This window comes from Sciurus carolinensis, chromosome 10, assembly GCF_902686445.1.
Source record: "Sciurus carolinensis chromosome 10, mSciCar1.2, whole genome shotgun sequence".
NCBI lineage: Eukaryota > Metazoa > Chordata > Mammalia > Rodentia > Sciuridae > Sciurus > Sciurus carolinensis.
Genome location: NC_062222.1, coordinates 117,537,430 through 117,681,608, shown reverse-complemented (window position 1 = coordinate 117,681,608; position 144,179 = coordinate 117,537,430). Strand labels below are relative to the sequence as shown.

At 32.5% G+C, this 144,179-nt stretch overlaps 2 long non-coding RNA genes and 1 other non-coding gene across 3 annotated transcripts; 1 reads left to right on the top strand and 2 right to left on the bottom strand.

The window, feature by feature from the left end:
• Positions 1–5,191: 5,191 nt before the first annotated feature.
• LOC124994362 (uncharacterized) lies at positions 5,192–8,650 on the bottom strand. Its single transcript, XR_007110480.1, has 4 exons — positions 8,513–8,650; positions 8,048–8,094; positions 7,765–7,916; positions 5,192–5,309 (listed from the first exon to the last, which is right to left on the bottom strand). It is a non-coding gene; the product is annotated as an uncharacterized LOC124994362 (long non-coding RNA).
• A 26,426-nt stretch (positions 8,651–35,076) lies between these two features.
• On the bottom strand, positions 35,077–113,999 carry LOC124994961 (uncharacterized). Its single transcript, XR_007110589.1, has 3 exons — positions 113,903–113,999; positions 106,240–106,338; positions 35,077–35,246 (listed from the first exon to the last, which is right to left on the bottom strand). It is a non-coding gene; the product is annotated as an uncharacterized LOC124994961 (long non-coding RNA).
• LOC124995139 (U6 spliceosomal RNA) lies at positions 41,501–41,602 on the top strand. The gene has a single exon (XR_007110623.1). It is a non-coding gene; the product is annotated as a U6 spliceosomal RNA (small nuclear RNA).
• Positions 114,000–144,179: the final 30,180 nt, after the last annotated feature.

The window sequence follows — 144,179 nt, the reverse complement described above, 5'->3', positions numbered from 1 at the left end:
AACATTAATTCAAAATTTAAAATACCTGAATATCTAGATATAAACATTTACTTCTAATCATATGGGAGTGAAAGAAAATAGGAATAAAGGACGCTAAATAATGTACTTGGAGATGTTATTTGTCACTCTACGAGAGCCTCACTTGACGGAAGCAATGTATGCTTTTGTATAGAAACAATCTTCTTGAAATATTTTTCTCTAGTATTTTCAGTGAATTTATATGTATAAATGAATGTATATATATACATCTTCTACTTCAGAGGATGTTTCTTTTTAGTCTGTAAGTGATACCAAAAATTTCACTTCTATTGGTCGTACTCTTGTTGCTCAATGGCCTAACATGAGAAATACTTTCTTAAGGGTCTGGTGGTTGAGAAAGACTTACCTATTGCTCTTTAGGATGAAGTGAGAATGTCCAAAATTATAAGACAAAAGTACTGGTGGGTATTAAAAGCAATACAAGAAATAAAAATCTAAACTTGACAAGTCTAAAGGTATGACTGATGTTGGAGTATAATGGAATGATGACTAATAGTCTCTCAGTAAAAATATAATAACAGAAAAATAAGCAGAAGCCATACTAGATATACTTAGAAAAGGTGGTGGGTGAAGAAAAAAAGTCCTTTTTGTTAGATGGCTTTGTATTACCAACATAAAGTGAATTTCTTTTACCAGAGAGTAAGCCTTCTAATGTTAGACTAGTAACGCCCACTTTCTTTCTTACCTCATTGAACACTGGATTTATTCATCACAATTGAAATTTTTATATTTGAGTACTGTTGACTGGCTATACATTCAGAGTTTTGGTTTTTAGTCTCAAGTAATGTCAAGAGGTTTATGCTTTTGGAATTTACTGTCATCAGCATCAGAGAAGTAATTGGAATTTCCATAATAATACAATCTAGTATTAAAAGTATCAGCACAATTTCTGGCTTCTTATTCATTTGTAGATAAAGAATAGTATAAATATAATGCATGTGTGTGCAAACCACATTGCAGTATGAGACTGTCAGTCTAACTTCCAAAAAACCACATAAAGGATTCCTAAACACCATAATGGTGGTGCATTTTTCTTTAATTAGTACTCTGAAAACATTAGGTTTCTGTACTAGTTGGCTAGGACTGTCATGCCAAATACCACAGATTGGATGGCTTAAATAACAGAAATTTATTTTCACAAAACTTTGGAACCTAAAATTTCAACATTAAAGTATCAGCAGAGTTGATTTCTTCCATGACCTCTCTGCTTGGCTTGCAGATGGATGGATCACCTGACCTTTTCCCTCCTCCTCCTCCTCCTCCTCTTCATCCTGCCTCTCCTCTCCTCATGTTCTCCTCCTCTTCTCCTTCTTCTCTTTCTCCTCATCCTTCCCCTTCTGCTTCTGACACCAGGCACACTAGAGTAGGGGCCCAACCTTTCATCTTCCTTTAACCTTAATTTCCTTTTTTAAAGGCTTTGTCTCCAAATATAGTCACATAAGAGTTAAAGCTTCTAAGTACCCATTTTAGGAAAAAAAAATTAGTCTGTAAGAATTTTTCATACTTTTCATTTTCAGTATCTATGACAAAAAGCTGAAATGAGATATTTTCTAAGATTTAAAGTGTGGAATAAATCTTTCCAATTTCTCTTGCCCAGGAAATATGCATCAGATTTAGCTCAGCTGAAGATGACTTACTATTCCTGTTCTAATATCCTGGGACTCTGCTCCAAGTGTTAGATGGTGTTGCATAACCAAGAAGCAGTTTCTGCTTTGCTACATGTACACAACTCAAGTTATCTTGATAGCAACATGTTTCTGCAAGGTAGCATTAGTGTACATGGACAGGATACTCCTTTCCTGGACAGAAGTATCTTTCTAACTGTTTGAGGAGTCAGAGATAGATGGAAGAAATCAAACCAACAGAAGCCTGTAAAGCATTTCTCTTGACATAGTTGAATTCTGTTTTCAAGTAAAGTCAGGGACTATATGAGGGCAAAGATGATGTCATAAAAGCTGTAGGCTTTTCAACCTCACATCAGGAGTCCACAGGGAGAAGCTAGAGAGAGCAACCAAATCATCTCTGACTTGGTCTCTGTATTAGGAAACTGCACAGAGTCAACTGAAGACAAAGTGGAGCAAGATTGAAGGATACCATCCACAACTGCTTTCTTAAGGGTACAGGGATGTGTAACTGTCAAAGTGAAAATGTATTTTTGTTATTATTGTGTTTAACTTGGAAATTTCCTCAGTAGTATGTGGGTAACTGGGTCTATTCAATTCTCTCATTTTAATCTGAAGGATAGCTCTTAAATAAGTGCAGTGACCTCATCAGTGGGTCATATGCTTGTGCCCACATCTTCTCTATTCCCATCAAGGCTCCATCATATGCATAGCTTTGAAATGTGAAAATGAGAAACTGTATTCCTCAAATCTTTGAAATCCGTCAGTTTCCACTGTCTAGGGCTCTGAATGACACTGGGCCAGCCCTGTTTCCCAGGCCCCCAGACACTTGCTAGAACACCTGCACACATCACCAAACACACAGGCATCTCACCTCCATTTTTAAAGATCTTCCACTTGTATTCTCTATATAGGAGACAATCTGAAACATTAAAGAGTGGAAAGTTTGGAAGAAACATGAATGCAAATAAGGTCATAGGAAATTACCCAAAGAGAAGAAGTAACCTGAAAAATCAGGCAAAACAGGCTTTGCAACCAAAGGTATTTCCAAAACAACCATACTTATTTCATACCAACAATAAGTATAATTCAACAAGAACTATAAAAATCTACACTTGTATGACCTTATCATAGCCTCAACGTATATGATGTAAAAATGTAACTCCAAAGAAAAACTGACCAACAGTTATTTTTTTTGGAGACTTCAACACATTTTTCATGATAATTAAGTGAACAAACAGATAAAATTCAAAAGGACTACACATAATTTGAACAAAAAAATAATAATAACAAAAAAATCACATAGAATTTGTACCCAGTAGTTGGAGAAAATACATGAAATATGTATGATCAAAGTGAGCATTTACTAAAAAAAGTCAACTTTAGAAATTGTAAGATTCAGTTTAAACTTGTGTTGACTGCAATGAAATTTGTTTAAAAATAAGATGAAAACACATAAAAAAATGAAAAACATAATATGATTAGAAATTTCCAAAAAAATTAAAGTTTATACAAAGAGTGAAACATGTTTACATTTTGAGAAAGGTGATTTCCCTTCACTAAATTAGTTAATGGGAAAAAAATCCTTTAACTTCTCAGATGGTTTCTCAAAATTTTAAACTTTATATTCAACTCAGGATTAAAAAACAAAATAAGCTAGGCACAGTGGAATACTTCTATAATCCTAGCAGCTTGGGAAACTGAGGCAAGAGGATCAGTTTAAAGCCAGCCTCAGCAACTTAGTGAGAGTTTCAAAATAAAATATAAAGAGGGCAAATCAAAACTACTCTAAGATTTCATCTCACTCCAGTCAGAATGGCACTTATCAAGAATACTAACAATAATAAGTGTCAGTGAGGATGTGGGGAAAAAGGTACACTCATACATTCCTAGTGGGAATGCAAATCAGTACAACCATTATGGAAGGTAGTAGGGGATTCCTCAGAAAACGTGGAATGGAGCCACCATTTGACTCGGCTATCCCACTCCGTGGTTTATACTCAAAGGACCTAAAATCACCATACTGTAGTGATCCAGACACATCAATGTTTATAGCAGGTAAATTCACAATTGCCAAACTATGGAACCAACCTAGATGCCCTTCAACAGATGAATGGGTAAAGAAAATGTGATATATATATATATGTATATACATTGCATACACACACACACACATACATATGTATATATAATGGAATATTACTCAGCTTTAAGGAAGAATGAAATTATGGCTTTTGCTGGTAAATAGATGGAGTTGGAGAATACCATGATGCTAAGAGAAATAAACCAAACCCAAAGAACTAAAGGTTGAATGTTTTCTCTGATATGTAGATGCTAATTTAAATTCACAATGGGGTCGGGGGCACTAGGCAAGAATAGAGTTAGTTTAGATTAGGTAGAGGAGAGTGAAGGGAGGGGAAGGGGCATGGAGGTAGGAAGGATAGTAGAGTAAAACAGACATTATTACCTCATGTACATATATGACTACATAACTGATGTGATCCTATAATATGTAAAATCATATTGTATATGATTTTATATATATAATTTATGTAAGATTATCAAAATGCATAAATTCATTCTACTGTCATGTATAACTAATTAGAACACAAAAAAAATTAAATTTAAACAAAAGGGCCAGGGATGTGGCTCAATGGTTAAATGCCCCAGGGTTCAATTCCAGGATTCAAAAATATAAAAAAATCAAATCAAATCAAATAAACAAAAACAACCTATATAATTCCAGACAAAAATTGCATCTCCTCATCTCCTTTCTCTTTCTTGTTTTTCATTTTCCCCTTCTTCTTCTTCTTCTCCTTCTCCTTCTCCTTCTCCTTCTCCTTCTTCGTGTGTGTGTGTGTGTGTGTGTGTGTGTGTGTGTGTGGTTTTGGGCTTATGCCACCCCAGGTCTGGGCCTAGTAGGCAAGTATTTACCATTGAGCTACACCTCTGGCCCAAAATAGGTATTTGAAAATCCCAAAGAGAAGATCATAATGAATAAATTCTGGAAACAATTTTTTTTTCATATGTAGAGCTAAATATGTAAAGGTTCATTGCCTTCACCTCTGTGGAAGTCATTATATATTGTATTAGTGCAAAAAAAGTAATGGAAAGTACAGAAGAGCAGTAGAAAGAAAAGTTCTATCATTTATAAATAATTGAACTGTAGAATGTCAGATTAATTATAATTGAAAATAAAATTCAGAATTATTTATGGATAAAAATTATGTGTGTGTGTTTGTGTATATTGTGTATCATCAATCATCACTTAGGAAATACAGAATACATTTATAAGACAAAAATAAAATGGCCACAGAATATAAGACAAAAATAATGTATTTGGAACCAATCTAATTCAATATGTGTAATCATTTTATGAAAATAAAAATAATATGCCCACATAGATAATTTTCACCTTGAATATTTCATCTTGAAAACTCTTACATGTGAATGATATATATATATATATATGTATATATACATGTGTATATATAATTTCAGAAAGGAAAATCAAAAATAGAAACAGTTACAACAATACACAGGAGGAAAAAGAAGAAATATTAACATCCTATGTCAGTGAACTAAATACTACTTCCCATTACAGTACTTGTTCAGATGTTTCCAGAGGTTACTGGTCCCAAAAAGTATCTGTGGGAAGAAGAAAATACATTCTTAATAAAAATTTGCAAGCAGCTATGTTAAGTATTTCCTCAAGAAAGAACAAAATATAGAAAAGGAATAACTGCATTACTCATGGAATTAGATATTGTGAATTCTTTCTTTGCTTATGTCACACATTTGCTGCCAAACTGAAAATTGCTTTCTCTGTAATAATCTTTAGTTCTTAGAAGTCTATTTATACATCAGATTCAGACTTCGAATAAGAGTGAACTACTTGTAATGTCTCTTACATAAATCTTATAATTAGCTGTAAATCTATCGCAGTAATTCAGTTTCTGATTCATGCTCACATGGGCTTTACTAAGAAAGGTACACAAATGATTAAAATATTTAGTAGACAGGATCTATGCCCATAGAAGAAATATCTGAGGGAATTCAGGGAAGGGAATAGTTCTAGGGGAGGTTGCACAGGGTAACTGCAGGTTGACAGTATGAATGTTCCTCTAGAGTATTCAACACATTCTTTCAGGAAAGTCAATTGCCTAACTTCCCAAGTTGTCTCCTGTGGGCAAAGAGGTAACTTCAGTTTCTACTTGAAATGAGTTCTTTCCCTATGCCAGTGTGTCATTTTTCAGTTAGATTCCATCAGTCCAAAAATACTCAGTTATGGAAGAATACAATTCATTGACTTAAAAACACTGCTACTTCATCTCCCAATTAATCATGTCCTTACCTTTCCTCTGTGTAGATCACATCCATGACTCTCTGCCTAGCACCCAACTCAAGTGCATCTAACCAACCATCTGCTTCATCCAGAATGCTAAGCAGCACTACTGAAGTTTAGAGCCATTATAATTAAAACTGAATTCTATGAAAGCTCACCCCTCAACTCTTAGAACTTGACTTAATATTTCCATGATTAAAAAATATAAGGTCATTAATGATATACCACATGGGTGTCTTATCCTAATATTTAGAAATAAAATGCAGTTTGACATGGTCAGCATCTACCTGTCCTCTTTTTCAAACACAACTTTTCCAGCTCTGTTCTTACCCCTTGCACTCAGATTCCAAACAAGCCCTTTAGGATCCCATACAAGCCCTTTATTATTTCTCATTCCCCTCTGTTTTTAGCTTTGCCCTATCTTTTTTGAAGCTTAACATTATGTTAAATATCATCTTTTTAAAGGAACAAAAGGAATTCACATTGTGAAACAAGTTTGCCTTTCTGGCTATTGTTGAAGATCTCTTTTCATGGTTTGCTTATCATAATGTTCCCAGATCATAGCATAGTAACTGGTACTAGAAAATTATTTTCTGAATGTGCATTATTGATTCTTTCTTCAGAAACAAGCTTCCTTATATACTCCTCTGCTTTTGCTGACCTCACTTCTTGTTTTCCCACTAACTCCCATTTAATAATCTCATTATCTTCTCTAACCAGAATATTTTCCTTCTCCTTTGTCATCATACTGAATAGCAACACATGTGCCCTCCCCAATTTTCTTTTCCTTTGTGACCCTCATTATAGTTATCTTACATCAAGGCTAAACTACTTCTTTGTATTTTTTATACATATCTTTCCATTTCCAAATAATACATTCTATGTCTCTATGCTTTTTCACCAGTGTTACTGCAAATTGTCTTGACTCTTCTTGTATCTTGTTAGCCTTATTCTGTTAATCTTAATGCTGCTATCAGAATAAAACTGCAAGAAAATCATTCTGAATCAATAGTTACATGGTTCAATAGGTCTAACAATGACACCAAAGCTTATTAGCATGTTGTATAAAATTGTTTAAATATATATCCACATTCCTTTTTCATTTTAATTGATTTGAATTATTATGATCTTCATTTGTGATGATTACCTGAATGAACAATCCTCTCTGCTCTGCCCTTTTACTTAGTTTGGAATAAATGTTTATCATTTTTAACCAAGAAAACAACTAATCTATTACTCTGGTAAAGTACAAAGGGAACTTTTCCTTGTATTATCATTTTTTCTTCTTCACTCTGACTAGTAAGAATTTTAATCTATAATTTGTGCTCTCCCTTTATATAAAAGTAGGTGGGAAAAAATTCATTTTGGTTTATGATTAAATGAAAAAGTAACTATATTTTTGGTTACAAATAGTATCTGCAAGGACTTGGAGATTGCATAAGTAGTTCATGCATCAAGATTATATAGAAGAGAAGAATGGAAAAGTCAGATAAAACTGCATTGTGCATTAAGAAAAAACTTGCTAAGATTTTGTTAATATAAGACTATAATGAGGAACAATGAATCTGATTCATTGAGATTCTAACTGGAAGTGTAAGGGAAGAAACATGGAGAAAGATCATGAGGAAGATTGAAGCACAAGTTTCTAAGCAAGAAGGGTAGGTGAATTCGGAGGCTGAGTACGAAGGATGCAGTTTGACATAGTCAGCATCTACCTGTCCTCTTTTTCAAGCACAACTTTTCCAGCTCTGTTCTTACCCCTTGCACTCAGATCCCATGCAAGCCCTTTAGAAGTTCCAGAGGACATATGTAAGGACATCTGTAATCAGGAGTGGGATTGGATAGGATGTCATACAAACAGGAGGTAAAGCTCTGTGTGCTTGTCCTTCTCCTGATGGTGACTGCGACACCTGGAGATAAAGAACATACTGTTATTACTTCTACTTGTCCAAAGGCAATAGGGAAGGTGAGCCTGGGACCAATGTGCCAAAGGAATGCTGACCTGACAAGAACAACTCATTGGAAAAGTTTGGGGGCTTACCGTTTCAGAGGTCTCAGCACATAGACAGCCGACTCCATTCTTCTGGGCTTAAGGTGAGGCAGAACATCATGAAAGAAGATTGTGGTGGAGGAAAGAAGCTCAAGACATGATGATCAAAAAGCAAAGTGACAGATGCTCTCAACAAGGACAAAATACATACCCCAAAGTTACACCCCCAAGTACCCACCTCCTCCAGCCACATCCATCCCTACCAGGGGATTAATTGTTAAACTTCTTATAACCCAATCATTTCATCTCTAAATCTTCTTGAATTTTTTCACATATGAGCTTTTGGGGGACACCTCACATCTCAGCCATACCAGAATCCTTCCTAGGAGCACTCACAGTTAAGACATCTCATTGCAAGTATTGACATTATAAACCTAAATCTGGACAATGAAAATCATGGATTTCTTTCCACCTGTCATGACCCCAAACATTCCATGTAACCAGTGTAAGCCTTACCTAATGAACACATAATGCCTATGCTAGACAATTACTAAAATACTTTCTAAAAATTATATTGTGAAGAATATTTTGAGGAGCTGAGGATGTTAGTCAGTTGTTGAGCACTTGCATAGCATGTATGAGGCTATTGGTTTGATCTCCAGCACTGTGAAAACAAAAGAGAAAAAAATTTTGAAAATTTGTGATACACAGTGTTTGCCAAAATAACACCAAATGTCTTTAAACTGTTTATTATAATAAAAAATGACTTACACGTACTGAACACTTAAAAGTACATGAGCACAGATATGGAAAGAAATATTTCATTCAGCAATTGAATAAATGTATAAATAAGTTTGGGTGTAGAATTTAAATTCAGAAATTTTAGTACTATATCATGATTTCTTAACACTGTGATTCACTACCTATATGAGAGAAAAATACTACATCCCCCCAAAATGAAATTAAATTAAAGGGGAAGAAATGTACAGATTTTAGCTTTGCCTGTTTGCAAGTTACAAATTTCAGTTAAATATTTATCATATTAAGCAAAATTCATCACTCAACATACCAAATAAAGGTCTAATATTATGATTACATTAACCTAAAAAAGAAAAAAAATTAACAACTTTTCTTGTTTTTATAAATTATGTAAATTGCCATAAAAGCATGGTGATATGTGGTTGAATGTATTGAAAGCAATTATTTGAGACAATGGAATCCTTGGTACATATTGAATTTTATCTTGCTTACACTCACCAATTTGTGGTCTCTTTAAGGACTGTTATTCTAATTCACATTTTTCTCAACACTTTAAAAAGAAATATTAATGCCTGCAGAAGCCTGCCAAGAATGATATCCAGGAAGGTGATCCCTACAGCGGTTTATTACATCTCAGTCTTCTTTTCTTCTATTAATATTCTTCAGTCTTTTTAGTCTTCAAATACTTTTTTAGGGTTATTATGCTTCACCTTAAGGAATAAATGCATCTAAGAAAAACTGACTGCAAAGCAAATGTCTTCCAAAAATTTTTCCTTCTTTTAATCAGTTCTTAAGTTGAGATGAAGGTGACTTCCAAGGGAAATGGGATATATTTTGAAGACAGGTTTTTAAGTGAATAGCTCTCAGACTTTGAGATTTTATAAAAGATTAAACTTTCCAAAAGAATTTACAGTTACCAACATAGAATTGCATTAAAGTTGTTCTTAAGAAAATGCATATCGGATAACCTGTATAATGTTTAAATAATAAATACAAGAAACATTAAAATTAACAAAAGGAAAAATACCTTTCCACTAATACATGAGATTAGATCATCTCCAGTTAATATCTTACTCAGGAACAATTAAGAAACTCAAGTTTTCATCTGAGTTCTTGATCTTTTGTCATGGGTTAACAGTGCTCTATGTTACTTAGGAAATACTACTTTGTAATATGTATGACCACTAAATAAAACAGTTTTCCAACGTATAGCTCTTTCTATCATTGTTCCTGTCCTTATTTCCCCTTACATTACTGATCTATAAAATTAAAAATTTGTGCAGAATACAAAAGTATCTTTATTCTACATTTATATACCCTACGCTTTATTCTGCTTTTAAACTTTTGTCTAGTTGTTGTACTAATAGAGTTGACAAACATTTTTTCACTTAAGCCACACCTTTTAAATCTAATTTATGAATTATAATTTAAATAAAATTTAGATTAATGCATCTGACTTCTATAACAAAGTAATTTTTATTAAAATTAAATCATTTAAAAATTATATAAAATACTTAACTTTCAAGACATGGACATTATTATTGTCCTTACAAAAAAACAATGGTTCTCAAATATGTAGTCCAGAAAACTGTATGAATTGGAGATATGTCTCCATATAATTTTTGTTCACCTGCTACCTTCATTTGAGAATTTCCTTAAAAGAAAATGATTGTGAAAACTTCTGTTTGATTTTCATAATTTAAATTTTAATCCTCTGTGCGTCACAATATTAAAGAATTCTAACTTTCTGTTGTTCATTGACTCTCTTTTCTGGTGATATTTTGTGATATTATGATTTTAAGAAATAAGATTTAATGACCAGTTTGTCATTTTTGTTTAATATACATTTATCTATAGAACAAAAATTAAGGATGCAGAATATTTTGTAGTATGCTGTACCCTTGTGGTGTATAAAGTAGAGCTCTCTACATGAAAGCACATGCTATTTCTATAAAGCCTTGGAAAATGCCATTACTATTCACTTGCTAAAAATTATAAATAAGGTAATTGATTTCTAGTAACTTGAAGAAAGAATATAAGCTCTTAGTGTTTTTCAGGAAGCACAAAACTAGAGACAAATTTTTGAGCTGCTGAAATTGAAAGGCATAATTTCATGAGAAATAAGAAGGTCTCAGGAATCAATACCAGGATTCAAGCACTTAGACAAATATTGGACAACATGAAGCACAGATGGAAGTATTGAATAATTATTAAATTTGAGTTACAGGAATTTGAAATGCACCTGGAAATATGAAATCCTCCTTGAATTAAGCCATGAGTGACATCAAGAATAAAAGTTCACTGATATATTCCCCCTTCTTGAACAATACACTTTTAAAATTCTGCCTAGTGTGTTTGTGAAGAATTCTAAGCCAGTGGTTCTCAAACAGGGTGTTGGTTTCTCTTAGGTGGCATATGACAATGTGTGAAAATGCTTTTAGTGGGGAGGGGATGCTACTAGCACATGTATGGCATCTACATTTACAGCTTACAGTGACAGGGCACCATAACAAAGTACTATTAAAGTCAGTAGCCCCAAGAATGAGAAATCATGCCCTAAACATTATACCCACCATTACCAAATACATAAACAGTCATCCTTGGAACAACTCATTTAATCTATAAATAGAAAGAAATTTGCTATGCTAATTTTTACTTTTTTTCTTGAGTTTCTTTTTAGAGGTTTATTACATTATACCTATTTTACAACAAATATATATGTATACATTTATATATATATATATAAATATATTTATATTAGAAATATATTTGTATTTATAAAAAGGTTAATTTCCATTTTAAAGTAGACTTGAAATAAATTTTACTAGAATAAAACTCCAAGTCCATTCATTTTTAAGGCAAATAATAATCTTCAGTTAAGTGGGATGGACCAGTAGTATTCAGATTTCATTTAAGGGAGTCTTGCAAACTGTGCTCTTTCCTGTTTTGCTTTCATAATTAGCACATTATTGAAATACATTTACGTTTTGGAGGGTACCTGTTGCACCTTCCATTTTATTGTCAATATTTGTTTATTGTATGAACCTATCACAATTAGTCTACCTCATCTCTTAATGATTGTTGTTTTCCACTTGGGTCTATAGAACAGAACTTATATGAACATTCTTGCAACTATCTTTACAAGGGCACATCCTTTTGATTCTCTTCAGGAAATGCCAAGGAGGAGAATTGGTAGCTATACTGTAAACATATTTTTAATCTGATAATAAGTTATCTAATTGTTTTAAAGTGTGACTGTGCTATTTTTCATTTCACCCTCAATGCATAAGAGTTTTGGTTGCTTTATATCCTTCCAATGAGTCATATTAATGTATGTACAGTGTTATCTAATTGTATTAATTTGCTTTCCCTAATGATCAATAATTTGAGTATATCTTGTCAAGTGCTTATAAGCCATTTTTAGGATTATCTACCTAACAGATACTCAGTTTAGTCTATTTTTAATAGTTTTTCTTAGTATTGAGCATTGAGTATATTTTAAAGATTCTTAATACAAATTACTTCTCAGACACTGATGAGGAAGATACATATTTTCAGTCCACTAACTTATTTACTTTCCTTAATGGTGTTGTTTTAGAGCTGAAGATTTTAATATTGATGACAACCAATTTAAATATTTTTCTATTATATTTGAAATTTTAAGTTTTTAAAAAATTTTTAATTTTAATAGTTGTATATGTTTTACAAGGTGCCATGTGTACATTTAACAAATGTACAAAATGTATAATGATTAGATTAACTACATATCCATCCCCTGAAATATCTTTATTTTCTTTGTGTCAAGAACATTAAAAATCCTCTTTTCTAGCTATCTTGAATTGTGCAATTAATTGTTAATTATATGTACGTACCATGTTTTACATGTCCCAAGAAATTTTTACCTAAAGTCAAGAATGTGTTCTATGTTAACGTCTAGAAATTTTATTTCAACTTGTGAAGGTAGGTGTGTGCCTGATATGGAAATAATTGCTGCATATTCTCTGAGATCACAATGAGGATTATATGAATTTTGACTTCTGGAGAAAATGTAGCATTCTTCATCAAGTGTGGATAGAATAGATATATAAGGTTGTCTTCTTAAATCATTTATTTTACATCATTGCTCTAATCTATTCTTAAAATAATACGATGCAGTCATCATAATATTTTCAAACTAAATTTTGAATTCAAGAACTTGTAAATTGTAAAACTTCATTTTGAAAATATTTTTAGCTATTCTGTATCTTTTGCAATCTGATATAAATTGTACAATACTTTGGGCATTATTTATGAAAAGTATATCCTGCTAACGATTTTATCTGGACTATTCCAAATAATTGATTAATTTTATAACCTTAATGTGTTGATAATTTTATTTTTCCAATTTTTAATACAAGTGCAGTCCTTGTTTTGGTCTTTTACAAAAAATGTCTATAGAAAAACTTTCTGGTTATTTATTTGTTTGAAAGGGGTTTTGTTTTGTTCAGAGTGTAGGTTGTCCAATAATTTGACCCATTTATCTAAAAATAATTTGTCTTTATTTTAATGTTTTATATGCACTGATTTTAAACTTTGTTTTAAAATTAAAAGCTGTGTTACACAGAAATACAATCCATTTCTTATATTGACCCTGTGTATTACAACTGTTATAAAGTGAATATTACTTTTAGTTGATATTTAATAACATCCCTTAACACTTCCAACATAATGAATCACACTGTCTATGAACAAACAGGATTTTCACTCTGCTTTGAAAAATTACACGACTTTTGTTTTCCCCATTTTATTGCACTAATATCTTCAGTACATAATAAGAGCAACTTTTATCCAACCTTTTTTAAATTAAACCCATTTCATCATAATACCTTATCCTTTGATATGCTGTCACATTAAATTTGCTAATATGTTGTTGAGTATGTTGCTTCTGTGCTTGTGATGTATACACATAAATAATTATCTTTCGGTGGTGCACTTTTTTGTGGTTTAACTTTTGTGTGATATTATCCCATAAAATGAGCTGGCAAGTACTGCTCTGCTTCTATTTCCTGAAAGCTTATGCATGACTTTAAGTATTGCATTCTTTAGTTTTTAATAGGTTTTACCTGCAAAGAAATGTATGTCTGGCCAGATTAGTCCCTGGGTTTAATCCTGAATGCCAAAAAAAAAAAAAAAAAAAAAAAAAAAAACGAGAAAAGAAATGAAATCTATGTTTGGAAATTTTTTTGGTAGATAAATTTTATTACAGATAAAGTTCAAGTAATATAGGTTTGAGGGATTTTCTAAATTTATTCTTGTTTTGTTGGAAATTTGCATTTTTCAAGGAATTTGTATATTTCATCAGAGTTTAACTTATCAACATTATTTTTAAATACTATGTCCTGGTCACCATTAGATCTAGACTATGTATCAAAGACCCTTTCCTATCTTTAACTCATTCTAGATCTGTAGTGATGTCCCTCTTTCATTTCAAGTATAGGTAAGCTTAATTTTTACCTGTTATGGTTTGGATGTTGAATTTTCCCTAGAAGTTCATCTGCTGAAGACTTGTTCCGCAACACAGCCATGTCCAGGGGTAGGGTTTTCAGAAAATGATTAAATAATGAGGACTATAACCTCATGAGTGGATTAATCCACATGATCTATTAATAATTTGAATGAATGACTGGAAGTGGAAACTCTAGGCAGATGGAACATGGTTAGAGGAATCAGGTCAGTTGGGGCAAGCCCTTCGGGACTCCTACATCTGATTTCTGTCGCATTCCTTTCTTATTTCTCTCCGTTTCTGTCTCATGGCTGCCATAAGTGTACATACCCTTGTGGCAGGATGCTTTGCCTCACCTCAGGCCCAAAGCAAAGGAGTCAGTGAAGCCAGTTGACTATGGGCTGAAACTCTGAAAACTTGAGCCAAAATAAATCTTTCCTCCTCTAGGTTGTTTTTTTTCAGGTATTTTCACAGAAAAAAAAAAAAAAAAAAGAAAGAAAAACTGAGTAACACATCATTCATTTTACTAATCCAGTTAAAAATTTGAGTCTTTCAAATTTCTTATATTTCATATTCATTGTTATTAATATTGTTTTTTGCTACATTATTTTTATTAACTTTGAATTCTCTTCCTATTTAAAGATGAAAATCCCTGTGGTATAATTTTCCTTTAGTCTAAAAGCTTTCTTTTAATATTTCTCATCATTCCAATCTTTTCACCACAAATTATTTGATCTTTGCCTTCATTTTCATTTTCTGTATTTCACTGGATATAGAATGTTACACTCATGTTTCTTTCAACAGCTCAAAAATTGTATTCCACCACCTTCTGATTGACTTGTTTCTTCTCTAATGCAATGACTTTTTGTTTGTTATGTGTACTTTCAATTGTCTTCTCATTATTACTTTTTTAAGTAACTTAATGATGACTCTTAATGTGGTTTTCTTTAATTTTAAAATACATGAAATGTTTAAGCTTCAGTGTTTAAGATTGAATCCTTTAGTTAACATTCTTTATTAAATTCATCTATTTTAGTGTCATTTCTTCCATTAATTTTCTGTACCCTTGTATTTGCCTGGGTCAAGTTAAACTGCTTTATTTATTTATTTATTTATTTTCTCTCGTAGTTCACTGAAGCTCTGGTAAGTCTATTGAAATATTTTTGTGCACTTCCTTTACATTTTTTTTTACATTATCTTCATCTTTCCCTATATTTAGCTTTATAAGGCCTAATATTCTATTAACACACACATTGTTTTTTTTTTACTTAAGATATTTCATTGTTCAATTCTAAACTTTTTAAGTTCTTGTAAAGTAATTTGATAATTTTTCTACACTAAAATATGTTTAATCAGTTCAGGTCATTTCATCATAGGTCCAATTTTCCTAAATGTTGGCAGGTCTAAGTATTGTTTGGAATTCAGAGCGAATATGGGGAATATCATGATGTTGAGCACATAGTTTTTCTTGTCTTTCTTTAAAAATGTTTTGTTCTTCAGAAAACATCCTCATAAATCAGTTTATATTAAACATTCTTACTTTAGGACTAGACTGGGGATTTTACTCTAGGGCATTTTTAGCCTTACTGCACAGAACCGGCCTCTCTGGTGTTCTTTGGAATGTGTTATATATTCAATGAGGTTCTTCTTTCTGGGTAGTCAACATTTGAATATCCTGAAATATTCAAATGTTGTACCCTGGTGGATCTTTCGCTTACAGCTCATTGGTCATTATGTATGTTCTAGTTGTTCCCTGAGGTGCTGATTGGATTCTCTTCCTATAGATGATTGGCTTTGCAGTCAGCCAGAGATTCAAAGTGATGCCTATGCAACTTTCTGGAGGTTTTCTCTGGAACTTTATGTTTAGCTCATTCTATTACTATGCCCTACAAATTTCAGCTGCTTCCTCCCCACTCCCCATACCCATGCCCCCTTCACTTCCCTGAGTCTTCTCACTCAAACAAGATTTCAGGATATGCTTAGCTCCTTCTTGACTCTAGTAGCATTAGTTCATTTCACATGGAAGGCGAGGTGGTCATGGGCTTACCTTGTTTTTCTCTCTCACTTAATAGTCCTGCTCTAAAGCACCAGTACAATTTCTCAAGAAGTTTCATACATTTTGACCAATTTTCTAAGCATTTCTTTATTTTATGACAGTCTGGCTTTGGTTAATATATCATTAACTGAACTATCAGTTAATCTGTCATTAGAGTTGAATTCCAGGACATATAATTTAAAGCAAGAAGAAGGATCTATGGTCATCCGATCTAGAAGCTGTGCTAAATTATTTAAAGATATTGTCTTATTTTACCCTGAAAACACCCTAGGAGATTCTATTATCCCTATTTCTTCAATAAAGGAGAAAAGAAAAAAGGAGTAAGACATACTGATAACTTGATGCTGGAAATTTTCAGAAAGGTTTATTTAGGATTAGATTAGGAGAAAAAAGAAATAAAAAGGGAACAAACAAAAAGTGTATAAGAATATTATTACATGGAATTTTACAAATACTTTTTTTTTTTTTTGAGCAGGGGGTTCAAAAATAGGAGTGATGTAAATCTTGGGTAATGTATGACACTTAAGTAACAGAAATTGCAGCACATCAGTTTAACAATGTATTGTACTGTTTAAGCAAGGGAAAACCACTAAGGATCTTTCCGGAACTACTCTGAATGACTTTGTGCACTAACATCTAGAGCTGCTCTGCAGTGGGGCAGGAAAATGTACATGCTCAACTCTGGCTTTCAGCATTGCTGCAATATGTTGTTTATTGACTGATTCATAAGGAATTCTGACAATAGTCATTTGAAAGACAGTTCTAAATTAGAAGTTTTCTATCTCTGGAGTACAAAGCCTCTGGCATTGCTATTTAGAATCAGAGAAACTGGCAATGTGGCCAACAGGTAATACTTTGAAAATAAATTATGTTATGATTGACTGGTAAAACATGCTGTGCTCAACCCATTAGAAAATCTAAATCCAGAGTGGACAAAATATTTGTTGCATTGTCATTCATTGATTCTAGATATTACAAAATAACAACAAAAGATATTTTAGCTATCAAAGGATGAGGAGAAATTAAATTCCTTCATGACATCTTACCTTGTCAAGGGATTTAAATATATCACTTGCAGTCATGTGGTAAACATAGATGCCAATTGAGCACAGCAGTCATTAGAGAACCTGCTTTATTTGTGAAACTGAATGTTGTCCAGAACACTGGGTAAAATCTCAACTTTGCTACTCTCCTGGGTGTTTAACATGAAATGAGTTTCATTACCAATTCAGATAAGCATAAAAGATAGAGAATTTATTAGCTCTCTGGAGTGTTTATATCCAAAAAGATTCCTTAAAAGCTATGATGGTCAAGACATGACAAAAACACTTATTGATATTTTTTTCTGCTCTAAATATATGTTCAGTTTTCCATTGCATTTGGAGGAATAAGTCAACCTGTGGAAGCACCCAAGGTGAGCAGGTGTTGCCAGTTTAAACTTTTCTCATTAAATTCCTCATTTGTCACTGTTTATGTGTTAAAATATCCCCTTACAGTTCTAGTATATCATATAACATATTTTACATCGATAGTTATTCACTAAAGCTCAAATCTTGGAAAGAATATCTGTACTTTTACAGAAGAAAAAAATGAAAAATAAACTCTACCTTCTAAAAAGCCACCAATTACTGAAATGGTTTGTATGTTACATTTTTGTTTTGTTTTTCCTAAATCATCAATATGATTTCAGTGGGAAATAATTTATTGGACTGTATAAAGGAAGCACGCAAAATTGATTAGCTGTTTTGCAATGACCTTTGTGCTCTGAAAACTGTCAATAACTGACCATTTAGACCCTGGCATGAAAAAACACAAGGCATTTTCATTTGTTTGTCTGTCTAGTTGCTGCTTGAACAGCTGGAATGTCTTTCAGTGATTCTCGTTCTCCTATGAGAGCAGAGCAGTGCAATCTCATTTTCTGGGTCAAATTCAAATAATCATGCTTTAATTTCACAAAAACTAATAATTTGGTTACATCGATTAGACAACTACTGGTGCCTTAGCAGTACATTTATAAATCAAGCAATCATAGCCCCAAATTTCCCAGATGTCTGCAAGCTTGCACTGCCATGTGGTAACATCAACTTTATTGTCATTTGAGTATACCTTAATTTCATTCTTTCTCAAAAACAATGTGCTTTTGGAATTAGGAATTGTCAGCAGCAATGTGGCAAATTAAATTTTTTAGCATGATAAATACAGTTTTGTCTTCTTCTTTTCAGGTTCTGTCTATTGAAATCAGTGCTTTTATGTCCATATCATGTGCTTAGCATAATAAGCTGAACAAAGGACCCTGTTCACATGACATCACACAAAGTGGATGAGACATTCCTTTTTAGCTACTCTAGAACTTGCATGGTGACCTTGAACAAGCTACTTAACCTCTCATTGACTTATTTTTATCACCTGCAAATTGGATATAATAGGTTCAGCTTACTTCTTAATGGTACTGAAGGGTAGTTAACATAATATTTTAAAAATGCCTCAGGCCCCTGAGGATTCATGCTCTGAAACAGCAGTTATATTGGAAATCAGAACCTAGACCACACTTGCCACTCTTCAATTGCACATTTATGCAAATCTTTATGTCTACTCTTTGCTTCTCAGATTGGCCTCAGTTTTTTTTTTTAATTTTAAAAGCATCTCTTATAGGTTCTTGGTCCATTTGAAATTACTGTTCAATAAAACATGTAGTTTGTGATGAGATTTGCAAACCCTAGAGAAATTAAAGATTTTTATTAAAATATCAGATCTAGAGACTTTTAAAAATATTTTAAGCATTGAGTTAAAATTAGGTAGAGCAGATGGATAAAATTATAAGAATATCATAAAAAATATGGTTGGTAATAAGCTCATCTTCCAAGGTATATTGGAGAAAATTTTCATCTTTAAATATTTCACTTAGAAGTGGTATTATTTTTTAATCCTTGAAAATAACATATCTTTTTCATTTTACTTTTAGTACACTTATGAACAGGGGAAGTTTTTCTTACACTTTACATGTACACAGATAATTTATTTTCCTATTTCTGCTATTGTCAGTTTTTATTAATCGTAGGTGCCTGGACAGAACTGCTGCAATTTCTTTGCAGATATAATTATATGTACTTTTTTCCTCTTTTCTTAAGATATATTTTTCTGACAGTCTAGCATCAAGTTTACTAAAAACAGTGACTGGATCCATCAGAGATCTTCATTCTTCCACTTTCTTGATTTTCATTCTCTGTGTTTAGAATCCAAGGTACATGAATTTGGGCTGGGAGCATAGCTCAGTGTAGAGTATTCATTTAGCATGTGTGAAGCTCTGGCTTCAGTTTCCCAGCAACACACACACACACACACACACACACACACACAAACGATGTACATAAATTCTTTTTTCTTTAAAATGGGAAGGATGTGATCATTTATTTGGTGACAGAAAAAGCAGTAAGACTAGCTACATCTCCGAGCCAGTTGGAGTACAAGAGTATTCAGTCACTGTGAGAATGTACTTAGCTAAACCAGCTTTAGTTTTTTGAAAATAATAATAATCAGGTATTTGTAGAAATGTGACTTGTCCATTTTTTAACTTAACTAAAACAATTGACATGATTTGATTGTATTAACCTTTGGTTAGTTCCTTAACTCAAATGTACCCAACAAAATTATATTTGAACAGATGTACAAGAATGTCCTAAGAGAGCTGAAATCAATATTTAGAGAAAGTTCTGTAAATCAATTAAAAAAATTATGTGTCATAGAGTATGGACACAAATGAAAAATATAAGTTATCATAAACTTCGTCATAGGAGATATTTGATATTCTCATGGAAAATATCAGGATCAAGAGCTTAAGTATATACATTTGCCACTTGACCATTTTATCTGGAAATTTTCCTCACAAAGATTTGCATTGAAGTTCAGGTATGTAATAGGAGTCCATCTTGGATTCCTGCACAGCATACAGGAATCTGTCTCAAATACTGGGCACTTATAGAAGGTAAGCTACACGGAATATATTGGAGGAAAATGGTCTTCAATTTACGATATTTTACAATTTTATGAAATAAAAGATGAGTGAGAGATTATTAAGAACTACAATAATTATTGAAGGAACCAGTACCTACAAAGCAAAGATAGATTTTTTTGCAGAACACAGAAAAGTATCTGGTTTATTGAAGTTATGAGATCAACAAATACTAATAGCATATATTATGGTTTAGATGTGAAGTATCCCACAAAAGCTTATATGTGAGACAGTGCAATAAGGTTTAAAGAAGAAATGATTATGCAAGTCTTAACTCAATCAGTGAATTAATCCCCTCATGGATTAACTAAGTGGTAACTGAAGGTGGGTAGGGTGTGGTTTGAGGAGGTAGGTTATTGGGGTGTGTCTTTGGGGCATATATATTTTATATCTGGTAAGTGGACTCTCTCTCTCTCTCTGCTTTCTGATCATCATGTGAGCAACTACTTTTGGCCACACTCTTCCACTATGATGTCCTGCCTCACCTTGAACATCAAGGAATGGAGTTGGCTGTCTATGAACTGACATCTCTGAAACTGTGAGCCCATGAATACACTTTTCCTCCTCTACAAATGGTCTGGTCAAATCTTTTAGTCATAGCAGTGGAAAAACTGAGTAAATCATCATGTATGGAATTGAATAGGACTATAATCAGTGACTGTTACAGAACAATCAAGAACAAGATATTATCTATTCAAAAAGATTAGGTATAACAAAGGGAAATGAAGGGAAGGGATGGGGAGGGGAATAAAAAGACAGTAGAATTAATTGGTCATAACATTCCTAGTCTTGTATTTGTGTACACGATCAGGATAACTCCACATTATGTACAACCACATTCTATTTAGGTGGGATCCTAATAGAATAAGTTATACTCTATGTATGTGTAATCTACCAAAATACATTCTACTTCCATGCACAACTAAGAGAACACATTAAAAAATTAAGAATCTGGTTATAAACGAGTAAAAATTAATGCAGTAACAAACAACCCTTGCCACTTATGTAATCTCCATTCCAGACTATTATCTTTTATCATAACTCAAATAACAGAAATATAGCAATGCAAAATTATCATCTTGATTATTTTGGACTTCTATGAAGCAGGTAAAAGGGGAAATTTTATAACAAAGTTTTGGTACACAAATTGGACATTGTCAGAATATTATTTCTCATCTGGAAGCTGAGGGATTTAGGCAAGTTCAATAAGTGTACGCGGGTTCAATAATCCACCTCCCCCCTGCTCAAGTATCCTAGGGTCTTGAGGCTTTTATAATGTAAAATCTTATATGTTAGGTTGCTTTTTAACTCTAATAGAAAAACAGTTTTTACCAGCTAAAATGCAGGTTATTTACTATATCAATAGGAGGAAAGATGGATCTAGAGTTAGTTATAATTTAAGCTTAAAAATGACCTCATGAAACAGATTTCCTTGCTCATTCGTTAGTTTAAAAATATTTATTGAAGCTGAGTACGTGGTGCATGTCTGTAATCCCAGAAGCTTAGGAGAGAGGTTAAGACAGGAGGATTGAGAGTGAAAAACCAGACTCAGAAAATTAGGGAGGTCCTAGGTAACTAATTGAGACCCTGTTTCTAACTAAAATATAAAAAAGGACTGGTGATGTGGCTCAGTAGTTAAACACCCCTGGGCTTAACAACAACAAAAAATTATTGAACACCTATTTGTAGCCTAGGCACTGACCTTTGAGTGTGCTACTTTTGAAATGAAGGAAGATTATTTAACTATTCTCTGAAAGTAAGGTGAAATTTAATTTCTCTAAACTTGAATCTTGGCTGGTCTTACTGTCTTGCTCTGCCCCAAGAATACAGTCCAAATGATGTTTTGGTACTATCAAGCATTGATAGGATCCTTCCAAGTCCTACCTGGTATTCTTAGAGTGTTCATTCTCCAAACAGTCTCTTTTGGAACACAGTTTCCATATTCTGAGAAGTCCAAACTATGTGGAAAGCCTCCATAGAGACATTCTAGTTAATTGTCCATGCTGAGCTGGAAGAGGACTTCTACCCAAGTCAGTTTTTACCTCATTTGACTGCATTCATGTAAGAGATTCTCAGTTAGAACCAACAACTAAAGCCCAGCATCCCATAAGCCTCTGAAGAGTAATAATAAAATTTGGTTTTACTTGCTAGGTCTTGGGGTCATGTGACAGGCTGCCTTAACCCCATAACATGCAATGAAGAGTACAGTTCAGAATCCCTAGAGTCACGTGGTTGTGTTCTCATTATGGAGGTGTTAATACACAAGCTATGCAAATACATCAGGGAAGGTGGAAGAGAAAGAGGGAGAGAGAAAAAGTGGAGGCAGGGGAATAGAGAAGAAAGACAGAAAGAAAGATATCTTGGTCCTGATGTTCTTGGAGTATGGACCAGTTCCTCTTCAGCAAAGAAACCAATTATAGACACAAAGAGACTTTTTCCTGCATTCTATCCTTTAAAAACAAACAAATGAATATTTTTTGCCAGAAATTCTCCATCATATTTCCCAGAAAACCTTCCATATTATGTGAGATAACTGAGTCACATGCCCAACACTGGCAGCAATTGATTTAGACCAAGAGGCATAAAGAAGTAATTCTCAATATTAACTTGGAAAAATCATGTCCTTTTATGACCAAAAAATGTCTTAGAGGAAGCCTGATTTTATGCTACCTCTTTGGGAATTCTGAATTAGAATTCCTTGAATAAAACTCTGCATCCAATTTAAATCATCCAATACATATACATGTAATAAAAACACAGGGAAGAGGTAAGTATCATCAAATGCTAATATTGTATGAATTAGGTGAGATAGTTGGCTATTACTTACCTGTATTTATACTTACCTTTATAAATAAATAAATACATGCAGGAGAATTTCAACTACTTTTAAAGACTTATGAAGAAAGAAAATATGCAAATAATCTCATCTGATATTAACAAATGCTCAAGAAGTCTTTAAAAATCTATTAAGTAGATTGAATGTATACGATTTCAAGAGATTTGTGTGAAGGAATTTTTAAAGTTAAAAATTATAGTAATTTTAAAGAGGAAAACATAAGGAAGACAATTTATTTCTTAAACGAAGATGTCAAGCCGGGGCATGTTTTCCCATGCCTGTAATCCCAGTGGCTCAGGAGGTTGAGGAGGGAGGATTGCAAGTTCAAAGCCAGCCTCAGCAAAAGTGAGGTGCTAAGCAACCCAAAGATACCCTGTCTCTAAGTAAAATACAAAATAGGGTTGGGGATGTGGCTCAGTGATTGAATACCCCTGAGTTCAATTCCCAGTACACAACCCCCAAAATAAAAAGGCATCAAAAGAATGAAGTTATTACATTTCCTGGACAAAAATTTAAAAATAATTAATTTTAAATGATCCAACACTTTTATGAGAACTGCAAAATGAACTTACAATAAAATGCAATTGAGAAATTTCATATTCTAATGTAAATAGACAAAATTTATTTGAATAATATTCTGCTTAAATATTTGTTTTTGGAATGTAAAAACAAATACTTAAGCAGAATATTATTCAAATAAATTTTGAATAATGTAATTGGAATAATTTTTTGGAATGTAAAAACAAATACACCAGTATTAGAGCAAATACAGTGGAGTTTTGAGTATAAATCCAAGGTAAGGAGTGACTTTGAGAAAAAGTATAAAGTAAGAGTTGTAAAAGTTTAAAAAAAATGAAAACCTTTCTAGCCACCAGCAGTAATATTAATATATAAAATTAAGCTTTGGTTTCAGTCTGGACTACATTCATCTCTCTTTAAACAATAATTTCCATTTAGATTTTATTTCAATTTTAAAACATGTTATAAAAATCTTAATTCATATTCTCCTTAGAATCACTAAAATTACAAATATATAAAACCTTTTAGAAGCATGATTAATATGTACCAATAACTATGAAGTCTAGGTTATATCTCTGCAAGCATTCATGTTACATAATTATTTTAATAACAAATTAACTTCAGAATGCAAAGTATCAGATTGTCATAATTCTGTAAGTCCCATTAATATGCATAGGCAAGACTCAGTTAAAATAGAATGAGGTGATCTGTTTAGATTTCTTTTCTTCCAAAAATAAGCTCTATTAGAAAGACACCTTGATTTCTTAAATATATCTGTGATATTTCCAGTTTGTTATCATTATTACTCAGCAAGGAAGAATTTAAGCTTCCCAACCATTTTTCTCTTATAATAGCTTAATTAAAATAGTGAAAACAACTAAAAATTCTGCAGTAAATGTGAGATGTTTAATTATTCTACCTCTTCAATTGCAGAAAATGAAAAACTGAAATAAAATTTCAGTTTCTTTATTAGATTTATTATGTGTACAGCAAAGATGCATCTAAGTCTAATAATTGACTTTGGAAAATATTATTAATTAAATTTAAGACATTCATTTGCCTTCCTAGAGGAAAAATTTCATAATTACTGACTAATCATTGTACAATAAACATTACACATGAATTTCCAAAGCATATATTTTAGTGAATATATACTCATAAAAAAACTATTTTTAAGTACCTAATTTTCCTTTTTTATGGAGTATATGTGTCAAATGAGAGTGTTACAAATACTATCAGCTCTGTCTTATTTCCATTTCATACCAAAAATTTAATGTTGATAGTTGGACAATTTTCCTTTAAGAATTCTCTTGGAGAGATTTTTGCCTACCTTTTCTAAAATCTAATGTTTATGATCTAATATTTTTGCAATTCATGAAAATTTTAATTTCTGAACATTTATGATCTCCACAAATCACCTCCTTGGATATTTAACCTCTCTACATTTTCTATAGTCTTAATTTATACAACCAAAAGATGGCAGTACTTCATCAACTATTCTTTTGCTATAGCTCTTAATATTTATTTTCATGATAGGCAAAATCTATTGGGTGCAATTTTTGTATTTCAAGAGAGAAGATATATTCAATATTAACAGTTATTTAACAAATATTTTAATTTTTGAGCTTAAATCACAATAGATTTATTTTTTAAAAAGAATCTAAAAACTAAAATCCCCGTAATAATAACAAATAAGGTGTATTCTAGTAGGATATTTTAAAAATTCTTCTGCAACTCTTCTCACAGCTATATTTGATTAGTTGCCTATGAGACTCATTGAAGACAAATCTTTGAAGACCTGTGGAGTGCCTTTCTATGAATATAATGATCTTGATTTCATTTTAAAGAACTTGAGGCTTATAAATGTTCTTTCATATGTGCCAAAGTAAGGCTGAATCTTAAAACTGTATATTAGCTTGAGAATTTGGGCTGCACCCTAACCTCTAACAGGGGCAGAACCCCTGTATTTCTAAATAGCACACAATCAATGTAAGGAAAGATTTTTACCTTTCAATACTGGCAGTACTGAATGATATGTCTTTGAATTTTAAGTGTAGAATGATAACTTTGTGATTTTTCTCACTGCCTGTTGCATTAAAAGCAAATTTTCTCTGATAATCTTTATCACTTCTCTTTCCTCTTGCTCACTCCTTTAAATAAAATAATGAAATAATTCCATTTTATCACTTTAACATTTTTGTCATATAAACCACAAATTATTTCATCTCAACCACATTCAAGTTTTAATCTAGTTTCTAACTCTGCCTATTCCATAAAGTTTGTCAAAGTTTATCACTATGTTATATATAGTAGAACACCAACCTATAGATCCTGTTTGCATTTTCCAAGTTGGGTAGTGATCAAGGCAGCCTTAACATTCTTATATTGTCTCATGAAAGAAATCTGGAAAAAATGTTTTGGAGAAACAACTAATTTAGATAGCTGATGAATCAGGGTCATACAGAGGTTACTACTGACCTAACAATAGCTATCCTTTCAGTATCTTGTTGGATACAGTAAAAGTCTACTATCCACAAGGTGGGCACGCTCTTGAGCCAGCTTCAACTGGTTTGTTGGCAGGCACATCAGAAGAACCCCTGGCCAAACTTTACCTTCTGTTTATTATGACTAATTACCATATGTATGCATACTCCTTAACTGCATAAGTTGATGCTAATGAAGCTGAGCAGCATTCCACAAAGGGACTTCCCATTTCCAGAGAACATTCATATTCAGATACTGCTTATGAATATTAATTTCCTAAACAACATAAACCACAACCCACCTGTCTGTGGCACAGCTCAGCTCTTGAGTCTTCCCACACTACCCTTGAATTTGTCTTTAGCTTTGTCAAAGAACCCCTTCCTCTGCTCTGAAACATGACCAATCCTGACATTCCTTTCTAGAATGACTATCCAGGGCCCAGAGGGTTTTAGTAGAGGTCTCCTCTTCTCCAAGAGAGCTTTTCTAATCCATGACCAATAACAATCTGGACTTCAGAGTCTCCTTCCAGAATACAGGCTTCTCATTCCAAATTTCTTTGAGTGTTAAATTTTATTAATTTAATTTATAAGTATTTTTTTCTGCTTCTTTGAGGACAAATCTTCTCCCAGGTTCTTGCCAGTTTTACAACCCATGGATATCTTTTTCCAAAGACATAGATAACTTTCCTTTGAAACAGGATCATCAGGAAAGGATCCTGTATCCCAATCTCTGTGGTAGGGTAGGAGACTTACTAAGATAACTGCCAATGAGTGAACACAGATCAACACCTGGAATACTATGTCCCTCCGTGTCCTCTAGTACTTTCTCCACTAGCTCATCTCAGTGCATAAAAACTGCCTTTTGTTTCAATAAATTTGAGTTCAATTTCTCTCTTCCTACTGAAATGGACTTGACTCCTATTGCAAAAGCATGGAATTAGTCCTTCTTGTCTGTTTAACTCCATCTACTGCAATTTTTCTTTGACATTCTTTTCTATTTTTGAAATTGCTGAAAAGAAAACATGTCACAGATATATTTCAGTGATTCTCTTCATCTAAAATATGTTTGAGATAAATGAAATCAGAGTTCATCTTTTTACTGTCAATATTTTTCATGTGGTGAGTGGGGAGCCCTGTTGCTGAGTTTGAGCATTTTCAGGAAAATTTAAGGTAGCCCTTAGCAATCACTTCCATTTCTTTACCTTATTTCCCAAGTTCCTCCATAATTTCAAGGAAATGTCTTTTATCAAAAAGTTATGGTAAAGAATGGCAAATTATGTTGGAGAAAAATGAATTGCCTAAGAAAATCTAACCCATACTTAGGTAAGTGTCAGTAAAGAGATGGCCCTTACTGAGACAGACCAGTCACAAACAGAATAAGACTAGAGTTTGTGAAGTCTAAAATTTATATAATCTGAAAAGCCTTCAATTTGGAACAGAAAACATTTTGAATACACAACTTATTCTTGCTACTGCCAGGCCCTTCCCTCTGGAATATAGCTATGTGAAACAATGGTGGATTCATCCTGTGAGGGAAGACAAAGACATGGCCATGTGTGTGTGCACACTCATCTGTGTACCGGCAGACAAAATGATTCTTGAGCCTCAGTTAGAATCCACCAAATCCCTGTGTAGGATGTAAACTAAACTCAGAGCTCAGAACTCAAAGCAGGTCTCACGGGAAAGCAGAAAATTGTGTAAGATAAAAGTAATTACAAACGCTCAGCTCAAATAATTCTCCTTTCGCCCATTCTTTTGCATATTATTCTCCACATTGACTGTTTCCTATGGTCAAGGTGAATTTAGGAAACAAATGTGACCTAATAGGAGACTTAACCAGAGATAACCTAAAAAGGAAGAAAACATAGATATGTATGTAAGTCTGCATGTGTGGGTATGAACACACTCAATGATACTCCTTGGTAGATTGTTCTCCACTCAAGTGTGCACAGAGATCACTCTGCTTATGTTTTCCTCTTCTAGTCCCTCTGTAATTTAATAACAGGAGCTGACACTTGTAATAATGACAATGTGAGCACGCAAGACTTGACTGTTTTAGTTTGTTTGTTTTTTATTTGTTTGTCTTGAGAAGATATTGATAGGATGAGTAGAAAATGAATGAAAGATGAACAAATGTTACATGCTTGCTCTTGAACATAGGGAGCATCAAACTAGCAAACCTGGGTCTTTTAACCAATCATGTTCTCCTTAGAAAGACTCATTTTCATGTTTAAAACCTCCTTGTCATGCTATTTATTTCTACTCAGGCTAAAAACTTTCTGAGCTCATTATGGAAAATAATAATATTATCTATCTTCCAAAAAAAACTCTAAACTGTGACTCAAAGTTAGTTTCACTTTGAAAAGATAAAAAACTCTGTGCTGAGCAACTGAAAACTGTGTTTGAAAAATAAGCTCCTTGCCTCTCCCCTTCTAACTCCACTTTGGCTCCCCTGAAATTAAAACTTTAAAGTAGCACTTTTCATTTCCCAAAATATATTCACATTTATTACTCTGTTGTTATAAAAGACAAAAGTAACCTAGTGAGAAAAATCAGGACAGGATTTTGGTTGATTTAGTTATTCATGTGTTTTTTTTCCATTAATGGAAAGAGAATAATTGTCTTTTTGGTTTTTGGAATACTGTGGAGATAGTACTATATTTGATGATTGATAAGGGATCACTAAATCAAAAGTACTCATAAGGGTACAGGAAAGTTTTCTAAGGATCTTTTGAGTTTTAAGGGAATCAATTTCCAGATTCTCAACTTTCATGTAGGCCATTTTCAAAAATCAATCTGTCTGAGAGTGCACTCCTATGATAACAGTACACCTTCACCTCACCTTTCTCCTTTTCAATTGTTCTTCAATTTTGCAAATACTGAATTTATTCTGACACATACACACATCTCCCACCATTTCTAAACTTTAACTCTCAAGCATTTTTCAGATTCACTTGTCACCCAACAGGAACTTTTGGAGATGTAAAATCATATGGTTTTCCAAGTTTTACTCATTAAAAAAGTTAATGACCAAATCAAGTCATTAGCTGACAGACCATTAATTTTTCTGTAATATCTGTGTGTAATAAAACAGTTTTAGAGAATTGGGTAGCATCATGCTAACAAAACTTGGCATTGTTGTTTCATTGTTATGAATTAGGCACTGACCTCTACAAAACTGAAGAAAAAATAAAAGAGAGAGGAATGCCTAATTCAGCTTTATTCTAGAAATAAGTAATATTCACCCACAGATAGTAAGCAATAATTGAAGAAGGAAATCTATCTCAATAATAAAAGCATTTCCAACAAAAGTTGACATAAAAAAATATATATTGAACCCCTAAGTTTTTATGCTGTGGTAATCTACTAATATCTAATAAAATTGTATAAGATTATTTTTATATTAAGACACTTATGATCACAAGATATGTTAAATTATATGTATTTTGTGTATTTGGGTGAAGAAAAGATGACAATCTTTTAGGACTATATTGTCTTACATTAAGATAAAAATCTATGGGGAATTTGAATGGAAATACTTTAAAAACTTCTTAATTTACAATGAAATAACTCGATAAATTTAAAAAGTGAATGGAATGTATAATTATACATATCCCTTTGGAAGACATGTGTGTCAAAAATCCAAAGAACATTGATCCCTGCAATCATTACAGAGGCAAAAAGAGCATAATCTTATGTTTATAATATATAGCATATGAAGGTCTGACAGCACAAAGATATGTTAGAAAGTGAAAATCCTATTTCAAGTAAGTGTGTTGGAGCACTTTACTTATATATTTATTTTAGAAGAATCTTTAAATATGGCATTTGATATTTTTATAGACCCTTAATTCCAGTCATATTTTTTATGAAATGACAAAGTTCCTTTTCACCTTTGCTACCTTCAATTAAGGTAATTAAGAACATATAGGAAAGGTGGTTGAACTTCAACCAATCATATAAGTGGATAAAATATTTAAGGTAATGAGTGATAACATTATTTTGTTTAGATATTTTCTATGAAGTTTGTTTTTAAAAACTATTGCAGCTTAGACATGAGACTAATTAGCCATGATATTGATAATAGTGGGTTTTTTTTTTTTTTGTATTTTTTTCCCTTTCACCTTAGAAAAAAGGGACTTCAGATCACGTCAGTCTTTCTTAATCATATTACAGCAATAGTCAACAAAGGTTGCCAAGGACCAGGGTCATTGCCAAAATGAGGTGAGTTGCCTTTGCTACTTACCCAATACAAATGGCTGCCAAAAGAAATTGTACTTGAAAAGAGGCCAGATTCACAACATTTCCAGACTCCTTAGAGTAATGCAATTTTAATTTTAATGTTCTTCAGAAAAGAGGCTAAAAGGGAAGTGCCCTATGCTACTTCCTGTGTTCTGATGCTAGCAAACCACAGCCAAAAGTGCACTAAGGTTGATGTGCTCAGTGTTGGGAAGTCACAGTGACAGGAGGGCAGATATTAGAAGCAAAGATGCAATCATGTCATTCAATTGCAAAGGATCCTGTCCTAGAATCTTATTTTCTTTTGGATAAAATGCAAAACTCTTCATTTGACATTCAAGGAGAGGAATCCCTGCCTGGCATGCTGCTGTCTAACGTTGCAATCTCTTTATATTTTCAGCCTTCCGTGTACACCTTCCACAGCTTGAAATACTCTAAAGTGACTCTCATTCAATTCTACCTTTAGGTCTCAACTTTAGTCTCATTTTTCAGGAAGTCTCTTCTTAATCTAGATTTATTTTCATTTGTATGTGGATCCCAAAGCCTCTTTATAAGAAGGAGGAAATATAGGGACGAGAACTTGGCAACTAATATTTAGTGGGCTCTGACTATATGTCAGGCAGTCATTAGCTCTTTGAATCATTGCAATAGTGCCATGAGGTAGAGTCTACCATACTATTATCCCGTATTAAAACCAAGTGTTAGACTCTGATTGTGGTAGCCTGTCCAAGATGACAAGACTAGTAAGTGGCAGTGAATTACTTCTTTAACATTCATTTTTCCAAGTGGTCCCCTACCTCTGTGAGAGTAGTGGTGAATGTCTCTCTTGCTCATTTTGTGTTCACCTTGTGGACTTGTGACACTGTGGATAAATATTTACTGGATAACTGGATTATGCATATAATGAGATGATAAAGTACTTATATATTTGTGTTATATCATGGGATATGAGAAACATTTCTGAGTGACAATTGCAAGAGGGGTGTTTGGTTCCAAGTTTAATAAATAAAAGACAGGTTATTATCTATCTTGGCAGAGCTGTCCATGTATTTTAACCTCAGAGAGTAGCAAGCTTGTCATTTAAAAGCATATCAGTGAGCAAAATAGCACTCAAACATTGTGAATGAGGTTAATTACTTCCCTAGTTTTATTGATATTATTTGATTAAAATAAAAACTTTGAAAAATGTAATAAGTGTCTAAAAATGCCCTTTATGTAAAGAAAATAGGTAACTGCCTTAATTTATCTCATTTAGTTCAGTTGAATACTTTTGCTGCATAAGAAATACATCCAATAAAGCAGTATTAGTCTAATGATAACAGTCTTTATAGAGAAAAAAGAAAATGCAGAGACAAAGAGTGATGGCTGAATCCAATAAAAAACATAACCACTGTTGAAATTTGGCTGTATTAGTTTGGCTATTATCTAACAAACATATTGAAATACCATTGAAAAGGGCTTTAATCAGCCTGTTTATTTGTAGAAACTGAGTAATCTATTTAAAAATTGTGTTCTCAGAATTTTGAAGCACCCAAAGTCAATGGTTTTTATCAGCATGTCCTGATTTATTAAAAATCAAAAGTTAAGAACTGATTCTTTTTCAATGCAGAAATCAAAGCAGTAGATTTCTAGACTCATTTTGTATGTGCTTAAAGTTTAAGAGAAAGTAGAAAAATATTATCCTCATGCACCATTTTTAAAATAATGCCATTTTCATAACATCAAATGTTGTTGCCTGAATTATATACTAATAGTCTGGCAGACTTATTTTCCTCCAGTTTGAAATTAATTAATCACTACTGTCTTTACTCATGGCTACTATAATTAGGAAACTTTTGACACTATGTAAACATATGACTTATTCATATATCCATATATATTACACATATGCAAGTTTGACAATTTATTCTTAATGCCTGAATCTGTTATACTATATACCATTACAATTTGATGATGAAATATCTGTATTCAGTTATTTTATTTACTTACAAATAGTTGTTTATGAACTTTTAAGCTGAACAATTTATTTTCTTAAAATATTGGAATTCATTATGCCTGAATTATTATTCTCTCATTCTGAGGGAATTGTCAATAAAATGTAGACTTCTGTAAACCAGTCAGTTTGTGATCAAAATTTTACCTTTCTATCACCTAGCAACAAAAGCTGTCCTTTAAGACATTTAGAAAGGCACTTGAATACTGCTGCCAACAGAAAGGGATCTTTTTTTAATTATTGGCAGTATTCTATAGGTAAGAAAATACTCAATATTTAGTTGAGTTTCTGATTTTATCTGCAAGAGTTTCTAAAATATTTTCCTTCAGCTTTGGGTTTATTGGTGGTATTAAGAATCTGTTTGTAAATCTAAGTTTTCTCATGAAAAATACCAAAGTATGAGTGTATGTGTATATATATATGTGTGCGTGTGTGTGTGTGTACATATACATGTATATATATGTGTGTATATACATTTATGTGTATATATGTGTGTGCATGTACATATACATGTATATAAATGTGTGTGTATATATATACATATATATATTTGAGAATGTATTGATATGATACATATATATTTATATGTATATATATACATATATACATATATATATTTGAGAATACAAAAGAAAATAAAAATTTTTATGAATGGTAACATCTCGATTTTCTTTTGAAAATGTAAAGCTTTACAAACTTTTAAAATTATCCTTAGAAGATGATTAAAAATTATACTGTGTTCAATCTCTGAAAATATTTTTAAATGACAGCAAAGTAATTTCATCTACTGAATATGTGGCTACTATATAATACCTGGAAAATAGGGTGAATATATTATTTTGTATCTATCTTTTCTTTCAACCAAATTGCATTAGAAAGAAAAAAGAAATAAAATTTATATAAGGAAATTGAAAGAAATATGAACAAAGAAGTTATAATAATGTGGGGTTAGTATGTACTTGCAATTACCTGTACTTTGTGAGGAAAGAAGCAGTAACACAACATAGAATGCTCTGCAAATAGAAAAATGTTTATGAATCTATTTGAACTAAGATGTATGCCTTCAGGATCTTTACACATAATGAAAATAAGATGAAAACCTGTCATAAAATCTTGTCAGTTCTATGAGATGCAGGCCACTCAGTGATTATTCAAGCAGATATACTAAGATCAACTTTTGGTTTATTATTTATTAAATATTCCGGAACTTAATGAATTTATGTGCTAAACTTGTAAATTGCTGCCCATTAGAAATGCAATTAATTGTGTAGCAGATAACTCTAGATGAATATTACTCTGTAAATCAGAGCTAATTTTATACCTAACCCAACAACACCATCCTAATACTTCTTTAATTGCTCTTCCTGATGTCTTCCCAAACGTTCTTTGAACAAGTGATAAAATTACATACCTTACTGTATCCAAATCACTTTTAACAAAATTCTTTTATATTTTTATGATAATTCTATTTTCTAAACTTTAAAAAGTATTATTTATACATATATGTATATTTTCATAAACTTGTCAGGCTAAGGGATTAGTTCATGTGGAAGGCAAATGATAAATTATTGAGCAATGCTACAGTATTTGTTACAGTCTTTTAGAAGAAGAAGCATGATGACAATATTAAAATTGACAAAATAGGTCTGGGAAATATCATGGCAACATATGTAGTAATTTATTCCCCAGTTTGGGAAATAAATAAAAACACTGGTGTACCCAGCATTCCAAACTTTTTTTTTTAATTGAAAGCATTAGGACATTGCATATAAAATTGAAGTCTCCATTTCCTTCCCCTACATTGTGCAAAAACAACTGGTATACAATTTGAGATTTCAAATTTCAATGCTGTTACTAGGTATGTATGTATCTATGAGCAATATGTTATTTAATGAACAGTTTTTTATTTTTATATAAAATTTAAACTATAAGTTTGCAATGTAATTTTACTTTCAATATTTTGCATTCTAAGCTTTTTAGTTTGTTATTAATTTATCTGCAGATTTAAATTTCATTTACTATAGGTGTTCAAAAATATAAATATATAAGCATGTATTTATTTGATTTTTTGTTGTTGCCATCATTATGAATATATCTAGTTTTTTAGTTGATAAATAATACAGAAGGCCATCTTCTTTCTACCTTGAGCAGAAACATTAGAGGCAAGCAGTATAGGCAAATGTTCCTCTGGGCTATATAGCTTGAATCCCAATTTTGGATTAAAAAATTATAATTTTTTTTCAGTTTCAGTACATATTTGCAAATTGATTTTGAAAAGTGAGTACATTTTTATTCCAGCCAACAATATAAGAGCATAATTGACTCTGCACATTTCCTATGGCAACACTTAGAACTGTCAGAGTCTTTATTATAAAAATACTAATATTAAATCTGTAACACATACTGGTGATATTTAACTTAATTTTGAGATAGACAAATATATAAGTTACTTATGTAAAAGTTCTTATATTTGACAGACATATTACTGTAAAAGACAAATATCTTAATTTATGACAGTCATTTTCAAGACTTAGCTAGGGTATATCAGTTACATTTCACTCCAATTATTTAAAGAGATATGATAAGGAATTCTCTAGATGCATATAAAGGCAAAAGAAAGCACTGAAATATCACAGAATCCACAATCTTATGCAGTAGCCACCACCCTAGAACTGAGGGTACAAAGAAGCTGGTAGTAAGGATATGGGGCTGATACTATGATCTCTGAAGTCTGGGTCCTCCTGGGTTGACTTAATCACAGCAGGTTGCAGGAAAAAATCAGTAGAACTGGAGCACAGATTTCTGAGGCTGAGGTACAGTGTGGCTGCCTTAAGAGTACGCAATGTGACTGGTCTGGAAATCTAAGAACGACATCTGGAAATTAAAAACAACTTTTCTTACTAAAACTGTAATAGCTTCTGACTTGGCACCCAGGTCTTGCTTCTGTGACACTTTAAGAAATAATAAAAATAAAATAGAAGTTAAAAAAAAGTTAATTTTAATACATATACACCATTATATCATACCTTATAGTTCTAAAAAAGTATCTTCCCACACAGTATTATAAGTTATTTGTGCTTGCTTGTGTGTGTGTGTGTGTGTGTGTGTGTGTGTGAGAGAGAGAGAGAGAGAGAGAGAGATTATATTCCACTACCCTAATTTAAAATTATTTATGTTATCTCGAATATTAATCTTACAGCCTTATTTTCCCACTTTACAGATTTATGGACGAGAGTTTTTCTATTTTGTGTAGTTTCATAAGAAAAATATGGAATTTTGATTATAATGGCATTGAATTTATTAAAGAGATTTGATTCAAATATTGATTCTTCTTATATGTAATAATTTCTTATTTCTATATGACCTTTTATATTTTCTTTAATTTTATTTTGCAATTGTCTTGTTAGATTTTGAAGTTACATTTTGTGGTAATTATAATTTATCCTAATATACATACCACATCATAACTATGAGTATATAGAAACGCTGTGACTTTTGTTATGGAGTTTTTTCTGTTCAGTCAACCTTGGGGAACCCTGAGTGTCTTAAACTAGAAAGTATTTGCTGATAGAATCATTAGGATTTCTGTATACTCAAATGTATCTTCTACAAAGAACAATTATTTTGGCTCCTAGTTTCCAGTCTTTATGATATCTTTTTTTCATGTTTATTTTTATTTCATTGGATAGGACTTTCAGGATTATATTGTAAAGTAAATCAGTTATGATTATTATTATATTTGGATCACTTTGTTCATACCCATTTTTTTTAACTCAAAATTTATCTAAACCATGTTATTACATATTAGTTCAATCAAATTAATTGAATTTTTTAAATTGCATTCTATTTTTCTCCCAGAGGGAAAGCTGGACATTTGTAGTTTGGGGTTATTAAATTTTAATGTACACATATGAATTAACCAACAGAAAGATAATCAATATCTATCAATTGCCAAAACAAAGAAAATTGTACTACTCTCATAACTCACCAAATTCAATTTGACCTTGTTTTTGACAGCAACCAAAATGAATATATACCTCTTATTTTTTAGAGTAAACAAATTATTATATTAATTATTTTACTTTTTATTTTGAAAACAGCCTTAAGAAATTATAATTGGTGTACAATATGCTCCTGATATTGTGTACATTTTCATAAAGGTACACATCCATGAAACCAGCACCTTAATTGAATCAATGAACCTACTCATCACCTCTGAAGTTTCCTCTTATTTTTTGACATTTATTCTCCACACCTGCTTCATCCACAGGTGACCATTGCTCTGCTTTATGCCATTTTACTTTAATTTTCATTTCCTATGGTTTTACGTAAATGAAATCATAATTTGTATACTTTTATAAAGTCTGTATTATGTCACTCAGTATAATTAATTTGATATTCAAGGCAAATGCTTTAGATTTAGCAATAATGCACTTTTTTTTTAATTTATCAAACTTCTTTATTCCAAAGTTTGTGTCAAAATTCTTTATTTCAAGTTTGATTTCTTTGTAGTATATCACTAGATATATTTATATTCAAAAAATATCTTAAGAATTAAACTAATATTGGTTGGTTTAAAAAATTGGAATACATGATATTTTCCTTACTCATAAATCATATTTATATATTGAGTAGGTTGATATTTTTTAGCACCTTCTCTAGTTTAGACATTGCAATATATGTTAAGGCTGTAATATTGAACCAAGAGGGAAACTGCCCTCAGACAGTTTACAACTCAAAAGGGTTGATTTCCAAATTTGTAAGAACAAAATTTAGTATGCCTGCTGGTTATTAAGAGAAATAATAAAGAGGTGGAGACTTTCTGGAATAGGGGATAAGGTCAGTTTAAGAGACGATATTGGAGGAAAACACACTTTATCAAGTGGTATATGAATGAAGCCTGAATATGAAGGGTCCAGAAGTGCAGAGATCCAAGTGCACTAAGCCTAGAAAAAGGAATGTTGTTATGATGAGAACAAAAAGGACCCATAGGAGATCAATGTGGATGAGGTGAGTAGAAGAGAAAGTAGAATGGAGGAAAGAGCAGCATAAATAAAAAAGTTGAGGCAAGAAAGGCATTTGCTTCTGCCATCCCATACATTGGGCTTGTCTACTGATTAAAGGTCTATTGGTTTCCAGAGGAGTGAGATGAGAATTTATTTGAACTGTGGAATGTCATTCTAAAAAAATAGTCTTTTATAGTTATGGTGTGTGGAGCAAGAAAACAAGAGGATAAGGAGAGCAGATAGAGATATAATGCTGTGGCTTAGGATTGAATCAGAGCTAGAGAAGACTCAATACAATAGAAAGTGGTTGAAGGCAAATAAGTGGATAAGGAATTCAATTCGAGTATTTTGATGGAGAAGGAAAGAGAATAGTGGCAGGACCCAAGAACATAATGGTGCCTACAGGTAGGAGAAGGCATTGGAGGCCATGTTTTCCTAATGGCTTCCCTGCTCTTGTCCAAGCTGTCTTATCTCTTCTCAGTCCTGTGTGTGTCTGTGTGTCTGTGTGTGGAACACTCCTTCTCTTACACATTTCACATTTTCATATTCACTCTAAATCTTCTACAACAGGTCTCAGGCTCCCTGACACTCTGGATCTGCTGCCATCACAGCTCCCACATTACATTAATAGCTCCAAGCCCAGTCTCTCACTTTAGACCTCATTCCGAACTTTTATATCTGGGTTTTTAATAACACTGGCATTTTACAACTCAGTCTTAAATGCAATCGCCTTCCTTGTTCCAGTACGTTACCTTTTAGGTGGTTTATCCCAAAGACTTAAGTAGTGCTTATCAATTTTCTATATAGCTTTTTCTTATGCCCTTTTCATAAGATTATGTGTAATTTACTGACACAAACTGTGTAAACAACAAACACTCAGTTTTCAGATGAAAAATCCAAAGGTTCTTTTTAAATCTTCTCCTTTGTTATCTCATATATTTAATCCATACCTGATTATATTTCATTCCACCATCAAAATGATTATTTTGGTCTTGTTTTACCCCTTTTCCACCCTAACACACATTTTTTGAGGGAAGAAGTTCCCTTAGTTTGTATCATGAACCACTGATTATTTGATTCTTAATAGTATGTTTTCTTATTAAGAAAAAAAAGATGAAGAAAAGGGAATAAAGATCAGGAAGTGCATTAAACAAACAGAAAATTTTCTTAATTGTAGGATGCGCTCTGAATACTTTGTGAATACAGGAGTCCCATGATGTATATAATATTTAACAAATCCTCTTTCTGTGGAGAATCTCATACATAAATTATTCTGCTCTGAGAACATCTTGAAACTCTGAATATCAGAATTTATTGGAATAGCCTCAGAGTTGCTCTCCCTTCATGCTGGCTTCCTCCCAAACTTCCTAATATTTTGAGTCTCATTTTTAAATCTGATTATTTACTTCCTGTATTTAAAGCATTCAGATGGTTCTTTGTTGATTTTAGAATAAAGTTCAATCTATTAGTGGATGCAGACTTTTTCCCTTTCTCCTTTTCTTACACTATTCATTATTAGACATGCAGACCTTCAGCATATTGAATTATCTGAAACTCCAAACTCTGCTTTTCTTACATCTCCATATGGTTAATGAAGCCAGAATTGAGGACAGTCAGTTAGTGTAGAATAGGGAATTCATGGAATCCAGGAAATGGAAGTCATCTGAGTCTGGGAAGTTGGAAACCACCCCTGGGAGATTGGAATATCACTGTCTTCAGAGCCCTTTGATCACCAAGGTTACCTGCACATACTACCCCACCCAAAAAGGCAGAAGGCAGGGAATTGCTAATTAATGCTCCTAGGCCCCTACCTGCCTGAATCACTCTATTTGGACCTTCCCCCTGCCCATCTGCTTCTCACCTTTTTGCCATCTCACCAGCATCTCCTTGACTTCATCACATAGGCAGGAAGGAGAAAAATAAGGGGGGAAATAGCAGAAGAACAAAGTAGACTCTCATCTATAAAAGATGTGGGGAGCTCTCACTTCTTGGGGATACCAGAACACCAACCATGGCCCCCTTCTTCCTCCTGGGAGAGTTATAGGTAAGTACCTTTAAGTAAAACCTGCTTCATATGCTTGCCTTGGTGTGCTTCTCTAATGTTCAAACTTCAACATCTGAGGAAGCAGAATTCCTTACCCCAAACTGGCTGTATCGTATTTTATGCCCTTTCTCCTTTTCTAAACCAACTTCTCCTCTGAATTAGTTAGGTTACCATTCACTCATGTGTATTTGCTTATTCTTGGATATCTTTTTTACCTTCCTTCCAGCTACAGATTGTTTTTTTCTCTGCTGTTATACTCTCAGACTTCCAGGTGTCCTTATGCTCACATCAAAAACTTTCAGAATAGGGTTTCATACTTTCACCTAACATGTCTTTCTCCTCGGTGGAATTAATCTCCTTACACAGAGCCTGGTACATATGTGGAATAAATGAAGTGGATAAAATAATATGTTCTTAATTTTGTATTTGCCTAAAAGTTTAGATGAACATTTTCTATTATGAATTTAGTAACTGCTCTTCCTTAAGTGAGAAATTGCTCCTGTTAATATTTTCTTGCCCATCTCCCAATTCCAGTGTTTGCTTTTTATTTTTGGTAAAATTAGACCTGGAATAATGTAGTTACAAAAAATTAGTAGATAATTTTGCTCTAATTTCCATTTGGCAGGTGCCTCCTGCTGCACAGTTCTTTGTGTAATCAGTGTGTGGTATGATTTGCTCTCCTTTCTTCTTATGTTTTATTATTCACCTTATGAGGCATATGTGATGATCTAATATTTTATTCCAGTAAAACTTCACATTTGCTCTCCAGTATGATTATATTATATATGATTATACATGTCACATTTATCTCACAGATGGTGCCTTTTTAAAAAGAAGTCCTTCTAAGCCAATTAGTTGTCTGTATTTTACCTTATTTCAGACTATTATAGGTGGAAAACCTTTTTAAATTAGTTAATACTTTAATTTTATAATACAAATAGAAATAAAGGTGAAAATGTAACAAACATTAGAGAGGATATATAAATATACAGATACTTTATACAGTTTCTGTGTAATGATGTGGACAGTATAATTTGGCTAACAGGTTTTAACATTAGATGTCTAAATTTCCATCCATATGCATTTCTCTGAAGAAATTCAATTTCTAGGAAGGTAGCAATACTGTTTAATTGTATAACCTGTCTAATCTGGTCTAAGAGATGGATAGATTAATTTAAAAAACAGCTTCATGGAGTGTATTGTTGGCTACTTGCCATTTTAAAATGTTCCCCAATAATGCTTTGATGGAAAGTCTATTAACTAGTGTGCATTAAGTTGAATTTGTATAAGTCCTGATGACATCTTGCTTGTTTAATAAAGTAGAGTAAGACATCATAATAATACATTTATTATACTAATAAATCTTTAAAAATTATTTTTTTGTCTTTACAAAAACAGGATGAGATATATTATGAAGAAAGAAAACACACAAAAAAGGTTGTGATAAGAAAATTCAAAAATATAATAGGCAGGAATAATAAATAAATATTTATTTGTGTGCTTATGTATGTATGTGCCTGTATTTACACACACACATATGTGTTCCAGTATACTATTTTAAGGAACTGAAATGATTTTCAAAACAATTTAAAGAAGTGTTAAATTAGAATTTCTTACTAAATATTTAAATATTTAAAATATAAAATAAAACACACTTCATTTGTTGTATGTCCTAAATATTGTCAAAACATTTTTAATACTAGTAATAACTTGATATTAGAAGCTGAAGTGAAATACTGGAAATTAATTTAGCATATATACATGTGTGCGTGTATATATATATATATATATATACACGCACATATGTATGTGTGTGTATATGTATAGTCACATTTGTTGTCATAGAATTTGACTAATAATTTAAAATATAATTGTGCTTTATGACGAGGTAGGCAAACTGTGGTATGCATTTGTAATGAATACTGTTCATAGTAAAGTGGTTAGAATTAATAGATGCAACAAAATGGGGAAACTTAAGTCTATCCTGCTAATCAAAGGATAACAATTTCAACAAAGGAATCCACCTATATGATATTTTAGAAAAGGGAAAATTTCAGGTACAAAAAGCATATTATTGCTTGCTTTGAAAGCACAAATACTAAAACTGGAATGACACAGAGAAGATTAGCATGTCGTTCTTCCTGGATAACACACAAATTTGTGAAGTGTCCCCTAGTTAACGTGAAACAAAATCAAAAGGAGCAGAGCAGCAATTGCCACAGGTTGTGGTAGGGGAAGCTACTGAGTGCAAACAGCTGTCACTACAAGATTTATGGATGGTTATAACCGTTCTTGATCTTGATTATGATTGCGTCTACATGATTGCATGTATGTGTGTTATTGTTTACCAGATAGAATAACTTTTATTACACATAAAAATAAGCTAAACTATATACCATCACTGTGTATGAATTAATCTAAATTATTTCCCTTTGCTCTGATGTGTGTTTTGAACTCTATTCAAGCTATAATTTCTAGATCAATTTTACAGGACCTCGGCATCTACAAGTTTTCCATGAAAAATGTAAGTCATAACCCCATTCATGTGCTCAGTGTACCCAAGGTGGGTTCATGGAAAAGAATTAGAATTTAATAGTAACAATTTTTCTTTTAGTATCACATAGAATGAAGAATGCCATTGGCTATTTTCGATATGTCACATGAAAGTGTCATGTGGTTTTAAGATAGATTTATTTTCATCATGAATTCATTGATTTTCTTATGCTTGAAATTTCTTCTAATTATTCTCTTTTCATCTTGAGTCAATGCACTAGTGTCTTTCTTAAGGAGAAGGATGCTTGTGTATTTTTGTTTTACACATCTGATTCTCATTAGTTTTCCGACCTCTATATTTTAGTTTTCAAAATTTTAGTTCCAATTAGCAATCTGCCTTTAATTATATTAGTACTTTAATATAAAGTATGTTGGTTTTTTATAGTATTCAAAAGCTGAATAACTAAAAATAGTTGATTCACTTTACTTGTTCACTCTAGGAAACTTGGTCATTTGGAAGCACTATGGTTATTGCATTGGTTATTTGTGTTTCTCATTTGTAAGAACCTACTTCTTGTCAGGCACAGTATTCCATCACAGGAATAACAGGGTTTGAAGTCTCATCTCAAAGGCTCAAGAAAGAGGCACATAAAAAAGGAATAATTCCATATCAAAATATGAACATAGAGTATATGAAACACAGGGCAGGGGAAGATGATCTTGGTTTTAGCATTTAAGAAGGATTTTGGAGACCTGGCAATTAATTTGGGTCCTGAAGGATGGGTCTGTGTTTGTCATGATAATACAGCAAAGCACCTGAATGAATAGAATGATAAGCCAGGACCAGCTGTGGAATCCTACTAAGTAAGTTTTGAACTACCTTGATATTGTGTAAGACAGATGAAAATGTAGTTACATTTGTCACTTTGTAGGCACTGGAAAATCTGCCAAAGTTTGGATGTTGGTTTTGAGAGAGATGACATTCATTTTCATCATCCAAATGATCTTGCTAATCTTTATCTTGGTTTTGCTTGTCCCAGGTATAGAGTGAATAGTGAGTGATTTACTGGTATAAGTAGTATATAAATTCACTATTTTCTACTAAAATGTATTAATTCCTAAACAGCTTTGAAAAAAAAGAGAAAACTCCTTGATTTTTTAATGTGGCTCATTTACTAATTTCATTCATCATACCAAGGTCATGTTCATCTAGCTTTCCTGAAGAAAAAAAGCTTTTTCAGAGTTATCTCTTCTCTGCTTGAGTATATCACTTAAAACTTCTGTTACAAAGCAAATCAAAGTAGAGCATCCCTTGGTCCCTGAAGGTTGACTGTTTAGTTGAGGGATGTCATTGGAACAAGTCCAAAAAAGGATAAATAACAATTAAAGCCATATATTTATGTTATGAATTAGAGAACCAAGAGATACCACTCATGAAAGGAATACATATAAACAAGAATTGTATATCCTTTATTAAAATAAAAAATTTTAAATTACATGTTATATTTAAAACCACAATAATTTTTGGTTAATCTAATGCGTATACAGCACTACCCACATAGAACATTCATGCGAACACAACTGTTTATCACACTAAAAATCTTTAGCTTAGTTTCTTGATATTTCTAAAATGTTTTCAGACTGCAGAAGAAATGGAATAAGATGCAGAGTTTGGCTTTATGCCATTTATATAATATATTCTGTTATAAACTTAAGACATGAAGATAAAGAGAGCCACTAAAAAGTAGTAATAAAAGGAGCAACCATAAAAATCCCTTTTAAACTTATGAATAAAGTCATTACCAAAATTGAAAAAAGTTGACTAAAGAAAGCCCTGAATTATTGCAATGCAAGAGCTCATGCAATTTCTCAGACCATGTATTGACTCATGTATTTCTATAAAATGGAGGCCAATTTTATACCTTATTCATGCATTCAACTAATTTAATGTTATATTAATCCAAATAAGTTCCTATTATTTAATTTAAATTTAGTAAGACGCTACATAAAATGAGTTAGTAGATATTACACATACAAAATGCACATATATTCAGCACATAAGAACTTAAAATATTTTAATAAAATATTTCATGATAGGCCTTTTGTCTATTTTTCAAAATGTTCTTAATACTTTTGAAAGGTTTTTCTTAATTTATGTCTATTTCATAATTTGTCCTTCCTTCTCCTTCATCCTGCTACTAGATTTTTTTCAATTTTTCTTTTCTCTTTCTTGAATTTATGATTGTTAAAATAAATTGATAGCTTGATCAGTAAATATATGAAATCTTGCATCATGCTTGTCCATCAATATTCTCCAAAACAACTTGCCCCTAACAGAAGAGGTTGATGGTTTCATCTTCTTTTACCTGGTCTTTTTCATTGCTCAGAATCTGTGAATCTCTTTAGAATACTGCATTTAACTCAGTTCATATGAAGTTAGAAACAGGTTAGGTTCTTCCCATAATGGTATGTGATTCGATATATATTGCATAATAATGTTTAACATAAAACCCAAGGATTTTACAGTATCTTTTTATTCCTAAAAACATGAGCATTTGGTTTGGAACTGAAAAGTCTGTTAATTAATTTTGAGTCACTCCATCTACTTTTCTCAGCACTGACAAGAAAGGGGAAAGTGTATCAGCTATTAATAATCACAAAAACATCAATAGTTCTTTTAAAACTCCATCCAAATGCTGTCTCTATTTTAATTTACAAATTACTTTTCTACATTTATCTAAATCCTTCTATAAGACTGTTCTCTCAGAATATCCTAGAATTTCTGCAGATTATTCCTTCTCTATTTCCAAAATTGTGACATGTATCTTCCCACTTTTTAAATTAATCTGGGTAGATTTCCACTATCATCTAAGTAAAATATCAGAGTCTTATCCTTCTTGCTCTTGTGCCCTTCCTTTCCCATCTTCTTTTTCCATCTATTAACATCAGTTTTCTCCTTATGAAGTTCAGCGTTTTAGCTTATAAAACATGCATTATTTTCTTGTTTTTCCCTTCTGTTACACACTGATATATTTAAACATTCTATATCTATATTCATAACTTCATACTCAAATCTCTGAAATAACTCCCTAATTGATCTGCTCTCTTTCCCTGTTGCCATTATCCTGCCAAACCTTCATTTATATCTTAGAACACAGTCACTAAAATACATACTTGTTTACTTCTCTACTCCCCCAAGTTATTATCCCTTAACAAGTTCTACCTTCTCAGAGGTAACAGATTTCCTGGAATGTTATAGCTGGTGCTCAACAGGGAAAGTATTTTTTTTTTCATTTTTTGTTTCTTTTTAGTTATACGTGACAATAGAATCAATTTTGATATACAAGCATGAATATATCTTATTCTGGTTAGAATCCCATTCTTGTGGATGTATATGATAGTGGGATTCACTGTGATGTTTTCTTATATGTATATAGGAAAACTATGTCAGATTCATGTTTGTTAAAAAGAAAGATTCTAGGTTCAGTTAGTTAAAATTGTTTCTAGAGTTTATCATGTTTTTGTTGTTTAATCTAGTTTTACTTACCTAACGATCTTGAAGAAAATTTAAAATTAAAACTAATCTGTGAGATACAATGCCATTTTTATTTTGTGATATTTTTCTGTTTATTGGGGAAAACTTATATCCTTGACCTTACCTCTCAAATGTGAGAGCATAGTCCAATTATTAGGGGAAAAGAATAAAAAAAGTTCTGAAAAAAATACTTCCCCCAGAGACAAAAGGCACTGTTGAAAGACTCAAAAATGAACAGATATTCAAATTTAAATACTTAAACAATGGACATTTTGAGTAATAAAATGGAAGATGAACACAAGAAACAAATACAACTTCCTGAGATTCAAAATGCATTGTCGGAACCAGTGCATTGACTGGATAGAATCATAGAAATTTAGTTAGTTCGGAAAGAGAAAATGATTTAATTTAAGGGCAGAATTTGAAACTATCTAAATAGAGCCATAGGAAGACCAACAAAAATAAAATGTAATCAGTAAACCAAAAATCATGAGACATTTTACCCACAAATAATTGGAATCTCAAGGAGAGCTGGGATATTTAAAAATATAATGGTTCTGTATTTGCCTTTTTATAAAAATTGGAAATTCAAAGTCCAAGGGTTCCAATGAATTCCAAGCTGGATAAAATTGAAAAATGAAAACACAAAATTCCTCTTCAAGAAACATCATAATTGAAATGCTTAAAGCAGTGAAAAAATATTAGACTGACACCACAATGACATGTTATGTGGAGTTCTAAGGAAAAGAATAACTGCAACTTCTTTTGAGAAACTACTGAAGCCAGAACTGGTAATTGGTGGAGTAATTATGCTGAAATCTAGAATAGTAGATTTGTTTGCACCATCAACCATCTGAACTTCAATGATTATTATAGAACACTGTATCTAACAGCAGCATAATATACTTGTTTTTCAGTATGGTATTGGCATCAAAACATGAAAACATGAATACCAATGATACAGAATAGAAGACACAAAGACAAATCCACATAAATACAGTTATCTCATACTAGACAAGGGTTCCAAAAACACACACTGGAGAAAAGATAACCTTTTTAACAAATGGTGCTGGGAAAACTGGAAATCCATTTATAGCAGAATGAAATTTAACCCCTATCTCTTACCCCCCACAAAACTCGACTTAAAATGAGTCTACATATTAGACCAGAAAACCCACACCTACTAGAAGAAAATGTAGGCCCAACACTCCACCAGGTCAGCATAGGAACTGATTTCCTTAAGAAGACTCTTAAAGCTTGAAAAGTACAATCAGTATCAATAAATGGAATGGAATTGAATTGGAAAACTTTTTTATGGCAAAGGAAAAAAATCAAGAATGTGAAGATACTGCCTAGAGAAAGGGAGAAAATCGTTGCCACTCGCACCTCAGATAGAGCATTAATCTCCAGGATATACAAAGAACTCAAAAAACACTTAGCACTTCCCACCCCCCAAAAAATAACCAAATCAATGAATAGGCAAAGGAACTAAACTGAAACTTCTCAAGAAATGCAGTCAACAAATAAATGAAAAAATGTTCAACATCTCTAGCAATTAGAGAAATGCAAATCAAAACTACACTGAGATTTCACATAATTCCAGTCAGGATGGCAAAAATCAATAATCCAAGTAACAATAAATGTTGGTGAGGATGTGGAGAAAACAGTACAACTACACATTGTTGATGGGACTGCAAATTGATGCAACCACTCTGGAAAGCAGTGTGGTGATTCCTCAGAAAACTTGAAATGGAACCACCATTTAACTCAGTTATTCCACTCCTTTGTATATATCCCACGGATTTAAAATTAGCATACTACATTGACACATGCATATCAATATTTATAGAAGCTCAATTCACAATAAATAAGCTATGGATCCAAACTAAGGTCCTTTCAACAGATGAATGGATGAAGAAAATATGGTAATATATACAATGGAATATTGCTCAGTCATAAAGAAGAAATCACTTTATGACATTTGCTGGTAAATGAATGGATCCGGAGAGTATCATGCTAAGTGAAATAAGCCAATCCCCCCAAACCCAAGGTCAAATATTTTCTCTGATATGTGGATACTAACACACAACAATGGAGGTGGGGACAAAAGTTTAATAGACTGGACAAAGAGGAATAAAGGGAAGGTAAGTGGGATAGGATTAGGAAAAATCGTGAAATGAATCTGACACAACTTTTTTACTTACACATAGGAATACACTATAGTGAATCTCACCATCATGTATATCCACAAGACTGGGTTCCAGATTAGAATATGATATACTCCATGTTTGTATAAATATGTCAAATTAGTCTTTTCTGATATGAATAACTAAAATGAAAAAATAAAAAAATAATATACTCGTATTTTAGGTGAATAGAAAACACACTCACCAAGATAAGTTTAGGTATTAAAAGATGTATTTGTACATTTAGATGGACTAAAATCATATGAAATATGTTCTCTGACCAAAACAGAATTATTGAAAGTCTATAAGACAGAGATATTTGGGAAATCCCCTAGTATTTGCAAAGTAAGCACAATCCACATTAACCCTTCAGTTAATGAAGATTTCATAACTGAAAATGGTGAATATTTTAACTGAATGAAAACTAATAAAATTTTTATGCAAACAAATTTAACAGCATAGATGTACAAAGTCACTGAAAGACAAATTACTAAAACTGATTCAAGAAGAAATACAAAATCTGAATGCCCTCTATTTATTAAAGAAATTTAATTTTCTCTTAAAAAACTTCCTATTAAAAAACTGTATCGTTAAATGATCTCGCTTTTGAATTCTGTGAAATTGTTAATGGAGAAGTAATAGTGATGCTACCTACCTAGAAAGAATACTTCCAAACTAATTGTAAAATGTCAACATTACTCTGATCTCATTTTGCTTGACAGAAATTCCTCTGTTCGTTCATATTCTCACAGTAATTCTTGCAATGCTTCCCAGTGTTTTTATTTCTTGAGTAAACAAATGTTTTGGTAGACACGAAGATGTAACTACCTTATATATTTTCTTATGTAATAGGACCCAAACATTTCATTGCTAACACTCATAATGTTTTGGTAGGTCTTGTTTTATTCTAATTTCTTGTTAATATTAAAGATAGTACAGGGGTCTGGTGACAAAACCCTGTAATTCCTGCTACTGGGGAGGCAGAGGCAGAGGAATCATGAGATTGAGGGCAGCCTGGTCAACATAGTGAGACTATCTTTCAAATAAAATACATTACATTGAGGTTTTAAAAGTTATGTGCGTATGTCTCTTATTTTAAGATATTCATTTCAAGGGAGTAAAAACAGAGTGCACTTTTTAATAACGAAAATGGAATACTGTGTCTGATAAATTTGCAGACTATTAATGTTCATGATTGGGATTCTCTTTTTTCTGACTCATTCATTTCCTCAAATCAATGGTATTAATAAATGTGTGATTTCACTTTTGTTGAAGTTACTTTAGAACTCATATGCCTTTTTACAGAAATATTGTTCATCTCTCTTTCTCTCTCATTCTATCTATGTAACTGGCACCAAATTTTCATTTGTAATTCAATACAAGAATTATATTTTCCAAGTAACCTTGTTTACGCCAACTACAAATTTGACTTCAATGTTAGCCTATTTATTTTCATTGCTTGCATGCATATTTGGTGCTTGGAGTAGGCTCAATATTTGATTGACTTTCCATTTCTTTAATCTCTTTTAGTACAGAAAAATCTATTATTTTGTCTTTGCAACTCTATCTCTCATCACCATGCCCACTATAAAATATTAGAGATAGAAGCTGAATTAGGTGAATATAAACTAAATGGATACATATTCTGTGTCAATGTTTACAAAATGGCTTGTAGTAATCTTCAAAATAGGTGAGATTTTTTTAGGGTACATTTGATGCAGATACTTTGTGTTAGCCTCCTCTTTCTGCATCATATTCTGTAATTTCCATATGGGATCCATGTTAGGAGCAGCCTATGTCCCCATGTAAATGTCAGTTACAATAAAAGTTTCCATTTATGACCTGGCAAATGTCATTCTAACTTCATTCGTCCTCAAAAATTTTTTAATGATTTATTTATTTTTTTAATTTTACAGACTGCATTTTGATTCATTATACACAAATAGGGTACATCTTTCCATTTCTATAGTTGTGCACCATATAGATTCATACCATTCTTGTAATCATACATGTACACAGGGTAATGATGTCTGTCTCATTCCACCATTTTTCATACCCCCTCCTCTCATTTCCTTCTACATAATCTAAAGTTTCTCCATTCTTCGCTCACCTCCCACTGCCCCACCCCCATTATATATCATCATCCACTTATCAGGGAAAATATTTGGCCTTTGTTTTTTTGGGATTGGCTTACTTCACTTAGCATGATATTCTCTGATTCCATCCATTTATTTCCAAATGCCTTAATATTATTCTTCTTTATGGCTGAATAATATTCCATTGTGTATATATACCACAGTTACTTTATCCATTCATCTGTTGAAGGGCATCTAGGCTGGTTCCACAATCTAGATATTGTGAATTGAGCTGCTATAAACATCGATGTGGCTGCAGTACTGTAGTATGCTAATTTTAAGTCCTTTGGGTATAAACCAAGAAGTGGGATAACTGGGTCAAAAACTGGGTCCATTCCAAGTTTTCTGAGAATTCTTGTTTTTTTCTTTCTCTACACACCAACTTAGTTGCGCTCTCCTGAATACTTATAACTCAGACACATAACTCTCCCTCATTTGTTTCATCTCGTGACACTGGGGTGATTCATACGTTTCTCTGAACTCCTCCTGGTCATTGCTTCCATTTGATTAGTGATGTTTTGGGGGAAAATCAGCCCAGGAGCAAAGGTAATCCAGCTAGCAATCCATGAACTGGCTTACTGATATGTATTCCTTTCAGGTACACTTAAATTTGCTGACCAAAAAAGAAGATCCTTTTTCTTATATACCATTATTTCTAGAATAACTGTTTTCTTATGAAATACATTATTGGTTTTGCTTTAGAATATCTACCTCTCCCCAGATAGAACAAACTTCATATTTTTTTTTCATTATGGCACATATGTTAAAGATCTAAAATTACCACATTCAGAAAAAAGTGCAGATAATAATTTAGACCAGGAAAGATAAACTGACCTAAGTCTGGCAGATTCCAGTTCTCTATTCTCTAGAGCCTAAATTATATTATAACACTCCCTTAAAAATGTTTTAGGTTAATGTAATATCAATATGAATCTTTTAATTACTCATTATTACTGCTTAGTCCTTCCACTAAAGTGGAAGCATCACATTAAACAGTTTCATAATAATGAGTCTAAGTCATGAGCCACTGTGAAGCAACATAAAAATCACAATTGTCAGAAACTAAACAAAAAATGGTGACTGGCAAAAGGATTTCATTGTGTTTCCTTTAGAATTTCACTTTCCTGCCTTGACAGAGATCAATTTTGTATATAAAATTTATAATACTTACCATATGTGTATAATAGTCTAATAATTTTGTATAACTTATAAATATTTATTAGTTGTAATTTTATCCATACATGAGCAACTGTTCAATAATTGTAAAGTAAGATTTTTACCAAGATAACTGTACATTTAACAATAGACAAATTCAGGCATTTTACATTTACAATAATAGCAAACTTGTTTGAAAAGCAAAATGAATTCTATTATATCTTAAAAATCATATGTTAGTTTATGCGCCTTTAAAAGTTCTCATTAAAGATGAGGAACACCAGAAGTTTGTGGAAAGAAGTTTGTGTAACTTTTTTCTTTTATAACTAAAATGAGGATGGCAAGTTTATATGTGTGTGTGTGTGTGTGTGTGTGTGTGTGCAATGAATTGTGTTCTTTTTGTGCATGTGACACTTGCAAACAGTTTTCATTAGCATTGAAAAGAATTGAGCCCAGCAAAGCTTAATTCAAAATTCAAATTGAATAATAAGTTAAGCACGTGTACTTCAGTAGGAATTATTTTTACATCCTGGGGATTATCTGATGAGCCACTCTCAACTTGTGTGTGTGTGTGTGTTTTTTTTTTTTTTTCTGGTACCTAAAATGAGCTGTAGTAATATACTGGTATTCCCTCAGCCTCTTCAGTTTTTACTTGAGTGAGTCCTTTGATGGGGTGTGTGGCTCCTTTGGGATTAGATGGTTTCACTTCAAGTTCCTCTCTCATGGCTGATTCTTTACAGTGCACAGACCTGTCTTCCTTCAGGTCTTCCCCAAAGATCCAATGCCTCACAGTTCTTTTCCAAGTAGTGGACACCTGAGCAGTCATTGGGTCTTTCCTCTTCTTCCTTTTCCCCTTCCCATTCTCCTCCTTCTTCTTCTCCTCTCCCTCCTCCTCCTTCTATTCATTCATTCTTCTCTATTAATTGTAATCTTCCCTGTATGTTTCAAGAAACATTCAGATTAAAACAGAATGAATCATGATGGGATGTGAACAACTATGCTCCTCCTTTTCTTCTCAGTCTTCCAACCCAATACTTACATTCCTTGATGTCACAGGATGACTCCACCAACTCCTGACATTATAAGAGAATAGGGAGAAGCAATCATCAGTGTCTATTTCTTCATGTGTTGATCATTTCCAAGAGATTCAGGCCTAGTTCTCTCACCCACTTTTCGGCACGATTTGATCAATGACTCCAAGGTGGAACTCATGGTCTGAGCTCAGCAAACCCTCAGGAGAGAGATGTTGGTCTCAAATTATTACAGGCATGCTTCATCTCAGTAGTGATGTTTTATGGCATTATTTGGCTTCTAGTGGTAAACTGTCCCCTATTTTTCCTTGACTACTCCCTCCAAAACGAAATGTAGATTCCTATCACTCTTTTGTTTCTTTATTTTCTTTACTGCATAAATCAGTTATGCAATCTTTAAATTTACTTATTTGTCACAAATGCGTTGTTTTTTGTTTTTGTTTTTTTCTCATGAAAATATATGTAGGAGAGTGCATTACTTCTTCAGGCCCATTTTCTATTGTTCCTCCAAAACTATAAATAATAACTGAAATGGATAACTAGTCATTTTTAAAATAAATGAATGAATCCTTGAGTGAATATTCTTTAAAAGTATACAAATTAGCAAGTCATTTAGTTTTATCTATGAACTTGCTGCTCTACATAATAAATCACATTAATTCAAATAAGGTCGTGTAGATTAAGTTTTTTGTGCTTAAAAAAACTAGTTCAAAGAGAAGCATTAGTTCATTTATTAAAAATATAATTTATAAAAAAAATTATCAAACACTTATCTTTCAAGGTGGGAAACATATTATGTGCCAAATTATTGAACAGAAAGTAAATAATACAGAAATTTAAAGAATGATGCAGAGAATATACAGTAAATAATACAGAACTTCAGAGGACTATATAACTATAAACTAAAGGGCTCAGTCCAAGTTAAATGGAAATGTTGAAATGTAATGGAGACCTCCAAAGATGAAAGACATTATTTAGAATGGTAAAAAAGAAAAGTACTACAGTAATGATTATAATAAACAAGAACATCAAAATTTTTTCAACATAAATAATTATGAAATGTGGAATTAGTAGAATGCAATTAGAAAAAGAGTTTAACTTAATTAATTTTATATAGGGATATGTATGAATAAAGTTAGTTTAATTGGTGCCTAAATGTAAGGAATTGATGTTAGACAAAGTTGATGGTGAATATATCTTACAAATTATTTTTTAACTGGGAGGAAATTATCACAAATAAATTCACAGAAAAATATATTTATAGCTATAATTTTTCCCTTAAATTGAGTATCAGAAGACTAAAACGTAGAATTGAAAAATATGGGCAAAACTGCTGATCTGAGTCATCAAAGGTGACTCAAGTCTCCTATAGTCTTTGCATATTTAACTTTGACATAAACAGATGAATGTACAGAAGTAAGGATGTATTTGTAAAATAACTTTCTTATGATATATTTCTATAACATAACCTTAGTACAAGGGAAAACTGTCAGCAAACTTGAGTGGTAACTCCTACAAAATAATAAGCTGAGGTTTCTAGGAAAACCTATGGTAAATTAAAGAGATTTAAAAAAAATAACTTCTTAGGCCCACAGTTTACAAAAATAAAGAAAAAAAAGAATCTTAAGTCGCAAATCTCTTAGCCCTGCATCTCCCAATAAAAATGATTTTTCTATTTCTTATCATTAATCCTTCAACCTACTGTTCAAAACAAAAATTATTCTTCCATCTTGCCATGAATCTGTCAAAGGCACTGCTTCCAACAAAATTGACTTCTCTAATTTATGTTTCTTTCCCTGAATTTCTGGAGCTTGTGTTCCCAATTTAACAAAATAAAATAAAATTTTTATTCAGTATTTTGAGACCTTTGGTTATAAGAAAATTGCATTTTCATTTTGGTTAAAGCATTCCTGCTGGTGCATATATTTATAAGTGAATAAAATATTCACACTGAATATATATTTGTTTCGGAGCATAGAAAATAAAAGTTTTCTTGAATAGACCATTTAACGTTACCTTCATTTTAAAATACTTAAATGACCACTGAAACACATAAACACATTTGCAATTATAACATAGGTTGTCCGCTTACAGTTTGTTTGATAATTGTATATTACACAAGGATTGTTTTTTTTTTTAATTTTAACAAGATATATACATGATACAAATTTTCTGTAAGATGTCTTCTTTTCACATTATTCTTTCTTTTTTAGAGGAAAATCTATAGTTTCAGGTGAGAAGAGAGAAATGTCATGACTTAACTGAATCTTGAGTGGCAAGAGCTTAATCTGGCAAAATAGATCAGTTCAGTAGGTTCTTTTTCATTGCTACATTGAATTAAAATGTTATGGTTCTAATTTCTATATAATTTATTTGTTTCAGTGCTTGAATCTATTATGTAGCAAACATTTAATTGCATAACCACTGGTAACTATTAAAAGACAACATACCCATTTGGAACCAAAATCACTAGAATTGCTATGACCTGTGAAAAGCATCTCATGAGAGTTGGCAATGAAAACCTGTGCTTTATTCAAGAGAGTCATAGTAAAGTAAAATCCATCAAAATAAAAAGTGACTGACTAATTCTTACACTGAAAGAGAATCTTTCTCATATGAACATTATCTATTTCAAACTTTTGAAAGAGAGGCAGAAAAAGTCAAATAAGTCAAGTCAAACCCTCATAAGCTTCATGACAAATAATTCTCATATTAAAACTTATCAGGTAAATTTATCAATAGGCATGTCCAGAGATATTTTGGAAATTTAGCATAAAGTAAAATTTATACATGTATGTTTCTAATCTCTTTCAGAGTCAGGCCTATTAGAGGTGGAAACACAGATACAGGGACACACAGAGAGAAACAGTATTTCACCATTAACTGCAAATACTTAAACCCACAGATACATCTTCATTTTCTAATTTCTCTTTAGTTGAAAGGAGTGGACTGATGAAATGGGGGGAGTCAGCAGAATAACAGTTTTTCAAGTCCACTTTAAATGTATTTTTTTGCCTCTAATGATTTGAAGGATGTTCTTAAATAAGCATGAGGAGAAAATGATAACTATATTTAGTCAACTAACCAAACCTGCTTACTATTCTTACCTGTTCAAATCTACTTTAACGTCTCTCTGAAAGTTTAAACTTTGTCTTTCTTTCTAAAAACATTATGTTATAGAAAATAATGTAATCTTAGTTTCACAAGTTCATCAAATTTAGAGTATTTCTAAATGACCTTTATTCTTGTCATTATGTGCATTAATATCTTGCACAATACCAGGCACAAGTAAAAATTAAATTAAATGCTTTCGACTCAAGAGTGAAGAATGAATTTGAATAATATACATATGATTCCTAAATATTTTATAATCAAAGTGCTTCATTTAGGTCACTGATCTAAATGAATCAGCTGTATAGTATGATGTATGAAGAAAAGAAAAAGACTGAAAATATTTTATTCATTTTTAAAATTTGCACACATAACAACATATATTACCTATATATGAGTATTTTTAAGGGGAAATATTCTCTTCAGATAATTTATCATTGTCTTCAATATGAGGCCTATACCTCATCAGCTGCATCTAAGTTTTACTCCAGTGAGGTTAGAAAAATCAAGTCAAACCCTCAGGACACTGAGTGGAATAATGACTTTGAGGAGAATCCACCTCATCAGGGAACATAGTCTCTATTTTATGTCAACACATCTCTTGTGATTTTACTATGACTATTTCTGAGTGGATGTAACACCTCCTCTCATAAATAGATTAGTTTTACTCATTTTGATTACATATTTGGATGACTTATTATACTGGGCAATATCACAACAATATAAGTATTAGTAAAAATAATGCCAGAACACAAGTCTGACAAATTTACCTGAATGATTATCATCCACTAGTTTGTTACAGGTAATAGAATTTGCTCATTTATGTTGGAAGAACTTTTTTTCATAGATCTCTCACAATTTTGCATGACTTCCATGACTTATCTGAGCTTTTTTTTTTTTTTTTAACTATTTTTTCAAGGATGCTTATAAGACAAGCTGTCTTGGAAGATTGAGATAATTTCTCCTATTAGCAAAGAGAGCTAAGGGCAGATTTATTTTTTCTCCACAATAAAAAGGATGACTACCTTCAGGATAAAGGTTTTTCAGGTTGCTGGTAGCTCCTTTAAATGATCAGAGTTTTCTAAGTGCTGGGATACTCAGCTGTGATGCTAAACCACCAAGTGAGTACAACTTCTACTTGAGCCTCTCCAAATGACCATGGAACTTGGGAAGCAAAGAGAATTCTCAGCATGAAGTGCATCCTGCCTGGTGTGCAGAGTAATAAAACCCTTTGTCTCTGACCTTGGGATCTCATGTTTTCTATCCTTATCCATGACACTCTGTCAGGTTAAAATTTTAGTTTTCCAGAAATATAACATTCGAGAGATCTTTCAGAGTTCTCAACAATATGACATGACTATCTTTAATATAAAAGTTACTTAGAATATTATGACTGTGTCTTAATCTAATCTACTATATATTTAATCAATTAGTTATGATTGGGTTATTCAATGAGTTCAAAACAATAAAACTTTATGTAATCTGATATTCAAAGTTAAAGAATTTATAGAATTATAAGTTTTACAACTTTTGCAACTAAAGTAAAAGTACTTTAAATTATGTTAATGATATTTAATATTATTTCAAAGAAATTTTAATTCTATTATATTTTGTTAACTAACAGTAGTATAAATGTTGACATGGAGTGGTGAAATACTTTGGTGAAACTTTGATAAAAGTTAATATTTAAAGTAATGGAAGATTGTATGCTTCCTGACTCCTACTGTATTACATATTCCATTGATAATTTTTAAGTATATTTAATAAAATAATTTTTCTTAGTTTGCATTTACTAAACATAATACTACAAAGTTTTCAGGAAACTGAAAAAAAGTTAGATACAGACCATAACCTATGAAAAATAGATTATCCTTTCATACCGGCATGTTGAAAGAAGTTTTAAGGAAATATCAATGTGACTCAAGCATTAGAAAAAAAACAATTATCAATATATTAAATAAAATTACTGGTAATATCTTGACACATTAAAAATTGTGTTCATACTTTATTTATGGTTTTGAATCATCATATTTTTTTAGTTAATGTCTTATTGTAATCCACCTAAAAATAACTTTTGTGTAAAAAATTAATAGTTACCAAATATATGAGCAACTACATAAATAAAAATTTAAACATTAAAAAGCATGTTTAAATTGATAAAATTCCATTTTGGATTTTTTTACGTAATTGAGTGGTTTAAACATTGAATTTTCTTACAAAATATAGAAAAATACCTGCATTATTATTTTGTTTCTTAGAAAAATAGATCAATTTACAATTTGTTTTCAACTTATATTTTATTCATTTAAAACAAAATTATGATGATATGTACCAATTGTAACTATTTACTTCCATTTGCTATTAAATTTTTGGAATTACAGTGATCTATTTTTAGTATAGTAATAAAACAGTAGGTGTTTTTACTCCTAGTAACATTTCTACATCGTATGAGATTAACATAGATTATTTTTAGATTCCTTCATATTTGTAGTTGAGATAGGAGGTCAAAATACGATTTGAATAAAAATTCAAAAACAAATATTCACAATTTGAGAAATACAATGTCTTAAATTTTCTAAAAATTTGCCTACTACAAAACATCTGGAACTTATGGAAAAATATCATGATTATAACATTGAAATGCATGACTACATTAATATAAAAACAAACTTGTGGGGATTTCTGAAATAAAGAAGGGCACATGGAAAGCATAGATTGTTTGGGAGAAATGACTAACATATACCAATAAAGCAATAAACACAAATGGATAAAATACTTCTATTAAGAGACATACATCTTCAAATTGAATGAAAAATGCAGTTACATGCAATTTTTAAGAAAAACACCTAAAACATGAAGAACAAAAACTTAAGATAGCTGTGAAAATAAATAAAAACAGCTATGAGATCTATTAATATATAGAAACCTGTATTTACAACAAAATGTTGTTAGGAAGACTGGTTCATGAATAAAAACAAAACAATAAAATTCCCCTTCATGTTTTGTTTTTTAGTACTTAGGGGAAAATATGTAAACTGACAATTCAGATGATTCATAGAGAAATTTGTGAACTCGTCAGTGATATGGTGAGATTCTTATCTACTATCATCCTTTCTGGATGCACAAATTTAGGATCTATCTGGCTAAGTGATTTAATTTGTGAGTCTTTGGTTTAGAATTTTCATTTAAGCACTATTTAAAAATTACTTCTCATCAAAAAAACTGCTAAGAAATTTTGTTTAGTAAAAGCAATAGTAAATATTAAAAACAAATTAGAACAAAAGTAATCATTTTGATGTAATGAATACATATTGAACTTTAAATCTAAAAACTTTGAAACACTAATTCTCCTTAGAATGTAGTGTAATATTTACAAAATAGACTATTTTATTGACAAACAAGTATAGGCACAAATAAAGAAAATTGAACCACAAAGGATAATTTGAAATTTTTTTTTCAGTCACAAAGCAATCAAGCAAACAATCTATTAAAAATGGAACAAACATTTGAAAATGAAAACTAAATAACATAAAGAGCTCATATTCATAATATTTTTGAAATTAGAAAATACATATACTCATAGTCATCAAAAATATTTATATTAATATAGAAATACCATATTCCAAAATGTGTAAAAGGCATTTTACAATCTAGGGGAAAATGCATCTTTACATGTTTATATTTGAGAAGAAGAAAGTCTGAAAATGAGTGATGTGTATATCCAACTTAAATATCATAAAATAAAACTACTTGAGTAGTGAGAAGAAAAAAGAAAATCTAAGCTTATAGTAAAATAATTTTTAACAATATTATAGAGGATCATGAAGTCAAATTCATCTGCTGTTTCTTCATAATTTTGTATCTCTGAAATTCATTTCAAAAGATAAAAACAATTATAAAAAAATGAGCTGTGGCTAATTTTTTACCAAAAATTTCTACCACATATCAATAAATTGATTTTTTTAACCATTAGTTTCTACCAACAAAGTTTGGATCATATAGTTATTTAGCTGGTATGGAAGAAATGGCAACAATCTCATTTTATAAAACTATAATAACCTTGTCACTTGTAGAGAACATTCTAAAACAATTCTGCAAAATTTTTTCTCTCATTCAACCAAATGCTGAATTCCTTAAAAAAGTTTTGTGAATATAAGACCATTTTTATGTTAGTTTTAAAATATTGGGATTATCTGCAAGGACCTATGTTAATTAAATACACAGAAATCAAAGACAGACTTGAATAACTAAAAATGTTACAAGAATGACATGTACCCTGAAGATGAAGTGAACCATACAGGTAGATTCTAGACACTGAGGACAACCACACAAGACAACAGCCAACAAGGAAATGTGGACTTCAGTTGCCATCCACAAGGGATGGAATTCATTCAACAAACCTGGATGTACTTGGGAATGCCTCTGCACTAGTCTGCAGATAAGAGTTCAGCTTCCTCAAGACCCTTAACAGAGAGCCCAGTTAAGCTTTTGGAGACATTGGACTTACGAAGCTCTGACATAATAAATGGATGCTCTTTTTTTTTAATTTATCTTTTAATTTTTTACAGACTGCATTTTGATTCATTGTACACAAATGGGGTTCATCATTTTGTTTCTATGGTTGTACACAATGTAGATTTATACCATTTGTGTAATTATACATGTACACAGGGTAATGATGTCTGTCTCATTCCACCATTTTTCATACCCCCCTCCCTCTCATTTTCTGCTATAAATTCTAGAGTTCCCCCATTATTCTCTCATTCCCCACTCCCACCCCCATTATATATCATCCTCCACTTATCAGGGTACCCAAAGGACCTTAAAATCAGCAAACTACAGTAACACAGCCACATCAATGTTTGTAGCACCTCAGTTCACTCTTTTTTTTATTTTTATTTTTTCTATAAAATTATACTTTTTATTTTTTATTTTTTGATTCATTGTACACAAATGGGGTACATCATTTCATTTCTATGATTGTGCATGATGTAGATTCAGACAATTTGTGTAATCATATGTGTACATAGGGTAATAATGTATGTCTCATTCCACCATTTTTCATACCCTCCCTCCCTCTCATTTCCTCTACATAAACTAAAGATTTTCCATTCTTCCTCAGCCCCCACCTCCCACCCCTATTATAAATATCATCCACTTTTCAGGGAAAACATTCAGTCTTTGGTTTTTTGAGATTGGCTTACTTCACTTAGCATGATATTCTCCAATTCCATTCATTTATCTGCAAATGTCAAAATATTATTCTTCTTTATGGCTGAATAATATTCCATTTTTTATATATACCACAGTTTCTTTATCCATTCATCTGTTGAAGGGCATCTAGGTTGGTTTCACAATTTAGCTATTGTGAATTGAGCTGCTATAAACATAAATGTGTCTGTATTACTGTAGTACGCTAATTTTAATTCCTTTGGGTTATTCCTCCTCGAAAATCAGTTTTCAATTTTTTGTTCTTATCCATCTTACTAATGCTCTATTCTGTGTTGAATCATATTTTTTATATAACTTGAAGTGGCTTGTGTTCTTTATTTTTGCATTTGTTCATTTGTTTTTAAGGTTGTTCAATCAGAAAACTTTGCTGCATTTTTTGTTATTTCATGGTGTATATTCCTGCACTGTTGTATTTGTAAAATCTGTATTTATTTTATGTATTACTTGACATTACTATTAGACTGAAAGCTCTTTGTGGAGAGTCCAGGTCTTGTTCATGTTTGAAGCCTGCATCTACATGTTAAATGAATGGTAATATTGACAGAAAGTGAATATTTATAAATTTCTCTTAGAAGAGGAATGAAACCTAAAGATTAAGTGATCTCTAATAAAGTGTTCACTCCTTTTTGACTATTACTTATGTAATTTACATTGTTTATTATATCCTTAAAATATGGCATTTCTTATTTGCATTGCATGAGAGAGAATCTGTGTAATGATGCAACATGAAGCAGAATGAAAATACACATATAAATTACTTAAAGGCCCGATTTTCTCGGTGGATGCAGCAAAACTAAGACTGAAATTTTAATTCTTTCTTGCTCAGTTTAGCCATTATCAACAGAACACAGCATTCTAGGTCACTCCAAAGATTTTAGCACAATATTTCACAGATGCAATTATAACAGTTCTATAAAAGACTGGATAAGTGGACGAGTCCCCTGAATCACATTGTGGCCACCCAAGGATTCTCTGCTCATGAAAGCATTTCCTATTCGAGCTGGTATCTTGAATATGTGTGAATCATATCCCCAAAATAAATGCTCCTCAGGCATGACGTTCCAATTCATGCTTGCCAAATGAAATTGTTTATCTGTTGTGTTACACAAATTTCAAATGCCTCAGGGATAGAGTAGCAAATGTACTGCTTTCCTTGATGGAAATTTTGAATAATGTATGTTAGTCTTGAAGAAACTTGTGAGTCTTTATCACAGTGCTACTTATTGCTTTAATTTCATTATGTTGTTAGTACAGAACAACTTGTTTCCATTTTAAGTCTCTCTTAAATTCATCAAAAAGATCAAATTCTGGACCATCCATATCACAAAATGGAAAATCATTTGTTTAAATAAAATCAAGCCAACATCACTAATTGATGCATCTTTACCCCCTAAAGCTGTATGAAATGACTGCTGTGTAAGTATATAATCATTAAAATGTGTTGACAACAATTTAGTTGTTATCCATGGAAATTGTCAAGCATTATTCCAAATAGAAATCAAAATGAAATCAGTTAGACATAATATAATATGTTGTTACAAGTTTTTCAGTATCTGGATAAAAATTACTTACAAATGTGTTTCCATTCTGGAACTTAACAAAAGTATGGAGGATGACTGTTGAGCTTTCTTTTCTCTGCTTCTCCTTCCCAATAGATAAAAGGCATAGGATACAGCAAAACCCCTCTGTCCTCCGTTGTGGAACAATAATAACATTATGGGATATTCACTGTTTCACATTTTAATCATGCTAGTTGCTTGAGTCATATTCTGGGTGTTAGACAAACATGTGGTTAGACAAAGAAGAACTCTACAAAAACAAAACCTCATACGCATATGGAAGGTTCCAATTACAAAATTTTTCTTGTCCTTTGGGGAAAATATTTTTTTCCAGAATCAATCAAAAGCTCTGAATGGAAATCAGTGCATGTAACTTTTGTAAAAGCTTCTGAAGTTTACATTGTGTCAGAAAGCACTTTAACTTTCCTACCTACACTTAGATTGAAATAAAAGAACTATTAAAAAATAGTTTGAAAATGAATATTTGAAATACTTATCAAAATCCTTGAATGGTCCATACACTGAATTATTAAATATTTACTCTTTGAATGCATTAGTTATTAAGTTCTTTACCACCTTAATATGAGAGACTCCGAGAGGCTTTTCATTTTCAGTGCTACAAAGACATACATTAAATTAAAAATATAGTCAATGAAAAGATAAAAATAATGTATTAATGATATAAACAACTTTCAGTAGAGGAAATGTGAATTTAGAATATGTGTGTATGCGTGTGATCTGCTATGTTCTGAATAGTTGCCATCAATTCGTATGTGGAAATACAAAGGTGATGGTATTAGGAGCAGAGCCTTTGGCAAAAGGTCTACTCATGAGGGCAAAGCCCTTAGTAATAGAATTCGGGCCCTTACAAAAGAGGACAGGGAGTGATCACTCACTCCTATTACTATGTGAAGACACCAGAAGGTAGGTGCTCACCAGACAGACGCCAGTTCCGCCTTGATGTTGAACTTCCACCTCCAGAAGAGTGAGACATAAACTTCTGTTCTTCATAAGTTACCTAATTTATAGTATTTTGTTATGATGACTTGAAAAACCTAACTCACAAGTATTCATAATAAGTAGTAAAGTCAGGATTCAAACACAGCAACTTCTAAAAGACTAAACTGTATAAGCCCAACAGTTTTATACTCTGCTGTGTTCTGGCAGTACATTTTTGTAAATATTTTGTAAATATTATTTTTGTTGTGATTCAAGACACAGGACATAATTTACCATTTTGATCATTTTAAAGTGTAAGCTCAAGTGGAATTTAGAACTTTCAATACCATCAGTATCTGTTTCTAAAACATCATCAGCACCACAAAGTCTAACCTGTACCCAGTAAGCACTCACTCCATATTCAACTTTTACCTTCTTTTCCTATACTTTGGCCGCCAATTTTATCTTCTCACATTTTTACGCCTTTTCCTTTGGGTATTATTCATTATAGATGAAATGGCAATGAATGTTACAACTTTTGTTTGTCTTCAGTGCCCTTATCTCATTGTTGGTTCTTACAATGTATTATTTTTATTGAAATCTAGGTAAAGTCATTTGCAGACAAAACTTTGAGGATATTATTCCATTGATTTTGAGTAATATGGTAGGTGGAAGGACTCCGTTCAAAGTTAGTACCTTTAAATAGCATATATAATTTTTCCTGCTTTATTTGAGGTCTTTTCTTTGTCTGTACTCTTTTATAGCTATATTATGACAATTCTAAGGTTGAGTTATGTTCATTTTTCCTGCCTACAACTCATGAAGATTACAGAATCTGAGCAGTTTTATCTGAGAACAGTTCTGATTCAGTCCCAAATTGTATAACTTTATATCTGGTCCTTTCACCAGCTGCTTTCGCTTCTCCAAATACATCTAGGTTGAAATCTCTCATTTTATTTTCAAATCTTTCACTTCCCATTTATTTTCTTATCTCTGTTTCTCTGTTTGAATTCTCAGTAATTCGGCTAATATCTGTATTTCAGTCCTCTCATGCCTTTCTCCCTTTCTGCTGCCTATTCTGTTGTTTAATCTCATTTGAGGAGCTCTTTTATAGTTCTAGAATTTTAATTTTTGTATATTCCAAATCAGATTCAGCATTTTGATAGCTTCCTTTCCTTCCTATGCTTGGACAACATCTATTTTTGTTTAAACATATTATACATGATTTAATACCCTGAATCTAATTTTTAAATTTATATTCTGTTAACTTTTACAGGATATATCCAACAAAAACTCATAGCCTTTTTCTTTGGTTATTTTATTTTCTTATAAATATGCTACATATATATGCCATATACTCTGGCACTATAGTATTCAGAAAACAATGAAGGTCTGTGAAAACATCTGTTGCTATAATGAAGACTACATTTACTCTACAAGTGTCTAGACTATTGACAATACTCAAATTGTGCATAATGCCTATGATTTAGGTCATTTGGTTCAATAATTCATACATTTTCTAGTCTCACGCCTGCTTCAGACTGGAAATGATGAATTATCAAGGAAGGGTCTTGGTACCTCACTCTCTCCTCCACTGTATTTGTTTATTATCTCCCTATATGGAAGAGTGCTATTTATTTTCTAGCTAGATTTAGTGATCATTCATGTTCAGAGTTACAACTTTATGTTGGTTTCTCTGTCTGAATTTTTAACTTACCATGGCTTATTTTTTGCACTTGTTGGATTAAAATCATAAGATTAACTTTAATCTCCTAGATTCTGCCTAGTTCCTCAGGACAATTATAGCATCCTTGTAAGATTTCCTCTGAATTTTTGGGTTTTTTTCTGGTTATTTCTGTTCTCTTTTTTATGTTTTTTAACTTTCTTTCTAACATTGTTCAAAAATACCTTGCCAGAAAATCTTTAGCATGTTCAGTGTGCCATATTACCAAAAATTGCAAGTGCTATCTTCTTTTTTCATTTTATTTAGTTATTTGAGGGATAATGTATAAAAAGAGGAGTTATTGATCTTGATGCTAACCCTTAACAGGCATGTAGCATCTCAGATTTTAATTTTTCTTTGGCTTAAATGAATGACATTATTTTATAATCGCAGAGTGATAAAAATTTGAAATTACAATAAAAAATAGGAATTTCTCATTCAGTGATTCAAAAGAAATAATGTCCAGATAATCTCCAGATGCCTTTGCTGAGTATAAATAAATCCTCCTAGGCAATTAGCCACTGCTGCCTTTGCCTAACTGACCAGCCGTTCTCAACTGCTGGCTGTATTCTATTTCTTGGGCTCCTATCCAGTTTCGTCCTTTTTGCCTACCACTTTCCATTTCTGACTCACTCTGGTTTGCCTTTTTTAATTTGGCTGTTTTCCAAGTAATTGCCTTGGGTGGCATGTATTTTATCAACCTGATCAACTGTGCTAAAAAATGCTTTATTTCTTCATCTAGTTTCAACTTGATAGAAAACTCAACATTTTTAGGACCCCCCAAAATGAGCCTTGCTGATTTCTTAGGAGAAAAGTATCCAGTGTATTTTTTTTTTTTATTTAATGTGGTTAATTTCAATGGGAGGCAGTTGTCATTAGCATAGCAGTTTGTTGTCTAAGTCATGATGAACCATCTGAGTTTGAATCCCTTTTCTTCCATTAACTAATAAATGTGTAATTGTGGACAAGCCAAAGTATGTTGATGATTCAATATGAAAAGACTTTAGGGCTTCAAAAACTGAGCACTAAGAGCTACATACTTAAGTACAACTGACCCTTAACTTTCTTCTCTGGGCAGCTATAACCTTTATCTTCCCCATTCTGTAATATGTCAGGAACCTAGTATTGGCAAACTAATCAATAACAGAATAGTCTGCTGAAACAGTAAACTGTCACAAATATAATCACTGTTGTTCTTGAGATTTGCAGAACTGAAAAAAACATCTTGTGACTGAGAAATGAAGATCAGATGTGTGCCATTTGGCCATAAATCCAGAACCTTCACCTGCTGTGAGAATGTGCCTGCTGGTCAGCAATTACACATCATCCACTATCAGGAAGCACTAACCAGGATGAGAACACCCATTGCCAGTCTACATAAACCACTCTTAAATCAGTTTCCTGGCAAGATGAATTTTGTACAAGTCTTATTTCTTCTTCTCCAGCTAGTTTTTTCATAAAGTCATCTTCCTTATCTTAAAACCTTTTCACTTGAAGTGAAGTTGTGAAGTCTCTTGAAGTCTGTTGTGAAGTAAGCAGGTGGGTTTGGTTCTAGAAATACTCAAGTGTTCCATGAATATAGATGTGTACCCTAACATGCAACCTAGACTATGTATATATATGAACATTATGTATGAAAATTTAGATATAATGTGTAAAATTTATATTAGAAATTCATTTAAAATATATTATTTATATAAAAGTATTTACATATACTTAAAAAATACATTATATATAGTGTCCAAAATATATGTTAATGGAAACATACTACAGGAATATATGAAATATAGATAAAATGTATACTACATTGAAGAGATGTTCTTTTGAACTTTTAGAGTAGGAAAGTGGAAGAAAGATGTTTGCATGAATTTTAAATTTTCTTTAACTCATCTCATAACAATTTAACCTTCCTGGAATGTGCTTTTGCTTCTTTCTCTCCACCTGAATCAACACTTCAGTTCAATAAGGTAATTTTATTAATTGCAATTTCCATTCATCTCTAACTATTCTAAATTAACATGAATGTGTATTATCTGAATTACTACTTTATTTCCTATGGATGAGTATATCGTTCTTCAGGAACTTGACTGGAAGTCTCCTAAAAGATGTGGCAACAAAATATTATCCTCTGTCTAGTATCAGAATCATAGTCAATGTTAAATAGTTATGTTTTGGAACTATTGAATCTTGATTTCCCAATCCTAAGAAATTAAAGCACTGGAATAAAATAGCAAAGATAGTTTACATATTGGTTGCCCCTTATTGCCTCAGTCTGAATCAACCTGAGTGACTAGGTTACTACCTATTCTCCTACATATACTCAAGAGGAGGCTCAATTACTGGGGAAATGGGATTCAAGAAACTCTAGGTTCAAAGAAATTGGTCATAACCAATAGGCACAGAGATATTGAATTTGATAAGAAGCCATACAGCAATATGCTAGCACAGTTCACTAACTAGAATAGTCCCCCATGAAAATGAGAAATGCACTAATTGCCCGATTACCTACAACACGAAATTTCTAAATTTTGTGTTAATCAGAATCACCTGGAGAATTTATCATAACAATTTGAAATGAGCTAAATATAGAAAGGTAGATCCCACATAGACTTATATACAAAGTCTTAGAAACTTGAGCTCATAGTAGTAGAGAGTAGAATAATGATTACTAGAGACCAGTAGGAGTTGGGGGGATGTGGAACTTTTAATCAATGACTACAATAAAAGACAAGAAGAAAAACTTTTGAGATCTATTGCATAATATTCTTATCTATTGCTATAATAATGAATGATATATTTTAAAATAAGAGTGAGTTTCAAATATCTCAGTAGTAGAAAATGATAAGAAAGACAATGACTAAATAGATTAGCTTGCTTCAATCACTCCACATTGCATACATATGACATTACACTGAATGTCACTCTGTAGACCATAAAAATATACAATTTGAATTGTCAATTAAAATAATATTACTATCTTAAAAGATTATCAGACATTTGAAGAGCCTTATAGGCATAGAGACCATTAGGTGTGAGATAGCAAATGTATTATTAACTATAGAAATGAAATAAAATCTATATATAATAGGAAATATAGAAATTATTCTTTTATTAATAAATAAGAATTGTTCCATACTCAGAATAACAGGAGCATTGAGTATTGATTTTAATATAATGCAATATGTTTTGGGGAGATAGGAAGATTAGAAGTAAGGATATTGGTTATAAAAAACAACTGAACTCTGGCCCACCAAGGCGAGGTGCTTCAAGGGGTGGTGGAAGGGGTCAGTAGAAGTGAGGACCCAGTACCCCTAGGCCTCTCTGGACAGTATTTAAGAAGTTGTGGACTTACCAAGTGAAATACAAGGAAGCCCGCACCATTGTAGCCCTGAACTCTTCTGGGGTAGCTGAGTCCCAGGAGCCCCTCATGAGGTCTTCAAGATGAAGAGACTACTGCCAGCTACCCAGTAGCTAGACTTGTTTAGTCCTGTCCACCCTCATTGCCCCAACTCCCATGTTGTTTTGTTAAAAAAAAAAAAAAAAAAAAAACTGAAGACCTCATTTACCTTAAAAAAAAGCAAATAATGTCAAAAATTAAAAAATAAAAATAGTAGATAAATGGTATTACTTAGAAACATCCATTTGAATATCTGAGGAAAATGTAAATATTGTTGGAAAGAAAAGGGCTGGAGCAAGACTTGGGTGAAATAGGAATGGGAGGGCTGTCTATGGATTCCATTCACATTTTATATTGCTGCTTAAATTCTATCTACTTTCATGCATGCTTTTGATAAAAATAAAACCCACTTTGAATGCATATATTATGTAATATATACATTATTTAAATACACTTACTGATGTTTAACCAATATCTATGACCAGTTATATTTTTCTCTCCATACAAAAACTTGGAATGTTAATGTTAAAAGTAACAGTTAATGTAGTGACATTTCAGAGTCGTAAAAGTTCTCTTTAATTGAATAGCATACATAGATTTAACATGAATGCTTTTTGAATGTTGTTTTGCCATTTTTGTGTAACTTAATAATGCTGAAAGTGTGAAAACTTTAAAGGTCATTGTACAAATATTCTGCAATTGCTTCTTTAAATAACACAATTAGTAATAAATACATTTCTCAAATGTTATATAACAGATAATTTCATCCTGTAATTGCTAATTAATTTAGTAGTCAAAAGAAGATAATATTGATTTTAATCACAGTGCTATAATTTACTATAGTGAGTAGAAATATGTATATTCACTCAAATGCCTGCAGTGATACCTCTATTTTCTGTATTGCACATCTACACTCCTTTTCACTCTTTTAAATACTCTTTGGGTTGAATTAAATCCTATAGTAAGTTTGAAGGAATTCAAGAATAAGAAGTTAAGTTTTTCAATTTTTCTGTGTTGCAAAATATGTACTCTCTAACACTGAGGGCTGATTTGAAGAAAAGAAAAATCCTTTATGAATCATTTATTGAAAATCATTATCTCAGAATTCTTAAATTCTCCCTGTGCTATTTTCTTCTAGTCCTATTGTTGTTCTAAAATGCCCAGGCCCCATTATCTCCTGATGTCTTCCTTCACCCATCCACTGAGTATATTGTCTCCCCTCTTTCTTTCTCACAGTGAGATTGTACATATGTGTATATACTTTAAAGGAATTATTTCTTATCTAAATGTAATTTTTATGCTTTCTGTAAATTTATAATAGATGCAGTATATTACCTTGAGAATTTTAATGAAATATGTGCATGAACTTCCGTGTTCATTTTCTTTTCCTCAATTTTCCATATTTTTGAATATTTAGTTAGATTTTCTCTTTTGTCTTCATATTTGTTGCTAAAGGCTTTGTTCTAATACTTGGTTAGTCTTTATATCTCACTCATATTTGTATGAGTGTGTACTAATGATTTCACCCAGTTTAATAAAGAAAGCTTACCATTTAACCAGTCAATTCCTTAAAATCTTAATACCATCAATGGTCACATTATTTTGAGGTGCTCTTTCATGAAAGCTATTCCTATCTTAAGGTTTTAATCAACATGGTAGATAAAATAATCACTATTTATTACAGCAGTTAATTTTATGTGTCCACTTGACTGAATTACAGGATGCCCAGATATTTGGTCGAGTGGGAGTTTTTATGAGGATACATTTGGAGGAGATTAACATTTAAATGATTAGATTGGGTAAAGCAGATTGCTCTCTCTAATGTGGTTGATCCTCAGTCAGGTGAAAACCTTTACAGAATAAGAAGTCCGACTCTCCCTGGAGCTAGACATTTCTCCTCCTGAATACCTTCGAAATGAGATACCATTGCTTTTTCTCTGTTCTTGGACTCAAACTTGAACATCAATCCTGAGTCTCAACTCAAATAGTTGCTATAACATCAGCTCTCTTGGCATTCTGTGTTGCTGATACACCCTGCGAATATTGAAACTTGTCTGATTTCATAAATTCATGGGTCAATTACATTAAAATATATCTTTCTCCCTCCTGTATGTGTGTCTGTGGGTGTGTATGGTAAATATATTGTGTGTGTGTATATATATATATATACACACACTTACAAATATGTATATATACACGAACACAAATATACATATACTAAATATATATTATATATACAAATACATATTCCACATATATATACACACTGTGTATATACAAATACTACATAATATATATAGTATTTTCTCTGTCACAATCACCAAAAATAAAAAATAAAAAACCTTATATAACTGTCTTTAAAATGTAACTCATTAAATTAAAGCACACAATTTGTGTCGAACTATGAAAAATGTTAATACATTTTATCTATTTTGCTTTTGATTTGAATACACTTTCAAGTGCATTCAATTTAACATAGAGCCTAAAAGACAGAAGCTTTTTTAGTTTTCATAATACATTCCATTTTCTTGAAGTTAAATTTATAGGAAACAGAAATTTGGACAAATTACAGTATCTCTTAGTGTAGAAAGTGGTCTGATATTTTTGTCTATGCATAAGTAGAAAACAGTATATGCACAGGACTTTCAGATGAACTACAAAATGTTAATAAACTTTTAGTTATTATTGGATATTTTTATTTAATATACTGTCCAGCACCTTGAACAGATGATAGTATATAAAAATCATTTAAAAGGCATACACCAGATAGACATACACACAAATACACACAGACCCACACACACACACACACACACACACACACACACACATACACATATAAATCATTACTAGATCATTACTATTATTCTTCCATGCAACCAATATTTGTTAACTGTTCATTCCGAAAAAGTCTGAAGTCTTGGCCAAGGATACAATGAAAAGTTGGACAATTTGCTCTCATCAATCTTTTGCAGAGTTCAAAAATCTGAACCTCAAGTAAAGCTGCCAGATCTTCTAATCTCATTCATATTATTGAGCAGGTATCCAAAATAAAAGAGGAGAGTAAGAAAATTAGGCTAGTAATCATTCATATATATAAAGTACCTGCTTTGGGGCTTATAGTATAAAGGTGATTATTTGCATTGTCCTCAGTTCTTTCATTTTCTTTTTCCTTGTAAGAGAAAAGCTGTCTTTATGATACTTCCCCTTTCTTTGGATTTCCAAAATGTACCTTGTAATGTTTCTAATTTAGATTTCATTCTTTCATGAAATAGCCAAATATAAAAAAGACACCTTTCACCATGTAACAATAGCAGTTTTATGTTGTGTAGCTCTACACATCTACCAATGTCATCTGTGAAAGATATTTTACAGAAGGGCGAATTTGTCAAGGACTCTTATTTTTAAGTTGCCACCATTGTGAAACCTTTACTAAGTACTGTTCCCTTTTCCATTCAGATAACTGATTTTAGCATAGTTTGGCTGAAGTGTGATGTGTTCATTATTTGAAAGTACTCATTTTGTCTGTCACTTATTATCTAGGAGTGTGACTTAGGCTACTGAGGCCTGATGGAATAATGTCAAAAAAGCACAATGCAAATAATTATTTCAATGAACATTACTTTTCCTTTCCTTCATTTCCAGACTCCCTAGTTATAAAACCACACTTGTGTTTTAATACTAACTTCATGAAATTTCCTAGCAATAGGAAAATCATGTTCAAGTACTTACTACCTCTCTCTACCACCCAGACAGAGCAAGTCAAATATTTTATTATTACTTTTAATTTTGCAAAGAACTCTTTTCTATAGTTTGTTATCACACTTTAGTTTGGCAGCTGATAATTTAGGTTTGCCAAATTGTAGAGGGCATTTAGTGCCATAATGTGTGTGCTCAGAATGGCTACAGACATGAAAAGATTCCCTTTCTCCAGCAGATCATGGACAACATCTCTGTGCTTGCATTACAATAATTTGGACAAGAAATTATAAATTTATAGTTTGACTGGTTCAAAGCAAGTAAATGCCTTGTTTGTGTGAATCTATAATGCACTAAGCACATTAAATGTCTATTGAAGGGAAAGGATGTTTAAGAGAAAATCAGAGCAGTACTATTGCTTGTAGTTTCTCAAATTATTCTTAATGCACTCCTCATTTGATTGAATACATATCATGACACTTATTATTAAAAGTGTCTTCACTTTCAAATACTTGTTTTGTTATTTACAATAATTCTCAAATTTTATACTTTACAAGAATGTGAAGTCTGTTTCAAACAAATAATAATTAGAAAAATATTATAATGCTAATAACTATTTTTTTAATTTTTATGATGATAGGAAATATTTGTAATTGATGATTCTAATATAAGTTTTTCATCTTTGTTATTTGAATATTACTAAGAAGTGCCAGTATGATTATATTTAAACCCAGTCCTATATTCTAAGATTTTCAAAATCAATATTAAAAAATACAATGAATATGAATATTTGTTCTTAGTTTTGGAAATTGAATGAATCATATCATTTATGTCTTACTTAAATTGAAACTCAAAAACGTTTGATTATTCTTTGCTGCAATATCTTCATTTAGGAGTTTGCAATAAGATGAAAAATGAAACTCAGCTGAATTTAACTGGTAAAGTCTAAACTGACAAGGTTTATGATATATCCAAATAGAAATAAACAATAAAATAACATTTCAAGACAAAAATTCTTCAAATTTTGTTTATGGAGCGGAGATGCAAAACTCTGAGAGAAAAGAAACAAACCCCATGATTCTGACAAAGTAAAATTTGAAGATGATGTGTGTGTGTCAGTGGGGGGCGGGGGTGATTTAAGCTACCTGACTCTGAAATAAAATTAACTGAGTTTAAATCAAAGGAAAGAAAATAAATTTAAAAACAGTATTATAGAAGATATGTATTTCTATTTTGTATTTTAAATCTGTCTATATGATATGGGTATAACGTGCTCCCCAAAAGCTCTAAAGTCAGTGCATGAGTGTTCAAAGGTGAAATGCAGGTGGGGCATGGCTGCAGGAGCTGGATCACTGAGGACACAGCCTGAAAGGGTTCATTTTCCTTTGGCCACTTCCACTTTCTCTCTCTGCTTCCTGGCTGCACTTCTCTTGCATGTCCTTCAGCCATGAAGTTGGTCTCATCTCAGACACTGTGCAATGGAATCAGCTGACCATGGATCGAACTTGTGAAACCTTGAGCCAAAGTAAACTATTCCTCCTCTCAATTGTTCTTGCTGGGCATTTTGATCATAGACATGAAAAGTTGACTTATATACGATCGTCCATTAGTTCATTGTTAAATATTTATTGAACCAAATTTTATTTAGGTAATCTTAGAAACCCGGTTGATGTATCTAATGGCGTTTTTAAGAATTTTTACTGAAAGGGAGAACAAAGTGGATATACAATTCATTCCTCTTTTTGTTCCCATGTGAGATGTAAATTATGACTGATTCAGAGATAATCACATTTTTCACTCTAAAAATAAATAAAATGGGTACATGATGCTTAGGTACATGATAAAAGGCACATATGTATGTAGCAGTAGTTTACTGCCTGATTTTATATAATCCAAATATTTTATAGAAGAGGAAATATTTCTCTTAAGGTATTTTTAGGGTTTAAACGTTCTCTGAATATAAAACCAAAAATATGTTATCAGTATTACATTATATTAGACAGTACAATATTCCTTTTCTATTTCACACAAATGTAGATATTCATTGTTTAGTAACAGAGATGCACTCTGAGATCAGCATTGTTAGATGGTTTCATTGTTGTGCAAACATCAGAGTGTACGTACACAAATCTAGACAATATAGGTTATAAACTCAATGTTGCTTCTTGATGCAATCAAAAGACCTAAACATATAGAATGTATGAAACGCTGCCAATATCACACAGCATACTATTTTAAATCAGACTACATTTGTTTTTCATATAGAAACATTATGTGCAAAAATGATAAAGTAGTATAATAAATTCACAAACAAGGAATAGTCATTTATTAGCAACATCAAGCATTATGTATTCTATATAACCATGTGCATTATATCTTTTTTAGTTTATTTATTTTGATTCATTGTAGACAAATGGGGTACAACTTGTTTTTCTGATTGTACATGAAGTAGAGGATACCATTTGTGTAATCATACATTTGCATGATTTGCAATCATACATTTGATTGCAATCATACATTTGATTGTAATGGTGTTGGACTCATTCTGTTATTTTTCCTCCCCCCCACCCCTCCCACCCCTCTCTTTCCTCTATGTAATCCATCCTTCCTCCATTCTTGCCTCCCTCCCACCCCCCATTATATATCATCATCCGCTTATCATAGAGATCATTCGTCCTTTGGTTTTTTTGGGATTGGCTTGTCTCACTTAGCATGATATTCTCCAATTTCATCCATTTGCCTGCAAATGCCATAATTTTTTCTTCTTTATGGCTGAGTAATATTCCATTGTGTATATATACCACAGTTTCTTTATCCATTCATCTATTGAAGGACATCTAGGTTGGTTCCACAATCTGGCTATTGTGAATTGAGCAGCTATGAACATTGATGTGGCTGCATCACTGTAGTATGCTGATTTTAAGTCCTTTGGGTATAGACCTAGGAGTGGGATAGCTGGGTCAAATGGTGGTTCCATTCCAAGTTTTATAAGGAATTTTGAATGGCTGCACTAATTTGCAACCCACCAGCAATGTATGAGTGTAACTTTTCCCCCATGTGCTTGCCAATACCTATTCTTGCCTGTAGTCTTGTTGATTGCCATTCTAATTGGGGGGAGATGGAATCTTAGGGTAGTTTTGATTTGCATTTCTCTTATTACTAGAAATGTTGAACATTTTTTCATATATCTGTTGATTGCTTGTATATCTTCTTCTGCGAAGTGTCTGTTCATTTCCTTAGCCAATTTGTTGATTGGGCTATTTGTATTCTTGGTGTAGAGTTTTTTGAGTTCTTTATATATTCTGGAGATCAGTGCTTTATCTGAAGTATGTGTGGCAAAGATTTTCTCCCACTCCGTAGGCTCTCTCTTAACTAATATTTTCCTTCACTGAGAAAAAGCTTTTTAGATTGAATCTACCCCAGTTATTGATTCTTGCTTTTATTTCTTGTGCTTTGGGAGTCATGTTAAGTAAGTCTGATCCTAAGCCAATATGATGAAGATTTGGACCAACTTTTTCTTCTACAAAGTGCAGGGTCTCTGGTCTGATTCCGAGGGTTTTGATCCATTTTGAGTTGAGTTTTGTGCAGGGTGAGAGATAGGAGTTTAGTTTCATTCTGCTGCATATGAATTTCCAATTTTCCCAGCACCATTTGTCGAAGAGGCTATCTTTTCTCCATTGTATGTTTTTGCCACCTTTGTCCAGTATGAGAAAACTGTATTTATTTGGATTTGTCTCTGTGTCCTCTATTCTGTACCATTGATCTACCTGTCTATTTTGGTGGCAATACCATGCCATTTTTGTTACTATTGCTTTGTAGTATAGCTGAAGTTCTGGTATTGCAATACCCCCTGCTTTACTCTTCCTGCTAAGGATTGCATTATCTATTCTGGATCTCTTATTTTTCCAAGTGAATTTCATGATTGCTGGCTCTATTTCTGTGAGGTACATCATTGGGAGTTTAATTGGAATTGCATTGAATCTGTGTTAGCACTTTTGACATTGCACAGGTTTATTTACGCTAGCATCATCAGAAACAAATGAATAGTGTGTTATGTTACGACATTGCATATACATTACTATGTAAGAAAATTTTCTATCTCCATTGTAATATTATGAATCCACCATCATATATCAGTACATTGTTAACCAAAACATTATGTGGATGATTACAATATGCACGTTATTAGAGAAAGAATATGTATTTATTTAAGTGATCATTTTCTTATAACAGTAATGATTAAAAATAATGTTATGAAACAAATACAGAATCTCTACTGCTATTAAAGTGAAATGTTTCCTTCAATGTATTTTTTTAACTTTTTTATTTGTTCTAATTCATTGTACAGGATAACATACTTTTAATGAGCAACTACACACTAAATACTTAAGTATGTCTGTTTTATTTTGCTTTTAACATAATAAATGTGGTCATTTATCAAGATATTTTTTACATCCTTTTTTGATGTCTAGTCCTATGAATGCATCCTCATTAATTTATCATTCCATTATTGGTGACATTTAAAGTGTTTCAGTATTTTCATGCCAAAATATACAAAAAAAAAAAAAAAAAAGATCAAGACAAGTGGACATGCTACTGAAAACCTATACCTAAATCTTTAAAATATTTTTTGCCAAGGAATGATGTTGAAATTTATCGAATCCTTTTTAAAGTGTCCATTGGAATAATCTTACGATATTTATCTTACATTCTGTTAAAAAGTGATGTGATGTGTCACATTGATAGAGTTGCATGTGTTAAATTAGGCTTGAATCCATGATGCATAACAATGATGCATGTTATGATAGTCATGATGCAAAATCTTTGTGATTGCTGTGGAATTCTATTTGCTAATATTTTATTGAGCATTTTTATCAATATTCCATCAGAGAGATTACCCTGCCCTTTGGTTTTCTTTTTTGTATACAGCTTAGATATGAAAATAATGCTGACATCTTACAAGAAATATGTAATTTTTCCCTTTGGCTCTATTTATTGCAAAATTTAAAGAACTATTTGTACTAGTTCTCCTTTAAATATTTGATAGATTTTGGCCAAGAAATAATCTGCTTCTAAAATCTTCTTTTTGGAAGATTTTAAAATTTATCCATCCATGTACTCTCTTTCTTCATTATTCATTTATTGAAGTACTATTGTGTGAATCTGGAATAATCCTCTCCCCCTGAAAGTAATGTGGTAGGCAATGGGTCAAAGTTCAGGAGGTGAAAAGATAAATAATGAGGACTCTGACCTCATCAGTGGATTAATCCATTTGATGGATTAAATTTTGAATAGATTTACAGGGAAGTGGTGAAAATGATATTCAAGTAGTCCATGTTGGAGCTAGCAATTCAATTGGACCTTAGGAACTTTATCTGTCCCTCAACTGTTCTTGTCTCTGCTTTCTACCTTCCATGAGTTGCACAGCTTCTTTCTTCCACCATGTCCTTCCACCATGATCTGTTCACCTTGGAGCCAGGGAACCATGGACTAAATCCTTTGAAACCATGAGAAAAAATAAATCTCGACTCCTCTAAGCTATTCTTATCAGGTATTTTGTTCACAGTCATGAAAAGTTAACTAACACAGAAATTGAACTTGCTGTATTGCCTAAGACATGATCTTTGGGAGGACATTCCAGATCCAAATCATAAGAGATAGATTTTATTTTTCTATGATTTTATCCACTCCCTAGACTACTTAACTTATTGGAATATAATTGCTCATAATCATTACTTATTATCCTTTTGATTTCTGAGGCATCTGGAAATTTCTCTGCTTTTGATTTCACTTTTATTTATTTAAGTCTTCTCTATATTTATCTTAGTTATACTAGCTAAGGTTTGTTGATTTTATTTTTTCAAAAAAGTAATCAATTTTATTTACACTGTTTCAGTTTTCATTCTCTATTAGATTTTTTGTTCTGCTCTGATTTCCATTACTTCTTTCTTTCTTAGTACATTCTGTGTGGCTTATAAAACTGCCTGGGGTTGGGTACTTTAATAAAAAGAAGAAGTTCATCTTGATCATGATTCTGGTGGTTTGAAGGTTAAGAGAGCATGATGCAGATATCCTGGTGAACACTCCTCCCAGTTGCATCACACTATGGCAGGACAATGAAAAAGGAAATGGTCATGTAGAAGGACCACATGAGCAAGAAAGAGAGGAGAGAGAAGACAGGTTCACTCTTTAATAACAACTGTATCTAGAAACTGTCCAATCTGAAAAGAGAAGAAACACTCCAAGAAAACAGTATAATTTCATTCATGGTAGTGTTAGTCTCCTTGACTGAAGTATCTTTCACCTGACCCTACTTCCTTAATGTTCTACCGTCTCAACACTACCAGACTGTGGACCCAGCTATTAATGCCTAAACTGTTTGGGGACATATTCAAACCACAGAAAATCCCTCTTGTTGATTTTTTTTTAGTTTGCTTTTTCTATTTTTAGCTCCATAAGGCATAATGTTAGCCTATTTATTTGGAATATTTCATGTCTTCTAAAACCAGGCACTTGTTGTGATGAACTTCATTCTTGAAATTGTGCTTGATGCATCTCATTGGTTTTAATATATTGTGTTTGCATTGTTTCTCTCAGGTATCTTTAGTTTTAAAATTTTTTAATTGCATTAGAGCTATACATAATTATTGTATTCATTTTGGCATATTAATAAATGCATGTAATATAATTTACTTCATTTCAGTTTCCATTACTGTCTGCTCTCCCCTAGCTTCCCTCTCTGATTGTATTCCTTGACCCTATTGGTCATCCTGGAATTGATTTATTTTTTATGGGTATACTATAGTTATACATAAACCAGGTTTTCATTGTGATATATTCATACATGCACATAACAGTTTTGTCAGTTTTATTCTGTTGCTTCTCTGCCTTTCCCACCCCTTCTCCCTTCCTGTCAACCTCATTCCTCTACTACACTGTTGTCCCTTCTATTTTCATGAGAACTCATCATTTTTAAAATTTTCTATCTTTATCTTCTGCATATGAAAGAAAATTTAACCCTTGGCTTTCTGAGCCTGGCTTATTTCACTTAGGACATTCTTCATTACTACATATTTACCAGTAATTGCCATAATTTTATTATTCACTATGGATGTGCAAAACTCATTTGTGCATATATACCACATTTTATATATCGAATTTTCTTTTGAAGGACATCTAGTCTGGTTCTATAACTTGGTATTGTGAATCGCACTGCTATAAATGTTGGTATTCACGTATCACTGTAGTTCGTTGATTTTAATTCTTTTGGACAAATATCAGAGTGGTATAGCTGAGTCACATAGTGGGCCCATTCTTAGTCTTTTGAGTAATCTACATATTGCTGCCCAAAGCAGTTGTACTAATTTGCAGTACTACTAGCAATGCATGAATGTCCCATGTTCATGCATTTATCATGTATTTTGTCAGCATTTATCATCATACATATTCTTGATAGTTGCAATTCTAATGCAAGTAAGATTAAATATCAGTGTGATTTTGATTGGCAATTATCTTATTTGTAAGGATGTTGAATGTTTTTCATATATTTTTGGTTATTTGTATTTATTATATTGAGAAATGTCTGATTAATTCTTTTGCCCATATATAGATTTTTTTAGTGTAATTTTTTGAGTTCACAATTCATCTTGATATTAATCTCCTTTCAGAAGAGTAGCTGGAAGATTTTCTCCTATTCTGAGGGCTCACTCTTCCTGCTCTTCATCATTTTCTTTGCTTTGTAGAAGGTTTTGATTTGAAGCCATTCTTCCTATTAATTCTTGGTTTTGTTTCTTGAGCTTTAAGGACCTTCTTAAGGATGTTAGTGCCTATACCAATATTCTGCATTGTTTACCCTATATTTTCTTCTAGAAGTGGCAGTATTTCTGCTCTAATTCCTAGATCTTTAATCTAATTCAAGTTTATTTTTGTCAAGGTGCAATATAGGGATCTAGTTTTATTTTTTTACTTTTGGATATTCAGTTTTACCAGTGTCATTTGTAAAGATGATACTTTAATCCCATGTGTTATTTTTTCAACTTAGTCAAAGAACAAATGATTGTAGTTGCCTCTGAGTCTTCTATTCCATTATCTTGGTTAATATCTCTATTATGTTTTTGTTCTACAGATTTGAAGTATAATTTGAGATCAAGTATTATGTCATGAGCAACACCCTAACTGCTCAGTATTTCTTTGTCCCTTCTTAGACTTTCCTTCCTCCATACAAATTGTAGAATTCTTTTTTCTAGTTCCATGAAGATGACTATTGGTATCTAATGTTGGTCCCAAGTTTTCTTTCCTGGATGAGTCTTTGTCTGGTTTGGTAACAGAGTGATACTAGCTTCATAGAATGAGTTTGGAAGGGTTCCCTCCTTTTCTATCTCCTGGAATACTTTAAGGAGTATTGGTATTAGTTCTTCTTTAAAATCCTATAGAATTCGACTGAGAATCCATCTGGTCCTGGGCTTTTCAAGCTGTCACTATTTGCCAATGACATGATTCTATATTTAGAGGATCCAAAAAACTCCACTAGAAAACTTCTAGAACTAATAAATGAATTCAGGAAAGTAGCAGGATATAAAATCAATATGCATAAATTTAATGCATTTCTATTCATAAGTGTTGAATCCTCTGAAAGAGAAATTAGGAAAACCACTCCATTCACAATAGCCTCAAAAAAATAAAATACTTGGTAATCAATCTAACAAAAGAGGTGAAAGACCTCTACAATGAAAACTACAGAACACTGAAGAAAGAAATTGAAGTAAACCTTAGAAGATGGAAAGCTCTCCTATGTTCTTGGATAGGCAGAATTAATACTGTCAAAATGGCCATTCTACCAAAAGTGCTATACAGATTCAGTGCAATTTCAATTAAAATCCCAATGACTTTCCTCATAGAAGTAGAGAAAGCAATCATGAACTTCATCTGAAAGAATAAGAGAACTTGAATAGCAAAAGCAACCCTGAGCAGAAAAAGTGAAGCAGGATGTATCACAATACCAGAACTTAAACCATACTACAGAACAATATTTACAAAAACGACAAGGTATTGGCAACGAAATGGACTGGCAGACCAATGATACAGAGTAGAAGATACAGAGGCAAACCCACATAAATATAGTTACCACATACTAGACAAAGGAGACAAAAACATACAATGGAGAAAAGATAGCCTCTTCAACAAATGGTGCTGGGACAACTGGAATTCTAAATGCAGTAAAATGAAATTAAACCTCTATCTCTCAACCTGCACAAAACTCAACTCAAAATGGATCAAGGACTTAGGAATTAAACCTGAGACACTTCAACAAATAGAAGACAAAGTATACCCAAATATTCATCATGTTGGCTTAGGATCAGACTTCCTTAACAAGACTCCCAAAGCACAAGAAATGAAAGCAAGAATCAATAAATGGGATGGACTCAAACTAAAAATCTTTTTCTCAGCAAAGGATACAATCAATAATGTGAAAAAAAAAGCCCACACAGTGGGAGAAAATCTTTTCCACACACACTTCAGATAGAGCACTTATCTCCAAAATTAATAAAAAACTTACAAAACTTTACACCAAAAATACAAAGAACTCAATCAATAAATAAGTCAAGGAACTGGACAGACACTTTACAGAAGAAGACATAGAGGTGATTAATAAATGTATGAAAAAGTGTTCAATATCTCTAGTAATTAGAGACATGCAAATTAAAACAAAATTAATATTTCATCTCATTCCAATTAGAATGGCTATCATCAAGAACACAAACAATAATAGATGTTGGTGTGAATGTGGGGAAAAAGGCACACTTTTACATAACCGGTGGAGTTGCAAATTGATGCAGCCACTCTAGAAAGCAGTGTGGATAATCCTCAGAAAACCTAGAATGGACCCATGTTTTTTCCCAGTTATCCCACTCCTATGTTTATACCCAAAGGACTTAAAATTAGCATACTACAGTAACACAGCCATATTGTTGTTTATAGAAGCTCAATTTGTGGAACCAACATAGATGCCCTTCAACAGATGAATGGAAAAAGAAACTGTGGTATATATACACAATGGAATATTATTCAGCCATAAAGAATAATAATATTGTGGCATTTAAATTTAAATATTATGGTAGATAAATGAATGGAATTGGAGGATATCATGCTAAGTGAAGTAAGTCAATCCCAAAAAATCAAAGGCCAAATGTTTTCCCTGATAAGTGGATGATGATATATAATAGGGGTGAGTGGGTGTGGGGAGAGAGAATGGAGAACCTTCAGATTATGTAGAAGGAAATGAAAAGGAGGGGGGATATGAAAAAAGATTGAATGAGACAGACATCATTACCCTATGTACATGTATGATTACAAGGATGGTATGAATCTACATCTTGTACAACCATAGAAATGAAATAATGTACCCCACTTGTGTACAAGGAATCAAAGTGCAATGTGTAAAAAATATAAAAATAAAAATAAATAAATAAATAAACAAATAAAACAAAGAAATGCTACTGATCTATGAATGCTGCTCTGGTGTTCTCACACTTGATTAAACTTGGGTGAGTCATATGTGCCCAAAAGTTGTCAATAATTTCTAGTGTTTCTAAATTGGCTGAAACTTAAGTATTTTTTTTTCTTTTCAATTCATAATGATCCTCTGGATATCAGCATAGTCTGTGGTTATATCTCTTTTTTATTCTCTAATTTTGCTATTTGGGTTTTTCTTTCTTATTTTTGCTAGTTTAGTTATGTGTTTATTAATGTTGTTTGTCTTCTCAGAGAACCAACTCTTTGCTGCATGGATCCTTTGCATTATTTTTTAATTCTCAATTTTATTAATTTCAACTTTGATCTTCTAATAATTTCCTGTCTTCTGCTGGTTTTGTAATAAGTCTGCTTTTAATTTTGAAGGACCTTGAGATGAAACATTAGAATTTTTTTTTTTTAATGGAGGTACTCAGTGCTAAACTTTCCTCTTAGAATTGCCTTTATGTAGTGTCACATAGAATTTGACATATTGTATCTCTGTTCTTGTGTCTTTCTAATATTTTTATTTCTTTCCTGATTTATTCTCAGACTCATTCCTCATTCAAAAGTTTCTTATTCCCCCTCTATGTGCTAAAATGGTTTTTAATATTTTCCATTAAGTTCTTATAAGATGCAATGAGTTATCTTGATGTTTTTCTATTTGTTAAGACTTGCTTTTTGTTCTAAAATAAAGTCAATGCTAATGATCCAGGTTCAACTGTAAAGACTGTGAATATGGTTGTTAATGAATGAAATATTCTACGAATGTCCTTTACATCCACTTATTTGATAGTATCTTTTAAGTCTGTAGAGTATTTAATTTGTTAATGGCTGAATCACCTATCTATTGGTTGAGTTATGTTGAAATCCCCCTGAATTATTTTATCATTCAAAATACACATTACTTGATTTTATGTCAAGTAATATTTGTAGTATTTAAGTAGTTAAACCAATGTTTGGGACATCAATATTTCAATCATTGTATCTTCTTGTTGTATAGACTACTTTTCAATATGAAATGATGTATTTTTGTCATTTGTGATTAACTTTGGCTTGAAGGTTGCCTTGTAAGTTGTGGAAATAGCCACTCTTGCTTGCTTTCAGTCTCCATTTGCATGCTGTATATTTTTCCCAACCCTTCATATTGAGTCATTTCCTGTAATGAGTCTTTTGTAAACAACATATTGTTGGGTTCTGTTTTTGTATCAACTCTTACAGTCTATGTCTCCTAATTTATATTCATTGTGATTTTAGAGAGATGGTTAACATTTCCTGTCATTTTGACTTTTTTTATTCAGAATTTGCTCTTCTTCTAAGCTATCCTTCTAGTGAAATCATTAACTTTCTAGCTCTAAATTTTGTTTTGAATTTCTTCATGATATATTTCTTTAAGAATATGCTCCATTACATGTTTGGGTGTCATGGATTCTTAGAGTTTATGCATATCATCAAAGGACTTAAATTTTACCTTAAATCATGAAAGATTGTTTTGCTGGATTTAACTATCTTAGTTGGCAATCATTATTATTCAGAGCTCTATATACATTATTCCACACCCTCTTGACTTTTAAAGTCTGGGCTGAGAGTTCAGTGGTGATTCAGATTTGTTTATCCTTAAATATGACCTGAGCTTTTGTCTTGCTGCTTTTAGAATTCTGTCTTTTGCTATGGATATCAGACATTTTAATTTTAATATATCTTGGAAAAGATCTCTTTTGACCTTCTCTATTTGATGTTCTGATTACATCCTGTATTTGGATATCTAAATCATTGCCAAAGCTTGGAATATTTTCTGATATTATTTCATTGAAAAAGTTATGCAAGTTCTTAGTTTGTGTCTCACTGTACTCCTGAATTCCAGTGATCCTCAGATTTGATAACTTTGTGTTGTTGCAGGTTTCTTGAATATTGTGATCATTGTGTTGTAATTTTACTTCATTGCTGACTAGGTTTTCAAGATTTCACACCTTGTCTTGGAGGCCGGGAAATATTTATTGTGTATGGTATAATCTATTATTGATACTTTCCCCTGAATTTTTCATTTGATTTATACATTCCTTTATTTCCAGATTATCTGTTTTTAATTTTTTAAAACATGTATCTCACTATTGAAATATTCTTTCACCTCCTGTTTATTCTTCTTTAGTTAATTTCTTAGATCTTTTAGTTCCTTGATCATTTTAACCATCAACTTTCTGAATGTCTCATCTATAATTTTATTCACTTCAATATCTGAGTATTAATTATTGGACAGTGGGGTTATATAATTTTGGAGGCAGTACATTTCCTTGCTTTCTCATATTTCTAGTATTTCTAATATGAGATTTGCCAATCTGCTGGAATGGATCTTTCTTCTACAGTTGACTGGAGGACTCTCTCACTTTACTTTGTGTTCCAAGCCAGGGAAATGTTTCCATGTCTAATGGGCCAGTCATTAGGTTCTTGGTGTTTTGAGAAAATGCTTAGACTCTTTGAAGGGGAGAAATGATCACCTGCAACTATAAATACTTAAAAGCAATCCATATACTAACACATCTTTAAGCTTACTAAAATATTTTTTATAATTCCAATATGTCCAAAGTAGAACAGAGGGATGGTACACTAAAACCACCTGAAAGACTGGTATGAAAGCATGAAATTTATATTATACTGCATAATATATGAAAATCAAAGAGAAAGAAGATGTTAGATGAAAGGAGAAAGAAGGGAAAGAGAAAAAATTAATAAGTAGGTGGAAAGAAGAAAGACAGAAAATGAAAAACTAAGTAGATGAAAAAAGAGAGGGCAAATTATAGACAGCAGAAGAAAAGTTGTAATGTATATTTCTGGTTGATACAAGACTTTAAAAAGATAAAATGGCTAACAGCCCTCCACTACATAGAAAAAAAACAAAAACAACCAAGCAAACCAAATTGAGAGAGAGAAAGAAAAGAAAGCCTGAGCATAAAAAAAAAGCAACACACAAAATAAGTAAACATTTAAAAATATGATGAATAAATCTATAAACAAACAAAAACAAAAAACTAAACTAAATAAACCAGCAAAAGAAAAACTGATCTAAATATCAAAACCCACCTATACATATTTTCAAAGCAATTTACATACACTAGCTCTCCCAGACCCACATTTAAAAAAATAACACAAAATAAATGAGGAGGAGAGCAAGGACAGAGGCAAAGGATGGAGAAAACTTGATGAGTGAGAAAAGAGAGGGTGTTGAGGAAAATAGGCATGAATAGGCCCAATTAGAACAAAATTTCACATTTTTAAAAAAATTCCAGTAATTAACAATGAAAAAGCTAGGGTTTAATGTGCAAATTTGGAACCCCCACGGTTCAGAGGACTGAGACAGTCAGGAGGATCATAGAGCCAGGGACCACTCTGCCTATCAGGAAGACACTCTCTGAACACTAAAAGTAGAGAGAACTAGGAAGGACGCTTTGCGGCTGGGTCCCCTTTCAGTTCAATCCCAACTTACCACCAACAAAAATGAAACAAAATATAATCAATTACTATAAAACAACTACAGAAGAAATTTTTTCAAATGGGAGTTGGGAAAAAGAGTAGACAGAAAAGGTAAGAGCAAGTTGGAGAAAAAAATGAGAAGAAACTATAATAATCAAGTTAGAGAAGAATCATAGCATGGATATCTCTAATTTATATATTATAACATTACTGATAAAAATGGCATAAAAATGGATTACCAAACACAATTTCTTATACAGTTAGGAACTCTATCAAATCGATATATAAAGTTTTACCAGTGAAATAAAAAATTACACTTTGCCAATGTTTCCCAGATGGAGGAATTTCTTATTCAGATTCCCTGCTTTGGATTACTTCTGATATTGAAGATGTAGTAGATATCCAGGTCTCCACAGTGTAACCTGAGTGTTTGTGGTTGTGACTGTAGCATCTACACTGATCTACTCGGCAGTATATTTACTTTTAGAACTTTCTAGATAAGCATTTTACATCAAAGGCTTCCCTACACTCAAGTTCTTGCACTTCTCCATGACAACCTCCACATATCTGCCTCTGGAATGAGCATATGTGGCTGTAGAGTTTTTATGACATTCCCAGACAACTAAAAGCTCTTAGAATGGCTTGATGGAACCTCCTGAGTATCTTCTGTCTTGTTTCTTTCTCTTTCCAAGGCTGGAAAAACAGTTTTGTGTACGGATTAAATGATTTGTCCTAGGCACTAATTGCGAATAATTTTTATTGTGATTTCCTCTTGAACACATTTGTTCAGGAACATGTTTTACATATTTGTGAATTTTCCAATATTTCTTCTTATCGATTTCAGGTTTCATACCATTGTTATCTAAAACAAAAGTAGATATCATTTCAATTTTCTCAAATTTATTGACTTGTTTTGTGGACTAACATATGGTCTAGTCTGAAGAATGTTCCATGTCAGGTAGAAAAAATGTGTATTCTGCTGCTATTGAATGAAAATTCTTTATATAGTTGTCCTGTCTTGTCCATAGTTTTGGTTTCCATGGTTTCAGTTACCTATGGTGAATCACAGTGAGAATATTAAATGAAAAATTCTTGAAATAAATAATTCATGTGTTTTAAATTGTGCGCCATTCTGAGAAACAGAATGAAACCTGGTGTCAAACTGCCCCATACTTCCTGGGACATGAATCATCTCTTTGCCCAATATAGTCATGCCGTTTGTGTTACTTATCCACTAGTTTTTTAATAGGTTATTGGACCAACTGTTGCAGTATTGCATTACTTTTGCATGAGTACTTTTATGGAGTCACCCAATGCTACAGGACAACATCTACTTCATTCTCTTTACTTCACCTCATTACAGAGGTATTGTGTCATCTCACGTTATCACAGAAGAATGACGAGTTGAGAACAGCATTTTGAAAGATCACATATGCATAACTTTGTTAGATTATATTGTTATAACTATTCTGTTACTATGAATTACTGTTTGTCTCCTTTATGCCTAATTTACAAATGATACTTTTTGATTAATCTTTGTGTATAGGATAAAAACCCAGCAAACATGGCGTTTGCGGTATCGATAATTTCAGGCACTTACTGGGATTTTGTATGTATTTTTCATAGATAATGGAGGGTACTGTGTATCTCTCTGCAGTTCCAATGTGCACAGCTAGGAGCTTTGTGTAGCTCTCAAGAAGGTCCATTGTTTAAAGTTACTGTTAAGTTGGCAGGCTCAGGAGAAGAGCTGGGGAAACATTGTGGTTGTGTAGCATAAGAATTCCTCTATTCTTGGGAGCTATGTGCCTGAGATCAAGGTCGAAGCTGATAAGACTCTTTCACAGAGCCTTCTTATGCAGGGTATTATCATAGCAGCTAGGTATCCTATGCCTTTGTACAGAAACATTCCCAGGCACCAGGCACGCCACAGCCATGAGATCATCAGAGATCCCCAATCTCAGACTACGCTCTCCCATAGTCTGTCACTGCTCTCCACAATTGGAATCCTCTATTATAATAATATTGCAAGCCAAACCTCCCTTTATGCCAATTAACATTTGCTTTTGTGTTTAGGCATTCTGATCTTGGGTGTATACACATCTTAATAGCTAATTGTACTTGATGAATTGAACTCTAACTTTAAATAATGACATTCTTATTCAATTCTGACTTTTTCTTGATGTCTACTCAGAGAACCACTACCATTCTCCTTTTGTTACTATTTGCATGAATTATTACTCATTTCTTCCCTTTTATTTTATGTATGACTTTAACACTTAAGTAGACTTCATATACCTTGATGTTATGTCCATTGATTTGAAAATTTGGTATGTTTACTTTAAAGATTATCCTTGATGGATAAGGACTTATTGTTGTTTTGCTATTTGTTTTCTATTGTTTTGTAGGTTCTTTGTTCCTTTCTTCCTCTGTTATTGTCTACCTTGATGATTTCATAATTTTCTGTAGCTAAACTTTTATTTATTTCCTCTATTATTTGTATATCTGCTATAGATTTTTTTTTCTTGTGACTACCATGAAGTTTCCATTAAACATCTTAGAATCAATTATTATAAGATGATAACAACTTCTGCCACATACGAATTGCCACGTTTTGCCCTGACCTAAAATTTATGTTCTTGCTGTCACAATTCGCATCTTTTTATATTGTGTATTCTATAGCTTAGTGTTGCTTTATTTATTTTTCACCATTTGGCTTTTAACTTTCATACTCGCTTTATTCAACTTTCACATCACTGTAACCAAAATATCTGACAAGAACAATTAGAATATAAAAAGTTTATTTTGGCTTATAATTTCAGATGTTCAATACATGGTTGGCCCATATCTCTGCGCCCAAGGTGAGGCAGAAAATCATCCAGAAAAGCATGGAAGAGGAAAATTGCTGAAGATATGACAGCCAGGAAGCAGAGAAAGAAAGCTTTGCTCACCAGGGACAAAAATATGTGCCCCAAAGTCTTGCCCACCGTAACATATTTCCTCCAGTCACACCTACCTGCCTACAGTTACCAACTGATTAAAGTACATTGAATTAATCCAGTATTAGGTTATAGCTATTATAATCTAGTCATTTCAGCAATGAGTATTCTTGCATTGCCTCACATTGAGTTTTGGGGAATACCACATATCCAATCCATAATAATACTGGAGATATGTATGATTTATTGACTGCCATTATAGTATTCAACTATTCTGGATTTGACTATATATTCACCTTTACTAAAGAGTTTTATACTTTTGTAAGAGCACATGGTATTAAGTATAAACCATCCTTTTGTTTCCACCTCAAGAACTCCTTTAAGCTTTTGCTTTCTTCCCCACTTAACTCCTTTTGGAAGCAGGAATCTAATTCTTATGAATTCCTTCAACTTTTTCTTCTCTGGGAAGAACCCTCTCCATAATTTCTGAAGGAGATATTTAGCTGAGTATGGTGTTCATTGGTCAGCAGTCTCTCCTTCCTTCCTTCCTTCCAGAATCCTTTTCTCCCTCTTCCTTTCCTTCTTTCTTTCTTTTAGTACTTTGAATATATTCCATTCTCTCCAAATATGCAAGGTTTCTGCTGAGAAATCTGCTGACTGTCTAATTAGGATTCTTTTACATGTGACCTGATGCTTTCCTCTTGATGTTTTTACATTTTCTCATTGTTTTTGACTTCTAACAAAATGTAAGAAGTGTGGCTTGGGGAAGACCTCTGTTGTGTGTATCTGTTTGGGGACTTCTGAGTTCTGTGGATTTGCATGCTCACACCTTTCCAAAGACTTGAGAAGTTTTCAACAGCATCTCGTTAAGTAAACTTTTTGTTATGCCTTTTATCCTTGAATTCTCATAGTACAAATATATTTTCTACTTAGTTGTGTCCCATTGGTTGTTTTCATTCTTTCTTTCTTTTTCCCCCTCTGTATCATTTCAAAAGATCTATCATCAAATTCACATTGTTTCTTATGCTTATATAGACTGCTATTTAAGACCTCTGTTTTCTTTTTTATTCCATTGTAAATTTTTCAGGTCCAAGTTTTTCATTTACTTATTGTTGATCATATGATCATATCCATCTGTGTTAATTTTATTTGATTTTTTAAAGTTTCTTTGAATTATTTATATTCTCTTGCATCTGACTGAATTTCCTTAAGGTCGTTATTTTAATTCTTTTTCAGGCAATTTTTAAATTTCCATTTTGGGGGGATTAGGTACTGAAGAATTATTTTTTTCTTTTGGTGGAATCACACTTCTACGTTTCATACTTCCTGTTTCACTGTATCTGGTGACTTAGTTAACTAATCAGAACTTTACAGCATTACTGTCAAAAGGGAAAACCTCACCTACAGAAGGTTTGGGGTTGCTGGCTGAGCAGAGTTCAGGGGTTCTGGCTTTATGTGGCACAGTGTATACTCTCCATGCAGTTTCTTCATTCATGATTGATTTAGGGATGACTATGGGTTCTTCAGTGGTGTAGGCCACAGGAGTCTGTGGCATTGATAAGGGATTTGCAGGTTATTAGGGCATGTAGGGATCCTCCTATACTTGTCTTTCTCAGAGTGAAGATCCATAACTGAAGAAATCTCTCTTTGCGTTGAATCTGACAGGGCCCGCAGGCAGCCACAGGAATACAGGTATCCAGGGCATGGATATTCAAAGCAGCTATGGAGCTGGGGTCCTGGGCTCGGGGGTTTGGGAAACTACTGTAGTACCTGGAACTTCAGACATGGGCTCACTTTATAATACACAAGTGTTCGCAATTCTCCCACGCAGCTGGGGTATTTTTGTTCTGTGGCAAAGGGAGCAGCACAGCACTAGTTCTGTTCTAGGAAGAGGTAGGGAACTTCACCAACTTGAACTTTGGAGGACTAGACCTGGTCCAGGCAGGTAGAATACTGTTACTGTTCAGCCTGGGTGTTATAGTTCAGGCCTCTGAGATTTCTTGGGATGTAGGATGTTGCATTTGCTCAGAAATGTTCTCATATTCTAGAAAGCATGGCTTCAGAGTTTGCAAGAACTTTCAGATGCCTGAGCAGTGGGTCATTGCCTCAAATGTGGCACTAGGGATTGTAGCTGCTACATGTGCCAGAGGCTCAGAACCCCTGGAAAGAGTGTGCTGCCTTAACTGTGGCACTGTAGGAAGGGACAGCTTATTGCTGTCCTTTACCAGGGATTTACCAGGGATTTGAGTTCTGTTGGAGATGGGGCACGGTCTCAGCTGTGCCACCAATACCCATGATTACTCCAGTGCACCAGAGGCCAAAAGTTCCCAGGAAGCTAGGTGGCGCTTCATCTATGCCCTAAAGGGAGAGAGCAGAAGTGATTAAAATGGGAGAACTGGATCAGTTTCACAGTAGGTTGGCATCAATGAGTATTATGTAACACAGGGCGTACTTTCAGATGATTGTGTTACAGTGGTAACCTCTGTGATGGAGAAGTGTGCTCCCTGCTCACTTACAGAGTAAGATGAGTTCTAGCAGTAGCTTCATTCAAAGATGGAGCAGCCCAAACCAGGAGGGAGCAGGATTCAGTCTTGTCTCCTTCCTATAAAGGAGCTCAGCATGTGGACCCTGGGGAGATACTACAGCTGCCCTCAGCAACTGTGAAGCCTCAGCCTCTAAAGGAGGCTTTGATAGCAACTACTACGAGTATCCATAGGGGAGATGCAGACTGCTGAAGTGTGGTTTCTTGCCTCTCTCTTTCCTGTGAGGTGAAGTCCTTCTTGATACTGAGTTGATCCCAGTGGTAGTATGAACTGGTGGAGGCGATGCCTTCCCTTCTCTTCCTTATCCTGTATTTCTGTGCTCTATCAGATTTCTGTTGCTTCTTTGCTCTTCTCTGGAGTTCTTCTTTAACTATTTTAGTTAAAATATAGGTGTTTATTTATTAATTTTCTTCCTTGTGGGGTGAAGAGTGCTGGGAGCTTCCAGTTAGTTATTTTCCTGACATTACTCCTGAAATTTATCATCCTAATTGTTTGTATATAGATGCAATACGCGATTTTCCTAAGAGAAAACCTGCCAATCCATCTTTGTGTATACAATTTTAAATTGCATATTTCCATTGCTACAAATAATAGGAATCATCATTATGGGATATGCATATGTTAAATCTTATTTGTTATAGCAAAACTCCAATTAAAAATGAGTATATCACTTCAAAGTTTCCTCATTTCACATTATTGTCAATCTTAGGCATTGCTACACTCTTTGATTTGATATTATGAAATGAAATATATTATTCAATTTGAATTTCATTAATTGTCAATAATTAAGACAAATTTTGAGTGAAATTGAGTATATTTTTCATGTGTTTTATAGCCTTTTTTTTTCTGTGACTTCCTCATAAGAAACATTTTCCAATTTTTTGAAATTAGGTATCTTATCATTATCATAAAAGAAACTGATACCAATTTTAGATATTACTTCTCTGTTATTTGTATAACCAATATTTTCTCTTGTCTGTTGCTTTTATTTTATCCTAGTAGTGTTTATTTTTTATACAGAAGTTGTTCATTTTGATGTTATCCAATATATCAGTGTTTTCCTTTGAGTTCTATATATTAATGGTCTAGACTGGGAAATGTCTTTGCATACCTGAAGGGAATAAAATTATTCATTCTCTTAGATTTTCTCCTCATTTTTAGAACTTTAATCTTTCTAGAATTTATATTTGTATCGGGTGTGAGGTTAGAATTTCATTTCTTTTTCTGTATATCAAGGTCTTTTCTTCAAAATTACTTATTAATCAGTCCACAGTTCACCAGTGTCTTTGCCTATTTGATGCCAGGTTTTCATATATACTTCGATCTGTGTCTGAATGCTTCACATTTCTTTTTCATTTCTATCATCATGTTCCAATTGAATAGTATTTAATTAATAAAAGAATATGGATTCCCAGGATAGATTTTCAGCTTCACAACTAACCATCTGTATGACCTTGACAAGTTTCAACACCTCACTAAGCCTTAGTTTCAACATCTGTAAAATAAAATAGAGCTTATGATAGTGGGCTCTAATGAAGACTGATTAACTGATTGTTCTAGAATGGGGCTGAGAATAATTAAGTGCTATACATACGTATTTGCTGAGCAAAAATGTAAGAACAGAAAACTAGTAGAAAAGTTACCCATTTTTACTATCTTTATTTTTTTTTAACTTTTTTTGGTCATGCAAGTATTGTGCTTCTCTAAGTTTTTGATTGTTCAAGAGAACTTTAAGCGATGCCTAGTGTTGAAAATTCTTAGCATACTCAGGTCTACTGCTCAAGTTATCAGGTATTTTATGACTTTTTATGTTAGGCCAAATGAGTTTGAGGGCATCATGACAATGGGAATTAAGCATACATTATTTCATTATGGTGTTCCCATACTATACAAGTATCTTAAAGCTTATCCAATTTTTCACTTCATATTATTGTAATTTTGTACAAATATACCTCCAAAGGTCTATATGTTTCCTTTAAAAATATTAAAATAACAAAAGAATTAATATATTTCTGCACAAATAAAAATGTTTCATTTAGTATGTCCTATTCTTCACATTTAATTTACAAAATTAAATGAATCTACACATAAATGTGTACATACCTCTTAGTTTTATTTTTAACAGTAGAAAAAAATATGGTTTCAGAAGAAACAGTGGTACTTAGGCCTGTTGTATAACAATAGCTAGTACTCTAACTTTAGGATTCCCTATATTCTGTACAAAACTTTGTAAATAACAACTTTATTAAATTGTTTTCAAATTCCCAATTTGAATATATAGCTCTCTTCTAGGACTGTAACTGATGACACATCACTTAAACTTTTATATTTTTATAATATTACTAAATGTTTTAATTAAAAACTTTTCAAATAATAATTTTGAAATTCTAAAACATGAATTATCTCCAAGGCACATAATTAAAATAAAAACTGAGCAATGTACCCACAGGTTTGATAAACACTTCAGAAAAATGTGTCCTGGTTTCCTTTATATTTCCATGAAATAAACTATTGTTCAAAAGAGACTCTAATTTTGTAATCACCTGTATATCAACATCAAGTATCTATCAGTTACTTTATCATTATTACTTTTAATAATATTACTTGAGCTTAATTATTTTATCCAAAATGAGAATTCATATGAGCCATGTTTGGGTTTTTTTAAGAGGAAAAAGAACTTTATTTCATTCATTACATTATTTCTATTGTTTGGAAAGCAAAATGCTATAGCAGTGATTTTTTATTTTCCTCAAAAATAGAAAAAATTCAGTTAGACATTCTAAACATAGTAATTATGAAATTATAAAACATGAATTATCTCAAAGGCAAATAACTAAAATGAAAATTGAGTCATTTAGTTTTAGGCCTGATAATCACTTCAGTAAAATTGTCCTTGCGTCATTTTTTTTAATGGAAAAAAATTTTTAATTTGTTCTAATTAGTTATACATGACAGTAGAGTGCATTCTAACACTTCATACATAAATGGAGTATAACGTCTCATTTCTGGTTGTACGTGATGTGCAATCACATGAATTATGTAGTCCTATATGCATATCGGGTAATTATGTCCAATTCATTCTACTACCCTTCCTACACCCATACCCATTCCCCTCCTTTTACTCTCCTCTACCTAATTCAAAGTACCTCTGTTTTTCCCTAGCTACCCCCAGCCTACTTATTGTAAGTTAACATTCTTTATCCATTCATCTCTTGAAGAGCAATGAGGTTGGTTCCATAGTTCAGCTATTATGAGTTGAGCCGCTGTAAACATTGATGTGGCTGCATCACTGTAGTATACTGATTTTAAGTCCTTGGGTTTAAACTGGGTCAAATGGTGGTTCCATTTCAAGTTTTTTGAGGAATCTCCATAATGTTTTTCTGAGTGGGTGCACCAATTTGCATTCCACCAGCAATATTTAAGTGTACCTTTTTCCCCACATCCTCACCAACGTTTATTGTTGCTTGTACTCTTGATAATTGCCATCTGTATTGGAGTGAGATGAAATTTTAGAGTGGTTTGATTTGCATTTCTCTAATTGCTAGAGATGTTTAACATTTTTCATTTATTTGTTGATCATTTGTATTTCTTCCATGAAGTGTCTGTTCAGTTCCTTAGTCCATTTATTGACTGGGTTATTTGGTTTTTTTGGTATTAAGTTTTTTGGGCTCTTTATATATCCTGGAGATTAATGATCTATTTGAAGTGCATGCATTAAAGATTTTCTTGCATTCTATAGACTCTCCATTCATGTTTTTGTTTCCTTTGTTGAGAAGAAGCTTTTTAGTTTGAATCTATCCTATTTATGCATTCTTGATTTTATTTCTTGTGCTTTAAGAGTCTTGATTTGCTTAAGAAACTCAGGTTCTAAGGCGACATAGTGAAGATTTGGGTTTACTTTTTCTTCTATTAGGCACAGTGGCTTGGATCTAGGGCCTAAATTTCAATCCACTTTGAGTTGACTTTTGGGCAGGCTGAGAGTTAAGAGTTTAATTTCATTTTGCTACATATTGACTTCCAGTTTTCTCAGCACCATTTGTTGAAAAGGCTATCTTTTCTCCAATGTATGTTTTTGCCACCTTTGTCTAGTGTGACATACCCACTGTATTTATATGGGTTTGCCTCTGTGTCTTCTGTTCTGTACCATTGGTCTGCATATGTGTTTTGGTGTCCATACCATGCTGTTTTTGTTACTATGGCTCTGTAGTACAGTTTCAAGTCTGGTATTGTGACTTTCATCATTTTGATTTTCATGAAAGTGAACTGTTAACTCCAAAGAGACACCAATTCTGGAATTATCTTTGGTTCACCCATCACTGTCAATTTACATGATTAGAAAAGAGAATGTGTCCCCCTTTCTTTTCACGAGGAAAAGAAACAACTTTCATCCTCATATTATACCTATTTTGTACTTTGTATTTCTTCTGTATTTTAAAAAATTTTTCTATGCAATATAAAAGAAAGAAAAATAAAAACAAAAAAGATTAATTAATTTGCAATGTTCAGAAGATGGAATTTCCATACAATGTAAACATTCGATTTTATTTGAATAAAACTAATGTAAAACAAATAAAATAGAATACCAACTTTTGGTAATAAACCAAATTTTATCAATAAAATAATTAATTATAATTCATTGATTAGTTTTTGTGTATGACTAGCACTGCTGTGCAGTAGAAATATTAATATGATTAAGACATGTTTTTTACCAGCTTATGGTAAAATAATCAAAGAGATATAGCTATAAATATGCTAAAGAAAAGAGAATAATGAGTAATTACAAAATTAAAAAAATATAAAATTGTCAATTAATTTGTGTGTGCAATAGAAACTAAGCATGGATCAAGTTGATTGTATAGTATTATGTGGTTTGAAAGGTATTTATTAGGGACTTTCTATAAGATTAGAAAATCTAAGCCAGAAAGGTTTTATTATAGCAGACAGACTCTAATGAGAAAAGGGAAATAATGAGGGAAGTAAACATATGCTAAATTCAATTTTTCCCATTCACTGTGCATAAATTATTTTTGTGAAATCTTACTTTGTGCCTCAATTTTCCTTCCTTAGCTTTTTAAAATTTTCTAACTACTCTAAAATTCCTTTTCCACACTTCAATCTGCACTTCTTGTTGTTAGAGAATAGGTTTTGGAAATATCTGCCACGGCTAAGAATGTGCTGTGTGAACAGTTTCCATTTATATGAATTTGTACCTACTTCAATATTCTGTTATCACTCCATAAAATGTAAGTCTGAAAAACAGATACACAATCATTGATCTGTAAGGCCTCGTTCAGTCCAGTGACATATGATACAGGCAGTTAACTGTTCACATAAGCTTGTTTGGATACTCTAGAAATCACAAAGACCCAGAAAAAAAAGAAAATGTTGAAGTTAGATTCAAACAATGCTCAAATATAATTCTGTTTTTAATAGTTATATCAACTTCACTTTTTGGAAAACTCATTTTTCCTTCCTGCTGACATTTTATAGAAGGATATAAATTGACATAAATAAGAACTATTTCAAATATATAGTTGGCATTCATCTTAGAGAACAGTATATGTGATTCCAAGATAGCAGAACTGGTATAAATAAGACAAAGTTGTTTGATAAAAAATGATACATGTGTTTTAAAGTAACACACTTTATATATGCAAAATTCTTTCTTAAGTACATATTTTCCATGACTAAGTGTGCAAACTCTACTGCTTTACTTTTTCTATACAGATAATATGATTTAGGCTACAGTTGGATTGAAAGGAAATTGAAACCTAATTTCTCAATATAGTTACGCCTCTGTCAAAAGATAAGTATTACAGACAAATTGTTTTGCACCGATTTTTTAATCATAAATTTAGCATTTTTTCTGGCTATGATCAGTTTTATATGTCTAAATTTTGTTTAATTCAATAAGTACCTCCTGAAATCCAAAGAATTTTGGAGTAAATCAAGATAATATTTTGTAAAATGTATTAACATATGTTTCAATAAGAGATGGATTGGACTTTAGATAATGTTTAACATGCATTGAATAAATAAAAAATTTTGAAAATGAATTACATTTAAAAATTCAAATGAAATATCAGTCTAAAAATTATTTATAAATTCTTTTTGTTTCATTGAGATTTACATGTTCAACAAGTACCTGGAATTTTAATCAAGAAGAAAATATCACAAATACTATGAAAAGGAAAAATCTATATGAATCATTTAAAAAATTTCAACAGCAATTATGTGGGCCAAATATTTACCAAAATAAATAAAGCAAAAATTTTCTAAGACCCTAGAATATTCCCCAAAGATATGATTCAGAAATAATTGACATATGGATCCATTAACGATGAATTCAAATGTATTATGATTAAAGTATGCAACTCATGAATTTATCAGGGTCCCTTTAACTGACTGTACATGTACACAAAACATAGCATGTAAAACTTCCTCTAAAGATACAGGGAAAAACACCCCAAGTTACATAGGTGTTTTCCTTTCACTAATTACACAATTGTGATAGTCTGTTCTTTTTAGAAAACTGGTGTCGTCAAGCTGTTCTTAAATTCTTCTAGAAGAATCTCTCATTTATGAACGGGGTGCACCTCTTTCTCTTTTTCTCTCCACTTATACATATGACATATTGACTCACATATTCAACATGAGTCCATTCATAGCCCCCTTTTGAATTTACCACTTCTATTTCTTTCAACAGGGCTACCATGTAAGACACATACATTAGGCCGTACACAACTCTTTGTGACAGATAAATGGAATAATGATGTTGACCTAAGAAACAAATTGAATAGCTAACCTCTAAACTACTATTAAATGGAATTACAATTCATTTATTGACTACTTTTTACATGTGAAACTTTTCCTAGGCATTGTAGTGATTTTTAGAATATATAAGCTTCTTTAGTCAGCTTTTTCATTGCTGTGACTAACCTGACTATAAGCTTTTGGAGGTTTTTGGAATTGGTTGGAGGAATTTTGAGGTGTATAGAAATGGAAGTTGGAATACATTAGATTGTTGTAAGCAGAGCTTAATATCTGATTCTCATGGGAGCTCTGAAGACCAGAATGCCAATGGAACTGTGGACAGTGAAGAGGGCTCAAGAGGGTTCGAAGAAGGACTCTATTGGAAATTGTACTAGAAGTCGTTAGTATTATGCTCTGGCTGAGAAGTTATCTGCATTTTGCCCATGTTCTGAGACTTTCTATGAGGCTGATTTAAAAAGCAATGGACTTTTTAATCTGGTAGAAGAAATTTCTAGGCAACTTAGCATTTATACAGTGACATGTATTTTGCTGGTGGCTTTTAGTCAAATTTTTTTTGCAATAATCAAAAGCCAAAAACAGAGCAGAAAATTTGAAAAACTTGAACTTGAAATGCAGAAGTAAAATTTGGACTAAGGAAGATGCAGTTATTAAAGACATTACCACCAGTAAGAAATGATAAAGATTTTGCCCAAATACAATAAAAAAGATGACTTGAGGGTATTTCAGGAATTGGCAAGATCATATCCATTTCAGACTCAAGAAAGTAAAACTAAAAATTGTCTTTAGAAGAGATCAGTGGGGCACCCTTTTGCACAAGGGGTCCTAGGAAGTTTTTTCAACATGCTCAGCTACCTGTGCAACTCAGAGGTTTCTGCAGTCTGAGTCCCTGAAAGCTTGACTACTGCTTGAGAGATTATGGCAGACCTTAGCATCAACCATGTGGTGCTAGTTTGGCAGAAATGCAGGATGTTGGAGTTAGGTAGTCATGGAGGCTTCCACCAAGATTTCAGAGAAGGCCTGGGAGGCCAGGCAAAGAACAGGAGGGTTGGAATCCCTGTGGGAATTCCCTGAGAGGGCAATTCATGCAGATATGAGGAGGCAGCCAAAACTTTGGTGGAGACCCACCAAGATTAAGAAATGCCAGTAATGGAATGTCCACTGAAGAAGGCTGCAGAAATTCAGTTGAGACAAATAAACAAAAAGGCCACTTGGGCTGTAACAAAAAAGGCCACAGTGGCAGAGCTACATAGCCCTTTGAATAGATCATCACTATGCCATGTGCCCCAGATGCTGGACACGTAAGTACAGGACATGTTTGCCCAGCTGAATTTTGTTCTTGCTTTGGTACCATTCCTTCTTTCTATGCCCTATTTTTATGAATGTAAATGATTACTCTGTATATTTGCATATTAAATACTTGTAACTTGCACATCACTTTTGATTTTGCAGAAGCTCATGATGGGAACTTGCCCTGAGTATCAGAGGAGACTTTGGACTTGAACTTTTGGGAACTATTGAAATTATGCCATCTTGGAAATGAACACAATATATTTTGCTTTGTGAGATGATCATGAACTTTTGGGGAGAAGGAATGGAATATTATGTTTAGGATGTGCGGTATCCCCCAAAAGCTCATGTGTGAGACAATATAAGAAGTTTTGGAGGAGAAATGATCAAGTTATGGCACTCTTAATCCAATCAGCTTAGTGATCCCCTAATGAGAATAACTGAATGATAACTAAAGGCAAGTAGGGCATGACTGGAGGAGGTGGGTCTCTGGGGGTGTACCTTTGGTGTATGTATTTTGTATTTGTAGAGTGGAGTCTCATGAGCCACTTTCCTCTAGTATACTCTTCCGCCACGATGTTCTGCCTCACCTTGAGCACTGAGGAATGTAGTCAACCTTCTATGGACTGGAACCTCTAAAACCGTGTGCCCCTAGATACACTAGTCAAAGTTAATAACATCTAAATACTATCTTCTTAGCAACATCTAGACTGGTGTTTGACCAAATATCTGGGCATTGTGGTCTAGTCAAGTAGACACATAAAATTAACAATCACAAATAGCATATTTTGAAATAGTTTAAAGAACTGATGACTGAAAAGAATATCTCAAATCCAGTACAGTATCCCAAAACTCACTGCAAGCCAATATTTCAAGATTTCAGTACTTACTTGTATATTAAATTCTATTTTGCTGTACTCTTCAAATATGGAATTTTTACCCTCATGGAGTCTCCTCTGTAGTCTTTGTTAAATCAGAGATTGTATCTTTAGCAGAAGATAAATTTCCTTTTAATATTTACTAAATGATGAAACTCCAATTAAATCTTTGAAAAATGAAATACTTCAGTATATTTTTAATTTGGTAACTATGCTGGGATCATTTTACCAAGAATTCTACTGGAAAGTATTTCTGATGCAGAGATCCTACCTCATTCCTCAGTCATCTCTAGATTTTTACCAGCTGGAGATTTATCAGTTATGATGCAAATGGACATCACTTAAAAACTGTGAAAACATTTATTATATGAAATATTAATTTGTTGCTAAACTACCTTTTTCTGCTTTCCATTGCATATCAAATGTATGTATCTGTCACTACTTATCACTTAATTCCTTTCAATTTGAGCAATCTAGTTTCAGGCCTAAATTCTATGTGTTTTTCAGCTAGGCCATAAATAATTGTAAAAGCTTTAACTGGTGGGCATCATGGGAGAAAGCTGCCCTTCCCACACCAGACTTGGAACACAGCCAATATATTGTAGTTCTAAAAGGAGGTGCAGGTAGGGGACCAGACAGTTCTTCTCTTTCATGTATTTATTTGAATTTCCAGTCACAGCATTTGCATGCATAGTTTCCTGACAGGCAGAAGTTCTCTTTAGTTACCATTGCTAAGGCTTCTTTATTGGAGAGACAAGGGGAAATCGTGAAGTCACTATCCCCCTCTGAACCAATATGCTATAGTTTCCACTCTTAGCCCCAACCTCTTGCCTTCCCCTCAACCCCAGTCCATGAAACTCTCATTGCCTTCCCCACTGCCCCAACTGCTTAGGACTCCTTCAACTGTGAGTGGACCAACCCCCATGTCTGCATTGTTTTACCTGACCCTCCATCAGCACTATTCCATGATGGAAAACCACTAAGGGATCAGCTCCTTCCCTGGTTTAAGACTCCTGCTTATACTACTACAAAGATTGATGAAAGGATTAACTCCTTCACTTTTGGTTTGTTGCTCTACAACTACCCTGACATTTGGCACCTCAGCTCTTTCTAAGCTCAACTGAGAACCTGACAAAATGTAGTGATGAATTACTTTAAAGTTTGGAGCCAAAGTACTTGACCAGGTCCCTCTCTTACTTATGCTGAGGATTTTAATTTCTCTCAATCAATACAAATTGATGAAGATCCAACAATATACTGCCACAACTAGTTTGGGGGTAAATATTATTTTCTTTATTTATTTAAATGATCATAATTTTACCATCAGTATGTCAATAGTCCTGGAAAAAAATTCTAGAAGTAAATAAAATCCTCCCATGATTCACAAGAGCATGCCTTCATTTATTCTTTCGTTATTTATGAAAAAATATATTGAAGAAAGTCTTGACCTGTATTAAATAATATGGATTAGGGCTAGTGAGTAATATGTAGTTTAATTTTTTTATAGAAATAGAAATTTCATGTAGAAGACTTATAAAAATGTAAGTATTTTCCTAAGGTACACAGAAACATTTTGTGTAACCACATATGAGTCGCCAATTATCTTTAGTTAGGTAAGGTAAGGTGTCACTGAAAAGTTAACTGTTTAAGTCATGTCTTAAAGCACGAGTAGAAATTTTTATGATTGGGAAAATAGGTAATTATATTTTGGGCTGGGTAAGCAAACTGAACAAGAGTGTGTAAAAGGATCATAGTACTGTGGAAATGCATATACCAGTGTATAATGCAAGTTTCATATTTGGAACAAAGTCAACAAATAATGAAAGATGAGACCAGCAATGATACATTTGCTGAGTCTTGTTATCATGCTTAAAAATTCTAACTTCATTATCTAAGGATGAAGTAATATACAGATTGAGAATAGTAAATTAATATGATGGTTATTTTAATGGTTGTTTAGTTTGAGTACTTTATATAAAATATGTTTAAAAAGAAAATAAGTTACTAAAAGAAATACCACTTAAGAGTATATATCAATAGTGAATGACAAAAACTCAATAATTATTTTCACCAAGGACTTCACTTCATTAGAATAACATGAAACTTTTAAAGAAGATAGACACTTTGGCTATAATCCAGGCTTTCTAAATTAGAATTTTAGGGGGAGAGGCCCAATTACAAACACATTAAAAATTTTCAATAGTTAAAATTTTTCTAATGTAAAATGAAAAGGACAAATGGAAATTTTAAATGAGCAGATGAAACTGTAATAGACTTAAGACATCTTTCTGAACCAGAATCAAATACTTTGATTATTGATTCTGATGGTTGTGGTACAATGTGTTGAATCTAAATAGATGGTGGTAATATCAACTGAGAACGTTAGAACATAGGAAGAAAAAAGTCTTTGCAACGGACGAAAACAAATTCAGTTTTAAATATGTGGATGTTAGATCTTATTAACATTAAGTCACAAATTAATTTGAATTCCTCATTATTTATTCACATTTATACGGTTTTAATAAACATGTTTGTAGGTTTTGTGTAAAATTACTTAGTAATTACTTGCTTAAGTGCTAAGGATTTCCAAAATAATCCAACAAAAGGATATTTCCTTTACAGAAGAGATTTGTAGAGGTTTATTTTGTGTGAGTGGTTTTTTTAAAAAAAAAATCTCTCTTCTGATTGGGTTCATGGTCAATTTGTTTGATGGATAACTAATACGGAGATGTAATATCCATTCATATGACTTCATTTTAAATTCTCAGTATAATGCTGCTCACTGATTATAACAGGTAATTAATTTCTCATATAAGCTTTACTCTCATTTCAAAATTTCCCCTGGGTTTATATCTAACCAATATTTTTTTTCTCCAGCAAGGTTTCTAATTTCTGTACAATATTCAAAATTCTTTGTTCCTAGTATATTTCTCCAGTTGTGGACTTGCTTTATATTTCACATGATACATGCTTTAAAAAAACTGAAATATTTTTCTTGGAATTGAAATTGAAATTTTTCTTAAGATGTGTCATATTTTTAAAATTCAGAATTATATGAGAAAATTCTTATTGTATCCAAATGGTTTCGTATATAAGGTATGCAGTTATAAAATATTATCACAGTTTTTAAATTAGTATGTGTAAACCTTGCAGTTCAATCATCTGTCAGTCAATAGGTAGACCTACTAGAATGTTTTCACTTTATAAGAACATTAGTATCACAAAAGGGAATTATGTAATTGCAAAAACTATAGAATTTGATCATTTTAAATGGTTTTAAAAAGGTTTAAAAAATGTGCCTGAAATTATTTCGTGAACAGTGATGCTTTTTGTTTGAAAATAATCAATTAGTGGTAGACTGGATTTTAAGATGGCACCTATCATTCCTACCCTGTTACATGAACTTTGTATAATCGTCTCCCCTTACTGTCAGGAGGACATGCAAATGTCATGGGATATCATTTCTATGATTTTGTTACTAATCAACTGACTTTAATTTAAAATGGTGGTTTTTCTGGGGGTGTTGGATCTGATCAAATAAGACCTCAAAGAAGACTGGGCTCTTTCTTCATAGAATTGAGAATGTCCATGCAGGGTGTCACAGAACTATGAAATGCCTGTGGACTCTAGGAGATAAAAGTAACCCCATCCAAGAGTCAGAAGGAAAACTATGACTTTATTCTAAACAAACGTTAAGAAACTTAATTCTCCAAAAACCACAAAACTTTTTCAGAAACCTGAGCTCCAGAAAGAAACATAACCCAAATTACACTTTGGTTTTAACCTTCAGAAAACATGAGTAGAAGGCTCCATTCAACCATGCTTGGAGTTTTGATCCAAGAATAGGATAATTAATGATATTGTTTTAAGTAGTCACATTTGTGATAGTTTGTTACACAGCTCTAGAAAAGGAATGTACTACTTTTCTCTGAAAATGCTGCTTATGGGGTATGCCAATATAAATTGAGTGTTAAGTCACACTTTGGAAAAAAAAAATTGCAAACCCTCAGATCTAAAGTTAGCTTTGAAAGCTATCCTGCATAATCCAGATATCAGAAAAGTGTGGTCTCATTTAATTCTTTGATATATTTTATTTCTCTACAGTTGTAAGTCATTTTGTTTTAAGTCTCTTTCTCTCTAGATTGCATCAGTTACTCCCAAAGCTAAGCAGCAGTCCACAGGTAGCACGAGTTTCTTCAGTGAATGTAAAGTGAACCAAGAAATAAATCTTTTAACTTTAACATTAAATTACTTTCAAAACTAAAAATGGAAGACATTTCTTAAGGATTTATTAACTGAGGAATTCACAAAAATAGTGTTACCTTAGCAACTCATGACACAGAAATTAAGCTGTCAAAATCCCAATCATTCAAAAGGGGTCACTGATCTTTGTGTCAACACAGCAGATGAAAAAGAGCTTCAGTGATGTACTTTGCCAGGTTTTTTTGAACTCTAATAAACAAGCCAAGCTGTGTTTATGAATTCCCTAAAATAGACAAGTAGAGAATACAGCAGCATCTGAGTGTGCCAAAATGGATTTGCAGGTACTTTGGCATTGCCCACATTACCAAAGGGTCTTCATTTATGAAATCAATTTTTTTTTAAATGAGAAATACCAGAAGTGCCTCAAAAATCCAAGACCAAGTTCCTGCACTTTTCAAAATGCATAGTTTTATCACATTATCCTTCATTAAGTAGAAATTCGCCAGGTCAGTATTTCCCTTAAAATATTATAAAAATAAAAATTAAAAAAGACAAAAACAAAACAAAACAAAAAACAAAAAATATGGATGTCTTTTGGACTGAAGTTTAAAGAGGAATCACCATGAGAATCTCAGGTCCCTAAATATACTATGAAGTATATTTAGATGTTACCAATTCTATTTTTTTCTGACAAAAAGACAAAATTAGAGAAAAAAAGAAGATTCCAGTATAAAATAATGTCTCAAAGACAACTCTAAATAGGGAGCACACATTATTTTAGCTGTTAATAAAGCTTAACATTACTAAGAAAGTTACTTCAGAACATACATTTTACATGTATTCAGTGAAGACCAGCTTTTGACTGTATTGTACCACGTGTAATAATGTTAGTCAATAAATGTGGGGAAAATCAGAATGACTCCTGGTAATCTATTTGTCTCTCAGACAAGTCATATCTTTTAGACATATCTTAATAAATATGTTTAATATATAACAGCCTTTAACAAAGATCTGGGCATCTAACCTTGGTTGTAGTTGGATTAGTAAAGGGAATATTCTTCCAGTTTTGGTATGACTCTGCTGTGATTCGTTTTGACAGCATTCTGATATACTTGTCATTCTTCATTTCTAAAGAATGAATGGATAGTTACTCAGGTCTATGGGCCCAAAGTAAACTAATAATGGCTGCTAATGCCACTCTCCCCCCACCCATTATCCACACCCTACTCTCTGGAACCTCTTAATTTGTTAGGTTACACTTCAAAAAGGGTTACATAGATAATATTAGTGATATAAAATATTGAAAGAGGAGAGTGATGGTAGATAAATTGGACTGTACCTAAAATAATTGCATAAACCCTTTAAGGGAAGAAATATTTTGCCTAAAATGATAAGATGGACAAATCCTTATTAGATTAAGAAAAGAGAAAGAGAATATTCAAATAAAATCAGAAAATCAGAAATGAAATAGGTGATACAAAGTATTCTTCATAAATAAGAAGGATCATGAAGAACTATATTTTAAAAATCACATGCCTAATAACTAGTTAACTTATAAGAAGTAGATATATTCCTAGAAACATAGGCCCTCCACAAAATAAGTCGAAAAGAAAGTCTGAACAGACTAACACAAATGAGGAGATGGAATCAGTAATGACAAAACTCTCTCAACAACATCAAAAAAGCCTAGAACCAAAAGTTTTCTTCTAAACAACAAAAGAAAGAACATTTTCAAATTTACTCATGTGGTCAGTATCACCCTGATACCCAAACTGACAAAAATACTACCAAAAACAAAAACTATAGGCAAATATCCCTGAAAAACACAGAAGGAAAAATATTCAATAAAATAAGAAAAAACTGAAAAGGGATCACACTTTACTCTTAAGTGGGATTCACTCCTGAGACATAAGGATGATTTAACATGCACAGAGCTATCAATGATGTAACACATTAGCAAAATAAGAGACTGCACAGTCACCTAGTAAATCGGGAAAAAGAACTTGGCAAGGTTTGACACCCACCTGACGTCTCAATTCTGAAAGCTTTCCCTCTGTATTCCCATACAAAGAACAGATGCCCACGCTCACTATTTCTCTTCCACACAGCATTGAAAGTCCATCCTAGAGCAATTAGATATAAATATGAAATAAAACATATCTAAATTGAAATGAAGTAGTGCCATGATCTGTTTTCAGATGACATGACCATGTACATAAAAATCCTAAAGACTCTACAGCAACAACCACATATCCTTGCAGAACTAATATACCTATATATTAAAGTTACAGAAAAAATAATCAACATCCATAAATCAATTATATTTTAATAAATAAAACAACCATAAGAAAATAATCCCATTAATAATAACAATAAAAATTATAATACTTAGAAACAAACAAATAGGGTAAAGTTAAATATTGAAAATGAAAAAGTATTGGTATAGAAAATTAAAGTACAGAAAAATGGAAAGACAGCCTGCATTTATATATTGGAAGAATTAATATTCTTAAAATGTCCATATGAATCAATGTGGTCTATAGATTCCATGAAATCCCCATCAAAATCACAATGATATTCTTTATATAAATAAAAATTAAATTCTGGGCTGGGGAGATAGCTTAGCCGGTAGAGTGCTTGCCTTGCAAACACAAGGCCATGAGTTCGATCCCCAGCACCACAAAAAAAAAAAAAAAAAAAAAAGAAATTCTAAAATTCATATAGAACCTTGAAATATCCTAAATAGTCAAAGAAATTTTGAGCAAGATCATATCCAAAGTCATCACATTTCCTAATTTTAAAATATATAAAAATCTACTATATTCAAAATATCATGCATAATCACACCTGTATGTGGAATCTAACATCATCCAAAGAGTTGAAAGATTAAAAAAAAAGATCTGAAAACAATGAGTTGAAGATTAGTTACTAGAGGTCAAAGGGTTTGACTTGCAATTATAAGATAAGATTAATACATTCTATAGAGGTAATATACTGCATGATGAATATAGCTAGTAATACTATATTTTATACTTGCTAAGAGAGCAAATAACAGATATTTTCATATCACTTAAAAAACAACTATGAAAAATTATGTATATGTTAATTAGGTTGGTTGTGGTAATCAATTCACATTATACATATGTATCAAAACATCACACTGTACACTTTGCATATACACAATTTTTATTTGTTAATTATACCACAATAAAATTCAAATAATGAGAATGGTACTGCATAAAAATAAACAAAACTCTGGACAAAAAATAAATCCACGCATTTATATTCAACAGATCTTTGACAGGTGTGTCAAGATCACACAGTGCAGAAAGTATAGTTTCTTCAATAAATGCTATTGGAAAAACTGGGTAGTCCAATGCAGAAGAATCAAATTAGACCCTTATGTTCATACCATATACAAAAATAAATTCAGGAAGATTAAAAATATAAAGGTAGACCTGAACACATAAAACTACTGCAAAAATAGAGAAAAAGATTCTTGACACTGGCCTGGGCAATGATTTTTTTTTTTATTGGTATGGCAATAAAATCACAAGTCACGAAAGCAAAATTAGATAAATAATATTGCATCAAACTGAAAATCTTCTCCAAGGCAAAGTTAAAAACCTAATAGAGTAAACAGTCAACTTTTGAAATAGGAGAAAAAATTTACAAACCATTTATGATAAGGTGTTAATATTCAAACGTATTAGCAAATTGTATAACTCAGAAGCAGTGAATCGATAAATAAAACTTAATTAGAAAATGGACAAAGAATCTTAATAGACATTATGAAAGCAAACATATATGGCCAATATGAAAAAGATCTCTAACTCAGCAACAAGAAAATGCTAATCAAAACTGTAGTAAGATATCAATTCACTCCAAACAGAATGACTATCACCAATAAATGAAAGATAATTAATGTTGGTGAGAGAAAGGAACCCTTGTATACACTGTTAGAGGGAAAGAAAAGTGATGAAAACATCATAGAAAAGTATGAGGTTTTTCAAATCATTAAACGTAGAACTACCATATGATCCAGCAGTCTCACTTCTGGATATACTTCCAGAAGAATTGACATTGGGTCCCAAAGAAATCTCTACACCTTCAAGTTCACAGTCACATCATTCCCAATAGTCACGATACAGAAACATTCTAAATGTTAGTCCATGAATGAATAAAAAAAAAAAAAAAAAAACTTATAAGTACGTATACACACATATACACACATACACACACTGAAATATAAACATTAAAAATTAAAACAAGGGTATCCGGTTATTTGGGACAACATGGATAAAACTGGAAGTCATTTGCTAAGTGAAATAAGCTATGCTCAGACAAATACCGAATGATCTCACTTTTATGTAAAAATCTAAATTCATTGAAATCATAAAAACAAAGACTAGTTTGGTGGTTTGTTGGAGCTGGTCTTGCCTGAAATTAGATGTTGGTTAAGAGATACAAAGTTTTAATTATTTAAGATGAATAAGCTAGGGAAATCTAATGTACAAAAATGTGCCTTCAGTTAAACATATTGTATTTTATACTAGGAATTTGCTAAGAGTTTAGGTCTTAAATTTTATGCTGGAACAAAAATTAAATAAATAAATAAACCAGAATAGAAAATGGTAACTATGTGATATCACGAATATGTTAATTAGCATGAGATTGTGGTGAACTTTTAAAACTGCATACATATATAAAATTATCAAGTTTTACATTTGGCATGCAATTATTAATTGTCAATTCTACCTCAATATAATTGGAAGATAAAAACCAGAACATTTCTTCAACTAGTCAGAGAGGTACAGTGGAAGAAGCAGGAGTGACTTGAGGTGTGAGAAGTATTTCATCTTTGGTTTATGGCTCAAAGAAGAAGAAGCCATGATCCTGGGAGGGCAGGGAGCCTCTATCAGTGCAAAATGACCCAGGCCTAGAACCAACAAATGATTTGGGTGGCAACTTCAAGAATCTGGAAGCTAATGATCTAAATCAAAGGATTATTTCTCCAGAGTATCCAGACAAGTTCAGAGTTCTACTGACACCTTGGTTTGGGTTTCGTGAAACTCTAAGCAGAAAATCCAACAGACCTCACCAGATTTTTTACTTCTAGAACTGTGAGATAACAAATTTCAGTTTAGATACTAAATTAATGTGATTTTTTTTTGTCAGTCATATAAATTTACTACACCAAACCTAAAATTTGCTCTATCATGTTACTTGGCCTCTGACTCAGTCTGGTCCCATTTTGTTATTTAATGTTTACTCAACTTCCCTACTGTTTTCTTCTTGGCTCTGGTTGAAACTGTGCCCAGGTGTATTCCACATTTCAACTTCAAATGGAAATACCAGATACTTGTTTTTCTAGCTCATTCTAGGAAAGAACTTGAGAATGCACTTTTTCAATTGCACACAGTACTGATCATACCTGAAAATCTAAGTTCTGTGGTACTCCTTTCAAAATAAATTTTCTCAGTGGAGAATTCCACAGACAAACAAGATAGACCTGGGCTGGGAGCCAATTCCGGGAGTCTAGCCAGCATGAGATATCCAAAAAGAGTTGGAAGGTGGCCACAATCAAAGGAAACAGGCAGAATACTCACATATTGCAAGTGGGCATATTCTATTGTAAGCTCACTCACTTCCTGCCCTGAATCTTAAAGAAATGGAACCCATTCTGATTTGATTGTCATTTTCATTGAGAAAAGCTATGAGATTAATGGGGTACAACTGATATTGCTTCTGTTGCTTCCTCTTCTTCTTCCTCTTCTGAAAATTTTATACTTCCTCCTTTTACTTTCTCCTTTTTTTTTCTGAAACTTCTCTTTCTAGTTTTCTTCCTTTCAATTATTATTTTGGCAGACAGAGATATATTCAAAATTAATGCAATTGGAATGGTATTACACATTGATAACTCAAAGACATTTTTACCCTTCTGAACACATTGGTGAAAAAAGAGATTACATTCATTTTCTAAATACAGGTGAATGGGGGACAGAATATTCTGCTCATTCATATTTAAAGAACCCAAACCTATTTGAAATATTAGTATAACTAATATGCAACTTAAATGTTTTATTTATTTATTTTTAGAAAATCAGCACATACTTATGAAATTAATTCTGTGATAGATGCTAGGGATGTGGCAATAAACAATTCCATCATTTTATGGAATTTTCACATAAGAAAAGGCAGATATGAAGCAAATAAATACATAATTTCTATGATACCAAGTCCCAATTATATTCCAGTTTTATATGGGAAAATTAAGCTATTTTGAAGCAACAAAGATAGGATTAAGAAAAATAATTTCTTAATGAATAAATATTGAATCATTTCAACTGAAAACTAGAGATGCAATAGTAGTTGTAGAATAAATTCACAAGGTAAAGAATTATTAAGAATAAAAAATAATAGGGAGATTCGAACTGGCAGGTACTTGGCACATTAATACTGGAGTACAAAGAGGGAGAGGACAATGAGTAAGAACAAACAAGTGCAAACCAGATTGTGACAGTTCATGGAAATTGTTAAACTTTATCAAGTTTAACCTAAGACTATTTGAAAGATAATAAAGTGATACAAGGAAAAATCTGATAGGACCAACACACACACACACACACACACACACACACACACACACGTGTGTGTGTGCACAAATAAAACTGACCTCTCTAATATATATAGGTAATGTGTTCCCAGGAACAAGCAGTCATAGAGCTGCACAATACAGCAATGAAAACTAATACGAATTTTTATTATTTCCAAAGTAATGGCTAATTATATAGTGAAGATTTTCTATGCTTGTATTTCTTCGCCTTATCAGAAATTATCATTATAGGAAGTTCTTGATGATCAGAAACTCTAAGTACCATATACCAAGTGACTTTTTGGGGGAAATAATTTTTACATAAATACTGCCAATGGGAAAAACAGTTAAAGAACTAAATACTAAGAGCGTTAATATTGAGATGCCTCCTAGGTGCTTTTCAATATGATATGTGTTACATATATTAATTATGCTCAATGGCATTGAGTGTTTTTTCACATTCAGTGTAAAGGATGGCAGTGTGTTCATTATACTTCATTGAGGCAAAGGGATAGTCAATAAGTCTGGCCATTGTGTTGTGAAAGAAATAAGTCATATCTTGGTGGAAATGTTTAAGTGCTGAAATAATCCTCCATATTGTCTTCTAACATGCCAGTGCTAGAAGATTGTAATTGAGATGATGGTTCCATAGAAATAAAGCATCCTCTATTGCTCAGTCTCCACTAGAGACCTAGTACACATTATTATCTGCATGAGTAAAAAATAAAACCTAAGTGTCAAGCAATTAAAATCTAAGGGCTTTTTCTTATAGCAAATAGCAGACTATCCTAATTTATATATTAGTATCTTGGCTTCATATTTTAATTTTAATTAACAATCCTACTAACTTTAGATTGATGATTTATTTCCTTAACTTTCTTCATTTTCATTGAGTTGTTAGTTATCCATATGTATTCCACACATCTGATGTCAAACAACCTAAGAATTCACTCAAATTTACTCTGGCTCTTCTATTAACACTGAACTTCATTTAACAGATGCTCCACTTAAGATGTGTGTCCAACACTCCATGTTAAAGTCAGTTTTTATATGGCTCTGAAAGCATTTTAATATGACATTTAAAATTATTAAGACATTTTAAATTTTTCCCTTGCAAAATAGAGAAGACATTTTTCCTTCCAAAATGATCTTTGTTGACTTTGTTAAAATATTTTCTTTTTCGGCTTCTGTAATGTGTCATCTTCCAGGCAAGAGCTTTTCTTAATTTTAATTATTTAATCATCTTGTTATGTCTTCAAAAGTTATTCCAAATGGGGCCATTCCGCATTTTTCTATACTCAATTTGTTTACACTCTTTATTTTCAGAATAGAAAGTGTCAGTTTTAATCGACATCTCGTTCTTGAAAATTGGGAATCATTAAGTTATCAAGACTCATTTTTTTAATGGATGTCATACTGTTCATGCCTTTGGTTCTCATGGCCACAATCTTTGGACTTATCCTAAAACATTCTTGAAATTTCAAAGGGATCAATGTCACTCACATAGGTCAATTGAATTTCAGGGTTTCAATATATTTTAATATTTTCAAACTGCTGAATATCAGCATTCATAAAGTATTGTTTGGACGATTCCGATTCTTCCCAATGACCTTAGTGGAATTTTGTTTATCATAACAAATAAAGAAGAAATATATTATTCATGTTTATAAGATTATCTGCAACATAAAGTTCCAGACTTTTTGTTTAGACCATTCTGCACTTCTTTCATAATGAAATTTCTTCAAAAAGTTTTGTTGCACACACTCATAACTCAGCTTATAATATTATTATCTATAGTTTTAGACATACTTCACAGGTTAAATCTTCCATAAGGGCTTACAAAACATGTCCAACAATTGTGCCATTGTAATGCATGTTCTAATTACATTTTCATTGCCATTAATCACAGAAACATTTCTAACTGCAGGTCCCTGTGCTATCCACATATTTTTTATTTTCTATTGTTGATTGCAGTTGTTTACATTTTGTCAGTGTTCAAGTAATCTAGTAACAATGAAATCATAGTATATTTTATAATAGATATTCTATATTTTATTTGCATGATATGAAAAGCACAAAATGGTATTGTTCATTCTCAAAATAAAACCAAAACAAAGTCAAAATAGAATGGTTGCCTTAGCTTTCAAGATCTATTTTCAAACTGGATCATATCTACTTCCCTGAAAGTTTTCCTCTTTGAAGAATACTTTTCTCTGTGTGATAGGGATGAAATAGTAATTAGCATTTGACAATTCTGCACTGAGACTCAGAGTCTCAAATATGCACTGAAGTAATTTATAAGGCATTTGATAAGGTGAACTGATGATTAGATGTAGGTTAAGTCCCAGCATAAACTTTCTCAAATTGTTCTACTAAATTCAAGGCACTGATTGAGAGAGGATTAAGGAGTCGGTAAGAACTGTTTTATAATCTGCAGAGTAACACGAGGGCTAATTTATTCCTTTATCCTATTTTTAAAAGCTATTTTAAGCAAGAAGTAACTCACATATCTACTCTGTATTTTTCCCTTTCAGTTTATAGCATATGTAGGCATCATATACACCCATAATTATTAGGTTAAGATTAATTTCTTTTCATTACTAATTAAACCAGTAAGTAAAATTAGTTTTTGTTAGACTCAAAAACTGTTTATGTATTTAAAAATGACTTAACTATTATAAAATTAGCTTCTTCTCTTTTGTTTACTTAATCTCAATATTTAGCTTTGATTTATTACTAAATAATATGGAAAATCTACTAGTTGGCTTAATTATTTTAAAAGTTATCATTTATATGCACAGGCCTATATTCTAACTTTTAATTAGACATAACATAAAATCCTTCAAGATCTAACATTGATAATTTTTTCCATAGGCCTATTCTCAATTCGTGAGGATCATAACCTATTCATTGTTTCTGTAACACAATGTATGCTTTTGTTTGCTTTCTCTATAACCTCAGATGTTTTAATTCACAATCTCCCTACTCTATTTGTCATCTGTGGGAGGGAGGGATTTCTCTATAAAAAGGTTTCCTAAATATAAAGAAAATCCTTCGTTAGATTGCAAATTCATTCAGAGAATAGTACTTACAGAATTGATGTTATCTGTCTTTGATAATCCTGAAAATGAATCAGACAAATAAAAAACATGTAGTCTATATTTACTGACTGAACTAATGAGGGGAAAGGGTGTTTCCCATTTATAAATAGAATCCTGGAGGTCAAAGAGGTGCAATAAAATAGAAATGTTGCTGCCATAAGTGGTTGGGAATGTCTCAGATGATTGTTTTCCATGGGTCTCAGTTTTTCCATATACATGTACATGGAAGGTTTATTTGTGTGTGTGTGTGTGTGTGTGTGTGTGTGTGTGTGTGTGTAGACTGGGAGAAAAGAGAAAAAGAGAGAGAGAAAGAGAGAGGGCCTCCTAGAAAGCTGGGAAGATAGCAAAGATACCAATTTCTTCCTTTAGATCTATTCCTTGGAAGAGTTAGAGAATATCAGGTGGATGTAAATACAATATCGACAGCATAAATTAAAATGAAACAAAATTAACATATATAGAATATGTTTTAACAACCAAGCTATTTCATATTAATCATTACTCTGGAAGGCACATATAGTACTCAAATACTATAACTAAATTTTGTAACTATAACACCTGTCTTTGGTGATAAAACCATGGCCTATTTTATGAGGGGGGCACAGTTTTTCTCTAGCAGGAGTCAGGAATGTGAAGTGATGACAGTTTATATATAGCAGGGTTTTTAAAAAATTTTTTTGTCATTAATTTTATATGCAGTGCCCTCCTCCCTTTCACCTGCATGTGCTCAATTGAAGGAATTTCCAAATAGAAAAAAGCATTTAATTTAGCATGGATGTACACAGATATTTTCTGTTTGGTTGTTCTGAAACTAAATGGTATTCCTTTTTAATTTTCTGTGATACATTCCTGAACTTTGTTGTCTTTAATTAAACATAATTAATGTACGCATCTATCAGCACAGTGCCTATTGAAATGCAGACACCGAGAAATCCATATTGAGTAAATGAAATAAATAAATAACAGCTTAAGCATGCCTCAGAAGCCTGGTCCAAGAAAGTTGCCGACACTTGAGGAGCCTGATGCTGGAGAAGCCATGTGCACTGAAGGAGTTGGCAAATCAGAGCACACCAGTACTTGAAGAGAAGACCTTACCACTTCCAGTGTCTCTCTGGTGTTTTCCACAGACAAAGTTTAACATCATGAGTGCTGGCAAAGGATAAATATTCGTAGAGCAAAGCTTCATTTTCACAGAACACACAGGCAATGAAGGTTAAGTTTGGTGCTGAGAGGCAATAATTAATAACTAGTCCTCCTAAAGAATTAAAATTGAATGAATGGAGCATAAGTAACAGAAAGAAATAAATATGATACTTTCAGTAATAAGAGAAATTGTTTGTTTGCTTGCTTGCTTTTTAGGAGTCAAGATGCCTAAGAAGAAAGAAAGGAAAAAGCAAAGAAGGGAGGTGCATGGCATAAGTTAGAAAATCAATTATAAAAACATCATGAATAAAAAAGCAGATGATGTTATCATGGACAAAATATGTCTATGTGCACATATATATACAGGTTTAGGTGTGTATATATTTATAAATACAAATATGTATATTATACACATATGTATACATATATGCATGTATATACACAATACACAAAATTTGTCTTCTGTTTGTAATATAAAAAGTAGATGATTTTCTAGTGAAAGGATTGCTTTTTCATATATATATAAAATATGTATGTACATATGGCAATATACATATATATGGCAATAGTTTCTGGAAACACCCTCACAAATACACCTAGAAGTGTTTTTATTAATTTTCTAGGCATCCCTTAATTAAGTCATATTGACAAACAGGATTGAAAACAGAAAATATTCAAAACACAAATACAGACTTTTAAAAAGATCATAGGATTTTAAATCTATTAATGAAGTAAATATACAAATTTATAATTTATTTTTAAAATAATTTGTAATATATTTTTAAAATGTTAGCTATGTAGCAGACAAATTTTATTCCCAAAGCTTTCGAAATGTCCAACAATAAGGTTTCATGATTTGTAGACTGTGTAGATGATGAATTATTACATTTATTAATTAGAATGGATAAATAATCAGAGCTATTAGATTTTTAAACATTATAATGTAATTCTCTAAAATATGTGACAAGTAGTGAGAAAATCAATTTATCTTTATCATGAATAAATATCAATATGTGTTCACTCAAAAAGCAAAATTACAGGATGTGGTAGGAATATGTTCTCTAAGAACATAACAAGCAGAGTTTTAAAAGTGTTCATGATTTTTCTTCTATCATGTTTAATACATTTCATAAAGTAGTAAGTAATCCCTGACAATTTTTATTAATATAGTTCATGCCTTCAAAATAGTTATTATTTAGCAGGAAATAATAAATCAGATTTTAATTTAAGTGATTTATACATTTAGATTCTTTTTTTCTTCTTAGTGTACAGATTACTTCAAATTGTATTATAGTCAAAAAGAACAGGGCATCTACATGAAAAAATTCAAATGAACATATAATGATTGCCTAATATAAATTAAATATCTAAAAATTTTTGAACGGAACAAATGTTTATATTTAAAAATATTTTGTGTTTACACTAGAGCAAAGATGTGATATTTATAAAAAATTTATTACTAAAACCATGATAATACTAATGATTTTTATGAGTTATTTAATAAAGTACTTTGATTTTGAACCAACATTTTCTTGATCACTCTTAGATCATTGGAATAAATCACAATCAATTATTTCGTAAAAATGTGAAGTTATTTTACTTTAACTCTTTTATAACTCACAAATTACAACTCTTTAAGCTAATAGAGTAAATGCAACTAGAAAAGTAATAATGAAGCTAAAATAGTTGATTATATTTTAGTTCTGTTGTTTTAAATTGTTTAGATAAACAGGCAACTTGAAACAGGCAATTTGAAAATGTGTCATCGACTAGGGTATATCCCTCTAGGAGAAACTTGGGCTGTAGCAGAAGCCCAATTTGCTCCTGAAAGTGATGGGTTGCTGTCTCTCTATGCCATTATCCATACTAACCTCAGAAATATAATTTTGTTAAATCAGAACACTGTTGTTTTATACTTATCTGACAAGAAAATGTGAGCAATACTTCTGTCAACAGTCTAAATTGGACTGCCCCAATTACAAACACATGGTTATTTTCTGTTTATGGCAAAACTAATGTAGCCCATTATTGAGATGTGCCACTTGAAATTTTGAAATGGACTAACATATGTATCCTGTGATTATTTGCCTTCTTCATCTTAGTATACAGGTACCAGTTATACTGCATTTTCTTTTTTTAGTGTTCTTTCTAATCCTGTGCTTAGATTTATGGTAAAGTATGCATCAATCAAATTGGCAATGCTTTTAGTCACATTTTAGGAGAAAAAAATGTTGAATTTAATCAACAAATGCCCATGTTTTGCTCCTGTATATCTAACTGTAAGCCCCATTGCAGTTCTAATGGCTTACTTTAGAGATTTTTCAGAATACTACCTTTATTTATACAAATGTATTTGAATGTTTTTGTCAATTAACACTTGAAATGAAAAGAAGGATACACAAGGATCTTCCAAAGGCTTAGCATGCCAATAGTGTTGTGGCAGCTACTTAAAACTATCTTCAAATAATAGACTACTTGACTGCCACTGCCAATTTGATTTGCTTAACTATTATTTCCCTTTAGCCAAGGGCACAGAATGTGGAAAATCTTTATCTAAGGGCTCAGGCAGAAGCTTAGCTATTCATCATTTGTGTGGGGATCAAATAGGCCAGGTGTACTGTTTATTTTAATGAAGCCAATATTGAGATGGGAGCTCAGAATAACAATGCAAAGCATTATTCACTTACTTTGCACCATGCAGTTGCAAGAAGCATTTCCTAGCACACACACACACACACAAATAACCCTGGCTTTAGTTCATTTTGTATAACATTTTTCCCAACAGTGAAACCAATTGTATGTAGACATGACATTACACTATGAGATTTGTTTGTCTTTTAATAAAAGGTTTCCTTTAAGAAAATCAAATTGTCATATTTTCCAAAGTATACTATGTTTAGGACCACAGACTGAAAGAAAAACACATTTTACTATGTGTAAAAAGATTACTGAAGTTCAAAGACACTGTAAACAGATTGTGTATTTGAGTGTGCAATCAGAGGATGGTAGTGATCTGGAAGGTAATTTTTAAGTTCCTTATCCTCATTCTTGTATACAGTTCTTGATATGACTGCAGTTCCTCCAAATATCGCTAAATTCCAGTGTAAGGGGAGTTGTGAACATTATGGGTAGGTTTATCAGTGACAGGAAAAAATTCGCTTATGATAAAGATGACCAATGTAGCATGGAAACATGATGTGATAATAGTAATGGCCAAAATACACAGAGAAAGGAGTGGCATTCTTTAAAAGATAGATGGTATATCACCCAATACCTAATCATATGCCTCACTCTTAGCATTTGAGAATTTCTAGTGACTACTACTACTTTGCCCTGTATTTTAGATTGTGGAATAATACAATGAAAATCTATTTCTTCCTAGTTCTACAAATTCAATTACATCTTTGTGTTTCCCATAATAATAATGACCAGATTTAATGATTTTGAAGACACATTTGACAAGGGAAATTTACACAACTCTTCATTGAGGTAAAAAATCCAGAACCTGCTTATCTAGATTATCTTCTTGGCACTATAGAAGATACTGCTTTCATGAAGTTAAAGAAAAAATAAAAGGAATGCATTGCAGGTGTTCCTAAGTTATTCATATCGTCATGACTTCTTATAGATAAGGTAAGGCAAAATATCCCAGTGAGAGCACCATTCTATAGTAGCAAAGAGAGTTTGATGAGATACATAGACCCCAAGATGAAAAGATGTTTGAAACTGTTACCAAATTATGACAAAGCATCTTCCTGATTCTGAGTCTTTGCACTCCTCCTGGGGAGAGAGCTCACTGGTTAAATTCCAGAGATAGCTGATGGGTTAAGTACTTTACTTCATTTGATTCTCTGTTAAGTGTTGTCTAGTCAAAGAAGCCTTTCTTGAGTAAAATACACATCACATGCCATGATCTTAACCAACTTTACTGTCTTTCACAGCCCTCCTAGCATCACTTAGGTAGACCCTTTTTTTTCTTACTTGCACTCAAAACTAGATAAGTGCCTAGTCTTATCTATCTCAACCAGATTGATGAAAGCTCAATGACTCTGGAGCTCTCTAGCCTATTTTTGCTCCCCCAATATCTAGAACAGTGCCTGTCAGAACACTTCACACCCAGGAAATATCTGTGGAATGATTACCTAATTACAAGTTCACCAGTATGAATCCTGAGAAAATGAAATGGATCCTTTTTATTTATATAGTACATAGAAGTAATAAAACCTTTCCTGGGAATTTACACTGGACTGTAAAACACTGATTGACTAGTGTCAATCAGTGACATCTACATGAATTCCACCTACATGAATCTTTGCACAATGAAGTAGTGACAAGTACACACACACACACACACACACACACACATGCATGCACGCAAATATGAACTGGGGGTGCAGTATTATCAATGGTTTCTTATTGACAACTGCAAGAAATGAAAACATTTTTATGAAATTGTTCCATTATTTAACATACTATTATCAGCTTTGGAGTGTCTGATTTTTTAAATAGCTTTAATATATATGTTGAACATGTAATAAATTTCACATGACATATAGTTTCAAAAGTTATGATGTATGGATATACCTGTGATATTGCACATTCAAGACAAAGGACATATCCATCACCCCAAAGCCTCTTCTCTTGTGTCTCTGTAATCTCTATCACCAGTCTGTCATTTTATCTCCCTTGGAAGGTCAACACTGATCAGTTTTTTGCCAATATCAAGGATTTGTTTTATAACTTTATAGAATAAGAATAGTATCATATGTATTTTTATGTCTGGGTGATTTAACTCAGTATAATTGTATTTCATTTTTATGATTGGTATTCAGAACATCAGTAGTTTATCCCATTTTATAGCTTAGTAGAATTTTGTTGTCTAGATGTATCACTTTGCATGTTCATTATTTTGTTAATGAACATTTTGGCTTCCAATTTAGTCTGTATTTTTTATTTTATGTTTTAAAGTTTCACTTTTAGGTCTATGATCTAAATTCAGTCACTTTTTTAAAAAATGTGTAAAACCAAGTTCATTCTTTTCATATGGATATGATTTTTTCCATACCAAATTTTGAAGCATTATTTTTTCTCCATTTAATGGCCTTTGCATTTTCAGAAATGTATAGGGTTATGTATGTCTCCGTTCTGTGTTCTGAGTGATTGTGCTTTTTCTTTATCTTGATGCCATTATAATGCATATTTTGTTCTTAGATTTTGTAACTTTGTAATAATTCTTAAAATTACATAGTCATAGTCTCTCAACTTTTTCTTTGTTTTTGATATGTTAATGCTCTATGTAATGTCTGATTAGTAATTTAATCACCTGTCAATATTTGTCTATATTTTAGTGTCAAACTTACTCATCCTAAAAAACTGAAAATATAAAACTTCACATTGCCCTCTTTTCCTATCTGATGATAACTACTATTCTACCATCTGCTCCTATGATAGTTAGATAACATATAAATGGAATCATACTGTATTTATTCTTCTGTGACTGGCTTATTTTACTTAGCATCATGTCCACTGCATTCATTCATGTTGACCTAAATGACACTTTCCTACTTTTTTGAGGATGAATAAATTTCCATTGAAAGTACATACCACATGAGATTGTTCCACTTCTAAAGTAAGCTGTTCAGTTGTTCATTCTTTACTCTCTCTTACTTTTTTTCTAGTTTGTATTATTATGGCCTCTATTTTCATAATATTTCTCCAATGTCCAACCAGTTGTAAATTTCTTTTCTTTTGTATTATAGTATTTGTATATTACAGATTGATATCAGTGTTTTATACTTTCAGGTCTCAACTTTGGAAATTCATAGAATTCAGTTAGCATAACCATTTTGATATGTGTGTCTGCCAATTATAACATTAGGATACTTTCACATTCCTTTAATTAATTTCCTTGTATTCTCACATTAAGTTTTGTTCTCCTGTCTTTTTGCAATCCTGACAATTTTATTTAAAGCCAGATATTATAGATTTTATTTTGTTCATATTAGATGCATTTATATTCTTCTAAAAATTCTAGAGATGTCCTCGTTCGGGAAGTAAAATTGTTGGGAAATAGTTTGATTTTTTTTTTTTTAATCTTGTTTTAGAGATGTCTTTTTAACATGAGCAATACTCAGTTTGAGGCTAATTAATACTCACTACTTAAGAACGATTTACAAGCCCACTAGCTATGGTAACATGGATCATGGTTTCCGCCCTGGTTGACAGAAAGAGGCACCATAGTAGGCATATGTGAAGGCAGCAGACTCTCCTATCTAATACATTTGAGTGGCTCCTTCCTTTGCCCAAGCATTTTATTCAGAGTAAGTTCTTACTAGTTTGTATCCAAACTTACATGTCTACAGCAGATCTGTTACTACACGATCTAGCTCTGAGAATTTTGGCTACCTTGGCTTTCCTATATGTCCTCCCTTAACATCTGAATTAAGGAAGGTCACTAGACTTTAATTTTTTTTCTACTGCTATGTCCCTACAAATTTTTCTCATGCAGTGGTTTGGAGTATTTTAGGTATACTAGACAGGATTCTCTATTTGTCAGGATTCTCTCTCTTCATACACACACACACACAAACACACACATGCATGCACACACACACACAGTAGTCATGATGTAATGTAGAAGACACATAAAATCAATTATAAATTCTCTTGGGTGCCATTATATTATTTTAGTTGGTATTTTACACTAATGAAGAAAATTTTTCTTTTACTAGAGGAAAAACTAAGTGCATACGCAATTATGTTTAGATAATTCTGTATCATATCTACAAATGTAGATCCTGGTTAGATTGGGACTTCCCTGCCCCACCTACCTATTAGAATATGTAATTTTAAAAGGCATAATTATAAGAGAAATAGACAAATATCAGAAAAGCTAAAATGATCTTCAGCATTATATGAAGAAAAAAAGGAGTGAAGAGGATAACGTTACATCAAAACAAAATCACTGATCCAAGTATAGACATATAATGAATGCAATTCATTTTCTTTATGAAAGTATCCATCAACAACATTTCCCTTTTATTTTTGAACCCAGTTATTGCTTGAAAATTTAGTTAATCTTTCAGAGAAAAACATCCCAGACTTTAATGTAAAAAAGCAGAATTGTGTAGTCTGTCATAATTGCTGTATCTGATTAAACAGATTGCACTCAACACTTTATCCTTGAACAAAGAACCACAACTATATAACATGAGTATAAATAGTGCAAATTACTTTTAATATGTAATTAAATGTATAATGGCTCATTGAATAATAGCTATGTATAAATTAATGTAGAACATAAAAATATTGACGTACCACAATGCTTTTACAAGTTTTAGTATCATCCCTGTTATATTTCAAGATAATTTTCTGTATGAAGTTATGAAGTTTCCATTTTGATTTTTTACACCCACTTGAAAAATTGCATGACTATTTAAAAATCTCTGGAGAATAAAATGTGTTCTTCATATAAAAGGTTCAAACTTTATTACCATTTGTCATAATGGTTAGAAGGACCAGGACCCAAGTTTCCATCATCACTACCCTTATCAGGCAGTGGATATTGTCATTCAAAAGGAATTACAGAAAGAAGATCTGAAATAAAAAGTTTTCTGGGATTAAGTTAGGAGGATAACATTAGAAGAGTACCCATTACTTGGCAGATTTGAATATGCATCATCTAATTTAATTGCCATAAAATCTCATCAAGTTGTCATTTTTCCTGTGGTGTAAACTAGAATTTGCAAACACAGCACTTGACTCTGAAAGTCATGCTTCAGTTTTCGCTTATCATAAAGCCAACTGGTTACCACTTTCCATACTGCCAGTTGTAAACTATTTAATCACCTGATAGTATATTTTTATTCTACTCTGTATCCCAGTTTTTCATCCAAGGTTTGGGGTTGGAATATGATTAAAGAAGTTTTGTATATAAAATTGGCTTACTTTCATCTCAACTTATTTTTATTGCATTCTTTTCTAAAAGTACTCAGAATGCTACTCATGGAGAATACTAAAAACAATGATAGCATTAATAGCAATAAATAATTTTCATTTGAATAATTGAATAAGGAGATAATTAATTTATAAATTGTTTTCAATTATTTTCTTTTGGAGGGTTTACTTCAGATTCACTGTGTCTTACAACAATTTCCTGTGTCTCTGTCACTTTCTTTTTCCATCTTACTTTTCTATACTATTAAATTAACATTACATAAGTATTATTTTATTATTAATAGTTTATGTATTTGTTCTTAGCCCAATTTTATTGTTTTTTAATATGAATATGGATCAAATGGGATGTTGGAATTTTCATGTTTTAAAGATTTCTCGATGCATTTGTAAGCTTTAGCTATATCATATATCTTCTCATTCATTTTATCCAGTGTTCATTGATTTATACTCAGAAAATAACAATTGATAAGTATGATATAAGAGTCATATTTTGCAAATGTGCAAAATACGGACAAGATGTACTGAGCCTAGGGCGATCACAGTAAAAAAGATGATGATTGATTAAGAGACTGTGGTTTCACTCTGCTTGCCATAAACAAAGTGAGCCCCATGTAAATAGCCCTCTTTCCTTTCCAGCCAATTACAGTAAAGATACTAAGAATGTTAAGGTTATAGTGGATTGAACTTCAGAAAAGAAGAAGACACCCTATTGAATTTCAGAGTCTTATCCATATCTCCTAAAAGTATCAATTAATTTTTTTCTTCTTCCATTTTGGCAAAACTAATCAATAAGAAAGAATAATCCATATTTCATACATTTTAAGATTATATCACATTAATAAAGGTGCCTATTTTATTATTTATTTATTTTTGCAGTAAGACTTATAAACTTCACCTCTGCACAAATTAATGAAACTTTGTAATCTTCACTTTCCTCATCTCAAACTGAAGATAATAATATTGCAAAGTTCATACATTTCTTGTACAGTTCAAATTAAATGATGCAAATAAACACATGGGACATTTCCTGATACAGGGAAGTACACATTCTATGGCACAGTGGAGATGAGGGTATGGGTGCAAATTCAGTTATTAGTCCTCTAATCCTCAAGTCACAATCTTTAGGAAGAATTTTGTTTAAGTTGCATTCATGTATGTAAATTTTGTGCCATCACCTTTGCCCCCAATGATTTGTTCTCATTGGAATGTGTGTTTACAGATTCTATGGTCAGTGGGCTTTGATAAGTATCATAATAGTATCCCCTTCAGGGTAACTTGTGTTCCTATCAGCAGGCAAGAATCATACAATCAAGGACCTTAAGAGTTACAGCTCTAAGATAGTAAGTTGCTTGCCCAGGAATGTAACATCATCTATTGACTTAAGCCAGGTCTTAGGTAAATTGCTTTTTAAGAGAAAATCTGTGGTGGACCAGCACATAGGCCCAGTCCATAGAATTATCCATTTACTTTCGTGTTCTTTCTGCTCATGTTAACTGTTACCTATCAACATGACTGTTTTAGTCAGCTTTTTCACTGCTGTGACTAAATGATCTGACCAGCAAAATTATAGAGGAGGAAAGGTTTATTTGAGGGCTCACAGTTTCAGAGGTCTTAGTCCATAGACCAGCTCCATTCTATGTGTCTTGAGAGAAGCAGAACATCTTGGCGGAAGAGTGTGGCAGAGGGAAGCAGCTCATAGCATCAGGAAGCATAGAGAGAGAGATAGAGTCTCTACTCTCTGGATACAAAATATACACCCCAAAGCCATGCCCCAATTCCAATTCCTCCAGCCACAACCTACCACTTCAATTAATCCCATCAAGGATTAATTCACTGATTGGGTTAAGATTCTTACAACCCAATCATTTCTCCTCTGAACCTTCCTGCATTGTCTCACGTGACAACTCACATACAAACCACAATATCGATATAATAAAAGTCAAAGTATACAAAATGCATGTGTTCAGAACCAAATAAATGGTGTAATCAATAAATAGTTCCTTATGTTCTAAGTCTTCATATCCTTCATATAACTATCATTTTTTAATTAACTATTGTAAATCAAGAACTGTTAGGTGATTGACATCATTACCTGGAATGTTTCTCTGATACTTAAAGGTAGAAAAACAGTCATTGATTTTTGTTTTTCTTTCAGTACAACAGAAAAACAGGCATAACTCAAGCATGCTCATTTTATTTTACTTGACTTTAGCCCTTTTGGGGAGGAATTGCTTAAAATAAACTTTAATGAAGAAGCATTTATATCATTGTCACAGTTTAATTTATGAGTAATGTTATTTAAATTTTCATTTAACTTATGACATGACACCATTATTGCAGTTACACTTACTTTTACTCAGAGTAACAACACAATTCTCAATGTTACAGGTCAAACCAAGGAACTTTAAGAACCTGAGAAATGTAGAATGATTTCAGAACTACATATAATAACTGAAACTTCTATTTTTACTAATAGTGTTTTTTTGACCTATAGTAAATGCACAGTAACAAAGTCAAAGCAAATTCTATTGCTGGCGTTTGAAGAAAAAAAGAAAGTGTCATTGTGGAGAATAACTTTGCGAAGTCTGAAATAATGAAAACAATGCAGAGAACATAATGATCTTCTAACCTCAATTTTCTTTACTAGAAACTCACTAAGCTAAGAATGCACATATGACAGCTTAACCAAGAAAGAGACTATCAGACTCTCCTCTTGCAAATATTTGTTTTTATCAAATTAGAATTCAGAAATTCAACAGAAATTAAACAATCATGAATAACTCTTCAAACAAGTGTCCTCAGTATAATTTTTTTTCCATTATAAATGCATGAATTGACTGGATTTTTACATGGGTCTGGAGTGTAGCAGAAGTCAATAGCATAGCCAATTTCTAGATACAGACTTAATACTAAGAACTGTTTTGGAATATTACCAAATTCATTTTGTTTTACATTGGATAAAACTGCTAGTTTTTTATAGATAAATTATCTTCTGTGTTTAATTCTCACCTGGAATTAAAATTTCAGAGTGCTGAAAAGCTTGGTTAAAGGCACAAGAACTTAATGATGTTTGTAAATTACTTGGGAAAGACTAAATTTCATGATTCAGCCATTTCATAGATATCCCTAAATAAAAAGTCTGTCATTTGCAGCTCAAAGAACTATCTCACAGGATAAGAGATGGGTCCCTTTCTCCTCCTCTCCATGACCTTTCTACAACTGCTCTGGTAGTGACAGAATCTACAGCTTCTCCTGAAATCTCTTGTACCTCTACTCTCAGCTGTATCTGCAGGTCTCCTTGCAAAAACTGCTGGCTACCAGTATTCAAACATCTTTACTCAAAACTGTAAAAAAAAAAAAAAAAAAAAAAAAAAAAAAAAAAAAAAAAAAAAAAAATTAAAAGAACTAAATTAAAAAACACTGGCATCTCTAGTCATAAAAAATGTCCCTTTGTCTGTTCTTTTTCCTCAAATTTTGAGCCCAGTGTTATGGTTGTGAGGTATCCTACAAAAGTTCCATTGTGAGACAATGCAAGAACTTTCAGGAGAGAAATTTATTGGGTTATGAAAGGCTTAACATGATCAATGAATAAGTCCCCCTAATGAGATTAACTGGGTGGTAACTGAAGGTGGGTAGGGAGTGGCTGGAGGAGGTGGGTCCCTGTGGGCATGCTTTGGTGTATTGTTTTGGACCTGGCAAGTGGAGTCTCTCTCTCTCTCCTCTTTGAAAATCATGCGAGCCGCTTCCCTCTGCCACCCTCTTCCTCCATGATGTTCTGCCTCACCTCAAGCCCCATGGAATGCAGCTTGCTATCCCTGGAATGACACCTCTGAAACTCTGAGCCCCCAAATAAACTTTTCCTCTTCTAAAATTGTTCTTGTTAGATCTTTTATTCACAGCAGCAAAAAAGCTGACCCAAACACCTAGTTTCTAATAGTCTCTTGATTCACATTCCCAGATTCTTTAGTTCAAAGTATTGTGATGGGCTGACAGATCTGGCTCCATGAAAATGTTATAGGTCAGACTCTAAGGGAAATGACTAAACAGACTCCATTTTGCTTTGAGACTCCATGTTAGGTAGGAAATAAGTTTCTCCCATGGGAACACCCTGCCTCTGTACCCATCATCAGTTACTTAGTGTGACATGTTTAACAATATAAAATGACAATTCTTATGTAACAAAAAATTGCTCTTTTGATCCCTTTTTCTCCTAACCAATGTACCATGTAAAAAATAATCGTGTGGTTACTAGTAACCATTCTTTAGTTTGTACCTAGGTGACCCATTTCCCCCTCTGTTGATGATCTCATGATGTTAGTTTGTAATTTCGAATCACAGCAACAGACAATTATGATTGATGTGATTTTTGGTATAAGAACCCCTACAACCCTTTGGTCAGGGTTGTTCTCCCAATAGCCATTTTCTAGGGCATTGTGTGAGACAGTCAGCCGGCTAGCTTAATAAAGACTCTCAAATTTGGACTTCTCAGTGGTGATCAGTCTGTTCTTAAGTTGCGCCCCATAACAGTATCTCACCTTAACAAGGTACCTTCCACATGACATCAATAAATTGCTTCAAGAACTTCTGTACAAGTATCAAGTTTTTTTTTTTTAATTTTGCCTCGAACTATCTTTTTCATTTAGCAATCATGATTGCTACATTTTGAATCTTTTTTCCAACTTACCTAACTAGATTTCAAGTATGTAAGGGAATTTACACAAAACCACGCCGGACACGGGAAATCACATAAGGGAATTTATTAAGCAAACAGTGTCTCCCTGCAGGGTAAGAGAGAAAATAAGAGGAAAAGAGAAAGGAAAAGAAAGAGCATGCCCTAGAGAGAGTGGAAAGCCAGGAGGATAGAGAAAAGTGTGTAGGACAGACAGAAGAATGGGAAAAGATGGCGGGGAAGCTATAGTAAACAGTTGAATTCCGCCAGGTTAACAGGGGACCAATAACGGAGAAGGATACTTGCAAGCTGACTGATGAACCAATAGCTAGCTAGGATGTTCACAGATTGACAAGTGGTTGGGAGGCGGGGAAAATTACTGCACCTGATGGGCGGAGCAGCACCTTTATACATTACAAAGTAAAGATCATTTTTTCTTGGTTCATTCTTCAGTTTTGTATTTTTTATCCCTTTTACAGATTTTCTTTCAATCTTTAATTCCAGTCCATGGTCACTACTCATGTGATCTATCTAAAGTGATAAAATTAGCCAGTCGCGGTGGCTTGTGCCTGTAATCCCAGTAACCTGAGACTGAGTCAGGCTGAGTTCAAAGCCAGCCTTAGCAATCCAGTGAGTCCATAAGCAACTTAGGGAAACCCTGTCTCAAAGTTAAAAAAAAAAAAAAGAAAAAAGAAAAGGGTTGGGAATGTGGTTAAATGCTTACGCACCCCTTGGTTCAATTTCTGATACCCTCCCTCCCAAAAAAATTGATGGATTTAATATTTGGCTTTATGCTGTGAAATCTGGATCTCTAAACTATAGGAGATATTCAATAAAGCTGCATATTTTAATTTTGTATCAACCAAACTTAAGTATAGAATTTCTACAAATTAGAAATTAAGTATATTAATTTTAGAATACAAAATTTCATTACAATAAGGAATTCATTTGGAAGTCAAAGCTTTGGCTGTTTTTATTTTTTCTATTCAAGTTCTTCCATTTTAAGTGGCAAAATGAAAAATATAATTTTTATTCTTAGTAACATACATAAAACTGTGAAATTTGCTAATTGTGTGTGTAACTTTATGAAAAAAAATCATCATATATTAATTACCAATCTTCCACTCAAAGAAGCCAATGATAAGCTTGCTTCTTTGAGGAACACTAAATATAAGTGGACTGTCAATAATATGGTAAGAAACACATTTTGTTGCTAAAAAGGAATTTCTTCAAACCCTTTTAAAATGTTAACTTTATTTCTACAGTATATTTAAATAACTTATGAACATAAGTAAGTGCTCTAAAACTCCACTGAAATGAATACTCGGTAAGAGCCAAAAATAAGTGGACTCATGGCAGCTGCACATATTTCAATTATCTAGACCATGGCAGTGGTAGGGGGTGATTCAGAGAAGAGTTGCTTGGTTGGATCAAGGGAGAAAAGACTCATTTGGACACCCCACAGGTAGATCAAACAGAGCGATTACTAAAACCTTTTGCAAATGCTTCTCTGGAGAGACAGGGAACAGCTGTGTTTGTATTCCATGATAAAAGCAGTTATTGAAAAGCAACCTGACTTTTGTTGGCCAACTTACATGCAATCAATCAGATTGACTAGGTGACAGTCCAAATCAGTCATCACTATGGGTGAAAACAGTGAATCGACCTTGCTACAATCCAGTATTTGGGTTATATGGGCATGAACTATGCTTGTATGCCCAAAATAAATGGAGAAGGAACATCAACAGGGTCAATAAACTTCACTGACCTAGTCAGCCTGATCTATTCAGAATCTCTGTAGTGTCCAAAACTAAGGCCCTGTGGATCAGTCATTGAGATATACAATTACAACCTTCTCTAGTAATTAAACAATAATGCTGTGCTATTTCTGAGACTGTAAAGTTCAGTAGATACTGAAAGATTTTGTACTTTTCCTCTTTATTAACCATAAGATTTTGTACTTTTCCTCTTTATTAACCATTTATTAGCAATTATTTTCAAATGTACATTTATCATGAAAATTTGAAAATATTTATCTAGAAACTTATGGTATCTTAAAATGTAATGATTCATAATTAAAACCCTATACCTCCTAAAAAATAAAAGACAGGTCCAATATTTGAAAAAGTAGCACATTTAATTATACTTTCCTAAAAAAGTTTTTAATTTCTATGATGTGTCTTATTTTTAAGCAAAGCATAATCAAAGAGCTATAAAAATCATGGTTTTAGTTTACATCTGTTTAATTAAAAAATATTCTTGTGTAACACTTATGACTTTTTGGAAAATATAATTCCTACTCATTTTTTACTCTCTTTCATGAACTAGAACAGTATCTTTCTTTTTTTTGCATTATTTTTGCTTAATTTCCTTAGGTGTTCAACTGTACTACTCCTCTTCCTAAAACACCACGTGTACACAAATGCATAATCTCTTGATGGATTATTAAAAATACAGGTTGTAGGAGTAAGAGAAGATCATCTTCTTTCAGATAATATACTACTGTTTCCTAACACAAATAGTTTTTCCAATTCTAACAGCAGGCAATTTTTATAAGCACATATATGTTTGTATTTACTAGATTTTTTGAATTACTCCTAAATTGCAAATATGTTCTTAATCGATGTGACTGCAAATATTCTAGGGCCCTCCCAAGCATTTCTGAATATAATTTACGTGGAGTTTTATTCCTATTCTTCTTCAACCTCAAGCACAGGCATGAACTTTTCTGTGGAAATCTAAGACTATGAAAACAAGCTCGTTATTCAACAAATCTTATTGTGTTTTAAGAAAAATCACACAAATATGTGCAAACACATATGCATTTTATATATATATATATATATAATTTTTACAACAGGATGACATTCGTAACAGTCACTAAACTATCAGCAATACTACTGAATATCATTTATTTATTCAACCAATATTACTGAATAACTACAATATTTGTGGATACTATTTTCTGGCTAGTTCAGAGACAGAGAGAGAAAGAGAGAGAGAAGGAGAGAGAGAGAGAGAGAGGAAGAGAGAGAAAATAAAACAAAGTCTTTGTATTCATAGCGTTAAAATTCAAGTTGAGGAGACAATGAATAAGTGAACAGTAAAATATATAGTATAATGTCAGTTCTTAAAAAGAACTAAGATGAAATATTAGCAGGCAAACAAGGTAGAGAATAAGTAGTAACCTATTTTAGGTGATGTGACCAGGGCACCTCTCTGTGAGGCAGTGACACATTCTCATATGGGAGGGAGGCGTAGAGGAGCTAGTAAAATGGTGAAAAAGCAGCTCAGACAGCTGATTAGGCCTCTGAGTCAGAAAAGTTCTTGGTGTGTCTAAGGGCAGGGAGCATACCAATGTAGCTGGAATATGGTGGACAAAAAGTAGGCTGGTGTTTGATGATGGAAAGATAACTAAAATGAGATGGCATGACTTCTGTAAGACAAGAAGGGGTTTATATTTAGATGTAAATGTGCTATTTATTGATTAAGTATTGTCACAATAATTGTAACAAACTTTAAAACACAGTAGTATACAAAAATTAGCATGCCTGTTTTCCTTCTGTATGACCATTGTCAAGGGTTCAGTTGGGCTCTGCATACACTTTTATATCAATGTTAATTGTATGTGTTTATTTTCCTCTGTCTTGCCTGGATGATAGATACATTAAAACAAGTCTATTTCTTTACTGTCTGACTATCATAAGATTGGCAAATGATCCAGGGAATGGAGTTGAGAAGGCATTTAGTACATATTTGTCAATTGGCTTTGTTCTGGAGAGGTTTTTGAGTTAAAGCCTTTTCTAGACACATAGATCATCCTGATAAATTCCTCTGTAACTCTAAACTCTTCAAACATGCTTACATGCTTACTGGAAAAACAAACCTTTCTTGTGCAGTCTTATATGAACTTACAGCATTCACGGAGTTAAATCAATACCTTGTGTCACCCAGATCTTTGCAGAGGTTTGTCATCTAGACAAGGAATTGCTGTACTTCTTCCATAAAAACCTGATAATAGGTACTTTATTCATAACTGGTCTCATAGTCTCTGTATAACTAAGAAACTTTGCCATTATAGCATAAAATTATCCATAGAAAACACACTGAGGAATGGGTATCACTGTGGCCCAAAGAAACGTGATACTCAAAAGCAGTTGGAAGACGAGATTTGGGTCATAGGCTGTAGTTTGCTAACCCTCGATATGGTAGATACACACATCACTTTTTTTCCGTATTACTTCTACCACTGCATCTGCTTATCACCTCAAAAAGGAACTGCATCCTGTAGATGTATTAAAGAAGCCTACGTGTGACCACTTGAGGGATTCCTAGCGTTACTTGTGCTGATATTTGTTTTCTGATTCTTTCTTCATATCTGCACCAATTCATTGACTAGGACCAGTGTGAGAACATCAGTAACTTGAGTTGAGTCTGATGTATCAAGATGTTCATATAGCTCCAGTCCTCCAAGTGCCAATGTGGTGGTCTTCTTTGAATCATTAATATACCATGCTTACTGCATCCTATATACTAATGGGAAGTCATTCCCAGGAAGCTGCATTAAAAGGTACTTGTGACAGGGTTACTGCTATTAGTGTCTTAAAGATGGCATCAAAAGAAAAATGTAAGGTTCTTCTTTCAGCCCCTTGGAATAATAACTCCTGACTTAGGGAAAACAGCCAACCCAGTGCAAAGTAACAAACAACAACCCTCCTTTATTTCAATTTAACCAATTCATTAGGTGTACTCCAAGTAGGCAATGTTCCTGAAAATGGGCACAAAGATTGGTGTTTGTTATCAGAAGGTCAATCCATGGTTTCTGACAATTCTGATAAACTTCAGATATCTTACTCAAAGTTCAGTCACATCTTATTGATCAGAAGTTTATTTGCTAAACTTAAGTTTTATGAGAGTGAGCATCAGGAGAGAATAATGGGAGTTGCTTTTACTTCCCCCAAATTATTCACCTCAGTGATGAACTGAGCATCCGTTGCCCTACCTAGCTACACAGCATGTTTATAGGGACAGGTTATAGTCCTCTAAAGATTCCAGGGAGGAGGCTTAAATCAGGAGGGATCTATCAGGAGCAACACAGTTCAAAGTCAAGCAACAAATTTGATGTTAACCCGGTAAATACATGAACTTGTGTTTACTATCCATGCATTTACTGTGTCTTTTATATATTGTGAACAGTTCTGAACTTGAGAGAAAACAAGAATTATGACTTATTAGCTTCTCTGAGCCCTAGAATTTATTGTCCTTAGAGAATATATAATGTAGAGCAAACCAATATGGGGGAATTTTAAAAATACCATAATAAATTTAGAAGAAAAATTTGATATTCTGGTTGTTTTGAACATCAGAAAATAGTATGATTGCTTGAAATTTTGTGACTACAAATGAGGTAATTTGAAAAATAATATCTTTCATTATTTTCCTTTCCATTATTTAGATTAAATCTTGATTCCAAGAAGTGTCTGTTTGCATTATAGAATAACACAAGGAATAAACACAAGGTTTATGCTAAATATCTTCCATTGCATTTATAAAGAAATTCTTTCATCTCAACTGATTTAATAGATTGTGCTATACCTTAGGCATAATCCAACTAGAAATTCCCTAACTGGTAATGTTGGTATGTGAGCATTTTAATGTGTTTTCATTTTCTTAAATGTATAACAGAGCAACAAATGCGATTGAAAGTAATGAGCCATGGACTCGGTTTTGTTTTTTTTTTTTTTTCCCTAACAGACCTGTCACATTATGAGGGTAATAAACTCCTTTAGGAACAGAGACACCTGTCATGGGTGCAGAAATGATAGAAGCAAAGTGAACACTGCCCTAGTAAGAGTTCATTTTATTTTCATGTTGAACACATTTTTTCTTTGCCCTTTTTATGTAGTCTTTGTGTATTTTTATGACAGTTTTTCTCTTCTAATTTCATAACTTTTGATCTATTTGCTCCACCCTTGAGAGAACCTTGGACTGCAAAAATAGGGACATAATTGTATGCCAAGGTCAAAATCACAGAAGCAAATACAAAACTAGTACTGTTGTGAAAGTAAATGTGTTGGGGCAAGATTTCAGGTGACATTTATTGGTAGGTTTGCATTATATTAATGATTCTTCTCAAATTGATTTGTGTACTCAAGTATACTGGCTCATAAAGCTTTTCTCCTCACAAAAATATCTATTTTATTTTCATGCAATATACATTTCAATAAATGAATTTCTATTTATTGATCTTGGTGGGAAAAAGTCACTATATGACTGACCAAATAATCTATGTAGGTAATTAATATATCAATAATTAATATTGCATTTCCTAAACTTATAAAAGTAGATTTTTACCACCTTAAATCCTTTTCAGAAAATGCCTTTATATGTTTTTCAAATATTGCAAATCTTTAAAAGTAAAAAGGAATTGGAGGCTTGCACTGCTTCAAAACTTTAGTCAAAGATTTAACATTGTAGAAAACTGTAGACATTTGAAAGTATACAAAATTGGTCTCAGATGGAATACTACCACCAGAATATGTCTTGTTAGTACTTCTTTTGTGTAATTCTGTGACATAAAATTATTTACTTGGCTTTTCATTTCCTCTTACAACAATAAATGTGTGATGAGGTAACCAAAACAATGCTGTGGAAAAACATTTTTGAAAGTGTGTACTATAGTCAGAAATCTGCACTTATTACAAATTTAATTTTTTGTGTCTTATAGTAAGATCAGAATAATTTTCAGGTCACAAATCCTTTCTGGAGGATAGTACAGGCCTTGTGTCAAATTTGATAGACTTTGGAATGAGTGAAACACTTGTTTCAGTTATAAAAGCAGAAAGTTGGGGTACAATTACAGCTTCCCTAAGGTTCTAGACCAAGATCTGTCATAAAACTAGCTGCCTATAACTATGGGTTTTAAAAATTATTCATTTTGACACACCATATTATTAACTAAGTCAGTCAGGAACAGGGATTTTGTCATTATTATCCTCATTATTACCCAAGTATCTATGCAAATGAGATTCTATGCATTATTCAGAGCAGAGATCAATTTTTATCTGTTGGAAATTTTTTTGGTCAATGTATTCTATTGACAAAGCAGTCAATATGCTGAGAAGTTTAGTAGAACAGCAAATTTTAAGAGGAAAAAAAAACCTTCTAATTCCAGCTTTACCAATTATTAATCATGACTTTAAATAGAACTTTTATAACAAAGTAGAAGAAAATCTGGATTTGGGAACAACTGTAGGATCTCTCACTTATAAGGTATATAACCTCATACCAAATAAAACTAAATCAATACCTTTGTCTCAGATTGTTCTGAATATTAAATGAGTTCTATGTAAAGAACCTTGAGGAAAATGGTGTATGTTGCAGAATTTCAATAAAAGGCATCATTATCCAAATTTAAGTGGTGTGTCCATGCATTAATTTTTCATTTAATCCAATAATTATCTATGTCACTTATCATTCTTCTTTTTTTTTATTTTGCGACACAAAAATTCATTTATGAACTTGCTTGAATGGCTGTCACATTAGAATGTAGAATGAGGACTAGAAATGCTGGAGACCTCTGGAGCCCTCTTTACCTAAGTGGGCTGCTAATTCCAACCACACAGGAGGCGCCTAAGAAGACAGACCTATATGCTAGCATCAGAAGTGCTTTTTCACAAGGACAGTACTAATCAGATGCACAACTAAGTCTGGGGCCTCCAGTGAGGCTTTCACAAACTTTGCTGCAAAGGACACATTTTTTTCTGAAGCTTGGATGTGCTTCATTCTTCTGTTTAAAAATGCAGTGTACAAGGGGCTGGAGATAAAGTCCTTTTCTTCTTTCCATGATATTGGTTTATTTGAATATTCACTTTTTTTAAAAAAGTCACTTATTATTTGCATTAATACAAGAAATGTGGGAGCAACAATATTGGCACATAATTTTATAATTTATTTGGAGAACCTGTATTGATATTAAACATGTGAAATTCCTTAATGACACTGAAATTCAATAGTCAAGGAAATAAAATCTTCTCTTTCAGGACCAAGATATTCTATATTGAAGTCTGACATGACTTCAGAGTACCTGCCTTACCCAAAAAAGTTTCTCAGCTGTTTCTAATATTTTGTTTTTGAACGTTCTCCCCCATCCCTGTCACTCAAGGTCTTCATCTTCCTTAAGCCATTCAATGACATTCACATTCTCAAGTGAGGCATAAAGTGGGAACTAGGATTCAGCATGATAGTTGTAATCACACAGCAATCACTCCTGACTTACTGAATATAAGATAATGAACTTCTCTCAACAAATCTAGATAACTTTAATATTAATTGTATTATCACATTTCACAAAATGTTTTGTTGTTGTTGTTTTGGTACTGTGGATTGAACGTAGGGGACCTTCACCACTGAATTACATCCTTAGCTTTTTAATGTTTTTTTTTTTTTTTTTTTTTTTTCTTTTGAAATAGGGTCTCACTAAGTTGCTTAGGGCCTTACTGAGTTGCTGAGGCTGACCTTGAACTTGTCGATCTTCCTGCCTCAGATTTCCAAGTGATTGGAATTACAGGTGTGTACCACAGCTCCCAGCTCACAGAGCATTTTAACTGAACAGAGGAAGGTTGGATTTTTAAAACCTTGGTTACCTTCTAGACCTGAGCTTCAGGTCAAATGTCATGTTACATGAAATTGTATATCCTTGGACATCCACCTCCCTCTGGTAGATTTTAAATAAATAAAAATCTGAGTTTAGGTTCATATTAGGTTCCTAGGACTGACATAACAAAGCACCAAAATCTGGGTGGAATAACAGAAACTTTTTCTCTTAGAACTTTGAAGACCAGAATTGTCGGTTCCTCCTGGAATCTGAGGAGAAACTGTTTCAGGTGTGTCTCACAGCTGTGGGTGATGTCAGCAATGCTCATGCTCCAAGGCTTCTAGAGACATCACTGTAGTGTGTGACCCCAGCTTCCATGATGCCATCCTATCTCCATGTTCTGGGATTCATGGAAATGCAGCTACAGGGCTAACTACAATCACCAGCACACCCAACCCTTCTTCTTTTAAATATATCAATCTGTCATAACTCGTCTTTGCTAGGTGATACCAAATTCTTTCCTGGGATATATTTAGCCAGTTTAGTTCCTATAGGAAAGCATACATTTTTGACATAATCATTTGAGTAGGGAAGAAGATATCACTGAAGATAAAATTTGTTTTTTGAGTTTGGTATTGATTTTTTTTTTTGTAGGTATCTTCTGGTTTCCTCTAATTAGCATATTTTACATCGATTTTCAACATAGATTTCACATAAAGTTTGCTAAAGAATTGGAGTTGTGACCAAGTGGCGTACACATTTATACTGTTCATGATGAAAAATTTTAAAATATATTTATATTACACATTCAACTCTTCAACTTATTTTTTTTTTAAATTCTAAGAATATATATTTCTTTCTCTCCACCACCTATGTAATTGGAATCTTCCTTAGTCTGCAAGGGTTTATGTTTTTTCTCCCTTGTTTTTTCCCCCCATCTTTATTCATCCAATTGAATATATACTCCTCAGGAAATTTCTATTTTTAAGATAAAATAGTCTTTTGCTTAAATACTAAAATATTCCAAGTAGTACAAGAATGTCTAAGAATATAGCCTACCAGGAATACCAAGAACATTAGGACTAAATTTGTGTAAAGATTAAGATATTTTATTGATTTGCATTCCTAAAGTTACTGTACTTTGAATTGTTGCAGAGTATAACTTAGGTAATAAATTCTGAGCCGAGGGAAACTTCAACTTTTTAAATTTTTTGGATTGCTTTATGATGTCTTTTCCACATAAAAGAAGGGTTTCAAAATAGTCCCTAATGCGGATTAAGGGGTACATTTTTTAGAAGAGTCAATGGATTGTTTATATGAGGAAGAACTGATTTAGGCACTCCATAAAATAGAAAATTCAGAAGGGAGTTATAATGCAGGGAGTTTCAGGCTGGGATTTAGTGTTTTGTTTCATCTGGCTATAAAAACATGATTCAGTGAAAAGGACTCTCCAAGGACTTTTGGGAATCTAGGACTTCTGAAGTTTCCCAGAAATATATAACGAAAAGTTTCATTTGGAATAAAATATGTGATCAGGACAACTCACATGCCCTATCGCTTCTGTTCTTTCATCAAAATGTGTTTTAGGAGCTCTGGAGGATTTTAATCTCTCCTACAAAGGTTCCAGAGAGACCCCAGGGTGCTGCAGACTGGAAATATAATTGGCAAAGTGTCTACAATGCATCCTGCCATCTGGTAGAAGTCACCTGATTATCAGAATAAATCCCTGCCAGACAGAACATTGGGGTCATCCTTGCTCTAGAGATATGTAGGTGTCTACAGACAAACTGGAGGGGACTGCCCCTTGGGAGCTTGGTGATTTTCTACCTGAAGTTTAGAATAAATACTGTGGCTATGCCTGGGCATATCTAGTGGAGACCAAGAGGTTGACAACAGTGGGATGAAGGAAGGTAGTGAGAGTCTCCTATTGGTAACCCTCTTTCATGACCAGGAAAGCAACTTTCTGACTGTGACATTTCTGACTGTGACCATGGAGAAATCATGGCTGAAAAGCAAGACCAGAGTTTTATTTTGAACTCTTTCTTTACTAAAAATTTTAAAGAATGTTTGGAATGTGTTTTACAGAATATATTTTTGGCCATCAGTCACTCAGCCAATAAACAAATACACCCTCATTCATTCTTTGCTATCAGTTTATTACCAACTGATGCTTTATATTCACATGAGTATAGAAAGGATGTATGTTGCACATTAATTTATATATGTGTTAAAATATATCAAAACTAGCTTAAACATTTCAGGTGCCATAAATAAAGCAAATTATAAGTAGAATAAAAAATGTGCATATATATATATATATATATATATATATATATATATATAGAGAGAGAGAGAGAGAGAGAGAGAGAGAGCATTAATGTATAATTCTTTACTATGTTTAAGCATTGGATTTTAAAACTTGTGTGGACATTATTTTTCATGACCATTATTATAAAAATTTCATTTGCAGTAGATAAATGTACCTTAAATATAATATCTATATATGAACTAGATATATAATATACTAACTAGAAGTGAATTCTATCAAATTCTATATGTTCCCATACATATCCATGGGAACAATAAATAAACATATGTAGTGAGCATAATAAGGGTTTCAATTGTTCTTTGAACAATTTAAATCAGTTCAAAGCATTTGTACTTAATATCCTGGCAGCTAGATATATTATTTATTAGATATTATTAGAGTCAACTGTGAGTTGACATTGTTCAAATGACTAATTTTCATAAATTCACTAATACTTCCAGGTAGCACATTAGATACAGCCGTTTAATGTGTTCAAACTATTTTCTGTGCCAGTTCAAACTATTTTATGTGTCAGTTATAGTTTGAATGTGAGGTGTCCCCCAAAAGTTCATGTGTGAAACAATGGAAGAACATTCAGAGGTGGAATGATTTGGTTTGAAAGCCTTAACAAATCAGTGAATTAATCCCCTGCTGACGTTAAGGGAAGTCAGGGAGGGTATTACCGGGAGAGGTGGGTCATTGGTGACATGCATTTGGGGTTTATATTTGTTGAGCTGAGCTTGATCTCTCTCTGCTTTCTGATTATCATGTGAGCTGCTTCCCTCCACTGTACTCTCTGCCATGTTGTTTTGCCCCATCTGATGCCCCAAGTAATGGAGCCAGCTGTTTATGGACTGAGATCTCTGGAAACCATGTGTGAGCCCCCAAATAAACTTTTTCTCCTGTAAAATTATTCTGGTAGTATCACAGCAGCAAAATAGCTTACTAAAACAATGTTTTCGACTTAAGATGCATATGCTTTAGAATCAGGTTCTATCGGAGAGTAAGAATAGTTTCTAGAACTGACTCCTGTGTCCTGTGCAATTTTCTTTCTCTTAGGACAGCAAAGAAAAAGAATAATTGAAACATACAATTTTGTATGTCTGAATAATCAGTTACCTTGTTTTATGTAGATTTATTAACTTGCTAGGGCTTCCCTAAAAAAATACTACAGACTGAGCGGTTTAAACAATATTTTCTTATAGTTATGGAGTCTAGAAATCTGATAACTTCAAGTTAGTAAGTTTAGTATCTCCTGAGATATCCTGTTCTGGTTTGCAGATAGATCCCTCCTTGTGTCCTCACATGTTCTCTCGGTGCATGCACGTTCCTGCTGTCTCCTTCTCTTCTTATGAGGATGATAGTCATACTAGATTAGGGCCTGTTCTTAGAATTTCATTGAATCTTAATTCCCCCCTAAGGCCCTATGCTCACAGGTAGCCACATTGTAAGTAAGGCTTCAACATGTGAATTTTAAGGAATATGATTCAGTCCTTAAAAACAGGTGACATCACTGTCAATATATTTCAAGTAAAGAATATTTTAGAGAATTTTACAGATCAAAAGTAAAGGAGTCATTGAATAGGATAGCGAAGTTCCACATATCCAAGAATTTCTATGAAACTTGGTAAGCAGTATTTCTCACATGCTTCACAGAATATTCGAAGGTGATGAATAAACTGCTTTAATATGAATGAAAGTCTCATAAAGAATTTCAAAGTAGAAATGGATTTGAGGCTAAATAACTTGCATTTTTTATGTCAATAAGGAAATAAGTATACACCAGTAAACCAACTAGAATTTCTACATGTCACTCAGATATTTGGGAATCAATTACCAGTATCCATCTGATTTTGTATTGCACCCATCTGGAGAAAGTGTTTGAAGTCAGTCACTGTATTTCAGATGGAAAAGATTTTCCGGAAGCCCAATCCCTAGGAGTTCTTCTGTACCATGAACCCAGGCCCTCATACCTGCTAGACCAGTGCTGTGCTGCTGAGCTAAATGGAGGCCCTCACGATTTATTGAAGTATCAATAAACTTCTGTGAGCCATTTATCTGAGCGTTTCAGGGGTTTCACGCGCTGTGTGTGTGTGTGTGTGTGTGTGTGTGTGTGTGTGTGAGAGAGAGAGAGAGAGAGAGAAACTGGGGATCATATCCAGGGCCTCACAAAGCCATGTAAGTGCCCTACCATTCAACCAAATCCTCAGTCCCTTATCTATTTATCTTTGGTAAATCCATGGTGTTTCCAGTTTTGACTGCAATGATAAAAGTGACATATTTCTAAAATACAATGATGTTGTAGAAGTTGCCCTATCCTTTAGGTTTTTAAAATTTTATTAATTTTTCATTAACATGTAATATTTGTACATATTTATGAGATACATGTGATCCTTTGATTCATGTATACATTGAGTAGTGATCATGTTAATTAACATATCCATCACCTTAAATGTTTATCACTTCTTTATGGTTAATACATTCAAATTTTTCTCTTCTAATTATTTTGAGATATATAACGTAGTGGAAGTAAAGTAATTAAATGATCCTGTTGTGCCATTGAACACCAGGACTGTTATTTTTAATACAATTTGTAGATCTATATTGCAACTAAAATAAAAAATATATATAATTCAATGTAGAGTAGAAAGTGAAACCACTGTACTTTCTGGAAACACATGAAACTATCTGATTTCAATCTCAATACCTAAATTAACTTATATAAAATCTTCTTGATTTTTTGGTGAAAGAATGTCCATAGAAGAGACTCTTTTAAGTTTCAAGGGTTAGAAAATCAATAATGGAAAGTCTCAAATTGCATCCAAAATTTTTTTTTCTAGTCATACTTATTCCAGACTTTTGAGTAACTCTAGAATTTATCTAAGGATGTTGTAGAATTTCTCTAATGATGATGTCCTATGATTAAATGTTTGAAAATGCTATTCTCATCTCTTACAAACCCATTTTCCTCTTCCTTTTTATTAGAAATGTTCTTAGTTCTATTAGTTTATGAAATAGTCTGGAAGTTCAGTCATTCTGAGAGTGCCCTCCCTGTGTGTACCTGTACCAGTTTCATTAAGGCTCTCACTTTGAGTTGCAACCACAGTTGGCAAACTGTCTCTGGGCGGTGCTATACTTTGCTTAATCCTGTATTTAATCTGAGCAACCTTCCCCTCACCCCCCAAAAGAGCATGAGATGTTTATATACAGGAAGTTGTTTTCTCATCTATAAACTTGGTATATGATATAGCTGAAATACACAATAATAATAGAGTTGAAAATTAGTTTGCATTTATAGTAATACAACACTTTCAAGTCACAATAGCTAAGCTGTGGAGTCAAGCTTGAATTCTTTTTTGTTTTGTTTTGTTTGGAAAAGTTCAAAATTCTTTATTACACAATAGATGCACTTAAAAAAAAAGAAGACATTATTCTTTCTATATCATAGTCTTTCTTTAAAATACAAAATTGAAGTAACTTTTATTTTGGATTCTGCAAAATAAATGAGAAATTTATCCATTTATAACATGCAAAAAAGCTATGCTCTTTCTTTTCTTTGCCAAAACAAGGATATAATTTATCTGCTAAATGGCATGATTGATCCTTTCTTACTATGGTCTTTGTTAATAAATCAGGACACAGTTACCACCTCCAAGAATGCAATTCTGACCCTACAATTAGCATTCCACTGACTCTGGTTCCTGATTATCAGCACAAACCCCCACTTTGAGCTATCCCATAATTAGTCAGACAATACAGTGTCATGTGCTAAAATACCCTGGCTGGTAGAACATTTGCTAACCACTCGTCTGTCACATCCACCGGTGGATCTCAGGCCCTTGTTTAGTTAAGAAGATCATCAGCCCTGCTTCCCATTATGCTGACACTAAGTGGCACCTGAAATCTGAATGCAGCAATTAAAAGTTTTTAAGGGCTTCTTGAATGGCACAAGGCCAAATTCCACATGCAAAATTTTTTACTGTCTTTCTTAAATTCGGAAAAATTCCCTCAAATATTACACAATTATGAAGGTGGTATGCTAAAAAAATTATGTGTGAAATCTAGCTTTTCTTATTAAAAGAAGTAAAATAATTTTCCAGCTAAATAAGAAAAAACATACTTTTTGTTATTTGTTTCTTTAAATTTATATTTTACTCTCATTATGCCTGTAATTAATCATTTTTAAAGTATTTTCTGTTTTTATATTTAAATATTAGTCCTGTTTCGTAATTGTATTCTTTACATATACATGTAAGAACTATATTCTCCATATTTAAAGTCCAATTATTAGAAGCACAATAATTTATAAGAAAACTATTATATTATTTATAATCAGAATGAGGAATAACTGGCATAGTCACAAATTAACACTAGTACTTCCAACAATAAACTAACCTCAGGACTTGATAAGTATCTCAAGTATGTAATTATAAAGCTATAGGGCAGAGACTTAAAGTACTAGTAAAAACCAATTTAATAAGAGACTTTATTATTTCTGCCATTCATTTATTTACTTAAATCGTAAATTATTAGATAAAATCTATAATTAATTATTATCTTTTTTTTCACTTTGGTAACTGTTTTTTGATGAAAGAGCTAAGGAAATTTAATGTAGAAATAAAACTCTTAAATAATTGATATGAGAACTAGATATGCATATTATAACAATAATGAAAAACTACTGTCTATACCATTTAACAGTTAACTGGTAATGATCAAAGACCTAAGTGTTAGGTCTAAAATTTTACTAATTTTATGGAAAAATAAAAGTGGAAGTAAATCTTCGCCACTTCAGATTAGGCAAAAATGTTCCCGACTGAACAAAATACTGAGCATACAAAATTGTAAGGTCCAAACTTTATCAACTCTGGACTTTTGATTTTTCAATGGTTATCATTAAGGAAAAAGAATCCAAATCACAGATTTGAAATAAAACACTCACCTGGTAAAAAAAAAATATATCTAAAATAATAAAGAAACTTTTAACTCAATAATTAAAAGATAAACTACTCAGACTGATAGAAAAGAGGGAAATTCTTTAAGAGATTATTAACAATAGAAGGAAAATGACCAATAATTCTTTTGAAATATCTTTATCCTCATTAGTCATAAGAAAAATATATGTTAAAACCACAAAGTGACACTTTGCAAATGAACCAAGAAGACTGATGTTAAAAATAATGAATAATCTGAATGTCAGGGAGGATGTAGAAAAATTGAAATGATGACATATTGCTAGAAAATTATTAAATTTTATAATAATTTATGAATAGTGTGTGATATTCCCTATAATGTTAAATTTCATGCTCTGAATTCCACTTTTAGGTATTTATTCAAGAAAAAAAAAGCATGTGTTTGCACAAAGACTTTTGGGCAAATGTTGATAAAAACTTCATTCATAATGGTTCCAAATCACAATCAATTCAATTTTCCATCCAAAAGAAGAGCAAGTGAACACATTATAGAATATTCAAAAGTGGAATACTTCTAATCAAAATAGTACATTAATAAATGGATTGGTACCAGAAATGTTATATTGAGAAATAAAGTCAGACACAGAAGAATTCACACTATATCATATTGTTTTTATGAATTC